This window comes from Schistocerca cancellata, chromosome 5, assembly GCF_023864275.1.
Source record: "Schistocerca cancellata isolate TAMUIC-IGC-003103 chromosome 5, iqSchCanc2.1, whole genome shotgun sequence".
NCBI classification, from domain to species: Eukaryota; Metazoa; Arthropoda; class Insecta; order Orthoptera; family Acrididae; genus Schistocerca; species Schistocerca cancellata.
In genome coordinates, this window is record NC_064630.1 from 580,356,646 (window position 1) to 580,500,824 (window position 144,179).

Sequence of the window (144,179 nt, forward strand, 5' to 3'; positions counted from 1 at the left end):
GGAACATACTCCTTATATAAGTTGAGTTTCCAGCTCCGGAACCAACATTGTGATCCCTGTGTGGTCAGGGAGCTACCACTGTATGGGTACTTGACGACCTCCCATGACAGAATGGCTACTGTGTGGGGTTTTTCACATGCTACCTTACTGGAAAGGAAGGATGCTAAGATGGAAAGGCACAAAGGTGGAAATTGCACCACATTGGGCGACCTTCCCTGCACAATCTGCACTTCTGAAACATTTAGAAAAGTGTTAGCAGGCTGAGCCCAACAATCAGGACCATGTATTTATTAATGAAAAGGTGTAGAGAGCACCGGAAGTGAATTGGAAAACCAGAATCCTAAATCATGTACCAGGTCCAAGTGGGGTCAACTCCAGGAAGACCATCCAATGGAAAGATGGGGAAAAGGGATAGTGGAAGCATAGGCTTGCAGCACAGAAAGGGCAGTAGTGCTGCAAAAGCTGGGCCCTATGGTAGACACACACGTACTGACAGAAGAGCTGTGAGCTCCTTGGGGTAGAGGGGGAGGGGGGCTGGGCTGTATCAGTGCTTGCCATCTTTCCACTTTCTGTCAAGTTATGCCAGTTACAATTACTTTTGAATTAGCCAAACCATCCTCTACTAGTTTCATCTTTGGCTGCCTCCCCAGTTTCTTCTTCCAGTCACCAAAAATAAGCTTAGCTTGAGAACACACTGTGTCCTTATCAGTAGGACAATTTTTCACTCGTACTTGATTATCGCACCCTAATTTTAACATTGTTTCCATCTGAGTAATAATACCATAAATTTACGAATGGTACTTGAATTCAAAGATTGAGCATTTTCACAGCTTTTAGAATTTTTTCATTACATTTTATAACTGTTCTGACTGTTGATTCTGGTTCACAAATTTTAATTTTTGTGTTGAAGTCTTTGTAATATTAAGTTTATATTTCAAAGATAATGATTTTTTCTTGTTTGATGTAAGTGAATCACGTCTGCTTTGTTTGGATGACAATGAGTCTATCAGCCAATAGCGTGGATAAAACGATTCCACATGCAACATGTCTGAACCTGTCGTAAGCCTAACACTATGTGGGTGGAGTGGAGGAGCAGAGGTGCTTGGCATTCAGATAGAATAGATCATATCCCGGCATCTTTATTTTCATGTATCAAATGCCTTATTACACGTTTGTAACAACAAAAATAATCAATTATTGATAATATAATGTAAATGGGTGGATAAAAAATCTATTCAAGGATTTAACTTTAACAAACTTTCAGATCCAGTGGCTCCTTCTTCTGGTCGAAGAGTTGAAGGGGATGGAAGAGGGGTAAAGGAAACGGGGTACTGTTCAGGAAAGTTGCTCAGAATTCCAGGTCAGGGGAGCCTTACCGGACGGGACAAGAAGGAAAGAGTCTTTCCTTCTCATCCTGTCCAGTGAACGGAATTGTGAAAACCAAGGATATGCTGGAGGGAAAGTTCCCACCTATCTACTTCTGGGAGAAATGTAAGTGGAATGGGTATTTAAATTATTGGTGCTGTGGTGGCATTACGTTTGATAACTGGGAAGTCAGGTTTGCTTTTGGTCAGAATTTGGTAGCAGTTAGTAATTGTACCACAGCTAATACATCATGTAATTGCTGTCACATGTGGTTCTACCTCTTAAGGGATTGGAAGTGCCTGAGAGTTGAATGCAGTTAGAGGTCTTGCACATATGTAATCCACAGGGTAAAGACCCATTTGGTGCCACAATGAGAACAGCGTTGGATTGGGATACTGTATAGGTTGTATGGACAACAGTGCACTACTTTAGATATAATGAGGGTAAGCTTATTTTGGGTATGATATACCTCAACTTAAGGGCACAAAGAGACAGCCCTGACAAAAGACGTGGTTAAATTTTTCAAGATCTGGGTTGTAAGTGGTGACTACTCAGTAATTGATGACAGGTTTATTGCTATCATGAGAAGAGACCTTCTGGACTGATTGGCAGATTACTGTCTGCTTATAAGGGACCTGGCAAAGTTATTGGTTTATTTGGATAACATTTGCTTTCCACCACAGGTGTTGTGCCCATAAGTGCCAGATCATTTGACGACGGTCTTTTTAATGTGGAGAGACACTTCTACATTTTAATATAGGGTCTAGAGAGTGATAGCAGCTGTTTCCCACCTGCAGTCGTTTTATCTCTGCTTCAGTTGATGTTACTTCTATGAATATTGATCCAAGATATTTGATTTCTTTCACGTGTTTATACCTGGTGTGGCTCATCATTAAATCTTGAGAGTTTTGGATCTTTTTTCCTATGGTCATATACTCAGTCTTTTCAGAGCTAATTTGTAGACCAATCCTAGCTGCCAATAACTCCAAGGTCTGGATATTTCTTTTCAGATCTATTTGTGTGCATGCAAATATTTTTTTAAATTTGGATAATCAACAGACAGATTTCACAAACTGAGTTATTTGCGGTTCATTTCTCCCCCTCCCCGTTTTAAATCCCCTTCCTGCCCCTCCCCTTTTTAAACCCTCAGCCTCTCATGTCATTTGCGTCAACTTGGTTGAGTGACAATGTGCCCTCAGGTACAGGATGATGTTGAACAAATTACATTAATTTTATAATAAATATAACGAGAGGGGAAGTTACAAGGGACAGAGGTGGAGTGTGTAATGTAATACTATCTGTAACATGTAATAATTTTCTTTATACTTTCTTGAATTGTTTCAAAACAAGCCCAAGTGAATTACTAACTTGTTTCCTTTAAGTTGCATCATTTAAAGGATATTTTTAAGGAATATTTCATTGGTGCTTGGAGAAATGTATACATATTAAAAAGTAAAACACACATTATTAGTGTGGGATGTCAACATTGTGTATTCCAGTTTTTAATAAGAATGAAAAAAAATCAGTTTTTGATATTATAATGTAATTGGATAGATAAAAGATCTCCTCAACAAGTGGTGGCACAAAGACACAAACACAAAAGGTTTTACTTATGGAAGCTTTTGGAGCCAGTGGCCGCTGCTCCCCCTCCTCCTGGCGGAAGGGTTGAAGGGGAAGGAAGATATTGAAGGAAAAGGAACTGGAGAGGTTCATGAAAAGAGGTACAGTTCAGAAAAGTCACATAGTACCTCAGATTAAGGAAGGTCCCCCCCCCCCCACCCCCCCACCCCCCCTGTCCAGTAAGTCCTCTCCTGACCCAGAGTTCTGGGTGACTTTTCCAAACTCTACCTCTTACCTCTTTTCCTTAATCTTTCCAGTTCCTTTCCCTTCACCCTCTTCAACCTTCCTGCTGGAAGAAGGCACCACTGGCTTCAAAAGCTTGCATGTATGTGTTCTCCTGCTGGCACTTTGTGAGTAGATGTTTTATCTATCCAATTATATTATATTGTCAGTTTTCAATAAGATATATAATTACACCTACTTCAGATTATCTTCCCAGTGAAGTTTAAAAGGAAAGTGTTGACAATAACTGAAGATAAAATAAAAATCAAGTATAAAGTTCATAAATTTTTGCCCAAGTTTTTTAGTAGGACATAGCTTCTCAAACTTTTACACTCTTTCCATCCAACTCTACTGTAACATGACTACATTTATGGTTGTGGAAGGTTTTCAGAATCCAGATATTTCAGTCTTTGATAAAAATAAAAAGCTATCTAGCTTCAGGTATTCAGTCTAAAAGGAGCCATAAAACTCAGGAATTTCTGCATATAAAGAACCATTGAAAACTTTTTGCACTACAAAAGTTGTTTACTTATCTTGCTGCACATAATAATGTTCTGATAATTTTAGGATGTCATAAGTACATTGTATGGCACTGTAGAGTTGTTTGTATTCCCAAATCTGATAATTATGCCTGTTCACTGTAAGGGGTATGTAAAATGTAGATCCATCAGCAAACATATCCCTAGTACAAGAGTAACAGTATTTAGATTTGATGCAATATTTCGAACTGGCAAGGCTAGAATTTTACTTTCGAGTTTCAGCTTCTTCTGTTTTCAGGTACGTAGAAAAAAACAATTTTTGAATAGCCACTCCAGGGGCTATTACCAAGATATCTCTGGCCACAATTGCATTTGCTATTTTTTTACTGGCTGCTGCTTACACCAGTCAAAGTGTATTTGAACCCTGTGAAATATTCACACTTTTTCTTCAGTTAATGCTAACTATGTATAAACTGAAAACTGAATTCTAGCAGTAGTCAGTAGGGAAATGAGGTATTCTACGGAAAATCTAAAAAAAAAAATGGCATTTTATTGTAGATATGCTGTATCTGTTGCAGAAATTCATTTTTGTATTATGTAAACAGCAATGGTCCTTAATGTCTTTGTGCAGCAAGCATGCTTATATCAATTTGCAACTGGTAACACACTAGCAATATCAGTGTTAATTCAATTCCCCATTCAACATTAGGGAGAAAAAACAAAGCTATAATATTTGCAATGTCTTGTCTGTATCTGTATGTGTGTGTTCAGATGTGGATTTGAACATTCCTTCTGATTAACGGTTCATTTTCTTAACTACTGTACCACATCACTTGGTCAGAATACATGGAAGAACTAGCTCAGTGAAAAAAAAAAAGCAGGAAATAAGTCAACATAATAATAATAAAACTTTTATTGAAAGCACAGAACATCAAATATCTACCCATTGTTTGATGGAAGATATGCCATTAATAGTACCTGACATTGTAATAACACCAATATTTATTAACACAGAATAACCACAGTATAATATCTTAAATACAAAATGTATACAAGAATTCTTATTAATATACTATGTTTTGGGATTTCTCATTTAAATTTTACACACACATCAAATGGGATGCAAATGTATCTCAACAAATTGAGGTTTATAACAGGAAAATTGTATAAAAAAATCAGTTGTGCAGAGGTGGAATAAAAAATCTCAAATTTATATAAATATCAGACGTGTGTGTGTGTGTGTGTGTGTGTGTGTGTGTGTGTGTGTGTGTGAGAGAGAGAGAGAGAGGGGGGGGGGGGAGGGGGGCAGAGGAACAATAGCCACAGCAAGACACACCTCATTACACTATTACAACCTTGTCTTGAGTTACAAAGTCATGTGTATGGGAAAGAGAAGGAATGGATGCGGAAATAAAATTACATTGAATACTAACTGTATTGGTTCCTGATATTTACATCATAATCTGTCCATCATTTTTAAGGAAGCAGTTAAAATTCCTTAGCAGTTACTCTAAAATGTGTTGGAAACTTCTGTGCTATTCTTTTTGTCATAACCTAAGATTATCAGTGTATATACTTCATAGTCCAAGTTATTACATGTACTTGCTTCTCAGTCTTATTTTACAGAAAAGATGATAAATTTATTTGCTGGACTCTCATTAAGAGCAGTTGTGTAACGAACCGCTCACAAAGTCAAAATATTAAGTATGTACACACATCGTACACCAGTAATTATTGAAGTCGGAGATAAAAAATTATGAAAACCAATGGCACCTTGGTATCCAGAAACAGTGCTATGAAGGCTAATGAAACATGAGAAAGGTTGGGAACCATGTCAAAAGCTTTTGTGGAATGCACATAAAATTATGTAAATTGCATTGAAAGCTGGAAGAGAATAAGCCAGAGGGTGAGATGATATACCGAACTCCCACTGAGTCAAAAGTGTGAAAATAAAAAGATTACATAGCAATATTTAATTTATTGCATTTTAAATTCAGAATGTAAAAAAAAAGTGAAATGGTTATAGTAAATAGACTCCCACTTTATTGTGAAACTGAAAGATTAACTTATGATGTAAGAAAAGTAGTCAACAGTTCTTAAGAATTATGATAGCTGGAAGGGGGAAGGTAACAGTAAAGAAGCAAATACTTAATGTTGAAGTCCAAAACAATCAAATTGTGTGTACTTTTCTGAAGACACACATATTTAATACAATTGGAAAAGGTACAAAAGAGCAGAGAGAAGAGAAGTACCACATCAAATAAAATATAGGGGGTTACGCATAACAACAAAACATAAAATTTACTGTATTTGCAAAATCTATAAAAATGCCTCAGCTATATGGCAAGTAATCTTACTGTAACTTCTTCCACTATTTATAGACTGCAGCATTTGTTAGTTTTTGTTTTATATTAGTGACATTAAGAAATGTTTATATTTTAATAAGAAAGCCTGGGCTGAATGCAAACAATGCCTAGTTAGCGTTGTCACTTGGGCAGTGCTGAAGAATATCGATTTGAAGTCTGAGTATGCAGCAAGAAGTTGTCTTTTCTAATATCACAGTATGTATTAAAGCTTGTTTTGAACTTTAATTTTTGTGAAGATAATTTCATAGTTGGATACTGCTGTTAATTAGGCAGTACTGGCTGATTATTTACAATAACTATGTCCTAGATCTACAAACAAGACTGTGTTAACCTCGGTGATCGCCTGGCTGGTGTAGAATGAAGAGGTGTCATGGCCTTTATAGGAGTTATTGGGTGCCGTCCTGCAGCACTTCCTGAATTCATGTATGGTTTCAGCATTTTACTTGGAGATCGCAACAACAATGAATCTTTGATATGGGGTACTGGTGTCTGATATTTAACTTCAATGTTGTTTCGTCCTGCCACTACATTTGCCACATCCACTCTATTCCGGACTTTTAATGGAGAAGAGACGTCTTTTGATGAGTTGAGGTGTGATTGTTTTCTTAAGATATCTTGACACTTTTGCGAACGGAATTCTGCTATCTTATTTCTAAAAAACTGATCATCTGTGGCTGCAAGGTTTTCCTTTTCACCATTTGCTGGCTTTGAAGGGGTGGTTTTATTAAATCTTGAATGGCTGTGCTGTGATTTAGCAACTTTGCAACTGTGTGACTTTCTCACCAATCTATTTTTGGGTGAATTCACATGACTGCTTAAAATTGCACTTTTTGACAAAGGAGATTTTGACTGCTTATGTCTAGTTTTTCTGGAAGTCTCTTTTGGGCTTTTAGCGTGGCATTTCTTTTTATTTGAAGTGGTTGTACCATGGGTAATGTTTTTAGTAGTTCTGTGAACAGTAATTATCTTAGAGTGCTGCTGACCATTAATCACGTCCCCTCCTTTCAAACAGTTAATCCGTGTTCTGTTACTGATGGGAACTGGAGTGTCCAATACACCAGAAATAGCATCACCAATATAATTGTCAAAAAGTCTCATTCTTTCCAACACCATTCCAGCATTTTCATTTCTTATTCGGGCTACTGATGCCCTACCTGTAACTGGAGCTTCTCCATGAACAGTTGGTGTCTTGGGCACGTGCGTTTCAGCTGAAAACCATTGGTCGCCATTTGAAACAGTAGCAAAATCTTCGCTGCCTTCCAGCATAGGTTGGTGTGTAACAACACAATGGTTTTGTTCTGCAAACTGAGGGGTGCTGGAAACAGTCATCATTCCAACAGATGACTCAATTGACTTTCTTCTCTGTAAGAATAATTGCTGATCAGATAAAACTGGGCTCACAGTGCAAGATAAATTTCCAAACGTATGATTTCCAGCAACACAATTTTTGGAGACAGATGAAGTCACATCTGTATCAATATTAGATTCCCGCCCATGATAAGATGATGATCTACGGCATGGACGTCGTAGACCCGTCAATACTGTATTTGGACGGCCCCGACGCAGTGCAGAGCCATTTGCTGTTGAAACAATAGCATCTGGAGAAGCCCATGAATTTCGCCGTAATTTTTGTGCTTCTATTTCTCTTGAACGCCTACGCAATGAGCCAATCTTACGAGCACTAGGTGATCTGATTGGTCTTGCTCCATCCAAACTTCTTCGTATACGCAGTTCACGGCTCAGTCGTCGAGCAAGTTGATCAGCAGAAACCATATCTTGACCAGGAGTGCCATCAAGACGTGCTTGCTCTTCCAGAGTACGTTCATAAGCAGACTGAACTGACAGTGTACCACACACTTGTTCATCTGAAGATGCATGATTCACATTGCCAAATTCTCTTGTAATTTGATTTTCAATTTCAGAAACTCTGTTCTTAATGGCTTCATATTCACTCTTGGGTATACGGACAAACTCAACAGAATCAGAGGCTGCGTTGTCATAGTCTTCAAGAGCAGCTCTTGATAGTTTACCATCTACAATTGCCTCATTTAAATCACAGTCTGATAGATTTACAATGGCATCTGAGAAAACAAGATCTCCTGAAGAAGTGCTGAGATCTGGCATGTCTGTAGATTCCAAAGGAACAGAAACATCTAGGGAGTCAAGTCGCCTTTTGCGGCGCCAAAGACCTGTGCTCCATCGCCTTTCCAGACTTGCTGTATGCTTTTGCAGCCAACTAGTTTCTTCTCTTACCTGCAACAATAATGGAAACTAGATAACATATATTCTAAAGTTGTGTGCAGTAGTGTATGACATTCTAAACTTCTTTATTAACCTTAGATTCTAGTACAAAAAATAAGATATCTGCACCATACTGTTATTTCGCAGTCAGTCACGAAACAACTTCAAATATCGCTATTAAGAGACAGTATGTTAGCTTTGGAATAAGATACTTTCAGAAAATTAACAACAAACTGTATCTTGATAAATCAATCAATCTAGGTTTTACTTGCCTGGCTGGATAAGGAGTGGGGTTTCTTTCGATTTGTTGATGCCATGCATATCTGATCTGGACATGTTTCATTCCCACTTCTGCTGCAATTAAGATAAATAAATTTCACATCACTGCGTTATAAAAAGTAATGGGAAGATAATTAAGGCTTCTGATGTTACTGAAAAAATTAATTTGTATTAAAACTGTAAATTAATAAGTACAAGCTTAATTATTTAGAAAACATACTCATTTCTTCAGTGTGGAACTGTAACACTGTTACTAGTCATAGTGTTACAGTCATTAAAGGGAAGTAGAAGCAAGCAACTGCTGAAATATTGTTCAAGTGCTGCTCCTGGACACAGTAATGAATATGGTCAGTACATTACAACCTGTATTATCTGATCCTCAATTAAGTGACTCCTCAGATTATTTGTCCATGTGCACAATCATCTGTCTGTGCTCCACACCTTACAGCATGTCATCTTATTTGCTATCACAACAGTCTTCCATCTAAGTCACGATCCTCATGCATGCTCAACTGACAGACAATTGTACTGTCTGAATGTTTGCTTCATTATACTCTAATCTGCTGCTTTATTTGTGCATTTTTTAAAGTTGTTATTATTATATTCTTTTAATTACACATTTGCGGTGTAGTTTTAGAGAGTTCTTGCAGTTGTGATTACGAAATGCAACGGATTCAAAAAAACTAAAATGGGTACAAATCAGAGTAGGAAACATGTTGTGTGCATAATTGAGCAGAAACTAAAGTGTTCTGTAAACGCTTACAGAGGTGAGTCAGTTACTAGCTTATCTTCTGAAATAGATGTCTGAGTGATGCCCATTAATGACTGGAAAAAGAACCGAAAAAATCTTTAAGTTTTTTTGGTAACTATAAGTGGTGAAAATTCTTTAAAAACTAGAAAAGCATTGAAAAAACCAAAATCTGAGCTCCTGGATGACACTGTGTGTACATGATTTCGTCAGAAAAGAGTTGGACTCCTCTTTCAGACGCTATCGTAAAGAAAAATTTATTCAGTTACATCAAAAAGTAGGGGTGGAGGGTGAAGAAGATGGATTCCCAGTAAGTGGAGGTTGTCTTCACTGATGGTAAAATCTTCACAGCATTATGCAAGTTGCTATTTCAGGTGGAAAACTTTCTGTTGATGACAATGATCATGCTGGTAGGGAGTTTGTTGAAAAATAAAAAAAAAATAGTCTAAGAAAATAAATTGGTTGTTGATCAATTATACAACATTAACGAGAACCAAACAATGAAATGTCAAAAAATGCTTGCCTCAAAGAATGAGACATTCACAGACAAGAAACTAGTAGCAAAGGACAGGCTGATCAATTGCATCATGAAGCAATGCCCAAGGTGAAAGAAACCAAGAGCATCCATAAACATTCAAGAGTGCACCCAAATACTTGGAACAACAGCTAACTACTTTAGTTATGGTCATATTGTGGACAAAACACCTTTTACACTTCTGTAAATAGATTTTTATTGTCTAAAATTTTGTTTTACTTTCTCTCAATTAGAAATGTATTTTTTACTCAACTCTGATTTATTACATCATTTTGAACTCTGCAAATGATTTGTTTCGTTCTCCTTTGATTATCCGACCATTCTAGCATTTCAGGCACTGCCTGGTCCCAAAACTGACAGATAATCAAGGTTCTACTGTAGATAGCAAAAAATATAAGCTAGCTGATGAAAGTCTGAAGTCATAAATAATAACAATTTTCCACTTGGGTATTAAACATGAAATATCATATTGCTAGGCTATGTGTACAAATACCAGAACGATAAGCAGTCACCACAGCTAGATTGGTCAATGTTTCAATGGAGATCGCTGTACATTGTACTGGGACTTATGTTTGTTTACCTATATGGGAACATGTTTTATTTTTCTCTGTTTATTTTTATGCATTAATTCGCCTAAGTAGTTTACGGCAAAGATTAAAATGCAGTATGCCCACCGCAATCAAGCCTGTGCAGATAACGAGGAAAAAGCACTAAGAACATTAATTTTCTTGTGTTTGTAAAAACTCTTATGGGATGTTTCATTGATCCTGTAAAGTGTCTTATAGTCCATAATAGAGATAGGATGTGAATTTCTGTTAGTTCACTAACGATGTGAAATTATCAATTATTATAGTAATAAATTAATTCTTAAAGAAATACGCTAATGTCACTTATTAATTCTTTATTTCACCTGATCTATCTATATGTGTCCCCATACCGGTAATACTTCAGAGAAGCAAGAAATTTAAGCAAAGCAAGCTGCACACCATAACATTGTCTTCAAAGAAGAAGATGAGGAAAATAACTTCATGGCTGGAAGAAATATCATCGAATAATCTAACATTACACATTAGAGATTTTTTGTGTTACGAAAAATCATAAGGCTAACTATCTTGAGTGTGCGTACTTGTGCGTAAATTAGCTGAGACACAGGCTTCTGAGCGTGCTTCTTGTGCAGTGCCAACAAATTTCCATCGTATTTATTATTCTTAAAATTAATAATTAACCAATAGAACTGGTGACCTTTCCCTGGATGGTGCCAGATAGATTAAACAGGCGAAATAATTTAATGATATAAAACCTGTTGTGTAACTGTCTATTGTACTAATTGTTTGTTTATTTACTTCGTTTCATGATGGACAAACACCACATGGTATACATAAATGACATACGGTTAACCAGAGGAATTTTACCAAAAACCTGTAAGAAGATTGTCTATAAGATAGGAAAGAACTCCAACTTATTACTCGCATGACTGCATTTGGAAACACATCTATCAAAAGTAGTGTCAGTATCTTACCGCTATCCAGTCATAAATCTGAAGCATTTTTTTTTTTTTTTTTTTAAACAACAGATATTTGGGTTAACATTATTCTGATTTTTTTGGAATTAGATACAAAAATTGTAAATGGCAAAAATAAGCTTCAATTCTGGTGAAGGATAAATCATACAGTGATTGGGAAAATTCTTGCAATCAGTTTTTAGATTAAATTTAAATTTTGCTTCATATTTATAACTTTAAGAAAGACTTGCAAGATGGAACCAGTTAAACATGGTGCTGACTAATGAAAATTGCGTAGACACACACAATGTTGCCACAATGGGTGTGATACAAAAAATGTTGATAATATCAACGGCAGCTGGGAATACTACACAAATTCAATTTATGCTGATGACAATAATGTCTTACCTCATGACACTACCACGCTCATGGTAGAAGAGAGTAATTCCCAAATCTTACCAAGAAGCATTTTCCTGCATGAAGCCAATGAAAAAAGCGTTACTGTGGAATCAGTAAATTTAGTTTCTCAATGTCAAGAGAATTTGTTTCAAATGTGACGGAACAAGACACAGTAGGTACACAAGATGATTATGTGCTATCAATGAATTCAATGCAGGACATGGGTAAAGGCTTTACTGACCCCATGAAGAATTTATTTAATAATTTTCTAAACAACAAACCAACAAAAAATTTCATTATTTTAAAAATAACCTATCACAGATATTCGATCATTTAAATCAAAATCTACACACTGACTTTTCTAATGGTTTAACATGCAAACTTGCTGATATGGGGAAGAAATTGAAGGTGTAATTATTCACTGATTTGTCTCAGGAGATAAACAGCCTAGATCAAAAATGTCATTTATAGAGGAGGCACAGCTGCAAGAGGCTCAGTCAGAAGCTTCAGAAATTTATAAACTATGACAGGTCCTGTTAATGGGTTTCAATCTTTATGTAAAGATTTAACGGAAGAAGTAGAGGAGCTGTCAGTAAAATTGAATAATTTAGATTTAGGCACTAAGTTCATAAAGAAAGCACAAGGAAAAATCATAAAGGAGGTATAGACTTTAAACGACAGAGCCAAAGCGGGAATGTTAGATAAGGGTACAACCCTCGCACAGAAGGTCGTACAAGAGCTTAAGACCTATGTTGAGGCAATTTAAGAGGTACTAAAGGAAAGAGAAAATGATCTGATTGCTAGAATTGATCTGGGCTTAAACGCAGCAGAAGAGAAGTTGCAGGGCAGTCTAATGTTGTGGGTGTCACTAGAGAGACGCCAATAGCAAGCAATCGGGAAGGAAAGGTAGTGGTAATACTTATCAACCATTTGCGATAGGCTCTTCAGATGGAGAAGACAGGAATTATGAAATGCAACAGGCACTGCTAACATCAATACCAGTTGTGCAAACATGTCCAGAGTGTAATCATGTACATCCAAACAATGCTGTGGCAGCAACAGACAATACTGCATGCTTGCTTCCTTTATTAATGGACGTTGGTCTGCTCCATCACAGGCAATTCCCAGTTTTTTCATCTGAGAGTAAGAAAATGAACCTCATAGTGTTTATCAGAACTTTTCACAATGTGTTACCCTGCAATTGGGCAGAAGCTCAGAAGATCCGATTCATTTGAGGGTACACACAGGGCAATGTTTTTATTGTGGGCAACAGATATGGCTGAGGAACCTATGAGCAACTTGAATGGACTGACTTTAACAAATATTGGTCCACAGCAGTCTGAGAGAGGCTATGTCAAGCGATTTTCAACCCATGACCATTCAGTAGTAAACATGGGGGACTGAGGAAGTATTTCGAAAAATACTTAAACAAATCCAGTTATTGGACATATTGAAAATACTGAGAAGCAACGTGCCCACCCGTATTAGGAAAAAACTGACCACATACCTGAAAATGATAGAGTATTTCTTATCTAAAATCGACTTGGTTGACCTAATATATGAAGAGGGTCCGTCACAAGCACAGAATATTAATACACAGTCCGTGTCTCCACGAAATAGTCAACTGCAGAATGTCAATGGTGGCAATAACCAACATGGTTGGCACCCATATTCCCCATGCAACAACAATAATAAAAGAAATAATTATGATGGGGGAAGCCAAAAGTACAAACAAGTTTACAGAGGAATTGCAATAGACCAGCTTATATCAAACAGAAGAGCTGTGGCCAAATAGTTCACAAAGCACCTCCCACAGGTGACAATAACCAATACAGTAATTTGCAGGAACCGAATGCAAATAGACCATCCGGCAGACCTCCACCTGGCAGTTACATTCAACGTAATAACAATTATATATGGTGGGGGTCAAAGAATTTAATTCCAGGGCAATAAAGAACACGAACTGGGGAGGTCAAACCCACAACAAGCAGGTACTTAAAGTTACAATGAAGAAGCTAACCCTCCGACCAAACAGGAAAACTAATAGGTCACAATAAGCAGACCTATAAAAGGGGTGGGGGCATGAAATTTGTTCCAAACTACTTTCTCAGATATGAACAAGGGTTAGATATGAAAGAAGAACTGTATTGCAGGGTGTATACGTGGACAAGGAAAAAAATTCCCGGATTTCCCGGTTAAAAACACACTTTCTCCCGGGTGAAAATACACTTTTTCCGTGTTAAGTGACAGGATACTTTTCCTCGGAATTGTAAAACTTATCAATTTATCGAGATTGCAATGTGCTTTTGTAAGCCAGTCGTAGCTTACGTCACATGATCTCGCCATCCGATAGCATCATCACTGTTAAGTAGCGCGTACACACAAATAGGAAAAGTTAATGGTGTAAATTAATATACATAGTGTTGCTACAAGAAAAGAAAAGCTTTCACATACAATATTGGTATCAGGCGATTAATAAGCTGCAAGACAAGCTAAACTTTCACGTATAACGTTTATCATCTTTGCGTGTGTTACACTTTAAGGTACATCATCACACAAATGTGCCAGTAAAATTTTTAATAACGACATAAATGTCTGATCTTCTGGGCTTGAAATTATTCTAAATGGTCAACCTCAAAGACTTGATTTTTAAATGAGAGTCAAACTATCTGCGATTAAAGAAATTCATCGCACATGATTCATCTTGGGTAAAAGGAAATTTACTTTGAAAGTAACGCTTTTCAATCAATCATTTGCAATATTTTCCCGTGACCTGTTAGCAAGAGGTTAGTTTCAGCAGTTGCCAGAGAGTGCCAGATAACAGGTGTGTCAGCGCTTGACCAGCTACGATGACGCAAGAAGCCCGTATGTTCGTACGTGTAAAACATTAAAAGATCTTACGTTATGTCATAAAAGAAACAAGACATTAGAGCATCGGAATTTCGTGAAGCATAATAACATGCATAATTCCGTTTAAAGTGCACATTCGTATGTCCAGATTGGGTTGTAAATTTTCTTGGAGTACCAGTATTGTATTATTTCATTTTTGGTTCTTTATTATGGCATAATGCCATACTTGCAAGAAGACGAAAACATGCTGGTTTGAAATGCAGAGAACAGTTGAAACTAGCCAATAGTGTGGAAATAAACATTTTGTTACAAATAAATTGACTGCCTCAGCGGAAAAGATTAATAAAAACCACATTTCTTTAGAAAACTGACAAAAATAACTTCATTGTTCTGCAAGGTGATTAATGCTTGACTGAAATTGCCACCTGGGGCAGGTACCCCGGTTCGCTCCCAGCGAATATGGCAGCTTGTGCACGACAATAAAATTTTTCCGAGTAGCATCTTGCTACTGCTTATACAGCTAACAGCCACACTTTTGTAGCCAGAAGTGGGAGAAGGTACTACACATACGCAACTCAACTGCGCATGCTCATGGGCCCGCACGCAACTGCTCACACGAATCCAATGTAAACAGTTGTGACGTTACGCTCACCGGAGGCAATTTGTTGTTATGAAGCATTGCATAGCATTCCTAAAGCCTTTGACATGTTTTGCTGCTGGCAGATGCTTGTGTGAGCACTGTGTTTTGTTGTTGAACATGACGCATTTCATTCGCAACTTAAGTTTTATTTTAGTTTTTTCCTCTCGTTCATGTTTTATTGCTGCAGTAATATTCTGCAGTAGTGGGATACAGTAATATTCTTTGTTTGAATATTATTTCTTACCAGTCAAAATAACAAAAATTTAACTGAAATGTAAAACAAAAAAATCACGGAATTCTAAAAAATTCCCAGGTTTTTCCCGATTTTCTCCCGAATGAAAAAATTCCCAGGTGTTTCCCGGATCTCCCGGTTGTCCCGGGTCGTATACTCCCTGGTATCGGGAAGATGTAACAATTTAGACAAGGCTAATGAGGAGTCACTAATGCCCAGATATGTGATTTAGACGTACCTCTGGTACTTAATATGGGTTCACTGACAAATGTAATAACATAAGGTTCATTTAACGAGCTGCAAATTCTGGTTCAGAATTGTCATATTCTGACCGCAGTTGGGAGCAAGTCAAAAGGAGTTCAACATCCGGGGTTAATATCCATTACCATCAGCAATTTTTTTTTTCTGGTAGTGGAAAAACTTTTAGTAAACTGTCTTACTGGAAGGATACCTTCAGATAATACAAAGTACAGATTGACATATGGCAAGAAAAACGTTTCTGCACCACCAACAAACAGACGTCATCAGTAAACTTAATTAAAACCAACACAACAGAGAATACACTCAAAGCGAGTACTGTTAGAGTAGAATTCTCATATCCAAACGTACTGATTCTTGATAAACAAGGAGCTGTCTGAAGAAAACTTGACCCCAGAGTCTGTCCAAACCAAGGTAAGTGAATCTGCTTTTTTGTCATATGATCAGAAGGAGGAGTTACAAGGAGTAATACTTTGGTATGCATTTGTATTTAGGAGGTGCAAGAGGTAATAAAGGGTTACGTGTATAAAATGGACGTTTACCCACACAAAACATTCTGCTTTTCTGCATATCCAATTCCATGGGCAAAAGGAGAAGCTGTGAGGGAAAAAATTGAAAGAATGATAAATTAGGAGGCCATACAACCCTCCTATTCCCCAGTTGTAGCTCTATTTTAGCTATCGCCAAGCCCGATGGTAGCATGAGGCTTCTGTTTGATGCCCAAAAGTATAAACAAAATCATTGTACCTGTCAGGACATGCCTTGACAACGCTAAACAGTTACTGAAGTTTCACAATGTTAAACACCTTACTATAATCAATTTAAAACTGTCATATTGGCAAATAGCATTTCATGAAGGGTCTTTGTAAGTGGGGGTAGGAGCTGTGAATTCTGCGTTTTGCCGTCTGGCTTGAACGTGAGAGCGGGTGCAGTCACCACAACTACATCAGTTAACGTTTCAACAGAGATCAGTGTAGATACTGCTATAATCTCCTGACAACAGTCCTCCAATATATGTGGCTTACGTCAATAGAATATATTTCACAGTTCTCCACAACTAAAAGTCCACGGGGGTATGTCTGGATATGGTTGGAGGGCAGGAGGGGAGGGGGTTACTCAATGCACACTCTTTGTCCATTCCAGTGCCCCTGCATCCTGGAAAACTCGTGCAACCACATGGTAGTGTTGTGGCACCCCGTCCTGTTGGTAGATGACATCATCAGCTCCATCAAATGCATGTATACTTCGTAAAATTAACTCGTGTAACATTTCCAGGTACACTTCTCTACAGACAGTATCAAAAAGAAAGGGTCCTAAGGCCCTAGACGGTGTTCAGAACCCTACATGAACCTCTGGTAAACTGATTATCTTATCCATGCGAACAAGTGATTTTTCAGAGCCCAGTAAATGCAGTTTTGCTGATTCAGTGTTCTATTAGTTTTAAATTGGCCCTCATTAGACCACACCAACTATTCATCTCCAGTCAACATTTGCTAATATTTAAAAATGAATATGAACGGTCACAACCGCAATAAACTTTCTCTCTTTATAAGTTTATTGCGGTTGTGACTATTCATATTCACTTTTAACTAATAAATACACTGCTGTGCTCCAGAGAAAGATGTTCTCAAAAATTATATGCTGATATTATTTGCAAAATTTTATTCGATAATCAGCATCATCACTTAATTGCATGCAGTAATTGTGGGATGTAAACTTTTGACTTAACAACTTTTAGAATTCATCATACACTTATTGTGTTAATCATCACCTCACATGCACAAGCATAACAGACTTCTGTGGAGAAGCATCAAACTTGTCAGACACGAGAGTCAATGAAGGAGAACTTTTCGCTGTACCACGGTCTTCCAAAACTTTTTGTGAATATCACAAATCATTCCATGCATCTCAAACATATCAGGAATGAGTTTAATTGTTAGACAGGTTGGGACTTTTGTTTCAAACTCCTACTACCAGTGACACTAAACATCAACAGCATTATCAAATTTGATAAACCACTTCAAAATGCATTTTCACTGCTTGAATGTCAACTGTGATTCAGCCATTTTGTTTTTTCACCAACATGATACCTGTTGAGTGAGAGGCCATACTACAACATAATTTGAATTTAAATTTCTTGTCAATATCAATATCCAGATACAGTGTGACAGTGGATGTATAGATATTTGACAGACTCTGTATATAAATGAATTAGCAGACAATACTAAATAGTAACTTTATATTTCTTTGCATATGATACAGTTATCTATAATGAAGAACTATGTGAAAAATGGTGCACAAGTATCTACTCAGATCTAGATAAGATTCCAAACAGTGCAAACATTGATAACTTGCTTTAAATGTAGACACACACAACACAGTGCATTTCAAAAAATGGAGGAAAGTAGTATCTAATGACTACAAAATGAATGAGTTTCAACTGGAACCAACCAATTCATAGAAATAATGGAGTAACAATTTGAGGGGATATGAAATGGAATGACCACATAGGCTAAACTGAAGGTAAAACAGGCGGTAGATTTCAGTTCATTGGTATGATACTGGGAAAATGCTGTCAGTCAAAGGAGATTGCTTACAAAACACTTATGAATCTCATCTTAGAAATTTTCTCACGTGTGTGAAACCTGTACCAAATGTGATGGACAGGAGATATTGGATGTATACAAAGAAGGGCAGCATGAATGGTCACTGGCTTGTTTAGCTCAAGAAAATGCTGAAAAATCTTAAGCAGCAGCTACATGAAGATAGGCACCAATTTTCACATGAAAGCCTACCTACAAAGTGAAGAAAATTTTATATTAATTACAGGCCGCACAGAGCATTAAAGCAGTCATTCTTCCATGCTGCATATGTGATTGTAACATATGGTACAATGCTAAGTACCTTCTGCCATGCAATTCACAGTAGTTTGCCGAGTATGTAGGCATATGTAGAATTATATTTGCATATGAATATAATAGAGGGAAACATTCCACGTGGGAAAAATATATTTAAAAAGAAAGATGATGAGACTTACCCAACAAAAGCGCTGGCAGGTCGATAGACACACAAATAAACACAAACATACACACAAAACTCTAGCTTTCGCAACCAACGGTTGCCTCATCAGGAAAGAGGGAAGGAGAAGGAAAGACCAAAGGATATGGGTTTTAAGGGAGAGGGTAAGGAGTCATTCCAATCCCGGGAGCGGAAAGACTTACCTTAAGGGGAAAAAAGGACAGGTATACACTCGCACACACACACATATCCATCCATACATACAAGACACAAGCAGACATTTGTAAAGGCAAAGAGTTTGAGCAGAGATGCTCAAACTCTTTGCCTTTACAAATGTCTGCTTGTGTCTTGTATGTATGGATGGATACGTGTGTGTGTGTGCGAGTGTATACCTGTCCTTTTTTCCCCTTAAGGTAAGTCTTTCCGCTCCCGGGATTGGAATGACTCCTTACCCTCTCCCTTAAAACCCATATCCTTTTGTCTTTCCTTCTCCTTCCCTCTTTCCTGACGAGGCAACCGTTGGTTGCGAAAGCTAGAGTTTTGTGTGTATGTTTGTATTTATTTGTGTGTCTATCGACCTGCCAGCGCTTTTGTTGGGTAAGTCTCATCATATTATATTTGCATATAATTACAGACATGAGAAAATAAATGTAAACCTTTATTCTTACTTTTAGGTATTGAAAGTTTTAAGAATATGCACAGAAAATGGAAACCAAAAGGAGAAAACTTCAAAAGAAGAAAAGATAGATTTGCAAGTAGAAATATTTAAACAGTTTAAAAAGTATACATCCAACACAAAAATAAACATACTTATCTTGAATCTTCTGTGGAAATAATTTTCGGTTTCTTGGCTTATTTACTGGGCTTCTTGACTTTGTAGTTGGACTATAACAAAAATATTTCTTAAATAACAATATTTAAACAATCCATGCATGGAGTACAGAAACACACAACAGAAAACAGCATTCAGGCTAACTTTCGAGCATTAGCTTCTACTTCTTTTTTTGTTATAAAAAAAAAAAGGGGGGGGGGGGGGGGGGGGGGCAACAGTACACACACGTTCTGTAAAAATCTATGAAGTTTTTGACACACAACAGTGTACAAATAAGATGTGTTGTTACACTGTCAGTACCTTTTCCTTTCATGGGAAATTAAATTTTTACCTGTACAATTACATGGTTGTTTCATTGTTCTATAGCTATCTTAAAGTTGGATTCTTTATACCATTTGGTCCCCACAGCCTTTCTTGTTCACAGTTTACATTTTGTTAATAAACTGCAATAGAATCAAGAGAAGTCTGAATTTTAAGAATCTGTGTCACCTTCAAATTTTGATTTTATCATCTTAGCATGTTTTAACTCTAAACAGTGTGTTTCTAAGAATTTAAGTAAAGTTTTGTGTTCATTAAAGATAAGCAGCACTGACACTGCCAAGGAATGGTTAACTAAGATTGGCATCCAAGGAAAGACATTTCATCCACAAATGTTTCCCTGAGTACATACTATTATTATAAATGTGGAAGTAACTGTCTGGTATGTTTTCACAACCAAACTGCTGAACCAATTTCAATGAAATTTGGTATGGAGGTAGCTTGAGCCCTGTGAAGGAACATAGGCTACTTTAAAAAGTAAAAAACAATGGCCCTAAGAGGGTGAAGCCGGGGATCTACCATCTTTACTTCAGTAAACATAAACCACATCAATTATTAAATTGGTTGCATAGTGTATAGTTACTTCAATGGCAAGCTGCAAAGATGTACACCCCTGTCCAAGCCCCTCTGCATGCACTGCTTGGCAGTAATGCTGCCTGTACGCCAAATTGTGCGTTGGGGCAGGGCACACATCACAAGCTATGCTACCCCAAACAGACACACACATGTGGGCAGCTCAGGTTATTGCATTTACTCATCCTCACTCATCATAACAAAACTATTGATACGCGAGCACAGCCAGTACTCGATATTTTAATCTGCTGGGAGGGGCAACATAATTCCTTTAAGCACTCATTTTTTTTTGATAAATAAATTTTTAGCTTGGTCTTAAGAAGTTTAATGTTGTTAGTATTGCAGATAAGTTCAATCACATATCATAGAAAAATGTATACAAAATTTTCTGGTAAATAAATACATACACAATGAAAATTCACCTAAGAGGGAAAGTATGGGTTTTATGAGCAGTTGTGACCTCATACAATATCTAAGGGAAATTCTGATCATAAAGTTTTTTGACTAACGAGAAAAGGTCAGCATGCCTTTTGGGTATTGTAACACACTTAAATAACATGAAAGTTAAGCAAAAGCGTAATCTTTTGCGGCTTTTATCATGCAGTGGTACAGACTGAAGAAGTGAATCTTTGAATCTGTACTGTTGCAACTCAAATGCTGTCTTCAGTATGTAGATGGTGCTTTCATTATGTGGCCAAACAGTAAAGAGGAACTGTATAATTTTCACTATTTTTTAACCAATAGCATGCAAACACAGTTTATGATGGGGACAGGAAAGCAAGGTTTGCTACCCTTCCTTGAAGTGACAGAATCTGGACCAATACACATTAGCCAAGAAGTATACCAGATCAGTGATGCACGTCAAAAAGTGAAGACTGCAGAAATTATTTCTAGTAGCAAAGGGTACAACAATCAGTTGCAAATGATGTTTATTGCATATATATATTTCCGTCACTGTGTGGTCATATTCAGTGCTAAAAAAATGTAAAGAACCAGTTACGATAAAGTAACATGCATGCCTTATTGAATGTATTGTTGCATAAGCTTTAAATGTAAGTGAGTCATAAAACAAATACCAGTAAATGTGAAATAAAACATGAAAACCATTTGTAAATGCACGTAGTCCCAACTGGACTATTCGTGTCACAGGTTGAGTTAACACTGAGGCCACTGTTTACAATTACACCACAGCTGGCTTCAGTGTATGTCATACCAATCTACAGTGTCCTCCTTACATGTATGATGCATTGAAAATATGTATTAAATTTAATTTACAATACGTATGTTTTATCATTTTATTTTATATATTTTTTAAAAATATGTACATAAAACAAATAGGGCAGTTGTAACTAAAACCAGTGATTAATGTTTTACAGTTATACATGGTGATAATTGGCAAATACCTAAGCTAATAATTTTTTTGATTAAAACCTTGCTATATACTAAGTACAGCTAAAAGAATTGGAACAGGTGGGAGTGGTACTATAAGCTGTTGTACCATCATTAGTATGATGAAGGGCCAGGGATCTTTCTGCTTTAAAATGTTCTCTGTTATGAGTTTAGTATACAGAGCCATTAAAATTTACACAGTTCAGTGTTAAAATCAATTAACTATCATCTACATCATGTAATATCATGGGAAATAGAATGGTTCAAATTGCTCTGAGCACTATGGGACTTAAAATCTTAGGTCATCAGTCCCCTAGAACTTAGAACTACTTAAACCTAACTAACCTAAGGACATCACACACATCCATGACCAAGGCACGATTCGAACCTGCGACCGTAGCAGTCCCGCAGTTCCGGACTGCAGCGCCTAGAACCGCACGGCCACCGCGGCCGGCTCATGGGAAATACAATTACATTTTTCTCCAGAAACTTCGTACTCATATGCTTCCTAGCAGGAGTGTAACCATTATTGTCAGATCAGCGTGTGTGTATTGGGACCGGTGCATAATAGCTGAATCCCAATGGTTTTTAAATAGTTCCCAAAACCGAGCTGAAGATAGTTATATAACTAAGGTCAATAATTACATGCATAATTATGTCAATGGCATGGGTAACAACATGGTGAACAAAAGGCAGAAAGAAAATAGTTTGAATATAGGTGACGATATCAGTGATAAGAACATTTGTTTAACATACTATGGTAAAATTAGTGACAGAGTGGCCTTCCATTTTTAGAAAACAAAGTAAATGTGGCATTTTCTATTACGGGTAATTTGGGTAGAATTTTAAAAAATAGTATTAAAAAAATCTTTTCCATAAGTCACGTGACTATAGAATTGAATGTCTTGACTGTAATGCTTGCTATGTGGGACAAATTGGTAGATGGCTGGAAGCCAGGTTCAGTGAACATGTCACATTAGATTGTCAAAATGCAACAGAAAAATTAACTTCACTGTGCACCTCCTTGAAAGTGGGCACATTGTACCAGTTTTGTCCTCACACACGAGGATGCTCCATCCATGTGAGAAGGGAAGATGCATGGCCTGCTGGAGGAGTTTGGAATCGTCTGCCGTCATTCTTCATCTCATGTGGCATTGTTTAATGACAAAACACACATAATAACAAAAAACACCCAGTTTTGGGAACTGTTTAGAAACCATTGGGATCCGGCTACTATGCACTGATCCAAACAGGCACACTGATCTGACAATAATGACTTAGCTATGATTACACTACTCTTAGAATGCATATACGGGTAAGTACAAAGTTTCTGGAGATAAAGGCAATTTATTTTTCACTTTATTATATGGCGTACTGGATAGTTTATTAGTATTAATACCAAATTGTGTAAATTATAATTGATTCATATATGAAACTCTATGGCAACTTATAACAACATTCCTGTTGGCTCAAATTCTACTTAATAATAATAATAATAATAATAATAATAATAATAATAATAATAATATAATAATAACCCCCGTGGAGGCCCGGGAAAAGAATAGGCCTCCGGTATGTTCTGCCAGTCGTAAAAGGCGACGAAAAGAACAAACCACTAATAGGGCTAACCCCCCTTTTAGTGTGATTACTTGGTTCAGGACAGAACTAAAGAAGCCTCGGACAAGCGCCGTCATGGTCAGGGACGACGCTTGAACTCTATGCCCGCCCACAATGGTAACGACACTGCTAGCCAACTGGAAAATGATTTAAATCCAAATAGAGGTGTTTTGCAGGATATGCTTCCTGCAGCCACCCTAGAAGGAAAACAAAGACAGAGGATGAGATGGTCAGATGAAGTTAATCGACACCTCATGTTCTGTTATTACCAAACAACAAACCTAGGAACCAACACAACTGGATACAGATCACAAGTATACACAACATTTATTACCAGATACCCGGAATTAAAATTTTTAACAGAACAACGACTAGCTGATCAGATCCGTGTAATAATAAAAAATATCAGGATACCCCAGTCAGAATTAGAAAACATCAAACAACAAGTACAACAAATACTGGAACAAAATAATGTGCAATCAGAAGAAGAAGAAAATACAGTAATGGACTCAAACATCCCAGAGCAAACAAACAATGACCAACACGCATCAATTAAACAATCAGAGGAAAACGAAATCTTAAGACAGCCACCAGAACAAGCACAAATAGAACACGAAGAGACACACGTGTTAGATATAGAAGAGAAATTTCAGCTGACATATATAGAATACAAAGACACAAATACAGACATTAGACCATTCTTGCATAGACCGCCAAATAACCCACAAGTCGAAACAACAATAAAAACTATCAACACAATCATACACAACAAAATAAATGAAAACACAACTATGGAAGAGTTACAACTACTGGTTTATATAGGAGCACTCACTACACTAAATATACACACTAGGCAGAGATCAGAACAAACCAACACACAGAAGAAACCCACAAAACCAGCATGGCAACACAGGCTACAGATCAGAATAGAAAAACTGAGAAAAGACATCGGACAGCTAACACAATTTATAAGAACTGAAATATCAGACAAAAAACGAAAAAGGTTAGGTAAAATCTCACAACAAGAAGCAATAGAGCAATTAGATGAAAAAAAAGCAGAAATTACAAGCATTGGCCAAACGACTTAGAAGATACAAAAAAAGTGAAAATAGAAGGAAACAAAACCAAACATTCAACACAAACCAAAAGAGATTTTACCAAACAATGGATAACACACACATCAAAATAGACAATCCACCAAACATAACAGACATGGAACACTTCTGGAGCAACATATGGTCAAACCCGGTACAACATAACAGGCATGCACGGTGGATACAAGCAGAAACAGACACATACAAGATGATACCACAAATGCCTGAAGTGATAATTTTGCAACATGAAGTCACCCGAGCAATTAATTCTACACACAATTGGAAAGCCCCTGGAAATGATAAAATAGCAAATTACTGGCTAAAGAAGTTCACCTCAACACATTCACATCCAACTAAATTATTTAACAGTTACATTGCAGACCCATACACATTCCCTGATACACTTGCACATGGAATAACCTATCTGAAACCTAAAGATCAAGCAGACACAGCAAACCCAGCTAAATATCGCCCCATAACATGCCTACCAACAATATACAAAATATTAACTTCAGTCATCACACAGAAATTAATGACACATACAACACAGAACAAAATTATAAATGAAGAACAAAAAGGCTGCTGCAAAGGAGCACGAGGATGTAAAGAGCAACTGATAATAGATACAGAGGTGACATATCAAGCTAAAACTAAACAAAGGTCCCTACACTATGCATACATTGATTACCAAAAAGCCTTTGATAGTGTACCCCACTCATGGTTACTACAGATATTGGAAATATACAAAGTAGATCCTAAATTGGTACAGTTTTTAACATAGTAATGAAAAACTGGAAAACCACACTTAATATCCAAACAAATTCAGATAACATCACATCACAGCCAATACAGATTAAGCGTGGAATATACCAAGGAGACTCATTAAGTCCTTTCTGGTTCTGTCTTGCTCTGAACCCACTATCCAACATGCTAAATAATACAAATTATGGATACAATATTACTGGAACATACCCACACAAAATCACACATTTGCTATACATGGATGATCTAAAACTACTGGCAGCAACAAATCAACAACTCAACCAATTACTAAATATAACAGAAGTATTCAGCAATGATATAAATATGGCTTTTGGAACAGACAAATGTAAGAAAAATAGCATAGTCAAGGGAAAACACACTAAACAAGAAGATTACATATTGGATAACCACAGCGACTGCATAGAAGCGATGGAAAAAACAGATGCCTATAAATATCTAGGATACAGGCAAAAAATAGGAATAGATAATACAAATATTAAAGAAGAACTAAAAGAAAAATATAGACAAAGACTAACAAAAATACTGAAAACAGAATTGACAGCAAGAAACAAGACAAAAGCTATAAATACTTACGCTATACCAGTATTGACCTACTCATTTGGAGTAGTGAAATGGAGTGACACAGACCTAGAAGCACTCAATACACTTACACGATCACAATGCCACAAATATAGAATACATCACATACATTCAGCAACAGAAAGATTCACATTAAGCAGAAAGGAAGGTGGAAGGGGATTTATAGATATAAAAAACCTACATTATGGACAGATAGACAATTTAAGAAAATTCTTTCTAGAACGAGCAGAAACTAGCAAAATACACAAAGCAATCACTCATATAAATACATCAGCTACACCATTGCAATTTCATAACCACTTCTACAACCCTTTAGATCACATAACATCAACAGATACAAAGAAAGTAAATTGTAAAAAGAAAACACTACATGGCAAGCACCCGTATCATCTAACACAGCCACACATAGATCAAGACGCATCCAACACATGGCTCAGAAAAGGCAATATATACAGTGAGACGGAAGGATTCATGATTGCAATACAGGATCAAACAATAAACACTAGATATTACAGCAAGCATATTATTAAAGATCCCAATACCACAACAGATAAATGCAGACTTTGCAAACAACAAATAGAAACAGTAGATCACATCACAAGCAGATGTACAATACTAGCAAATACAGAATACCCCAGAAGACATGACAATGTAGCAAAAATAATACATCAACAACTTGCCATAAAACATAAACTAATAAAACAACACATTCCCAAATACAAGTACACACCACAAAATGTACGGGAGAATGATGAATACAAATTATACTGGAACAGAACGATTATAACAGATAAAACAACACCACATAACAAACCTGACATCATACTCACCAATAAAAAGAAGAAATTAACACAACTAATTGAAATATCCATACCCAACACAACAAATATACAGAAGAAAACAGGAGAAAAAATTGAAAAATACATCCAACTGGCTGAGGAAGTCAAGGACATGTGGCATCAGGATAAAGTCAACATTATACCAATTATACTATCAACTACAGGAGTCATACCTCACAATATCCACCAGTACATCAATGCAATACAGCTACATCCAAACATATATATACAACAACAAAAATCTGTAATTATTGATACATGTTCAATGACCCGAAAGTTCCTAAATGCAATATAACATATACCGTACAGTTAAAAGGAAGTCACGCTTGATCAAGGTCCGCTTCACTGTCCATTTTTGACCAGACATAACGTCTGAGAATAGAAAGAAATAATAATAATAATAATAATAATAATAATAATAATGGTTTTAATAAAAAATATTAATATGTACTTGAACAATATGTATTGTATTTTTTAAACTATGTTCAACTGTAAAATGATCAGCAGTAACTGATGCCACCAGTTCACACAGTTACTACCATGTACAGCTGTAAAACATTATTCACTGATTTATTTGTTTTATGTGCATAAGTTTTTACAGAGTATAAAAAATAAATAAAATGATGATATTCAATCAGAGCTGCCGGGGATAACGGTCAAAGGCTTTGGGTGAAACCTTTCCATTGTGCCTGTCTGCAACTTAGCAGATCATCTGTGATACTGCAAAATATATTCATTTCCATCCGCATTTACATTTTCTTGGATGCAATATGGGGACCACAATCTAACCACAAAGAACACCCCCACACCATAACACCACCTCCCCTGTACTTTGCTTTTGGCACTAGGCATGATGGCAAGCAATGTTCTCCAGGCATTCACCAAAGTCAAATCCTTCAATCAGATTGCCACCAGGTATAGCATGTTTCAAATCACTATTTCCAGTCATCCTTTGTCCAGAGGTGATGCTCATTACATCACCTCAAATGTTCCTTAGTACTGACTACAGAAATGAGGAGCTGCTTGACCATTATTCCTGCTCCCTTTGCACAGTCACTGAACTAACTGAACTGCTGCTAGAAACTTGGAAATCAAAGGTGATTGCTTCCACAGGTTTCATGTGATCTTTTAATACCAACCTGTGCAAAGCTAAACATGAGTGCATGAGATGTGCCTAGTCTTGGTTTACCTGTGGTCATTCCTTTCCACTTCACCATCACATTAACAATTGACTTGGGCACCTATCGAAGGGTTGAAATGTCCCTGATGGATTTAGTACTCAGGTGACATCCAATGACAAGTCCACATTCAAAGTCACTGAGCTCCCCTGGGTGACTATTTCTACTGTTACTGCTTCTTTGCCACCAACACGATACTCCCTGCCCCTTTTATACTTGCAGGTTCACCTCTTCTGACATCTAGCAGTCAGTTACACATTACATGGAGCTGTGTGCATACTTCTGATCAGATAGGGAATGCGACTATCCTGGCAGTAAGTACCCCACATTAGTCTTCGCAACAACATGATGAAGTCAGATACTCAGGAAAGTTTTATTGAAAAAAAAAAAAAAAGAATTCTCTAGAACACTGAGCCTCTTCCCCATTTTGGTTTTTATTTGTCCCCATTTCTTCCACTTACTTGTATGCTTCATTCGTTGTTTGTTTGCTCTCACAGATCTAGACACTGCTGAATATTTCTCTGAATCACTCACAATGCCTTTTAAAAACCTGCTCATATAGTATTACGGTTAGGAACAAAGCTTGGGAGTAGGAATTGCACCAGACACAGATTAAGTCCTTGAGTTGGATTAATAATTATTGGTCTGGTACATTAGTTAACCAGAATGTGAATTTTAGTTTGTTCCTCCTTCATATTAAGGTGATGTTAAGAATTGATTCCTGTCTCAGAAAGAGATGCCAGACCCATGGCTAGCGGGACCCTGCAATGAAAGTGAACATGTCTTGTAGGTGGATAAATCTGCTCCTCCCTCAGAGAGGAGAGGGTTATTGCTTGGGGGAGGTTAAAAAGGAAGAGAAAGTCACATAGGCCCCAGGATGAGACTATCCATCTGTAGTTAGGGCTGATGTGGACAAAGATCACTACTATAGTCCTCACTACAGGTGTGTCCCTCTCAATCTGGGGTCTGAGTGACCTGCCCTTCTATTTTAACCTCTCCCAAGCAATCTCCCCCCACCACCAAACTTCTCCAAGGAAGCAACTAATGGTTCCAAAAGCTAGGATAGTGTCATGTACCTTTACTTTTCTTATTTTATTTTGGCATCTGAGCAGGATCATTATCACACATACCATGTTTTAATATACCATCATAAACATCAAAGTACAGTAGAATCAAGTTAGAAGTTCACATGCTCTTCCAATAAAGACGCATATCAATGGTGATAGATTCTCAATCATTTGAGCTGAGCAGTACAGGGATATGTCAGAAACAGCAACCGGTGTTGTACTAACATTGTAGGTGGTGACTTGTAACATTGTATCTGTTTTTGCAACCAAAAAAGGGTATGACTGACAATTTGCTTCTGCATCCTTCTAAGTGTCCTAACCCAAGCCAAACCATACCATGCCCTCTCATAAGGGTCAGACATCTACGAGTCTGTGGTTTGCTAACAAAGTGTGCCCAAACTGAACGTTATGTAGCCTCTTCAGTTTTTGAAGTCATACTAGAGACCATACTGACCGACAACTACTTTCATTATATTATCTATTTGGACAGCTAATTTGTACCTGCATGCCACAGCAGTGTTTTACTCTCTTTTGTTATCTGAGGTGTTTCAGTGGTTTCTCCTACATAAAGTAGCAAGGAGTTTTTCAAGTATAGTTTTTGCATGCCTAATTCCTGATATAAGCCATCACTCTGGTGCATTAAGGAGTCCTGTTTACTTTAAGATTCCTAATCCTTTTAACTTCTGGGAAAATTCTCACATAGTTTTCAAGATTAAGTTATTAGTTATTCAGGCAGTTTAATTTCATCAAATGATTAGTTTGCTATCAGTTAAAGTACACAGTAAGCATACACTTGTTGTTTCTTTACTTTTTTCTGTATTTATTTCATTTGTTTTAAATATTTGGATCACACTGACAATCTTCATGATGTTTCCACTATGCGTGTTATCTGAGAAATAGATACCCTGCACAAAAGCTGAACAACATTCACACTGTGATTCTTGCATAAGTTGTCCAAACCAAAAGACTGTCTCAAAGCTAACATCTTAGAAATAGTTCCCAATTACAAAACTAGATAATGAACTACTTCATTTTAATCCAGTCCCTCACACCTCAGCTATCAACAAATTTGAGATTTATAAAGTGGTATTACATCTGGACTTAACAAGGTTAAACCAAGTACATCATCTTCTGTGGGCAATCCCAATGTAAATTGTTCTTAACATTATCTCACCCAGCCTGGCAGACCATAATAATTTCACAGAGTAATAAAAAAGGCAGTGAAGAGAGATATTCACACCACCTTGGGCATCATGAAATGCTGTGGCTATGGCTTCAAAAGGAATGTGTTGCTGTATTTATAAACAAAACTGAAGTGACACACACACACACACACACACACACACACACACACACACACACACACACAGAGAGAGAGAGAGAGAGAGAGAGCTTCACCAGCATCTCAGTTTCTAAAAAAAATTATTTAATTACCTATCCATGAGTCCAAATGGAGTAAATGTTCAATCCTATATGCCAAGAAATTAAATACGAGGGCCGTTTTTTCTTCAACCTCCAATCGCTTAGTACAGAAGCTACGCAAGTGGCAGAAAGTCGACACGCATCCGCCATTGTCGACATCAAGGCACCAGTCTGCATTGCACTACAGCCACGTAAACATGGCTGCTGTCATTGTTGCACCCGCCAAGTGTGTGAATAACAAAGTGTAATTCTGTTTCTGCAAGCAGAAGGGAACAGTACAGCAGAAATTCATCGGAGAATGAGCCGGGTGTATGGTGATAACTTCACGACTGATGGTGTTTTGTGTGAATGGTGCTGAAAATTTGAAGATGGCTGAAGTGACACGCATGATGAAGGGGGCCAAGGATATAAATTTGTCGTTACAGCCGACCTTGTTGAATGAGTTAACAGAATGATTAGAGAAAATCGTAGGTTCACCGTAACTCCTTTGTCTATGGAAAATTGAGAAGTTTCAAGATCTGTTGTACACTTTGTCATTACTGAATATTCAGGCTACAAAAAACTTTGTGCTCGTTGGGTTCCAAAAAATGTTGAAAGACACCCACAAAAGTCACCAAATGGCGTCGTCAGCTTTCCCTTTCCTTGACCATTATCATGATGAAGAAGAGAACTTTTTGAAATCAACTGTTACTGGAGATGAAACTTGGATACAATGTGACACACCAGAAACAAAACAACAATCACAACAATGGATGCATCCAAATTCACTAAACAAACCCAAAAAAATTCAATCATTCAACAACAGAATACTTATGGCTGCCATGTTGTGAGGCCATAAAGGTGTGTTGCTTGTAGAGTTTATGCAGCCCGGAACCACTATCAATGCTGCTGTTTATTGTGAAACTTTACGACGTTTGGGAGAGCCATTCAAAACAAATTAAGAGGAATGCTAACTTCAGGAATTGTGTTGATCCATGACAATGCTTGTCCACACACCGCTGGCACAACCCAATGGCTCCTTGAACAATTTCAATGGGACATTTTTGATCATCCACCATACAGTCCTGACATGGCACCTAGCAACTTCCACCTTTTCCCTGAACTGAAGACGTGGCTAGGAGGGCAGCAGTTTCAAACCAACAAAGATCTTCAAAACAACATCAATGCTCATTTGAAATCATTGGCAGTAACATTTATTGAAGAGGGGTATTGCAAAGCTTGTCCACAGGTACGATAATGTCTCAATCTTTTCGGTGATTACATTGAAAAGTAACCACTAGTGTAAAAAAACTTTTTGTAATAAAATAATTGTTTTCTATGAACTTGTGTTATTTATAGCCTATCGGAGGTTTTTAAAAAGAGGCCCTCATATCTAACTCTGTTTTTATTAAGTAATCTTAAGACGTAAGTTACATGTGATACATGAAAAAATACAGCTACTAAGGAAAAGGAACCAGGTCCAGAAGAAAGTATTTAAAACTACAAAGCAAACAAAGAGAGGAACAGTCTAAAAACCACTTACTTGGGATGCACACAAACTTGTGGTGTAAGGTACAATTCACGACTGACGCAATGTGCAGATGTAGGTGTAGGTGTAGGTGTGAACTGAACAGAAGACAGAGGGACTCCTTGCGGCAAAGATCTCAACACTTCTTGCCTGAAAACCAACATGCACACATGCATACTACAGGAACATGCACCCATAAAAAAGTGTACAATAACCTACTGAAGACAACAAGCATTTGCATTTACAAATAATATCTCTCTCTCTCTCTCTCTCTCTCTCTCTCTCTCTCTCTCTATCTATGGATAGTGGGATGCAACTTTAATTCTCTTAACTCTTATATCAACTAAGATAAGAAGCAAGTATATTTTTTAATGAAATAATATGCATTTTAACAGCATTTGAAAGCTCTTGAAAAGACAAGCTGTATAACTCTTGCTAATGTTAGTGCTGAACCTTCTTGGAAAAATATCTGAGAACTATACTAAAACGGAAATGCCAGGTGGCCGGAATTGGCTATTGATGTGTTAACATCACTAAGCAAAGCCCCATCATTGTACAAATAATTCTGATGGTATACTAGTTTCAACAGAAGCTGTTCACTTAAACCAGGGGATATCCACACATTTGAAACAGCCTTCCTAAGCCAATTCTGGTATATATAAATTAGCATATAACTTCATTTACAAAAATCAATAATTGACTCTGTATACAATTCATATCAACTCGAGCCAAGAAGGAATTCATTTAATTTTAGGAGACTCAGTCTTTCTTATTGTTGCATATAATGATGGAGCCTGATTTGAGAGGGGGAGTGGGATGGGACACTAAGGGTGAGTGGGCAAGGGCGAGGTGGAGGTGGAGGGGCAGTGGGCGAGGTGGAGGTGGAGGGGCAGTGGGCGAGGTGGAGGTGGAGGTGGAGGGGCAGTGGGCGAGGTGGAGGTGGAGGTGGAGGGGCAGTGGGCGAGGTGGAGGTGGAGGGGCAGTGGGCGAGGTGGAGGTGGAGGTGGAGGGGCAGTGGGCGAGGTGGAGGTGGAGGGGCAGTGGGCGAGGTGGAGGTGGAGGTGGAGGTGGATGTGGAGGGGCAGTGGGCGAGGTGGAGGTGGAGGTGGAAGTGGAGTGGCAGTGGGCGAGGTGGAGGTGGAGGTGGAAGTGGAGGGGCAGTGGGTGAGGTGGAGGTGGAAGTGGAGGGGCAGTGGGCGAGGGGGAGTGGGAGGCGGGGGAGGAGTGGGGAGAGAGGGAGGTGGATAGGACACCATGATGTAGTGGGGTAGGAGACACCGAGCGGTAGTAAGGGGGAGGGGACTCCGAGGGGGAATAGGGGGGAGGGGACTGTGGGGGAGTGGGGGAAAGGCAGGGGAATGGGACACAGAGGGGGAGGGAAGACCGAGGGGCCGAGGGGAGGGAAGACCGAGGGGCCGAGGGGAGGGAAGACCGAGGGGCCGAGGGGAGGGAAGACCGAGGGGCCGAGTGGAGGGAAGACCGAGGGACCGAGGGGAGGGAAGACCGAGGGACCGAGGGGAGGGAAGACCGAGGGACCGAGGGGAGGGAAGACCGAGGGACCGAGGGGAGGGAAGACCGAGGGACCGAGGGGAGGGAAGACCGAGGGACCGAGGGGAGGGAAGACCGAGGGACCGAGGGGAGGGAAGACCGAGGGACCGAGGGGAGGGAAGACCGAGGGACCGAGGGGAGGGAAGACCGAGGGGCCGAGGGGAGGGAAGACCGAGGGACCGAGGGGAGGGAAGACCGAGGGACCGAGGGGAGGGAAGACCGAGGGACCGAGGGGAGGGAAGACCGAGGGACCGAGGGGAGGGAAGACCGAGGGACCGAGGGGAGGGAAGACCGAGGGGCCGAGGGGAGGGAAGACCGAGGGGCCGAGTGGAGGGAAGACCGAGGGGGAGTGGGCGAGAGGCAGGGGGAGGGAAGAGTGAGACGAGGGGGAGGTGAAGACCGAGGGGAGGGGGAGAGGTGTGGGTGGTGTTGCTGTGGAGGGAAGCGCGAGACAAGGGAGAAGGGAGGGAAGACCAAGGAGGAGGGGGAGAGAAGATGTAAAGACAAGGAATAAATTTAGATGTGTCCTTTCCAAAGCAAACATTCTGGAATGCAGGTTAATTTAGGGACACCCACAATAGGTAAAATCCCACGTGGAGTTACTGGTCTCCCATTGGGCATCTCTCCAGATGGCAGATAGGGGAATGATCATCAGATATGAGGGGTATCAAAGAAATAAAATACTCAAGGTGGACCAGACCCAGAACAGTTACCTTGTTTTGTGTAGAGTAATCTACAAAGGCTAAAGTAGGAAGGGAATTAGTGAAGTTCGGTGGCAGGAGGAACAAGACTTTTGGTCAGGTGGATACAAGGTTATAAATACAAAATCATACAGGGGTAATGCAGGAGTAGGTTTAATAATGAATAGGAAAATAGGAATGCGGGTAAGCTACTATGAACAGCGTAGTGAATGCATTATTGTAACCAAGATAGACATGAAGCCCACGCCTAACACAGTAGTTCAAGTTTATATACCTACGAGCTCCACAGACAAAGTGACTGAAGAAATGCATGAGGAGATAAAATAAATTATTCAGATAGCAAAGGGAGGCGAAAATTTAATAGTCATGGGGGACTGGAATTCGATAGTAGGAAAAGGAAGAGAAGGAAAAGTTGTAGGTGAATATGGAATGGGGGTAAGGAATGAAACAGGAAGCTGCCTGGTAGAATTTTGCAGAGTGTAACTTAATCATGGCTAACACTTGGTTTAAAAATCATAAAAGAAGGTTGTATATGTGGGACAGGCCTGGAGACACTGGATTTAGGAACCAGGTTTTAAGTTTTAAGACATTTCCAGAGGTTGTTAAGTTTCAGACAGAGCATCAGGGAACAACTGACAAGAACAGGGGGAAACAAATACAGTAGAAGAAAAATGGGTAGCTTTGAGAGATGAAATAGTAAAGGCAGCAGGCGATCAAGTAGGTAAAAGGACGAGGGCTAGTACAAATCCTTGGGTAACAGAAGAGATATTGAACTTAATTGATGAAAGGAGAAAATGTAAAAATGCAGTAAATGAAGCAGGCAAAAAGGTATACAAACGTCTCAAAATGAGATTGACAGGAAGTGCACAATGGCTAAGCAGGGATGGCTAGAGGACAAATGTAAGGATGTAGAGGCTTATCTCACTAGGGGTAAGATAGATACAGCCTACAGAAAAATTAAAGAGACCTTTGGAGAAAAGAGAGCCACTTGTATGAATATCAAGAGCTCAGACAAAGAAGGGAAAGCAGAAAGGTGGAAGGAGTATATAGAGGGTCTATACAGGGGTGATGTTCTTGAGGACAATATTATGGAAATGGAAGAGGAGGTAGATGAAGATGAAACGGGAGATATGATACTGCGTGAAGAGTTTGACAGAGCACTGAAAGACCTAAGTCGAAACAAGGCCCCGGGAGTAGACAACGTTCCATTAGAACTACTGACAGCCTTGGGAGAGCCAGTCCTGACAAAACTCTACCATCTGGTGAGCAAGATGTACGAGACAGGCAAAATTCCCTCAGACTTCAAGAAGAATACAATAATTTCAATCCCAAAGAAAGCAGGTGTTGACAGGTGTGAAAATTAGCAAACTATTAGTTTAGTACGTCAAGGCTGCAAATTACTAACACGAATTCTTTACATAAGAATGGAGAAACTGGTAGAAGCCGACCTCGGGGAAGATCAGTTTGGATTCTATAAGAATGTTGGAACACGTGAGGCAATGCTGACGCTACAAATTATCTTGTTGTTGTTGTTGTTGTTGTTGTTGTTGTTGTGGTCTTCAGTCCTGAGACAGGTTTGATGCAGCTCTCCATGCTACTCTATCCTGTGCAAGCTTGTTCATCTCCCAGTACCTACCGCAACCTACATCCTTCTGAACCTGCTTAGTGTATTCATCTCTTGATCTCCCTCTACGATTTCTACCCTCCAATAGTAAACTGGTGATCCCTTGATGCCTCAGAACATGTCCTACCAACTGATCCCTTCTTCTAGTCAAGTTGTGCCACAAACTTCTCTTCTCCCCAATCCTATTCAATACTTCCTCATTAGTTATGTGATCTACCCATCTAATCTTCAGCATTCTTCTGTAGCACCACATTTCGAAAGCTTCTATTCTCTTCTTGTCCAAACTATTTATCGTCCATGTTTCACTTCCATACATGGCTACACTCCACATAAATACTTTGAGAAACGACTTCCTGACACTTAAACCTATACTCGATGTTAACAAATTTCTCTTCTTCAGAAATGCTTGCCATTGCCAGTCTACATTTTATATCCTCTCTACTTCGACCATCATCAGTTATTTTGCTCCCCAACTAGCAAAACTCCTTTACTACTTTAAGTGTCTCATTTCCTAATCTAATTCCTTCAGCATCACCCGACTTAATTCGACTACATTCCATTGTCCTTGTTTTGCTTTTGTTGATGTTCATCTTATATCCTCCTTTCAAGACACTATCCATTCCGTTCAACTGCTCTTCCAAGTCCTTTGCTGTCTCTGACAGAATTACAATGTCATCTGCAAAGTTTTTATTTCTTCTCCATGGATTTTAATACCTACTCCGCATTTTTCTTTTGTTTGCTTCACTCCTTGCTCAATATAAAGATTGAACAACATCGGGGAGAGGCTACAACCCTGTCTCACTCCCTTCCCAACCACTGCTTCCCTTTCATGCCCCTCGACTCTTATAACTGCCATCTGGTTTCTGTACAAACTGTAAATAGCCTTTCGCTCCCTGTATTTTACCCCTGCCACTTTCAGAATTTGAAAGAGAATATTCCAGTCAACATTGTAAAAATCTTTCTACAAATGCTAGGAAAGTAGGTTTGCCTTTCCTTAATCTGGCTTCTAAGATAAGTCATAGGGTCAGTATTGCCTCACGTGCTCCGATACTTCTACAGAATCCAAACTGATCTTCCCCGAGGTCGGCTTCTACCAGTTTTTCCATTCGCCTGTACAGAATGCGTGTTAGTATTTTGCAGCCATGACTTATTAAACTGATAGTTCGGTAATTTTCACATCTGTCAACACCTGCTTTCTTTGGGATTGGAAATATTATATTCTTCTTGAAGTCTGAGGGTATTTCGCCTGTCTCATACATCTTGCCCGGCAGATGGTAGAGTTTTGTCAGGACTGGCTCTCCCAAGGCCGTCAGTAGTTCTAATGGAATGTTGTCTACTCCCGGGGCCTTGTTTAGACTTAGGTCTTTCAGTGCTCTGTCAAACTCTCCACGCAGTATATCTCCCATTTCATCTTCATCTACATCCTCTTCCATTTCCATAATATTGCCCTCAAGTACATCGCCCTTGTATAGACCCTCTATATACTCCTTCCACCTTTCTGCTTTCCCTTCTTTGCTTAGAACTGAGTTTCCATCTGAGCTCTTGATATTCATACGAGTGGCTCTCTTTTCTCCAAAGGTCTCTTTAATTTTCCTGTGGGCAGTATCGATCTTACCCCTAGTGAGATAAGCCTCTACATCCTTACATTTATTCTCTAGCCATCCCTGCTTAGTCATTTTCCACTTCCTGTCGATCTCATTTTTGAGACGTTTGTATACCTTTTTGCCTGCTTCATTTACTGCATTTTTATATTTTCTCCTTTCATCAATTAAATTCAATATTTCTTCTGTCACCCAAGGATTTCTACTAGCCCTCGTCTTTTTACCTACTTGATCCTCTGCTGCCTTCACCACTTCATCCCTCAAAGCTACCCATTCTTCTTCTACTGTATTTCTTTCCCCCATTCTTGCCAATTGGTCCCTTATACTCTCCCTGAAACACTGTACAACCTCTGGTTTAGTCAGTTTATCCAGATATATATTGAGGTGTATATTGAGCAAGCAATAAACGAAAGAAAATGAAAATTTGGATTACGAATTAAAATCCATGAAGAAGAAATAAAAACTCCGAGGTTTAATGATGACATTGTAATTCTGCCAGAGACAGCAAAGGACCTGGAAGAGCAGTTGAACGGAATGGACAGTCTTGAAAGGAAGATATGAGATGAATATCAACAAAAGCAAAACGTAGTTGAATTAAATCAGGTGACTGAATTAGTTTCGAAAGTGAGACACTTAAAGTAGTAGATGGGTTTCGCTACTTGGGGAGCAAAATAACTAATGATAGTCAAAGTTCAGAGGATATAAAATATAGACTGGCAATGGCAAGGAAAGCGTTTCTGAAGAAGAGAAATTTGTTAACATCGAGTATAGATTTAAGTGTCAGGAAGTCTTTTCTGAAAGTATTTGTATGGAGCGCAGCCATGTAGGGAGGTGAAACATGGCCGATAACGAGTTTAGACAAGAAAAGAATAGAAGCTTTTGAAATGTGGTGCTACAGAAGAATGCTGAAGATTAGATAGGTATATCATGTAACTAATGAGGAGGTACTGAATATAATTGGGGAGAAGATTGAGTTTGATAGAAGAAGCAATTGGTCGGTATACATGTTCCGAGGCATCAAGGGATCACCAATTTAGTATTGGAGGGCAGTGTGGAGAGTAAATACCATACAGGGAGACCAAGAGATGAATACACTAAGCAGATTCAGAAGGATGTAGGTTGCAGTAGTTACTTGGAGAGGAAGAAGCTTGCGCAGGATAGAGTAGCATGGAGGGCTGCATCAAACCAGTCTCTGGACTGAAGACAACGACGGCAGAGTACGATTCACACGATTCAGCTTGTCATTAATAAACTGTCATGCACCAACTAATGACAAAGATGGTGCAGTGAAGTATAGCTTCTACAAAAACCTATCAGGCTTATGAAACAAAATACCCTAACACATAGTCAAGGTAATAATAGTGGATTTTAAGGCGAAAGTAGGAAAAGAGGATGTTTTCAAATCTATTATTGGAAATGAAAGTTTATTGAGAAAAGTAATGATAATGGCATTTGGCTGATAAATTTTGCTACATCAACAGACATGATTATTAGCAGTGTTACCTCCCCACATAAAGAAGCATGGAATTCAAGTGAAAGGTTAAAAGTAAATCAAACTAACAAAACCCTCATAGATAACAGACAGAGAAAGGCAATTAGAGATGTACTATCTTTCCTAGAAAAGGAAATGGAGTCATACCTCAATCTAGTAATAAGTAGAATAGAATGAGGTTGAAGGCAACACATACAACGAAAATTAAGACCTGGATACACAATCAAATGTGATCTGTAATATGTAAGGGGAATAGCAGAAATATTTAAATACAAAGTTGAAATTTCAAACCAATTTGAGGTTCTACACAGCATGGCCTAAAATCCTGACATGGCCAGTAATTAGTGCCGGAATAGAATAAAAGAAATCATCCTCTGGGCTGCTAGTAATAACCTACAGAGATTTAAAAAAGGCAGAAAGAAATGGTCTGATGAAGAATGGTGGGAAGCTGAAGACAAGATTATAAAATTATGCAGTAAATGGCTGCAAGCAAATAAGAATCCTGAAACAGAAGTTACTTGTTGACAGCCACAAAAGCAAGTTAATAAAATAAACCTCAAGAAAAAGGAACAACAGGTAAAGCAACGGACTGAATCTAATCACAAATATCATCAAAATAACATTCTTAAAATGTATGGCACAGTCAACAAAATTAAAAAGGGTTTTAATTTGAAATCTAAGGTGATGAAGGATAAGGAAGGTGATATGATCACTGAATGAAATAAAATATTTTGACTGTCCACTGAACTGTTATGATCCAGAATCACCAATTACAAAGTCCAGCAGCAGTCCTCATAATGACCAATTTCCAGAACTATCATATGAAGAGGTGATGGGAAGTATCAAACACCTAAAAAATGGCAAGGGAACTGGAAGTGACAGAATTCTAGCTGAGATAGTAAGATATGGAGGAAAAGCACAGCACCCATGTTTGTTCCACTTGATAGAGGTAATGCGGACAACTGAGACTGAACCAATACACTGGAAATAACCATCAATATTCCCAATGCATAACAAAGGAGGCAGGGAAGACTTGAGAAACTATAGGGGAATATCATATGTTAACACAGCCATCAAGATTTGTTCCTGTTTATTGCTAAACCGCTTGAAACATAATCTGAAAACATCAAATTGGCTTTCTCAGAAATAGATCCACTGCTGACTATGCATTTGTAATCAAAGCAATAAATAAGGAAGTATGGGAATGTAAAAAAAAAAATTACATTACTTGTTCATCTAATTTATAAAAGCTTGTGGCTCCATTCACTGGCAAAGCCAGTGTAATGTGATAACGGACTTCTGATTTACAATTAAACTTTTAAATCTTTGCAAAATGTGCATGGATAATAATCAGGGTGTCTACATGGACAAGGAAAAATAATTCTTGGATTTCCCAGTTGAAAATACACTTTCTCCCGGATGAAAAAACACTTTTTCCGTGTTAAGTGAAAGTATACTTTTTCTCGGCACTTATCCATCCTTTTACGGTTTATGGTTTTATACACCGGCGTAGAATTTCCCGGCACTTTAGAAAATGAAACTCAGGGGCAAAAACACATTTTGGAAAGATCTTTGATGTGCAGCAACATACACACTGCATATTTCCGTGTTACGAAGGCATAAATTCGAATTCCACCAAACACCACATGTTACTTTCCGAAGCATTAAAATCGAGATTGCGACGCGCATTTGTAAGCCAGTCACAGCTCATGTCACCTGATCTCGCCAGCTGATGACAGCATTTGACACGTGATGTAGTCAGCCAATAGCAAGATCTCTCTTAAGTAGCGCGAACACACAAATAACAAAAATTAATGGCTTAAATTAATGTACAATTGTTGCTACAAGAAAAGCAAAGCTATCACATATAATATTGGTCTCTAAGATTAATAAGCTGCAAGAGAAGCTAAGCTTCCACATATATTGTTGATCTTTTTTGCGCGTCATGCATCACATAAATGTGTCAGTAAAATTTTTTAATAATGACGTAAATGTCTGATCTTCTGGGCTCGAAATTCTTCATATGGTCGACCCCCAAAGAGTTGATTTTCAAATGAGAGTCAAACGCTGTGTGATTTAAGAAATTCGTCGTACACTCTCTCACATAGTTTATCTTACATAAAAGGAAATTTACTTTGAAAGTAACGCTTTTCAAAGCAATACTCGCAATATTTTTCCGTGACCTATTAGAAAGGTACGTTTCAGGAGTTGCCAGAGAGCGCCAGATAACAGGCATCACTGCACTTGCGCAGCTACGATGACGCAGGAAGCCCGCATGTTTGTACGTGTGAAACATTAAAAGATCTTGCATTAAAACGAATCTAATGTAAAAAACTGTCACGTCACGCTCATTGGAGGTAATTTGTTGTTAAGAAGCACTGCACAGTCTTCCTAAAGCCTTTGACACACTTTGCTGTTGGCAGACGCTTGTATGAGCACTGTGTTTTGTTGTATATGGTGCATTTTCTTTGCGACTTAAGTTTTATTTTCGTTTTTTTCTCTCGCTCATATTTTGTTGCTGCACTATTATTCTGCAGAGGCGGGATACAGTAATTTTTTTTGTTAGAGTATTGGTTCTTACCAGTCAAAATCACAAAAATTTAAATGAAAACTGAAACAATGAAAAATTCCTGGAAGTCAAAAAGATTCCCGGGTTTTTCCCAGTTTTCTCCCGAATGAAAAAATTCCCGGGTTTTTCCTGGATCTCCTGGTTGTCCCGGGACGTAGACACCCTGATAATATACGCAGGGTTTTGCTAAATGGGACAAAATCTGGTCACTTTAAAAATAAGACTGGTCTAAGAAAGGGAAATGCTGTGTCCCCTCTCGGCTTTAATATTTTTGAAACTGACCACTTAGACGAATATCGGGCCTACAAACTGGCCATTTATGCCATTATTTAACATGCTACTGGCACATATGCAATTGTTGTATCTCAAGATTAATTCATACTAAAAGAATGGAACAAGGTTCAAGATTTATTTTTCATATTTACTGTAGTTCTCAAAGAGCCTACAAATTTCAAAACAATGACAGGCGGTATAATTATTCTGCCAAGAAAAAAGTGCGAGGTGAGTTATTAAGCAATTTCTTCCCCTTGAGTTTCCAAAATTTCTTGCTCTCTTAACACATGATACATTTGTAGCAGAATTACAGCAAACTGCAAAACCTAATGAGTACACTCATATTGGGTAAGCCATTTGGAACAGCAGCTGTTATGTTCATTAATGTTTCTTTCAAAGCAATTGTAGAAATTGACAACAGAAGGCAGCATCAGTCAAGGGACACTTAATGAAACATTTGTACATTGTTCTCATATGAAATGAGTCCAGTTTGAGAGTGATAGGTGGCTTGTGTGTTGAGAAAATTGCTGATTAAGCATGCCAAGCCTTTTTCTTCATAGGTAAGGACAACTGTATGATACCTATTAGGCAATATGTGGTTCTGCACTGATTTGAGAAAAAAGACCAAGATTGAACATATGATACAGAAGCACTCAGCCAGTTGTCATTATATAAAAGCTTCGAAGATTACTTTTGCCTTATATCCTAAATGCAGCATTTTCTACTGGAATCATTGCGAAGTTCCCCGGGTCTCAACTGGTGCAACATAGAACTAGCACATTGAGAAAGTAGTTCTACTCTCCACTGCTATTGGAATACAAGTCTTAACCACCTTACCCTTTAATTTGAGTGGCGCCTCATGAACAGGTCTGGGTGATTATAACAGGCATTATTTTAAGATATACACATTAACACAGCAGTTAATTGCAATTTGCCTTGTCTACCAGCAATCTGTCTACTGGCTTCCAGTGTCATAAAACTGATAGAACAATTTATACGGCTCACAAACATTTGCTATAGCTTCCTCCTGTTCTTTTGAATTGTACTTCATGTCAGTGACCTTGGGGCCCAAAAAATTTTAGTTTCCCTGCAAATGTGAACCATCCTGAAGCTATGCATCTGCTGTAATTGCAGAGTGATGGCTCATTACAACTTGAAACAAACATCTTTGAAGGCGACCATGGGACTTCAGGACAAATGCATCAACTAACAACATTATCCAATCTGTCTTAGATGCTGTCACAGTGTTAAAAAAAAAAACACACATTTGACTGTATAGTGCCCGTTCACTCAAAAAGTAAAACATCTAGGTGGATGCTCTGCTGAGTCTACTCTTTTGAAAAGTGTATTCAAATAATGTAGTGCAGATACAGCCAACAACTCTGCTCACATGCAGTGCTCATGCATGTGTGCGAGTCCAATTGCACACTAACCCCCTCCCCCCTCCATGACACACTGCCTGAACAGGAAGAGGAGCGGGGGAGGCAAACTGCGAAAGCACCACACGTGGTTTGTGCAACTTTGCTTCATATTTACAATGTATTCAGGTTGTTACTTTGCTACTTACCGCAAAGTAGGCACATAAAGTTGCAGACATGCACACTTAGAAAACACTTACATAAAGCTTTTGATCACAGCCTTCATCAGCAAAAGAGAAACATACACCATTTGTACACACAAGCAAGCACACATGACCGCCAATGCCAGCAGCTGTGATGCTGAACATTCCGCCTCACACTGCCAGAGTTGGTGATCGTGTGTACATGTGTTTGGTTGCTTGTGATTATGAATAGTGTGCGTTTCTCTTTCGCTGATGAAGGCTGTGGCTGGAAGCTTTATGTAAGTGTCTTAATCATGCCTGTCTACAACTAAACGTTTCTTCTTATGGTAAGTAAGAATCTATTTTTTTTCTACAGTGTTGATTTCCTACCTGGAGTTTCCACTGCTTGATTTTGAAAATATTTCATATTTCTGATCAACATAGATCACAAATAAATCAAATTTTTAGTATTACTTCTGAAGTGCTGTAGAAAATAAAATTTTATTTGGCAGAAACTGTTGGCATGTGGACAGATGCAGGTAGTTTTGCAGATTTTCATCACTGAGGTTGCCACATAATCCTGACTCATATAGTTTTATGATTGAAAACATATGTTAATCAAAATACTGATATAATGTTTCCAACCTCATTATAGAGATGTGGAAACTCTTCACAAGGGAAAACAACATAAGACTCTTTGAAAATTTAAATGTAATAGAATTTGCCCTTTAAACAAGAATTACATTGCAGATCTACCAGTTCTATCTGCAAAAGCACAGGGGCACTTTCAACTGAAACAGTAAGTGGTCCTGAAATCAGCTCAAAAACAGATTAAAGACTGGCAGTGTCCTCAAATATTTGGAAAGTTATTCCCATAAGTCTTTCAATGTCACAATAGGTTGTTCAGAATTAGCACCTTTTTTAATGCCAATGACCTTACGGAAGCAGACCATTTTCCTTGTCAGAAGCTGCCCCTTCCATAATGTGATTTTCTTTTTTAAATGCATCCACTTTCCACATTAAATGAGAAATGGTACTACTAACCTTACAATACCTTACTGTGGGCAGCCTGCAGTTAACTATTTAAAATGCAAGGTCTGCAATTCATTCTGGATCCTCCAATTTTTGTTCTCCTTTTCTATTTTCCTTCAGAAATTTTACCACAGCAAGTCTTAAATCAAAAACTCTTTCCAGGCATGTCCTACGAGTTAACCAACAAACTTTTCAGTAATATAACCTCTTCAAAATCTTAGTTCAATTCCATCAAAAACTCTTGCAACTAGTGATTTTATAATATGTGCAACTTCAGAAAACTTACTATTTGCATCACCTATACCACCATATGTTCTATGCATGGATATTTAACAGAAAATGCTTCTTGATATACAGAACAATGAAAGCCACACAAATTATCTATCAATTGTTATAATTTTTAACTCTTTCATCATCAATTAATCTTTAAATTATTTCTGCATGCTGTTGTAATGCATTTTCATAGCATCGATTACGCAATCACATAATAGATAGTGAATGTTCTCTTCCTCCTCCTCCTCTGTGATTCCCATTCATTGTTAAAGGACTGTGATGATAAATCACTAGACTACCAGTTTTCGCTCACAGCCACCGGACCAGTGAACTTTGTTTATACCGTGAACTTAATAGTGAAGGATACACAGCACTTAGATCACAATTCTGCTGAACTGTAGAAAGTCATGCAGCCCAAAATAGCCACACCAAATGCTGTTGCACTATATCATGGAGGACAGAGCAATGCAGAGATGTACTGAGTAGTGCCAAGTCAGCCTGAGCCTCGTTCTGCACATTGCACCGTTAACTCGGATTTTACCACCCACCACTGGAAGACATAGGTCTTCTAGCCTTACGATGCTCTGGATAACTCAATCCTTGGGGCAGATGAATGTAGAGTCCCATAATGCATCAAAATATCCTTAAGTACGATGGTTGGGAGAGTTGATAAATAAGATCTGAGAGAGACCCTAGACACAGAGCTTTGTGGGTTGGTAAACAGATTCCACAGTATCACCAAAGAGGAGATACACACTTTTAAGCAACTGTTTGAAATTCTGTTGAAATAGGGCTAACAGTGGAGTGGATTGTGTGTGTCACTGGAATATCCACATTTCCCCCAATTCCCTCAGAGATCATACTTTCCACAGACAGTACACTCTTATCACAGGGGTCTACCCTGTACTAAAAGTTACAGCTCCTCTAGAAGTATACTGAAACTATTCAGTTTCCACTGTAGCATCAGAGCCCTTCCCATTTAATTTCTTTAAAATTCAGTCTCAACTAAAAGCAGGAGAACAAATGAACTTGCTGAATCACTCAAGTAGACCATGATCTATCATACTTTATCTGTGTTACTGTTGTCTTGTCATCCTGAAATGGCAACAACTATTCTGACTGTGATATATCGATTTTTATTCTCTCTTTTACCGATATGTTAAGTATCTAATCATCTAATGTAGATGAGTTTCAGCCGATTTTGAGTTGGCTGCAAACTCATACCCAGGTACATTTCTTCTATGAATTAATGTTTATTGTTCAACTTGAGCTTGTGTTTAAGTGCTAGTGTTCTGTGTGATTTCTCTGAGAAGCTGAAAATGAATGAGGCTGAAGAGGCTTATACACCTTTTCAGATTCAACTTACAAGTGCTTTGTCAATGTCAGTTCTTGTAGTCAGTGGAGGTCATTCTAAATACCAAGCAATTCCCACTATGTAAAGCACTATTCAACTTCATACCAATAAGACTCCATTGAAGTATACCACTGTTGAGCAACATACTCTGCCATTAAGTTGGTGTACTAGCCTTGTTCATACAGCTGTTTGGTGGTCAGGCTTGCATAGACAGCTAATCATTGATTGTAGCAAAGCTGAGGAATTACAACTCTACTGCAGGAGACATTCCTTCTGATGGTATAGAATAACCTAAAGATTAGGCTTGAGTAGAATGCATTGGGTGGATGTGTAGATAAGTTTTGCAAATGTGTCTTACACCTGCGGATTACCATTATGGAAAGGGTTGAGAGCAGAAGTAGGAAAATGGGGAAAAAAAAGGACCAAGATATTTTATAGATCGGGAGGAGGGGTGAAGTAGAATGCCATTTGTATATGGTAGGGTAGAGCATATTTTATGCAAATCATACCTCATTTCAAGGGAAATGTGAATCAGTGGAACATAAATAAAGGCACAGTCATCACAGTGTATTAATGTCCGAGCATGAAGCTAAATGTTAAATCAGTGGAAAAACGCTACAATTGGAGCACAAAAAATGTGAATATGTTTCTGTTTGTTTAAAATAGAAAACTGACTGAAAACTGCAAGTACTGGCTGCTTCATTCTATCTTTCTCAGCACCTTTAAAAATTTTTCCAATGGTTTTGGCATGCAAACATATTCGCTCTTTTTTTAACAGGCAACTCACCATCTCTACCTCATACAAAATCCCCTAACCATATCTTACTCCTCCTTGGTGTTGTGATTAGAAATTCGCATTTGCTTCAGTACTACAACACAATCTGTCCATATGATAACAGTATGTATGCAGCATCTTTCTCAGTGCTGCATCAATTTATAATCTATGTTTTTACCTCACACCAGATGTTATGATGTATTTTACGCGAACAAGTATGGTAATGAGCCTCTATATCTCTGAAATGGAAGATATGAAGAAAATTTTCAAGGCTGTTCGAGATCAAGATCTTAGGAATACATCGTAAAAATTACAGCCATTTGCTGTGTGTAGCCATCTCAAAATCTGTACCCAAAAAACAAGTTTTTGGAGTGTTTCTCAGTAATGGATGGGGAGATGGCTCTTCTAGATAAATGTCTAGAGAATATACAGTTAAAATTTGAGCAATTTGCTGTGGTTATTTATTATTAAGATTTCTCCTCATATCATATTGTACATGTAGACATAAGGTAACTGAACCACTATATCTTGAAAATGGATACAGATGTCAAGAAAATTTTCAAAGATTATTTGAGATCAGGATCTTAGGAACATATAATAAAAATTTCAGAAATTTGCTGGCATAGCTGTCTTGGAATCCTTGTCTAAGTTTTGATCCACTGGTGATTGTGAAAATATAGTAAAAAACACTTTTTGTGGTTTTCTGAGGAACCACCCATGCTTCCTTTCATCATCCTTGTCACTGTGTAGGGTGATAATATCACTTAACCAGTGATAAGTGAGAAATGAGGCCAAGTCTTTCTAAACACGAGAAGTAATGAAATTTACAATCTTGGTTTTCAGAAATATTTGGCCATTTCATCCGAATATGTTGTGATTTCAGGTATTGTTGTTATGGTGGTATCTGAGAGCACAGCCATTGTTTTTAAATACATATTAGATTTCACATATATACTAACTTGAGAACACACTACGTTTACATGTGACCCAACTTACAGAAGATTAAATCCGAATTTCAGAAACCAATTTTCACTATTGTGTTTGCATGCTAGATTGGTCAAATATGGCACCTGAAATCAGCTGCTCCGATTTCTGATTTAGTCAGTGAAATGCATGTATATCATCAGTTTAATATTACAGGTATATAACTGAATTTCTGTTTAACATTTCTATTTCTCCTTCTGTGCACAGAAAATCACTCAATCCAAATTGGCTGAAAATTTTTTAAAGATATGTTATAACCTGACAACCAAAGCATATCTCAAAAAGAGTTGGTTGTTAATACAGAAGGAAAAAATCGATTCTGGAAGTGGAAATTGGACACCAAGAGCTGTATTTACAGAATTGATATTGGGGTGCTGAGATGACCAACCAGAAGCAGTATTGGAAAACTGGTTCATGAAATCCAATTCTGGCAGCATTCTGTAAACATAGTGAATATTCCTCCTCCTCTTGCTTCCAAACATGCTGACTGCCAGTTGCTCTCTTATTGGCTTCAGTGAACCAACAGCCTTTCGTTCTCATCATACCTCACAAAGAATGTTGAAAACACTGCTCTACTAAATATGAAAGTATGACACTGGCCCCTGTCTAGCCTTATCACATCCTGCAGAAATGTATAATATTGAGTATTTGTCCAATTTTAAAGTCAGTTCAATCCCACCTACAAAGGAACTCATACAAAATGCAGTTTAAACATGGTACATGTTCATAAAAAGCCAAGGTATGCAATACACATTCACACAGTTGGCAGTACCACAAAATTTAATGTCCACTAACCATTCCCCTTCCTACATTCATCGTAGTTCTCAGCCAAACTGGTGGTACTGTTCTGCTCTAACCCTTCCAAATTCTTCACAATAAATCTGGATGTGAACTCACTTGCCATAGCGTCACGTGTAAATGTAAGATGATCCACCTCTTAGTCTATTACATAATGTAAAAATATATCTAAAAACAAAGATGATGTAACTTAGCAAACGAAAGCGTTGGTATGTTGATAGACACACTAACAAACACAAACACACACACAAATTTCAAGCTTTCACAACCCACGGTTGCTTCAGCAGGAAAGAGGGAAGGAGAGAGAGGGAAAGACGAAAGGACGTGGGTTTTAAGGGAGAGGGTAAGGAGTCATTCCAATCCCGGGAGCGGAAAGAGTTACCTAAGGGGGAAAAAGTACAGAGGCCTCTGTACTTCCACCTCGACTGACATCTCTGCCCAAACTCTTTGCCTTTACGTGTGTGTGTGTGTGTGTGTGTGTGTGTGTGTGTGTGTGTGTGTGTGGGTGGGTGGGTGTGGGTGGGTGTGTGTGGGTGGGTGTGTGTGGGGCACACGCGCGCGCGTTTATACCTGTCCCTTTTTCTCCCTAAGGTAAGACTTTCCGCTCCCGGGATTGGAATGACTCCTTACCCTCTCCCTTAAAACCCACATCCTTTCGTCTTTCCCTCTCCTTTCCTCTTTCCTGATGAAGCAACCGTGGGTTGCCAAAGCTTGAAATTTGTGTGTGTGTGTGTGTGTGTGTGTGTGTGTGTGTGTGTTTGTTAGTGTCTCTATCAACATACCAATGCTTTCGTTTGGTAAGTTACATCATCTTTGTTTTTAGATATATTTTTCCCACATGGAATGTTTCCCTCTATCATATACATAATGTAAAAATATATTTAAAAAGAAAGATGATGAGACTTACCAAACAAAAGCGCTGGCAGGTCGATAGACACACAAACAAACACAAACATACACACAAAATTCTAGCTTTCGCAACCAATGGTTGCCTCGTCAGGAAAGAGGGAAGGAGAAGGAAAGACAAAAGGATATGGGTTTTACGGGAGAGGGTAAGGAGTCATTCCAATCCCGGGAGCGGAAAGACTTACCTTAGGGGGAAAAAAGGACAGGTATACACTCGCACACACACACATATCCATCCGCATATACACAGATACAAGCAGACATTTGTAAAGGCAAAGAGTTTGGGCAGAGATGTCAGTCGGGACGGAAGTACAGAGGCAAAGATGATGTTGAAAGACAGGTGAGGTATGAGCGGCGGCAGATTGAAATTAGAAATTAGTGGAGATTGAGGCCTGGCGGAAAGCGAGAAGAGAGGATATGCTGAAGGGCAAGTTCCCATCTCCGGAGTTCTGACAGGTTGGTGTTAGTGGGAAGTATCCAGATAACCCGGACGGTGTAACACTGTGCCAAGATGTGCTGGCCGTGCACCAAGGCATGTTTAGCCACAGGGTGATCCTCATTACCAACAAACACTGTCTGCCTGTGTCCATTCATGCGAATGGACAGTTTGTTGCTGGTCATTCCCACATAGAACGCTTCACAGTGTAGGCAGGTCAGTTGGTAAATCACGTGGGTGCTTTCACACATGGCTCTGCCTTTGATCGTGTACACCTTCCGGGTTACAGGACTGGAGTAGGTGGTGGTGGGAGGGTGCATGGGACAGGTTTTACACCGGGGGCGGTTACAGGGGTAGGAGCCAGAGGGTAGGGAAGGTGGTTTGGGGATTTCATAGGGATGAACTAAGAGGTTACGAAGGTTAGGTGGACGACGGAAATACACTCTTGGTGGAGTGGGGAGGATTTCATTAAGGATGGATCTCATTTCAGGGCAGGATTTGAGGAAGTCGTATCCCTGCTGGAGAGCCACATTCAGAATCTGATCCAGTCCCGGAAAGTATCCTGTCACAAGTAGGGCACTTTGGGGTTCTTCTGTGGAAGGTTCCGGGTTTGAGGAGATGAGGAAGTGGCTCTGGTTATTTGCTTCTGTACCAGGTCGGGAGGGTAGTTACGGGATGCAAAAGCTGTTTTCAGGTTGTTGGTGTAATGGTTCAAGGATTCCGGACTGGAGCAGATTCGTTTGCCACGAAGACCTAGGCTGTAGGGAAGGGACCATTTGATGTGGAATGGGTGGCAGCTGTCATAATGGAGGTACTGTTGCTTGTTGGTGGGTTTGATGTGGACGGACGTGTGAAGCTGGCCATTGGACAGGTGGAGGTCAACGTCAAGGAAAGTGGCATGGGATTTGGAGTAGGACCAGGTGAATCTGATGGAACCAAAGGAGTTGAGGTTGGAGAGGAAATTCTGGAGTTCTTCCTCACTGTGAGTCCAGATCATGAAAGTGTCATCAATAAATCTGTACCACGAATGTGGTACTTGATCGTCGGGAGTATGTGGCTGAGGGACTGCGTCAGCTTTCAGACAACACTACTTACAAAGTTTGCCATGGTAATCCCATTCCTGATGTCCAGGCGGAGCTTCAAGGAATCCTCAGAACCTTAGGCCCCCTACAAAACCTTTCACCTGACTCCATCAACCTCCTGACCCCACCAACACCCCGCACCCCTACCTTCTACCTTCTTCCCAAAATTCACAAACCCAATCATCCCGGCCGTCCCATTGTAGCTGGTTACCAAGCCCCCACAGAACGCATCTCTGCCTACGTAGATCAACACCTTCAACCCATTACATGCAGTCTCCCATCCTTCATCAAAGACACCAACCACTTTCTCGAACGCCTGGAATCCCTACCCAGTCTGTTACCCCCGGAAACCATCCTTGTAACCACTGATGCCACTTCCTTATACACAAATATTCCGCATGTCCAGGGCCTCGCTGCGATGGAGCACTTCCTTTCACGCCGATCACCTGCCGCCCTACCTAAAACCTCTTTCCTCATTACCTTAGCCAGCTTCATCCTGACCCACAACTTCTTCACTTTTGAAGGCCAGACATACCAACAATTAAAGGGAACAGCCATGGGTACCAGGATGGCCCCCTCGTACGCCAACCTATTCATGGGTCGCTTAGAGGAAGCCTTCTTGGTTACCCAGGCCTGCCAACCCAAAGTTTGGTACAGATTTATTGATGACATTTTCATGATCTGGACTCACAGTGAGGAAGAACTCCAGAATTTCCTCTCCAACCTCAACTCCTTTGGTTCCATCAGATTCACCTGGTCCTACTCTAAATCCCATGCCACTTTCCTTGACGTTGACCTCCAGCTGTGCAATGGCCAGCTTCACACGTCCGTCCACATCAAACCCACCAACAAGCAACAGTACCTCCATTATGACAGCTGCCACCCATTCCACATCAAACGGTCCCTTCCCTACAGCCTAGGTCTTCGTGGCAAACGAATCTGCTCCAGTCCGGAATCCTTGAACCATTACACCAACAACCTGAAAACAGCTTTTGCATCCCGTAACTACCCTCCCGACCTGGTACAGAAGCAAATAACCAGAGCCACTTCCTCATCTCCTCAAACCCGGAACCTTCCACAGAAGAACCCCAAAAGTGCCCCACTTGTGACAGGATACTTTCCGGGACTGGATCAGATTCTGAATGTGGCTTTCCAGCAGGGATACGACTTCCTCAAATCCTGCCCTGAAATGAGATCCATCCTTAATGAAATCCTCCCCACTCCACCAAGAGTGTATTTCCGTCGTCCACCTAACCTTCGTAACCTCTTAGTTCATCCCTATGAAATCCCCAAACCACCTTCCCTACCCTCTGGCTCCTACCCCTGTAACCGCCCCCGGTGTAAAACCTGTCCCATGCACCCTCCCACCACCACCTACTCCAGTCCTGTAACCCGGAAGGTGTACACGATCAAAGGCAGAGCCACGTGTGAAAGCACCCACGTGATTTACCAACTGACCTGCCTACACTGTGAAGCGTTCTATGTGGGAATGACCAGCAACAAACTGTCCATTCGCATGAATGGACACAGGCAGACAGTGTTTGTTGGTAATGAGGATCACCCTGTGGCTAAACATGCCTTGGTGCACGGCCAGCACATCTTGGCACAGTGTTACACCGTCCGGGTTATCTGGATACTTCCCACTAACACCAACCTGTCAGAACTCCGGAGATGGGAACTTGCCCTTCAGCATATCCTCTCTTCTCGCTATCCGCCAGGCCTCAATCTCCACTAATTTCTAATTTCAATCTGCCGCCGCTCATACCTCACCTGTCTTTCAACATCATCTTTGCCTCTGTACTTCCGTCCCGACTGACATCTCTGCCCAAACTCTTTGCCTTTACAAATGTCTGCTTGTATCTGTGTATATGCGGATGGATATGTGTGTGTGTGCGAGTGTATACCTGTCCTTTTTTCCCCCTAAGGTAAGTCTTTCCGCTCCCGGGATTGGAATGACTCCTTACCCTCTCCCTTAAAACCCATATCCTTTTGTCTTTCCTTCTCCTTCCCTCTTTCCTGACGAGGCAACCATTGGTTGCGAAAGCTAGAATTTTGTGTGTATGTTTGTGTTTGTTTGTGTGTCTATCGACCTGCCAGCGCTTTTGTTTGGTAAGTCTCATCATCTTTCTTTTTAAATATATTTTTCCCACGTGGAATGTTTCCCTCTATTATATTCATAACATAATGTAAAAACATTGACAACACCAACAATAGTTTAATCCAGAAAATTTAAGACAACTCCTTATTTTTTTAATGGCAAATTTGGGAAAAACTTTCATCTTATTATCGAATAAATATGGTAACACATAAAATTATTCTTTATCATTTCCTTCCCCTACAATTGCAGTAAGGCAGACATTTAGTAAACTTTGTACAACTGGTGTCAATATTTCACACTTTACATAACTTGCCTGTACAGCATGCGAAACTGAATTAATGTGCTTTGTACAGTAAGAACCCTTTATACAGGCCATTTTCTTCTGGACTGTCATCACAGCCTTGACAAATTTGAGAAAAAGACATCATTTCATCAGGCTGTATTCTAAACTTGCACTTGATTCAGAACATATCACCCTCGTCTCATAATACAGAAAATGCACATCATGTGTAATTTATGAATGATGGGCTCCATGTGGTTCCCAAGTCATGCAGTGACCGTAAACCATAAAGTTACCAAATATGCAGCAACCAGTCGCAGTCATGTTTTATTTATTTACTTTTGCAAATCAATTTCAACTGATTAACAGCCATCATCGGTGCTTTCAACTAATATGTGCTCTAAGTAGCAATACTGTTTAAAGCAGAGGTGAAACAAAAGTCATATGTTTGACCTCTGCTTAAGACAGTATTACTACTTAGGGCACATATCGGTTGAAAGCACCGATGATAGCTGTTAATCAGTTGAAATCGTTTTGCAAAAGTGAATAAATAAAACATGATTTTGCGACTCGTTGCTGCATATTTGGTAATTTCATGTGTAACTGTGTGCAACATGGACATCAAAGTCCATGATCTCGCGACGCACAGCTATGAAACAGATCTACGCACAGCTGTTCAGGGTATTGTCTAAACTTACACAGATTGTGAAATAAATGTTTCACACATGACTTCTACCCACCTCAGTACAAGTAAAATAATGGTGACTAAAAGTACAGTACTGTCATATCAGCAACCCCTCAAGTACAAAGACACACAGCAATGCTAGAATGTAGGAAGATTAGTACACATACATGTTGCAGGTGACAAAAGAACACACTACTTTCTTTCTAGAGGACCTACATCACAGCATAGTGAAGAAGAAAATTTAAGAAGTAGCAAAGAGACAGTGCAGAAAAAGTTCCCTTTCATGCTTCTCTACACAACTGAAGTTCAGTGGAGTGCAGTTCCATCAATCTGCCAGTCTCTAATATGAAGGACATTCAGTAACTGAAGAGACAAATTCATGTAGAATTTACCTTATCCTCCTTGCAATCCAGATTTGGCTCGCTCTAATTTTAATTTTTTTACTCTACTCAAGAAGACATTATGTGGAAATAAAGTTCCACAACAACGAGTTGGTCAAAGAATTTATGGATAAGTAGCTCAAACAACAAGACAAAGACTTCTTTGCATCATGTATAAAAAAAAAGCTAGTACATCATTGGGACAATTGTGTTAATGGCAGGGGTTAAGTTAAAAAGTAGTAAATATCTCATTTTGTAAAAATAAGCAGTCTTTTCTTCATATTGCATCAATGACAGCAAAATTACACACAAAATTTGGCACATATTACGCCAATGTGGAATTGTCACTAAATCCAAATATATTTCTCTTTTCTTGTGAGGCAAGATATTCAAAGGAATTTCTATTTTTTTTTTGCATAATGTTCCAATGAGTGTACGTTTACAATCTGTGGCAAGTTTTCTAGCAAGAATGTAGCCTGCTAACCAATTGTCAAGGGTAATACTCCTAGTTCCCTTTACTGGTTCAGACATTGGCAGCTATGTTACTTACTTTGAAGAAACCTCCACATTGTTGCCCCACACATACTTCCAAATTATGTATATAGTATGTTTCTGCATCTGCAATGGTTTTTTTTTTTTTTTTGTTTGTTTTGTTTTAGGGCGCAAAAAATAGCTGGGGTGTCATACGCACCCCAGTCAAAACCACAGAACACAAACACAGAGAGGAGAAAAATGACTATACATCAGTCCCAATGGACAAAATAGGAGACAGCTAAAAACAGGCAGGTGGGAAAAAAGGCTAAAAAAACACCATTCAAAAATGGAGGTCCAAAACTAAAAATTAAATGGCCTTTGCCATATTGCTTCAGCAAATAAAAAGTACAATGCGGTAGACAGCCCGCGCATCATTCGCTAAAACAACTGATAAATTAGACAGCAAACCCAAGGTGGAACGTAAATTAAAAAAAAAAAAAAGGGGGGGGGGCATTCCAGCAGGAAGCGGGGAACAGATAAAATGTGGGTGCAATGCATTCAAAGTGGCGGGCTAGCACCACTGAGCAAATGACTATGGCTAAAAAGGCAGTGCCCAATACATTGCCGAGTTAAAATAATCTCCTCCCAGCAGGAGGGCCCAGAGGAGGTCAGTGCCAGGAGAGGCTTAATAAGCCGAAGCTTATTCCCTTGAAGGGAGGACCATTGGCTCTGCCAAAGGGACACCACCTCCTGACAGACGGTAATGCAGAGATCATCGGAGGGAGTATAAGTACTCGTGGGCTGAGGTACGAGGACTGCAGCCTTGGCAGTAGCATCAGCAGCCTTGTTTCCTGGCAGACTGACATGACCAGGGACACACAGAAACTCAGCAATGGCTACACAAAGAGTGAGCAAGTGACAGTTTTCCTGGACCCACTGCACTAAGGGATGAGCAGTGTACAGCGCCTTTGGAGGGTGCTGAGTGAGTCCGAGCAGAGGACACAATTGGGAAGGCTGTGTCACCTGATGTACTAAGTGGCCCGATACAAGGCGAAAAGCTCAGCTGTAAAGACTGAGAATGTGCCAGAAGCTTATATATAAAGATATGGGTGTCAATGACGAAGGCACACCTGACCCCAAGGTCAGTCCGAGAGCCATCACTTTATACAAAGGTATTATCGCAAAGTTCCATGCAAAGGTCATTAAAACTGAAGGCGGTAGACCGAGGCTGGAGTAGTGTCCTTAGGAAGTGAATGAAGGCCAAGGTTAACATGGGCCACTTCACGAAGCCAAGGTGGTGAAGAGTTCACACCCACTGGGAAGGTTGCAAGTAGTGTCAATTTAAGCCGCAGTAGCAAGTGGCGATGATCAAAGGAATCATCAAACAAGGAGGCATAGGAAGGGTGGCCACACATGGCTGACAAATGGCATGCATACCTGCTGAGGAGAAAGTCACAGCAGTAGGGCAATGGTAGTTCAGCAGCTTCAGCATACAGACTCAACCGGGCTGGTGTAAAAGGCACCCATTGCCAAATGGATGCAATGATGATGGATAGCGTTGAGATGGCATAAAAAGGATGGGTGTGCAGATCCATAAACAAAGCACCCGTAGTCGTTTCACGGACAAGGGACCAGTACAAACGGAGGAGGGTGGTTTGATCGGCACCCTGGGAAGTACCATTGATGAGACATGGGACACTGAGGGACAGCAAACAGCAGGCTGCCAGGTAAGATACGTGGAACGACCAAGAGCGTTTCCTATCGACCACGAGCCCCAGGAATTTCGTAGTGTCAATGAACAGAAGGGTAACAGACCAAAGATGAAGAAATGGTGGGAGAAACCATCTGCGTCGCCATAAATTCATACAGACGGTTTTGTCAGGGGAAAAGCGAAATCCACTGTCAATGTTCCAGGAGTGAAGACTATCAAGACTGCTGAAGACGACACTCAGTGAGACAGGTTCGCGGAGAACTGCAATAGATGGCAAAATCATCGAGAAAAAGGGAGCTGGAGATGCCCGGTGGGAGACAGGCCACTATAGGGTTAGTGGCGGTAGTAAACAGGACGACGCTAAGGACAGAACCATGAGCACACCATTTTCCTAGATAAAGGTGGCCGACGAGGCAGAACCCACACACACCTTGAAAACTCTGTCTTGTAAAAATGGCTGAAGAAAACAGGGCAAGCACCCATGGAAGCCCCACGTGTAAAGAGCACGGATGATACCAGTTCTCCAGCAGGTGTCGTAGGCCTCCTCCAAATCTAAAAACAAGGCCACAGTCTGGGATTTTCGCAGAAAACCATTCATGACATGGGTTGACAAAGTAACGAGTTGGTCAACTGCATAACGCTGCGCTCGAAATCTACACTGTGCATTTGTTAGTAAATGGCGAGACTCGAGCTACCACACCAGCCAGGCATGAATCACATGTTCAGTCACCTTGCAAACACAGCTGGTAAGAGAGATGGGGTGGTAGCTAGAAGGAAGGTTTTTGTCCCTACCGGGCTTAGGTATAGATAAGATGGTGGCTCCATGCCAGCATCCAGGAAATGTGCCCAAAGCCCAGAAGCAGTTGTACATGTTAAGCAGAAAGTGCTTGCTCGCAAGAGAGAGGTGCTGCAACATCTGAATATGGATGGCATCTGGCCCTGGGGCGGAGGATTGGGATGAAGTGAGAGCACGATCTAGGTCCCTCATAATAAAGGCAGCATTGTACCACTCCACTCGTTTCCAATGGATGAAGGCAGGGTGATAGTGGGAAGAGCTCGAAACTTCCGCAAAATGGCGGCCCAAGGTGTTGGAGGTAGCAATAGGGTCCTAGATGACATTGTCAGCTACTGTCAGGCCAGAAATTGGGGAATGGATCTTGGTTCCAGAGAGCCATTGGAGGTTGGCCCACATGACAGAGGAAGGTGTGGAACTGTTAAAAGAACTAGTGAATGAAATCCAGCTAGCTCTTTTGCTATCCTGTAGAACTCGACGATACTTTGCATGCATCTGTTTATAATGAATGCAGTTTTCCAGCGTATAGTGGCAGTTAAAAATGCGGAGAGCACGTCTCCATGTACGAATTGCATCGTGACATGCCTCAATCAACCAAGGGGCTGGGACAGGATGTGGTAAAGAGGAAGTGCAAGGAATGGAACGTTCTTCAGCAGTAAGGATAACATTGATGAGATAGTCCACCTGGTCATCACAACTGGGATAGGAGTCAGCAGACAGAGAGCACACTGGAAATGGTCGCTCAAGTAGGAATCAGAAAGAACAGACCACTCAAGACGATGGTCAAGCTAGGCAGTGCAAAAGGATAGGTCCAAATGGGAATAGGTGTGTGAGGAGTCGGAAAGGAAAGTGGGTGCTCCAGTGTTAAGGCAGAAGAGGTTCAGTTCGTTAAGAAGGTCAGCCAAGAGGGCACCTCTCTGACAGGTCCTAGGAGAACCACATCTACATCTACATTTATACTCCACAAGTCACCCAATGGTGTGTGGAGGAGGGCACCTTACATGCCACTGTCATTACCACCATTTCCTGTTCCAGTTGCATATGGTTCGCGGGAAGAACGACTGCCGGAAAGCCTCCGTGCGCGCTTGAATCTCTCTAATTTTAGATTCGTCATCTCCTCGGGCGGTATAAGTAGGGGGAAGCAATATATTCAACACCTCATCTAGAAATGCACCCTCTTGAAACCTGGACAGCAAGCTACACCGCGATGCAGAGCATCTCTCTTGCAGAGTCTGCCACTTAATTTTGCTAAACATCTCCGTAACGCTATCACGCTTACCAAATAACCCTGTGACAAAACTTGCCGCCCTTCTTTGGATCTTCTCTATCTCCTTTGTCAACCTGACCTGGTACGGATCCCATACTGATGAGCAATACTCAAGTATAGGTCGACGAGTGTTTTGTAAGCCACCTACTTTGTTGATGGACTACATTTTCTAAGGACTCTCCCAATAAATCTCAACCTAGCACCTGCCTTACCAACAATTAATTTTATATGATCATTCCATTTCAAATCGTTCCCTACGCATACCCCAAGATATTTTACCGAAGTAACTGCTACCAGTGTTTGTTCTGCTATCATATAATCATACAATAAAGGACCCTCCTTTCTATGTATTCGCAATACATTACATTTGTCTATGTTAAGGGTCAGTTGCCACTCCCTGCACCAAGTGCCTATCCGCTGCAGATCTTCCTGCATTTTGCTGCAGTTTTCTAATGCTGCAACTTCTCTGTATACTACAGCATCATCCGTGAAAAGCTGCATGGAACTTCCGACACTATCTACTAGGTCATTTATATATATTGTGAAAATATAACACTCCCCTGTGGCACGTCAGAGGTTACTTTAACATCTTTAGACGTCTCTCCATTGATAACAACATGCTGTGTTCTGTTTGCTAAAAACTCTTCAATCCAGCCACACAGCTGGTCTGACACTCTGTAGGCTCTCACTTTGTTCATCAGGCGACAGTGCGGAACTGTATCGAACGCCTTCTGGAAGTCAAGGAAATGGCATCTACCTGGGAGCCTGTATCTAACCACAAAGGGGATGATGAGCATTAAAGTCACCATGTAGCAAAAACAGAGGGGTGTGGGGGGTAGTTTTCCTTTAAGCTGAAAGAAGTCTGCCCTGGTGAAAATGAATGATGGAGGGACATAAATGGTACAGAGGGGAAAAGTCAGGCATGGAAGGAAAAGACGAACAATGGGTTGACTATGAAGACCATCCCGTATGAGCAGCATGACGCCCCCATGAGATGGTGGAATACTGACCTTGTGGGGGTGGGGTGGGGGGTTGTCAAAACAAATCGGTAAGTAATGTGAAAGCTCAAAGTAGCCGTGAGGGCACAATTTCGTTTCCTTAAGGCAGAGTACAAGGGGATGCTGCGATGCTAAAAGCAGCCATAAATCCTCTTTGTGGGACCGAAGGTCGTGAACATTCCATTGGAGGACAGTCATGAGGGGAAGAGATGTATGGGTGTCAACACGGCGGCCGCTGAGTGACAATCGGTGTAGAGTCACTACTACAAGGCACCGAAGCAGGAGGATCCTGTTCCATGGGGTTCACAGAAGCATCGGCGTGCTTGTGCGGCCGATCTGCAGAGTCCAATGCTGAAAAACGGTTGGTGATGTGCATCGGCAAGACAAAGGCCAGCCAGGCTAAGCAACCACATGGACACCATCAAGCAGGATCTTTGAGTTGGTGAAGGAGATGACCGTTCGTCTTTAGTGGACTTCTTCGAGCCGTTCTGGTTAGACGAAAATTTGGGTGTTGTTTGGCTGGAGGGACAGGAGAAGTCTTCACGGGAGTACTCCTTCTGTCCTTTCCTGCCTGTGTAGTGGGTGGTTTCGCCCCTTGAGGTGAGAGTTTGACGGTTTCTTGCACAGTGGGAATGGGGGCGGCGATGCTACCTTGACACTGGGCGATCTCACCTCAGGGCCGAATTAGAGGTCGCATGTCTGTGTGGCCATGTCCTTCATGGAGCTAGGGGTAACAAGAACAGAACTATAGGTGCCAGATGGGAGAACACAGGGTTTGCGACTAGCCAGTATCTTGTGAGCTACTGGGTAAGGCACTTTTTCCTTTACCCAAATCTCTTGAACGGCCCGCTCATCTAGATACATGGGACAATCCCAGGAGGAGGCTGCATGGCCACCATTGCATTTGATACAACGGGAGAAGGAGGTGGACATTCGCCCTCGTGTGCATCCCTGCCACAGGTTACGCATTTGGCTGGGTATCGACAAGAAGTTCAAGTGTGGTTGAAATGATGATACTGGCAGCAGTGCATCGGATTCGGAATGTACGGCCGGACTGTGATAATTTCAGAGCCTGCTTTGATCTTGGACGGCAGCACCACCTTATAAAAGTGAGGAAAAGAGCGCGGGTGGGCACCAAGGAGGAATAGACCTTTTTCATTACACAATAGACGGCAATGACAAGATTGTATTTCAGTGTCAGTTAGACCATCAAGCAGCTTGGTGTAAATTACACCATGAGAAGAATTTGAAGTTCTATGTGCCTTGACACGAACAGGGTAGCTGTGGAGAAGCGAGGCAGCAAGCAGTTGATGTGTTTGACAATCAGAAGCCGTCTGCTAAAGCAAAGTGCCATTCCGTAAACGAGAGCAGGATTTCACAGGGCCAGCAATTGCATCAACACCTTTCTGGGTAATAAACGGATTGACCGTGGGCGAAGAACTGACTGTCTTCAGTATGTGAGACCACAAGGAACCGCGGTGCAGCGGGAAAGGTCTTCGAATCAGTAGCCCCATTACGTTTACGCTTCGTAGAAGTCAATGGGGAGGATGATTGACTCATGGTGAGGAAATCCCTCGTGACTGCCAGCGTCTCCAATGGCGCACTCCTTCCAACTGGGGGTCTCCTTCACAAGGGGGTGCATCCGCCTTAGGTGATTGTTCACACTTGAGGTCACACCTCCCAAACACCTGACGCAGGGACCAATCGGCAATTTGGGAAGGTTACCACTCAGGCAATCACTCCTCCCTGGGCCTGGCCTGTACCAGGGGGTACATGCGAATCCTACCTGTCAACCCAGGGCTGCGAATTACGTGTTACCCAGTCACCAGTTATGTGTCAGACGCATGGGCCGCCCTTCAGGAGTGCACAGGGAGGAAGAAGAAAAAAAGACGATCCTCAAATGCCAAAGCGGAGGAATGAGAGGAGGAGGGAAACAGAGAAAGGAAAATGGAACCAAAATCAAAGTTGAGACTGTTCACACATCAGCGACAGAATGCAGGACATTCCCAATAATACCCCAGACATTTTCCCCATGGGAGGGGAAAAAATAGCAAGAGGATAGACAGGCAGCATGGAAGGGAAAAAGTGCAGCAAAGGCTGGGGCCCCGTGGTAGCCAAGCACGAACCCGCCAAAGAGTGGCGAGCCCCCTGGGGGCTTCATCTGCAATGATAAATATTTTGATTTCATACTTTCCAGGTTTTGAAGAAATGAATGTTATGAAAGCACAAACTCCTCAGAAAGATAGTAACATTTCATCCACTGTTAGGTGTTCGCATGTTGTGTAATATCTCATACAATTTTTAGAGAATCCCTCCATAACATCATGTACAGGGGCCAACTTATAACTCTTTATGTTCCTATCTTGAGTGAATACAGTTTTATGTAATCAAATCCATCTGAAATGAAAATAAAATCTTTGCAGTGACATGCCAGGCAGGAAGATTTCTGTCCCGATGCCACAAGAGTCCCAACATTCTTCCATATTTATTTGCCTCCATGAAGAACGTCAGAAATGTAAAAGAGACCCAAAAATTCCTTGAACTCTTTTTTTTTCCAAGTGTCTTGCAGTATTTAGGTCACTTTTATAAGAGGTTTTACTTTATCTATCTACGTATTTGTGCTCTCTATAATCAAATTGAGCAAATCATCATCAGCGAACAGTTTCCAGGTGTGTTTGCATTTCTGGCTTCCCCACTGACATCAGGCAAATGCGAAATTATATTGTGAGATCTGGTATGGACATTTTGATTGGGGACATTTTTCAGCTGGTTAGTTTGTCCAAGTCTCAACAAATAGCAAGATGATGATTCACTGCAGGAGGGACTAGAACCAACCGCATTAGTTGACAGAGAATCTCAATTAGTATTAGTGCCGGCACTTATGTTTCTGATGGGAATAACTAAGATATGTCTTCACTGTCCAGCTGTTTGTTGCTCATTTCACTTCCTCTCTCGTGACCACTTTCAGGAACAAAATCAGGATCTACATCCAAATCTTCATTAACACTTTCTAATAACTATTTTTCAATTTCTTCCTCAATTAGTGAACACTGCCAATCAACAATCAACTGGTGAATAAAGAGGAATGATGAAGCAAGTAGAGGCATTTAGAAACCTTAACTGGATGCTACAATGAATGGCTTACTCCAAGTAGTGTACTCTTCTGGATATTTAAAAAAAATCTCGCCTGGGACTGAGAGACACAACCCATCAGTACTAGAGTTAATTATTGAATGTCCCTTGTATTTTCCAAGAAGATACGTAGCACCTAGCATTATCATTGCTGGCCCCCGCTCTCTCCCCTTCTGATAATGTTTCTCCAATCTCCCTCTACTTTTGAGTTCTGACAAAGTCCTGTCATAAATAACAAGCATCAATACATAATGTTTACTATATAAATGTCTATTGAACTCAACTGATCATATCTCTAATTACTTACCTTTTCTTGTTTGAGAATGCACTCGTTGGTACATCTAATAATTTCCGTTTCTTAGTAGATTTCATTACTGGTGTGGAAAAATCTGGTGTTGAACTAATAAGATCATTCTCATCAACATCTGGCGAAATTCGTCCAACCATTTTCTTGAAACCATTTATCACCCCTGTTGACACATATATATTATAACTAGTATATTAGCCATGAACTACCAACTTTATTTCAACACAAGATCAGTCCAATATAAATTGACACAGTGTACAATTTCTTCTTACTTGTAAATGAATTACTTCGACGTTTTTTCTTTTTCTTTGTTTTAGGACCTTCTTCCCCATTCATCCCCAACATTTCTATACCATCATGGGACACAGAAGTCAGCTGGCAGTAAATGTGATCTGGCAATAAACCAATTTCAGAAGCATTCTCAAGCAGGGTCTGGAAGTATACAGTAGGCACACTGAAAAATAGTTCTCTTAAACATCATGTCAAAAGCAGAGATTGGTTATAAGAATAGAAAGAAAATACTTTATCCACGAGAAACTGATAGTAGAGATGAGGTAGAGGAGAAGGGAGCAGGAGTGCAGTGGAAGGAGAGAACAAGACTGCCATGGCAGTGACAACGGAACGAGAAAGAGGAGCAGCAATATCAATATTTTCTCCATTGAATGAAATGTGTAGGGGTCTGTAAGTCATCCCCACTCATCCTTTTCCTGTTCACTGTCAAATTTATAACAAAAGAAAAAAGAACAGTAATAGTAATAGGAAAGAAAGAGAATAGAGTGCAAGATTTATTTCAGCAGGTAACATTAAAAATATTGTGTGGAAAATGAAGCACCAACTGACTGAATTCAAACTGACCTCAACAATACTGACGTGGTACCCCAACCTTGTTCCTGTATTGGTAATCATCTTTTCATCCACTGGCATAATAGAAGGTGTCAAAATAATAGCCAGATTTCTTGTATCCATTTTGTTCAGTTCGGACTGTGATGCAACTCTCTGAAAGAACTAAAAATTCAAAGCAGTCAGCAGAAATCTGACTTCTGTCCACCTGTGACAGAGAGCCTAGAGCAGTTTGTAGAAATCACTGTATAGTATTTAACTTACCTGCATTATGTATTCTAGTGAAGCGAGATGTACTGCTGGTAGAAGCAAGCATGTTAGAAGAACTGCCTCTACTTTCATTTCTTTTAACAGCAAGCAACTGAAAGTTTTTAAAACATGCATACATCTTATAAAAAGACACAAGTATCAGAAAATAAATAACCTAAACATCTTCAAGTTACAAACACCTTTTTGAAAAGCTAAGCACTCTCAGTCAAGCGAGAACAAAGTACTTTGATTCAAACAGTATCTCATTTGAGACGAAAAACCAATTAGTATCAAAAAATTACAACTGATGAAAAATACAAGAACTAGTTTGACGGGGACATGGAGACTGGGCAAGATATATGGTGGAGGATGGGGGGGGGGAGACCGGGTGAGACAGACAGAAGAAGGGGGGGGGGGGGGAGACCGGGTGGGACAGACAGAAAGAGGGGGGGGGAGACCGGGTGGGACAGACAGAAAGAGGGGGGGGGAGACCGGGTGGGACGGAGGGGGGGGTAAGGGCACCGGGCAGGACGGAGGGGGGGGAGGGCACCGGGCGGGACGGAGGGGGGGAGGGCACCGGGCGGGACGGAGGGGGGGAGGACACCGGGTGGGACGGAGGGGAGGAGGGCACCGGGTGGGACGGAAGGGGGGGAGGGCACCGGGTGGGACGGAAGGGGGGGGAGGGCAACGGGCGGGACGGAGGGGGAGGGGAGGGCAACGGGCGGGACGGAGGGGGAGGGGAGGGCAACGGGCGGGACGGAGGGGGAGGGGAGGGCAACGGGCGGGACGGAGGGGGAGGGGAGGGCAACGGGCGGGACGGATGGGGAGGGGAGGGCAATGGGCGGGATGGAGGGGGAGGGGGGACACCAGGCGGGACGGAGGGGGGGGGGAAGGCATGGAACATTCAATAATGCTGTTTACACTTCTGGGTCTGGGTCATCTGCTGCCACCGACATACTGCCTGAGCAGTTTATATCCATTGTGTCCGAGGGTCCAGCGAGATCTAGGTCCTCAGCGGACGCCAGAATCTCCACCTCATCCCCAGGCGCAGAACTTGCAAGTAGCAGTGGTGTGGGAGCCACTGCAATTTCCTTGGTCTTGGGGGTCTTCTTTTTGGACTTTTCTCACTGCTTCTTGGGTTTATCTGACTGGGAGGGCTTCACTGATTCAGTCTCCGGGACTGAGGAGGATCGTGAAGTCCTACGACCAGCTGCTTTTGGGCACTTCAGCCACTAGCGGATGTCATCTTTCCCACTAGCAGAAACCTGAGAAGGGAGTGAACCAAGGGATCCCTTCCTGGAGAGAGGAGCCGAAGAAGACTTCAGCTTCTCCAGCTGGTATGTGGGGTCTGGTGTCTCCGATGGTTGGGGGGCAGTGCTCCCGAGGTAGGCAGTGTGGGAGCAACAGGGAGGTATGTGCCCCCCACCATCAAGGGGCCAGGTGTAGTCTTCTGGCTCTGAGAGCCGAATGAAACTCGCACAACTGATGGGGCTACGACTGTTGCCGTAGCAGCAGTGTATAAGGTGGTCATAGCCATAGGATGTAGGTGCTCATATTTTCTCTTCGCCTCAGTATATGTCAGTCGGTCCAGGGTCTTGTATTCCATGATTTTCCTCTCTTTCTGTAAAATCCTGCAGTCTGTCAAGCAAGGTGAATGATGCTCACTGCAGTATATCCACAATCTCGACATGTGACGCTGGAAGCGCAGCGGGAAGACATATGGCTGAACTTCCAGCACTTAAAGCACCGCATCAGGGGAGGGATATAAGGGTTGACATCACAGCTGTGGACCACAATCTTGACCTTCGTGTGTAAGGTGTCACCCTCGAAGGCCAAGACAAGGGCACCAGTGGCAACTTGATTATCCCTCTGACCCTGATGGACGCGCCACACGAATAAACACCTCGCCGCTCTAAATTGGCACGCAGCTCATCGTCAGACTGCAAAAGAAGGTCCCTGTGGAATATACAGGGTGTATATGTGGACAAGGAAAAAAATCCCGGATTTTTCCCAGATTTCCCAGTAAAAATACTTTCTCCCAGACGAAAATACAATTTTTCCGTGCTAAATGACAAGATACTTTCCCTCGTAGCAGTAAAACTTATCAATCCTCTGAAGGGTTCAGGTTTCATGCAGCAGCTTGAGATTCCTGGCACATTAGTAAACGACTGCGAGCGGGGAAGAAAAAAATTATAGGCAGCCACAAGTACGCTGCATATTTTCATATTACAGAAGTATAAAAATGAATTCCACCAAATTCGGCAAGTTACTTTCCGAAGCATTGAAATCGAGTTTGCGATGCGCTTTTGTAAGTCAATCATAATGCCACGTGATCTCGCCAGCTAATGAAAGCAGGTATTCAGAGCATAGAACATGTGATGTAGACAGTCAACAGCAAAGTTACTGTTAAATAGCGCGAACACACGAGTAGGAAAAGTTAATGGTTTAAATTAATATACAAGTGTGGCTGCAAGGGAAAACAGCGCGAACACACAAGCAGGAAAAGTTAATGGTTTAAATTAATATGCAAGTGTGGCTGCAAGGGAAGCTACGATTTCGCATATAATACTGGTCTCGAAGATCAATTAGCCACCAGAAAAGCTAAAGTTTCACTTATAAATTGGTCTTTTTCTACGAGTGTCCAAGAGCATCGGAATTTCGTAAACCATACTAAAATACCAAATTCTGCTTAAAGTGTAGATTTGTATGTCCAGATTCACAATGAAGTAGGTCCCAACCTGAAATTAAGTTTTTCAGTGCGGTTTTCGGGATGTAAATTTTCAATACTGCATATCTCGTGTTTGGTTTCATATTATCGTGGCATTGAATGAAATAAAGACTTGCACCTGGAGGCCAAACTTCCCCGAATAGGGGCCTCCCGGCCAACAATGCCATACACTCATTTCATTTTATCGATAGTGCCATACGTGACAAAAGAAGAAAATGTGCACTTGTAATCCGGCAAACAGTTGAAACTAGTCAATAGTATGGAACAAAACATGTTGTTTCAAATAAATGGACTGCCTCAGAGGTAAAGATTAACAACAACTCAATTTCTTTAGCAAACTGACGAAAATAACTTCACCGTTCTGCAAGGCGATTAATGCTTGACAGTTAAAAACCTGGAATTAAAATAAAACCAAAAAACTGAAACCAATAATGTATTTTAGCCTTCCATAATTATGTGATTTATTTTATCTATGAATCTACAAAATCTATGAATTGATGGCTTCTGGCCACAGAAATCAGTTTTGTTTTCATTTGATGTGAGATTTGTAATCGAAGAGGAAACAGCAAAATAATTAAATGTAAACACTGCATTCCAGAAAAATTTTCTGGGTAGCATCGGGCTGCTTGCTACAACCACACTTTCAAGTAGCCAGAAGTGGGAGAATGTACCTGTTCATACATGACTGGCATCTTCTCTAATGAAGCTAATGTAAACAATTGGGACATCACGCTCATCGCAAGCAGTTTGCTGTTATGAAGTATTGCATAGTCTTTCATCCTAATGCATTTAACACGTTTTGTTGTTGGCAGACGTTTGTGGGTGCAGTTTGTTTTCTTGTAAATAGTGCATTTCCTTTGCAACTTGAGTTTTACTTAATTTTTTCTTCCGTCCATGTTTTATTCCTGCGATAGAATTCTGCAGTAGCAAGGTAGAGTAATATTCTTTGTTAGACTATCAGTTGCTAGCAATCAAAATTACAAAAATTTAATTGAAAACTAAAATTCTGAAAAATTCCCAGAGTTCTAAAAAATTCCCGGATCTCCCAGGGCGTATACACCCTGAATATAATACCCTGACCATATTTAAGCTCTTATGTGGCATGATGGTAACAGAAACATCCCCCAACTTGTTACAATTGAGTAAAGCCTGTTACTGGGCAGAGGATGCTGTTTTTCTCAAGACTGTCCCAGAGCACATTTTGGACAAGCCCTCCACCTCCCCAAACTTGTCCTCTAAATGCTCTACAGGGGCTTCATTGAAACAAAGGAGTCCCCATTAGTTCTTGTACATACGATGTACCACGGTGCATAAGATTCGCTGCCATCCTTAGCATGCGTTCCTCCCATGGTGTGGCCAGGGAGGGGAAAGATTTAGGGTTGTACTTTCTTGCATTGTACTGAGACTTGGGACACTTACAGACTGCTGGTGTCTAATAACCAGCAAGTGATGACATGGTATGCTTCATCAAGTGTCATCTGCCCTGATCCCATCCACTCTGACCAGGGGCCCTTCCCATTGGGGCCACCCAGCCACAGCAAAAGCCACCTGGCAGGACAGCCTTTGCACAGTGTCCTGATGCCCCAGGGTGACGGGCATTTACTCCTTGGCATACGTGGGCAGTTAACGGCGCAGGCATCAGCAGAGCAATCCCTGTGTTGTCAAGGGGCTACAACCAACAGGGTACATGGCAGCCCCACCACAACGGACTGGCTACCATGCTGGATATGAGGTGCAAAGAAGTCCATGGTTGTCATCTGTGCAGAAAGCAACACTGCAAAGTGCATGGTGGATGACGCACCCAGGAAGGTGTCCTCGGAAAAGGAGATAAAAGGAGATGGAGAATGAGCTGGACTGCAATGTGACTACAAGAAAGTGGGCTAAAGATCTCAATGCACGATGGACACAATGCACAATGTAAGGCGCTCTTCCCAAATTGGCTCGCTCTTCGGGAAAATTTTGAAAAAATGGGAGTCAAACCATACAGGGGACCATCACATAAAGGCCGAAACTTTTAGTTGCTTCTTATGACAGGCAGGAATACCTCGGGTCTATTTTAATCCCTGGACCTGGGAGGAGACCGAGCGAGATATACAGGGCGAGGAGACCGGGTGAGATATACCAGGCGAGATATACAGGAGGAGGAGATAGTTTCATCTGTCAATGATACCCTCGGCCTTCTGCTGAGATGAGATTCCATCTATGCAAGAGGTATGTCAGTAATATCATAGCATCTTAGTTCCGCATCTACGCTGATGGCACAAAAAATTTACCGCCTCAATTTCCTGAAGAAAATGAATTTCAATTTTTCCATCTTCAATTGCAACCACTTATATGAAACTGATCTACTAATTTATGAAAAAAATTTTTGATAGAGGCCCAATTAGGTGTCTGACAATGAAAAAAATGACATTTATATAAAATTAAGCCCAAGAGGTGGAAATAACATGAATGGATTGACACTTCAAGCAAAGTTTGAGGAATCTCAGAAGGGGAAATGCACCTCTGTTTTGGTTTTCTACACTACACAGACCTCTCTGCATTTTCAAAGGCATCTGTTACCTCCTGCACCAATCAAAACCTCCAACCTTCCAGGCATGCTCCTGATTAATACTGCAGTGTATTCTTGAGGAATCATCTCCCATTCTTTCAGGAGGGTCTCTGAATAATGCTCACTGACCCCTCTTTCCCCAGGTGGTTCTGTACAAGCTGAACAGGATTCAAATCAGGGGTTTGAGCAGTTGAGGCATAGCATGAATCTCTGCTTCATCCAAGAACTCTTGCACAATTCATGCAACATGTGGGCGTGCACTGTCAAGAATCACCAACAGATGGAGCAAAGGGTCCAATAAGCTCCAGAAGGATTACCACCACATACCAATATGATCTAAGACCAGTAGCTCTACAAAGACCAAATTTGTTCTTGCAGTCATACTGATTTCTTGCCACCCCAACAGAGAACTACCCTGTAAAGGCATCCTGGATGAGAACACGCAAGATCAATGAATGACTCTTGCTCTCTCAGTTATTCTCTCCAGCCATGATACTATATGCAAAACAGATGAAGTTGTGCGATGCTCTCTAGTGAGTTCTGGGCATGTGGTGGGTCTTCAGAATTGAAGATTGACTTCTTCCAGTCTTCTTCAGATGGTTCTCTCAGTAACATTGGTGGAGTTAATTTCGTGCTTCAGCAGTAGCACGATGACAGTTGTGGAAAACCTGATATTGTAAGAAGTGGTAATACTGTGCCTATGTTGTTGCTCTCACACCTGATCCTGATTTCCTTGCATAGTCTCCAACTTCCCTGTACCTTCTTACGGTTCTGGAAGTAGTGGAAGCTGCAGTTCTGAACACTTCCACAGCGTAATGCTTGCTGCAACCATTCTCCACCAAAGCAACAGCTTATGCAGCTCTTCAAAGCGTAAGGGCATGTTTACTCCAGAAAGCTGATCACAATGACAGAAAATTCCTAAAAATACCCAGATTAAAAGGGGAACAATACAAGGTACAATAATAAGTGCAATAAGAGCACGAAAGCATTACTGCCTCACATCCAATGTTCTGTTTTTCAGGTTGCGTGAGAAACAACAATTAATTCTAGTGGAATATGCAAGCGATGCACCACTGTTTCCTCACAAAACAATGCCTGTAACATATTCCATCTAAAAGAGTAGGATAATGTGCTTCACTTTTATTAAGCAAATATTTAAATATTAGTACAATATTACAAAAATGACAGATTGCTACTCACCATATAGTGGAGATGTTGAGTCGCAGACAGGTACAGCAAAAAGACTGCTGGACAAATAAGCTTTCGGCCAGGGGAGGCCTCCTTCCAAAGTAGACAACCCCCCCCCCCCCCCCCCCACACACACACACACAAAAAACCACTGTCATTGTCACTGGCTGCCGAGGCCGGACTGTGAGCAACTGTGCATGATGGGAGAAGCGTTCCAGGTGGTGGCGTTAAGGGAGAAGGCTGGGTTGGCTAGGGGAAGGGATAGCAAGGTAGCAGTGGGGGACAGTAAAGTGCTACTTGTGAGAGGCATACAGCGACATGGTTGTGACAGATTGGAACAGCTAGTGCATTCAGAAGGTTTGGGGTGGGAAGAGGGAAAGGGGGGGGGGGGGGGGGTCGGAAAGGGAGAAGTGAAAGGATTGTGGTTTTTTTTTTTTGTGGTTTTAGGGCGCACAACTTCAATGGTCATTAGCGCCCTGACTACTCTAAAAATGCACCGCGAGCCACAAGTTGACAACAACAACTAAAAGGAAAAACACAATAAAAGACAGACTGACAGGCATAGGATTAAAAAACTTCATCAAATGTCCTTAGCGAGGTGTGTCAAATTGATAAAACAAAGAACACGACCAGCTGCTCGTGGGTCATCCGCTAAAATGTCATCGAAAGTATTAGGCAGGTTAAGATCGAGGCGCAGTTGGTTAAGATCGGGACAGGACATTAAAATGTGTCTAACCGTCAGCAAGTGCCCACATGGGCAGAACGGCGCCGGCGCAGCCGTCAGCAGATGGCGATGGCTGAACCGGCAGTGTCCAATCCTTAACCTTGCTAAAACGACCTCCTCCCGCCGAGAAGGGCGTGAGGAGGACGTCCAAGCCACGGGAAGAGGTTTTAAGGCCCGAAGCTTGTTGTCGGTAAGTGCAGCCCAATCGGCATGCCACAGCGACACAACGCGCCGACAAATGACCCTGCTAAAATCGGACGAAGGGACACAACAAGAAGCTGTCCGAGGCTGGAGGACCGCAGCCTTGGCCGCGGCATCTGCAGCTTCGTTCCCAGGGATACCGACATGGCCAGGAACCCACATAAAGCTAACCGGCGGACCGACGTCCACCAGCCGCTGAAGAGAGCTTTGGATCCGGTGTACGAAAGGGTGAACCGGGTACGGATCACTGAGGCTCTGGAAGGCGCTCAGGGAATCTGAGCAGATGACATAAGCAGAATGTCGGTGGCGGCAGATGTAAAGAACAGCCTGGTAGAGGGCAAAGAGCTCAGCTGTGAAGACCGAACAATGGTCATGGAGCCGGTATTGGAAACTTTGTGCCCCGACTATAAAGGAACACCCGACCCCGTCATTGGTCTTAGAGCCATCTGTATAAATGAAAGTCATGGTGATGAACTTCGAACGAAGTTCCAAAAAACGGGAGTGGTAGACCGAACTGGGGGTGACCTCTTTTGGGAGCGAGCTGAGGTCAAGGTGAACGCGGACCTGAGCCTGGAGCCAAGGTGGCGTGTGGCTCTCGCCCACTCGAAAGGTTGCAGGGAGTGAAAAATTAAGGTGTTGAAGGAGGCGACGAAAGCGAACTCCAGGGGGTAGCAGGGCAGAGACATACAACCTATATTGACGGTCAAGAGAGTCGTCAAAAAAGGAACGATAAGACGGATGGTCGGGCATTGACAGTAGCCGACAGGCATACCGACAAAGCAGTATATCGCGCCGGTAAGTGAGTGGCAATTCGCCAGCGTCAGCATGAAGACTCTCTACGGGACTGGTATAAAATGCTCCGATCGCAAGTCGTAAACCCCGATGTTGTATGGAGTTGAGGCGGCGTAAGATGGATGGCCGTGCAGAGGAGTATACGAAGCTCCCATAATCCAGCTTGGAGCGGACGATCGACCGATATAGACGAAGTAGGACGGTTCGATCCGCTCCCCACGACATACCACTGAGAACACGGAGGACATTTAAAGAACGGGTACAACGGGCGGCCAAATATGACACATGTGGAGACCAGCTAAGTTTCCTGTCAAAGGTAAGGCCTAAAAATTTGGTTGTCTCCACGATTGGGAGAGCAACGGGACCAAGTCGTAAGGACGGTGGGAGAAACTCTTTGTAGCGCCAGAAGTTAATACAGACCGTCTTCTCGGCAGAAAAACGGAAGCCATTGGCGACACTCCAGGAGTAAAGACGGTCAAGAGAACGCTGAAGACAGCGCTCCAGGACACGTGTACGCTGCGCGCTGCAATAGATGGTAAAATCGTCCACAAAAAGAGAGCTTGATACATCAGCTGGGAGGCAATCCATTATTGGATTGATCGCGATGGCGAACAGAGCGACGCTCAAAACTGAGCCCTGTGGCACCCCATTCTCCTGGCGAAAGGTGTCGGACAGGACAGAACCCACACGTACCCTGAACTGTCGATCCATTAAAAAGGAACGAATAAAAAGAGGGAGGCGACCGCGAAGGCCCCATGTATGCATGGTGCGGAGAATGCCCGCCCTCCAACAGGTGTCGTAAGCCTTCTCTAAATCAAAGAACACAGCCGCGGTCGGGCGTTTCCGCAAGAAGTTATTCATAATGAAGGTCGACAAGGTAACCAGATGGTCAACAGCAGAGCGGCACCTACGAAATCCACATTGGACATTGGTAAGTAGGCGTCGAGACTCAAGCAGCCAAACCAATTGAGAGTTAACCATTCGCTCCATCACTTTACAGACACAGCTGGTAAGTGAGATAGGTCGATAACTGGAAGGCAAGTGCTTGTCCTTCCCCGGCTTAGGAATCGGGACAACAATAGACTCGCGCCAGCATGCGGGAACATGTCCCTCAATCCAGATGCGATTGTATGTACGAAGAAGAAAACCTTTACCCGCAGGAGAAAGGTTCTTCAGCATCTGAATATGAATAGAATCAGGCCCTGGAGCGGAGGACCGTGATCGGCCAAGTGCGGTTTCGAGTTCCCGCATGGTGAATGGGGCATTATAACTTTCACAATTCGAGTAGCAAAAGTCAGGTGGCCTAGCCTCCTCTGCCTGTTTGCGGGGGAGGAAGGCAGGGTGGTAATGAGCGGAGCTCGAAACCTCGGCGAAAAAGCGGCCGAAGGCATTGGAGACAGCCTCAGGGGCCACAAGGACTTCATTCGCGACCTTCAAGCCAGAAACTGGGGAGTGGACCTTAGTGCCAGATAGCCGGCGCAGGCTACCCCAGACAACAGAAGAAGGAGTAAAACTGTTGAAGGTGCTTGTGAAAGCAGCCCAGCTGGCTTTCTTGCTTTCGTTAATAATACGACGACACTGAGCACGTAATCGTTTATAATTAATACAATTCGCCACTGTAGGGTGGCGTTTAAAGGTGCGTAAAGCACGTCGACGAGCACGTAAAGCGTCTCTACATGCTGCGGTCCACCAGGGGACCGGTACGCGACGTGGAGAAGAAGTAGGGTGAGGGATGGAATATTCAGCAGCAGCGAGAATGACTTCCGTGAGGTGTGCGACCTGACGATCGCAGCTTGTGAAGGTTTGATCCTGAAAGGTCGCCCTGGAAGAAAAGAGCCCCCAGTCTGCCTTGGAGATGGTCCAACTAGAGGAGCACGGAGAGGGAGTATGCTGCAGGAGATGGATAACACACGGGAAGTGGTCGCTCGAATAAGTATCAGCAAGTGCATACCACTCAAACCGGCGTGCAAGTTGGGGAGTACATATAGAGAGGTCTAAATGGGAATAGGTATGAGATGTGTCCGAAAGAAAAGTAGGGGCGCCAGTATTAAGGCAGACAAGATTGAGCTGGTTGAAAAGGTCTGCTAACAAGGAGCCCCTCGGGCAGGAGGCTGGAGAACCCCAAAGGGGATGGTGGGCATTGAAGTCTCCAGTTAACAAAAACGGTGCAGGTAGCTGAGCAATAAGTTGCATCATGTCTGCCCTGGTAACGGCAGATGACGAGGGAGTGTAAACGGTACAAAAGGAAAACGTAAAAGTGGGGAGAGTAATGCGGATGGCGACTGCCTGCAGGCCGGTGTGCAACGTGATGGGATCGTAGTAAATATCATCCCGGACCAGCAACATAACCCCTCCATGAGCTGGGATTCCTACCATAGGGGGTAGGTCAAAACGCACAGAGGTGTAGTGTGCCAAGGCAATGTGATCGCATGGGCGTAGCTTCGTTTCCTGGAGGGCTACGACGAGCGGACGATGCAAGCGGAGCAGCAACTTCAAGTCCTCTCGGTTGGAGCGAATGCTGCGAATATTCCAGTGAATAAGTGCCATCGTAAGAAAAGGAAGATGAGAGAAGGGGTCACCTCGAAGGCCGCTTAGGGCCTGGCTTCGAGCGAGCACTGCCGCCGCTATCAGTAGGCGGACAGTCATCGTCCATTGGGTCTATAGGGTCATCGGCCATCTCGGGAGGATGGCCGGGAGGGGGAGCTTCCTCCGCCGGTGAACGGCCAGATGTACGGCTACCGGCGATGCGGCCAGGCGAAACGGATGACGGCCTGGGGCGGCAACCGCTGGGTGGCGCAGGAGAAGAGATGCGCCGTGGCGGAGAAGGAGAACTGTGCTTCCTATGCGCCTTTTTGGAAGGACATTTGGTGGAAGTACCGGTCGAAGGCTGGGAGGTCGAGGGACGGAGGAAGTCTGCACGGGATGGTTCCTTCTTGAAGGACCGTGCATCTGACTTCGGGGTCTTCGACTTAGCAGAAGCTGAGGAAGTGGCTGGTGTCTGTGGTGTGATGGGAGGAAGAGGAGACGTCGACCGCGCGATCTTAGCACTGGCCGAACGGACGACCGTGGTGCTGAAGGTCAGATCGCATGTCTGGGTTGCGACCTCCCGGGTAGTCCGAGGAGAGGCGAGGACAGTACTATATTTCCCCGCTGGGAGCAGCGTGGGCTTCCTACTAGCCAATAGCTTGCGAGCAGCCGAGGTGGACACTTTCTCTTTGACACGAATTTCTTGGATGCAACGTTCGTCCTTATAGACAGGACAGTCGCGGGAGGATGCGGCATGGTCACCCTGACAGTTCACACAATGAGGAGACGGAGGTGGACAGTCACCCTCATGGGCATCCCTGCCACAAGTGACACATTTAGCCGCATTGGAACAAGACTGTCGAGTGTGATTGAAACGCTGACACTGGTAGCAGCGCGTAGGTGTCGGGACATAGGGGCGAACAGAAATAACCTCGTAGCCCGCCTTGATGCGCGATGGCAGCTTAACACTATCGAAGGTCAAGAAGAGTGTCCGGGTCGGTACAAGGTCGTTGTTGACCTTTTTCATGACCCGATGGACAGCCGTCACGCCCTGCTCAGCGAGGAAAGATTGAAGCTCCTCGTCAGTCAATCCGTCGAGGGAGCTAGTATACACTACACCACGAGACGAATTCAAAGTTCGGTGGGCCTCCACCCGGACAGGGAACGTGTACAGGAGGGTGGCCCGAAGCAGTTTTTGTGCCTGAAAGGCACTCTCAGTTTCGAGTAATAAGGTGCCGTTACGCAACCTGGTACAAGATTTGACAGATCCGGCTATGGCATCAACGCCCTTCTGAATAACAAAAGGGTTGACAGAGGAAAAATCCTTTCCGTCCTCAGTGCGAGAAACTACGAGGAACTGTGGGGCAGGCGGTAGTACTTTTGTCACTGTTGGCTGGTCACGTTTCCGTTTTTGGGTCGAAGTCGAAAGCGATGGAGTAGAATCCATTGCGGAGGAATCCCCCATGATTGCCAGCGTCTCCGATGGCGCGCTCCTTCCTTGTGGGGACCCTCTCAGAGGGCACTCCCGCCTTAGGTGAATGTTTACACCTCAGGTCACACCTCCCGAGAAACAGACGGAGGGACCAATCGGCATGGTCAGAAGGTATCAGCTCAGGCAATCACCCCTCCCCGGGCCTGGCCTTTACCAGGGGGTACGCGCGTGCCTTACATGTCTACCCAGGGCGGGGACTTACGCGTTACCCCGTCACCGGCTACGCGTGCGAACGCGTGGGTCGGCCTTCAGACACGCACAGGGAGGAAGGAAGAAGAGGAAAAAGAAGAGAGAGAGGGAGAAAGAGGACAGACTGTCTCAAACGCCGAGGCGGAGACCAGAGAAGGCAAGGAGAAGAAGGCAATGAGAAGGCAAGGAGAAAAAGGCAATGAGAAGGCAAGGAGAAAACTGCAATGAGAAGGCAAGGAGAGAAAGGCAATGAGAAGGCAAGGAGAGAAAGGCAATGAGAAGGCAAGGAGAGAAAGGCAATGAGAAGGCAAGGAGAGAAAGGCAATGAGAAGGCAAGGAGAAGTCAAGGGAAAGAGTAAGGAAGACAGTGAGGTGGAGAATAGCAAAGAAAGGAACCAACAAAAGGAAGGAAGAAACGAGAAGTGAAAAACCAAAAAGACCACGATTATAGGTCGTGGAACCGTCCGTCTCCGGACGCAGGCGCTAACTACCCCCGTGAGGGGGATGGACTCCTTTTAGTCGCCTCTTACGACAGGCAGGAATACCTCGGGCCTATTCTAATCCCCGGACCCGCAGGGGGGGGATTGTGGGTGCATTGGTGTGGGAGCAGGGAAGGGAATAGGTGGGTGGAGGACAGTCAACCCCTGGCCAAACTCCAATAATCAGTGTCCTTCAGCCACCTGTTCACTTCCTTGCTGCCACTCCAGCAAAACAGAGCCTTCTGTTCCACCAATGCACCACAGTCTTTTTAGTCCTCTGCTTTTTAACTCCCTCCACCCACCCCCAGCCCTCCTCACGACAGCACCCAGCTGCCCTCTCCCAATTCCCACCACATCCCTGAATTCTCACTACCCCGCTCTCCCTCCCCCTCCCTGCCTCAGCCTCCTACTTGCCCCACCATCCAGACTGCATCTCCCATCATGCACAGTGTGTGTGTGTGTGTGTGTGTGTGTGTGTGTGTGTGTGTGTGTGTACTCTAGAAGGCCTTTTAGCCAAAGCTTACTTGCTCAGCAATTTTTTTTGTTGTGCCTGTTTGTGACTCAACATCTCCACTATGTGGTGAGTAGCAATCTATCCTTTTCATAACAGTCATTATTCCGTCCTGGATTTTTCATTGCTTGATTAAACATTATTACGTGTTGTGTATAATTTTACGGTCCCCACAAACAAAGGCACAGATAGCACCAATAGAATAGCTTTGTTGTTTAGCTCTTTCAGGAAGACTTTTGTTAGATAACATATGGCTCTCTAGAGAATCAAATCACGAAAGCCAAACTGAGAAGTACTTAAACTGTGCTGTGAAAATCTGGCATTATTCTAGTGCTGAGAGGAGCAGTGGAGTAATCATACCTGTGTAAGAGTTACTACATGTTTGCAAGTGACCAAATTAGTGGAAGATGAAAGATGCACGAAGTTGACACCTATGACACTAAACATGCTACAGCAATAGAAAATGGATGCATAGTGTAATACAGTGTTTGTGATGCCAAGTTTAAATGACAGCGGGGGTGAACAAGAAATACAATATTGTTATTTGGAAAAGAAATCTATGTGGTAGCAGAGAACTTCTCAAACACAAGAGTAAAACTATCAAAGGTACATCATCTGTTTGCATGTATTACAAGAAAATAATCATGCCCTGAAAAACATATGGAAGAACAAGCAGGACTCACTTTAATTTTTTGATTATGTACTACACTAAAGTTTGCATCTGTAAATATTATTCATCAGTGTATGAACATACCGCATAAAAAGATCATGGTAAATGTATGGCAGGAGTGGTTCTGGAAGCTCTCTGAAGAAATGCTTCAGAACATTTGCAACGTCTATCACATGATGCTGTCTACCAAGTTTTCCACCACTGTCAAGATGCGTCTGCAAAAATTCAATATGCTAATCAAATTTAAAAAATAAAAATAATAAAATAAACAAATTAAGGCAAAGGAAATCTATTCTGGTTGCAAATCCTCACTTTCTAGTCAACTGATGAAATAACAACTTCAATTCTGGCATATTGTTGGGTCAGAATGGAAAGATGAGTCATCCAAAAATAAATTTCCCCTTAGCATTTTTTCAACCCCCACAAGTATTGGGTTATGGCACAGATTCTTTTTCTGCACACAAATTATATGCCACCATTTTAACAATGCTATAATTAAGTGAAATTACTTGATTAGTTACATACACACCTTTATCTGCCTTTGTCGGGCATTTGAACCTGCTTTGCGAAAGAGCCCTTCTGTACCACAGTTCTCTTCAATACATTTACAAGCTTCGATAATGAAAGTAGGGACTTCAGCCTCACATCCAGACTCCAAAGTTATTTTCTGACACTGCAGCTGATGTAAAGGCTTTTTGAAAAGTCTTCCATCATTACCTGTTGCTCGTAACTGCAACAAAAATGTTTCAATGCATTAGCTGTTTCTCGACCAAGGCATAATGTTTTAAAACTAATTTAAGTAGTATTCCCAGACCATCTTTAAAAAAATGTATTTTGCTTGCTTCACTAGTATGAACTACATTTACGTTTCCTAAACCAGTGTGAATGAAAACGGAACTGTCCTAACTCCAAAACAATCCTGTAAAAACACAGGGAAAAGCTTTTGTTTGTCATGAGGAAGTGAACAAAGACAGACATGAAAGCTGATGTTGTTGTTGTTGTTGTTGACATGAAAGCTGATAGGCTCACTAATATTTAGAAACTAGAGGGTGCAGGAATATTCCAGGTTTATACTCAAAGGTAGTTAAAATAGCAAGTAGGAAAGTTCTATTCTGGTCTTGGCATTCTTTATGTACATATCGAGTGGCATCTCAGGCCTTGCTGAGAAGATATTTAGAGTTATGATTGACGAGATATTATGCAATTTTAATTTTAAGATTGAATTCCAGAAATGAGAGATCTCTGTCAGCACCTTCATTTAGTTGTGATTCATGAAGTGTACTGTGATACTGCTATTCTCTGAAACTACTTACTGTTTGAAATGTGTGCCCACAGTTCAGTGCAGTTCTGACCCTGTGTCTAAAGTATCACAGATGACAAGAGAGCTGTCGAGAGCACTGTGTGATGCCTCCAAAGACTACCAAAGCAGCATATTGTCAAATGATCTATCACAAAGACCCAAAGTCATTCTGGTTGTATGTAAAGACTGTTAGGGGCACCAAAGTTAGTGTCCAGTCCCTAGCGAATGAGACAGGAACTGAAATTGAGAGTAGCAAAGCAAAGGCTGAAATGTTTAACTCTGTTTTCAAATGTTCCTTTACAACAAAAAACTCAGGATAACTGCCCAATTTAATCCTCATACCACTGAAAAGATGAGTGAAATAAGAATTAGTGTCAGTGGTGTTGAGAAACAGCTGAAATCATTAAAATTGAACAAAGCTCCAGGGCCCCATGGAATACCTGTCAGATTCTATATGAATTTGCAGCTAAGTTAGCCCGTCTTCTTTATAATCTATTGTAGATCCCTCAAACATAAAACAATGCACAATTCTTTGAAAAATGCACAGGTCACACCCGTCTGCAGGAAGGGTAGTAGAAGTGATCCACAAAACTGCCATCTAATATCTTTGACATCAATTTGTTGTAGAATATTAGAACGTTATTTTGAGCTCAAATGTAATGAGGTACCTTTAACAGAATAACCTCATCAATGCCAATCAGCATGGATTCTTAAAAAATCCATCACATGAAACCCAACTCTCACTTTTCTTACCTGACGTACTGAAAGCTTTGGATCAAGGCAACCATGCATATGCATTATTTCTTGATTTCCAAAAAGCATTTTACTCTGTACCATACCTATGTTTATTGTCCAAAGTATGACCATATGGGGCATCGAGCAAAACTTGACTGGATTGAGGACTTTTCTGTAGGGAGGACACAGCATGTCATCTTGCATGGAGAGTCATCAGATGTAGAAGTAACTTCAGGTGTGTCCCAGAGAAATGTGTTGAGATGCTTGCTTTTCGCATTCTATATTAATGACATTGCAGACAATGTTAATAGAATTTTAACCTCAGGCTTTTTGCAAGTGATGCAGTTATGTATAATGAAGTACTATCTGAAAGAAGCTGCATAAATATTCAGTCCGGTCTTCAAAGTGGTGCAAAGATTGGCAACTTGCTTTAAATGTTCAGAAATGTAAAATTGTGCACTTCACAAAACAAAAAACATTGTATCCTACGACTGTTGGAATCGGCCGACTCATGCAAGTACCTGGATGTAACACACTGTAGGGATACGACATGAAATGAGCACACAGGCTCTGCTGTGGGTAAAGCAGGTGGCAGACATCGGTTTATTGGTGGAATACTGGGGAAATGCAGTCAGACTACAAAGTAGATTGCTTACAAATCACTCCTGTGACCTATCCTAGAATGTTATTGAAGTGTGCAGGACCTGTATGAAGGTGATATGAACATACAGAGAAGGGCAGTATGAATGGTCACGGGTTTATTAAATCTGTGGAAGAGTGTCACAGATACTGAAGGAACTGAACTGGATTACTCTTGAAGATAGACGTAAACGATCCTGAGGAAGTCTATCAACAAAGTTTCAAGAAGCATCTTTAAATGATGACTCTAGGAATTAGTACAATCTCCAATGCATTGCTCACATTTAGCATTCTCCTGCACTGGTATATTCCTAGAGCCACAATTTAAAGTCGGTTCTTGAAACTTCGTTAATAGACTTTCTCGGGATAGTTCACGTCTATCTTCAAGTCATACAATTCAGTTCCTTCTGTATCTGTGGCTCTCCCATGGATTAAACAAACCGGTGACCACTCATACTGCCTCCTCCCCCCCCCCCCACCTCCCCCCATTACTCCTATTTCATACAGGTCCCACACAGTTCAACAATATTCTAGGATGGGTTACAGGAGTGATTTGTGAGCAATCTCCTTTGTAGACATGATTGCACTTCCCCAGTATTCTACCTATAAACTGGAGTATACCATCTGCTTTACCCACAACAACTTATACGCTCATTCCATTTCATATCCCTATAGTGTGTCACATTCAGGTACTTTTACGAGTTGGCCACTTCCAACTGTGACTCATTGATATTATAGTCATAGGATACTATGTTTTTGTAAAGTGCACGATTTTACATTTCTGAACATTTAAAGCAAGTTGCCAATCTTTGCACCACTTTGAAGATCGGACTGAATATTTATGCAGCTTCTTTCAGATAGTACTTCATTATAGCCTTAGCTTACTATTAATATTGTCTTCAAGGTCATTAATATATAACACGAACAGCAATCCTCCCAATACACACCTGGGACACCTGAAGTTACTTCTACATCTGCATATACTTGTTGCCTTGACGCAAAGATTTCAGTATGTCATGTCAGAAAAGTGAGAGTTGGGTTTCACATGATCAATTTTTTCGAAATCCATGCTGGTTGGCATTGACATGGTCATTCTGTTCAAGATACCTCATTACGTTTGTGCTCAGATTTTCTACGATTCTACAACAAATCAATGTCAAGGATATTAGATGGTAGATTTGTGAATCACTTCTACTACCCTTCTTATAGATGGGTGTGACCTGTGCATTTTTCGAGGAAGTGGGCATGGTTTTTTGTTCAAGGGATATACAATAGATTATAGTTGGAAGAGGGTCTAACTGAGCTGCAAATTTGTATAAAATCTGACAGGAGTTCTATCAGACCCTGCAGATTTGATTATTTTTAATGATTTCAGCTGCTTCTCAATACTTACTTCATTCATCTTCTCAGTGGTATGAGGATTACATTGGGGCTGTTCTCCTGGATTTTTCATTGTAAAGGAACATTTGAAAACGGAGTTAAGCTTTTCAGCTTTCGCTTTGCTACCCTCCATTTCATTAGTCGCTAGGGACTGGACACTAACATTGGTGCCACTGACAGTCTTTACATACAACAGAATTTCTTTGGGTTTTGTGAAATATCATTTGACAATATTCTGTTATGGTAGCCATTGAAGGCATCATGCATTGCTCTCTTGACAGCCAAACATGTTTCATTCAGCATTTCTTTATCTGTAGCCTTTTGCTTTATTTTACACCTATAATGCAATAACTTCGGTTTCTTTAGAACTTTCTTTACAGTGACTGTATACCACGGTGGTTCCCTCCCAGTATGGACTGTTCTTCTGGGTACATATCTATCCTGTGAGAGGTCAACTGTTCTTTTAAACTTGAGCTGTAGTTTGTCTACAAGCTCCTGCCATTTGCTGAAAGTTTCAAGTTCCTCATTGATATATCACTCAACTTTTTCTGCCAGTCACTGGAATGACCCAAGTATGACCTCGAAGCCCAGACAACAGGCAGCATTTGTTCCAATGTGTGCCACAATCTGCAGTTGGTTGCACCCTGTTCTCTAATGGCTGCTGGAATATCCTCTTGAACATGTTGAATGAGGCCCGCAGGCATACACACTGAATGCACCTGGTGTCCTTTCCTGTCCCTTGATGCCATTTCTCTCCCATTCACCGTATGTTTGAACTGATGATGATGTATATGTAAATGTTAAAGATAATTGGGCAAGACACCCTTATTGAACCACGTGTCATAAACCAGACAGACAAATACGAGATAAATTTATTAAAATTCAAGCAGCCATGTTGTGCCTGCCACCCATAAGTAAGGGCTGAGGCATTTCAGGTGTTTAAAATGCTGCTGCTCCTTTCCCTCAATTTACCACTGAAGTAGTAGTTTTTTAGGGCACAAAAACAACTGAGGTCATAAGTGCCCATGTCATAACCTTAGAACTTCAAGAAGTAAAAGAAGTTAAAAGCAACTATACATTAAGCCCAACTGACAAAAGGAAAGAGAACTAAAAACAAGGACTTCCTCTCGGAGAAAGGTCCACAAAATGTGCCATACAGACAGAGAAGTTTCCAAGCCAAAGATTAAATGTCTTTTACCCTATTGCTATGATGGATAAAAAGTACACTACTGACCATTAAAATTGCTACACCAACAAGAAATGCAGATGATAAACAGGTATTCATTGGACAAATATATTATACTAGAACTGACACGTGATTACATTTTCACGCAATTTGGGTGCATAGATCCTGAGAAATCAGTACCCAGAACAACCACCTCTGGCCGTAATAACGGCCCTGATATGCCTGGGCATTGAGTCAAACAGAGCTTGGATGGCGTGTACAGGTACAGCTACCCAATGGTTCAATTGGCCACTGGAGAATGTGCTGGCCAGGGCAGCAGTCGAACATTTTCTGTATCCAGAAAGGCCCGTACAGGACCTGCAAAATGCGGCCGTGCATTACCCTGCTGAAATGATTTCGCAGGGATCGAATGAAGGGTAGAGCCATGGGCCATAACACATCTGAAATGTAACGTCCACTGTTCAAAGTGCTGTCAATGCGAACAAGAGGTGACCAAGACGTGTAACCAATGGCACCCCACACCATCACACCGGGTGATACGCCAGTATGGCGATGACGAATACATGCTTCCAATGTGCATTCACCGCAATGTCGCTAAACACGGATGGGACCATCATGATGCTGTAAACAGAACCTGGATTCATCCGAAAAAATGACGTTTTGCCATTTGTGCACCCAGGTTCGTCGTTGAGTACACCATCGCAGGCTCTCCTGTCTGTGATGCAGCATCAAGGGTAACCCCAGCCATGGTCTCCGAGCCGATAGTCCATGCTGCTGCAAACGTCGTCGTTCCGTATTACCCTCCTGAACCCACCGATTCCATATTCTGCTAACAGCCATTGGACCTCTACCAATGCGAGCAGCAATGTCGCGATACGATAAACCACGATCACGATAGGCTACAATTCGACCTTTTTCAAAGTCAGAAATGTGATGGTATGCATTTCTCCTCCTTACACAAGGCATCACAACAACGCTTCACCCGGCAACGGCGGTCAACTGCTGTTTGTGTATGAGAAATTGCTTGGAAACTTTCCTCATGTCAGCACGTTGTAGGTGTCGCCACCGGCGCCAACCTTGTGTGAAAGCTCTGAAAAGCTTATCATTTGCATGTCACAGCATCTTCTTCCTGTTGGTTAAATTTCGCATCTGTAGCACGTCATCTTTGTGGTGTAGCAATTTTAATGGCCAGTAGTGTAAACAGTCTTTGACAGCCCACATGTCGTTCACTAAAACTGCTGGCAAACATATTGTGGAATATAACCGGTTAAAAGAAGGCCATTGGGTATGGAAATGGTGAACTGTCAGAAAGGCTGATGACAATGGGCACGAAGTGATGAGGGATCACCACTTAAGAGATGGAGCAGAAAGTGGTACGTTTGTTGGTGTACTCGACAAGTTTTTTGCTTTATTTCATACTGAATAGACATTCAATAATATTAAAACATTCTTTATTTAATGTTTGTGTTGCTTCTTACAATATTATACATGGAGAATAAGGTTGTGAATTTGGATAGCGCATTTGGCCAATGTCCCAAAAATGGGACGGTCTGTAGTTTTTATTCTAATAAACTGAAAATTTTCAAAACAACTTTTTATTCAATTAATCACTCAGTGCAACATATTTATGTATAAAAGTTTGCTAAAAATGATCCGATAGAGTTTTAGCCAGTAATGGGTTAACCCATTACTGGCCATTGTCCCTTTTTTGAGACGCGTATATTTTACTTATTTGTACGTAAGCAATGGAGCTTTTAGATTTTATTGTTGCCCCAATAGGGAGAACGGATGAGCACAGATATACAACTAGATCCAGGAAATCATTTCATTGTGCCAAGTAAAACACAGAAGAGATGTGCTTACTGCAAGAAAAAACAACAAAAATTTGTGATAGGTTTGCAATGTTGGTGTACACGACAAGTCTTTTGCTTCATTTCACACTGAATAGACATTCAATAATATTAAAACATTCTTTATTTATTGTTTGTGTTGTTTCTTATAATATTATGCATGGAGAATAAGGTTGTGAATTTGGATAGCGCATTTGGCCAATGTCTCAAAAATGGGACGGTCTGTAGTTTTTGTTCTAATAAACTGAAAATTTTCAAAACAACTTTTTATTCAATTAATCACTCAATGTGACGTATTTATGTATAAAAGTTTGCAAAAAATGATCCAATACAGTTTTGGCCAGTAATGGGTTAAGTGGCAATGACTAAAAAGACAGTGCCCAATATACAACCTTGCTAAATTGATCTCCTCGTGATGAGAAGTCAAAGATGGTCAGCCAAACCATGGGGAAAGGTTTAATTCCATGAGGCTTGTTCTCGTGAAGAGAAAACCACTGGTGATGCTAAAGTGACATCATATGCCGACAGACAGTAACACGGAGATCATTCAAAGCAATGGAAGAGCTAGCAGACCAAGGCAGGATAACTGCACCTATGGCAGCAGTGTCAGCAGCTTCTTTTAACCTCAGACCGACATGACCAGGAATCCTAATACTGCAGTGACACCCTCAACAGCAAGCAAGTGGGAGCTTTCTTGGACCTGTCGCACTGAGGGATGGATTGTGCACAGCACACACAAGCTCTGAATGGCACTGAAAGAACTGGAGCATATGACAATTTAAAAGCACGTGTCGCCAGATGTACTGGGTGGCCTGATAGAGGATGAAGAGCTCTGCTGTAAAAAATCAGCAATTTTCTGGAGGCCAGCACTGAAAAGGGTCGGTGCCAATGACAAAGGCACACCTGACACCATGGTTGGTTACGGAGCACTCACAGTGTACATGAAAGTACCATTGCTAAGTTGTGTGCAAGATCGAGAAACTTGCAGCACTAGATCACATCCAGAATAGTGTTCTTGGGAAGCAAATGAAGTCCAAGATGAAAACGGGCCATGCACAAAGCCAAGGCAGTAAAGGGTTCATACCCATCTGGAACGTGGCGAGTAGTGTGAAGTTAATCTGCTGGAGCAGTAGTTGGGAGGTAACAAGACAAAAAGAGCACACCCCATACTGGTGGCCATGGAAGTCATCAAAAAAAAAAGAGGGCCTAGGATGGGTGGTTGGGCATGGCAGACAAATGGCATGGGTATTCACTGTAGAGGACATCATGCCAGTATAACAATGGTAGTTCTGCAACTTCTGCATAGATACTCTCAATCGATTTAGTGTGAAAGACACCAGTGGCCACATCTATTCCACGGTGGTGGATTGTGTTAAGACAGTGTAACATGGACGGACATGCAGAGGAATACACAAAACACCCATAATATAGTTTCAACTGGGCAAGGGATTGATACAAAAAGGGAAAGGTGGTCCGATCCACTCCTAGGAAGTACCACTTAGGACATGTAGGAAATTGAGGAACCAGGCACAGCATGCGTCCACGTAAGACACATGGGAGGACCAAGAAAGTTTCCCATCAAGCATGAGCCCCAGGAATTTCATAGTTTCAGCAAACAGAAGATCAACAGGCCCAAGATGTAAAGACGGTGGAAGAAACCCTCTGAGCCGCCAGAAATTCATACAAATGGTTTAGTGGGTGGAAGAGAAAGTCATGTTGATGCTCCACAAGTAAAGACAATCAAGTCAACATTGGAGGTGCCGCTCAAGGAGACAAGTCCATGGCAAGCAGTAAGAGATCGCAAAGTCATTGATGAAAAGGAAGCTGGAGATTCCTGGTGGGAGACAGCCCATAACAGGGTTAATGGCTATAGTAAAGAGGACGATTCTCAGGATGGAGGCTTGAGGCCACTTGTTCTCCTGGATAAAGGTATCTGACAAGGTTGAACCAACATGTACTTTGAAAACTCAATCTTTTAAAAATTTCTGAAGGAAACTGGGCAGGCAGCCTCGGAAGCCCCACATGTATAGAGTATGGACGATACCAGTCCTCCAACATGTGTCTTAGCAATCCCCCAAATCAAAAAACATGGCCACAGTCTGTTATTTCTGCAGAAAACTGTTCACAACATGATTTGACAAAGTGACGAGAGGTCACCTGAAGAACAGTGCACATGAAATCAATATTGTGCAATGGTCAGTAGATTGTGAGACTACAGTCACTATACCAGACGGCAAGAATCATACGTTCCACCACCTTGCAAATACAGCTGGGGGGATAAATGGGGCGGCAGCTAGAAGGAAGCTGTTTGTCCTTGCCGGGCTTAGGTGTGGGTACAACAGTGGCTTTAGGCGAGCATGTGGGAAATGTACCATCTGCCCAAACATGATTGTATGTACGAAAGAGAAAAGTGCTGCCACATCTGAATGTAAACACCGTCCGGTCCTCGGGCAGAAGTTCGGGATGAGCATGGTCAATCTCCCTTATAGCAAAGCCAGCATTGTAGCATTAATAATTCTGAGAGGAGTAGGATGTCACCTGAGCCGCCTTCACTCATTTCAGTGGGAGAAAGGCTGGGTGATAATGGGTGAAGCTTCAAATCTCTGCAAAATAAGGGCCCAGAGTATTGGAGGTAGCAATAGAGTCCACAATGACATCATCATGCTGGAAATCAGGGAATGGACCTCAGTCCCAGAAGAGGGAGTGAAACTTAAAAGAACTATTTTTAAAAATCCAGCTAGCTTTTTTGCTACCCCAAAGAATGTGATGACACTGCACACACAACAGTTTATAACAAATACAGTTTGCCATTGTAGGACGACAGTTAAAAGCATGGACACCACATCTCTGCATGCGAATCACACTACGGCATGCCTCAGTCCATCAGGCAAAGGAACATGGCGCGGTAAAGAATTGCAAGGTATGGAACTTTCTGTGGCAGTAAGGATAACATTCATAAGGTCATCACAACTGAGGAAATATTGTTTGTCGAATGCCCCCAATTGGGCTTAGGAAGCTGCCAATTTGGTTTACATGCAGGTGGGGTAGGTGTCAGCAAACAGACAGCACACAGGAAATGGTCGCTCTAGTACATGTCAAAGACAATGGACCACACGAGATGACGGACAAGCTGGGCAATGCAGAACGAAAGGTCCAAATGGTAATAGGTGTGTGTAGTCTGAAAGGAACTTGAGTGCTCCAGTGCTAAGACAGGTGTGGTTGAGGTGGTCAGCCAAGAGGGATCATCATAGATAGGTTCTTGAAGAGCCCCATTGGACATTAAAGTTGCCAAGTAGCAAGAAGGAGTGAGGGAGCTGACCAATAAGATGGAGTACGTCTGCCCTGGTGCCAGCAAGTGATGGATGGATGTAGACAACACAAAGGGAAAAAGTAAAACTAGGAAGGAAAAATGCAGACTGCAACAGCTTGCAGCCGGTGCTCAATGAGTAGTCTGGCTATGGACATCATCCCGGATGAGCAGCATGACTCCACAATGAGATGGAATGCTGTCCACAGTGGGCGGGGAGGATGGTGGTTGCTTTGTTTAAAAGAGGGGGGAAGGGAGCAAACACCTAGTTCATTGGCCCCTTGTTCCAAATAAAACAATGCCACAAGGGCGAGAATAAAACAAAGAAGACTGACAACACAAAATGGAAAGAAAAGAAAAACCACAAGAACAATGGAAAGGCAACAAACACTTAAGCGGAAAAAAGGGGACAAGTAAACCACAGAAACTCAAGAAATGAGCAGAAGAGATTAAATTGACAAAACAGATTACCATGACTGGCTGACTATGAGAATAAAAAGGAGAAGCCAGCCACTGTGCAACACATTAAACCCTCCACTCTAAAAGCACTAGGGTGGAGAACACAGAGGGACAAAGGACAAGCGCAAAAATTTAGATTAAATGTTAAAACCCACCCTCACAAATAACAGGTGAAACTAAATCAGCTGATGGGGCGTTGTCAGATAAAATTAGTGGCAACGAGTCAGGTAACCGAAGATTTCATCACAGGGCATTCGAAGTGGGACAGTGCACCAGAATATGGGCCACTATCAACCGGGTGCCGCATCGACATTGAGGTGGGTCTTCATGGTGCAGGAGGTAGCCGTGGGTCGCCCAAGCGTTGCCAATGTGGAGCTGGCAGAGAACCACAGAGCCCTGTGAGAGGCTCGCATGGAGGACTGCCACACATTCATAGTCTCCTTAATGGCACGCAGTTTGTTGTGCGTACTGCTATTCAGACTCCCAAAGCCGAAAATCCTAGCGACATGAAAACGAACACAGGTCAGTTATTGGAATGCTGATATCCATAAGCAGTTTCTGTGCAGCCTGTTTGGCCAGCTAGTCAGCAAGTTTGTTGCCTGAGATTCCGACATGTCCTGGGGTCCACACAAAACCACTGAATGACAGGACCATTCCAGGGCGGAGATGGACTCCTGGATGGTCACTACCAAAGGATGACGAGGGTAGCACTGGTTGATAGCTTGTAAGCTGCTCAAAGAGTCAGTACACAGTAGAAATGACTCCCCAGGACATGAACGGATGTGCTCAACAGCATGAGATATAGCCATCAGCTCAGCAGTGAAAACACTGCAGCCATCGGGCAAGGAAGGTTGTTCAATGTGTCCTCCATGGACATATGCGAAGCTGACGTGACCATCAGCCATCGAGCAGTTGATGTAAATCACTTCATGGCCTTGGTACATGTCAAAAATTGCGATGAAGTGACAGAGGAGGGCTGCGGGGTGAACTGAGTCCTTCAGGCCATGTGAAAGGTCCAGGCGAAGCCACGGCCTAGGTCACACCACGGAGGTGTGAGCAAATGGACCTCAGGTATAGGTGGTAAAGCCAAGGACTCCAGTTCAGATAGAAGGGATTGGACGCGAACTGCAATTGCAAGCCCTGACCTGGGCAGCCGATGCGGGAGGAACCGACTTGGGCGGGAAAAGAAGATGGTAATTCGGATGCGCAGGAGAATGAACATGTGCAATGTAACTGGCGAGCAGTTGTTCACGCCTGACCTGCAATGGAGGAACTCCAGCCTCTGCACAGACGCTGGTTACCGGACTTGTCCTGAAAGCTCCCATCGCTAGTCGAATGCCACAGTGCTGCACTGGGTCAAGTAAATGCAACACTGAGGGCGCCGCTGAACCATAAATCAGACTTCCATAGTCAAGGCAGGATTGAACAAGGGCTCTGTATAGCTGCAACAGCTTACAGCAATCTGCACCCCAGTTGGTGTTGCTCAGGCAGTGAAGGGCATTGAGGTGCTGCCAGCACTTCTGCTTAAGGTGACTAAGGTGAGGAAGCCAAGTCAATGAGGAGTTGAAAACCAGTCCTAAAAATCGATGTCTCAACTACAGTGAGGGGATTGTCAGAAAGGTAAAGTTCTAATTCTGGATGAATGGTACAATGCCAATAGAAGTGCATAACACACGACTTTGCGGCCAAAAACTGAAAGCCGTGGGCTAGAGCCCATGACTGTGCCTTGTGGATGGCTACCTGTAGGCACCGCTCAGCAACACCAATACTGGTGGAGTAGTACAAAACGCAGAAATCATCTGCATACTGAGAGGGTGAGACGGACGGCCCTACAGCTGTTGCTAGACCATTAATGGCCACTAAAAATAGAGATACACTCAATACAGAGCCCTGTGAGACCCCATTCTTCTGGATATGGAGGGAACTATGGGAGACACCAACTTGGACATGGAAAATACACAGCGACAGGAAATTCTGGATAAAAATCGGGAGCGAGCCTCGGATACCCCACTCATATATTGTGCCAAGGATATGATGTTGCCAGGTGGTGTCATACACTTTTCGTAAATCAAAAAAGATGGCAACAAGGTGTTGGCATCTGGAAAAGGCTGTTCGGATGGCAGACTTGAGGGACACAAGATTATCAGTGGTAGAGCGACCCAGGTGGAAGCCGCCCTGGCACGGAGCCAGTAGGCCACGTGACTCCAGGACCCAACCCAACTGCCAACACACCATACGTTCCAGCAGCTTACAAAAAATGTTGGTGAAGCTGATGGGCCGACAGCTATTCACATAAAGTGAGTTTTTCAAGGTTTGTCGGGGGAATGTGCAAGGGCACTGAGGAGCTCCAACTCTGTAAAGGGGGGTGTTATACGGTTCACTGTGGCATGTAGTGAATAAGAGGACTTTCTCTTCCAGCTGCTGTTTGAGAGTGCGAAAGGCTAGCAAGCATAGTGCTCAGCAAAGTGCTCGGCAATTGCGTTTGCGTCGGTACATAAAACGCCATTTATGTTAACACCAGGAACACCTGTTGGTGTCCGGTACCCAAAAATTGTTTCATCTTTGCCCAGACTTGGGATGGTGACATGGCACCCAATGGTCGACACTACCTCTTCCCAACACTTCTGTCCTGAGTTTTGGTAAGATAGAGAACGTGGGCACGGAGCTTTTTAAAGGGTATGAGGTGCTGCAGGGAAGGGTGATGCTTATGCCACTGTAGCGCTCGCAGACACTCCTTGATTGACTCAGTGACCGGCAACCACCAAGGGACTGTCTTTCACTGGGGGCACCCTGAAGAACAAGGGATCACGTTTTCTGCTGCAGAAATGATCGTTGTAGTTACCTGCTCAACCATCAAATAAATCTTACCATGTGGGGGAGATTCAACTGTGACAGCAGAGGTGAAAGTTTCCCAGGCCACCTTGCTTAAAGCCCATCTGGGCAGGCGTCCATGGGCCTGACACCAGGGCACTGACAGGAAGATGGGGAAGTGGTCACTACCACGCAGGTCGTCATGTGCTATCCGGTGGATAGATGGGAGAAGGCCTGGAATGCAAACCGAGAAATCAATGGCCGAATATGTGCTATGTGCCACACTGAAATGTGTAATGGCCCAGTATTTACGAGGCAAAGGTCGAGTAGTGACACTAAATTTTCGACATCTCTGCCTCAGTCAGTAAGAACTGTGCCACCCCACAAAGGGTTATGAGCGTCAAAATCTCCCAAAAGTAGGAAAGGTTTAGGGAGCTGATCAATTAGTGCAGCCAATGCATTCAGGGGTACTGCACCATCTGGAGGAAGATATACATTGTAGACTGTTATGTCCCGTGTTGCCCTTATCCTGACAGCCACAGCTTCAAGAGGGGGTTTGAAGGGGCATAGGTTCACTGCATACTGAGTTCAGGACACAAACTGCAACTGACACTCTATTATAGTTTCTACAGTTCCTGTAACATTCTTATCGCCACAGAAGGCAGGGGTCTGCATAGCCGGGAACCAGGTTTTCCGGAGGGTAATGCAGAAAGCAGGTGTAAAGCTTAACAGTTGCCGTAGCTCAGACAGGTGGTGGAAGAAACCGCCACAATTCCACTGGAGGATGACGTTATCGTGAGGCTGGGAAGGCATGAAGTGCACAAGGAGGCAGGTTATGCCTCAGGGTCACCTGCTGTCTCTGACTGAGTATTTGTAGCCATTTCTATGGTGGATGAGGCATCAGTGAGATCCAGATCCGCAGGGGATGCTAAGATCTCCACTGCATCCTCAGATGCAAAATTGATATGGAGTGGTGGTGTTTGGGCCACCAGAGGGTCCTGTTTCTTAGCAGACTCCTCCTTAGTTTGCTTGCTCTCTCTCTCCTCTTTAGGGGCTTGCTGGGAAGATTTATCCGAAGTAGCTTCAGGCATGGAGAAAGACCATGAAGCTCTTCATCCAGCAGCTTTTGGCTCCTTGAGCCACTGGCGAGTGTCCGCCGTGGCATTAGTGGAGACCTTGGATGAGAGGGCCCCAAGGGACTCCTTCCACACGAGAGAAGCTGGAGGAGGCTGTTGCTTCTCCGGTAGGGGGGAGGGGACTAATGTCCCTTGCATTTGGGGGGTGGGGCCTTGCGCCTGAAGTAGATGCTTTGGGAGCAACAGAGGAAGATTTGCCTCCTACCACCAAGGAGGCGGATGTATTCTGGTAGACCGGAGGACCCACTGTTAATGGCAAAGAGTGAGGAACCAATGGCACTTGGGACAGCAATGCTGATTATCGACGTCAAGCAAATGGGGTGTAATCTTTCGAATTTACATTTAGCCTCTGTGCAAGTCAACCGGTCCAGGGTCTTGCACTCCACAATTTTCCACTCCTTTTGGAGTACTGAGCAGTTTGGCGAGCAGGGGCAGTGGTGCCCTCCACAGTTGATGCAAGTGGGATGTAGCGCACATGGAGTATCTGTGTGCAGTGGACATGCACAGTCTCGACATGTGGTGTTGGAAGTGCAGCGGGAAGACATGTGCCCGACCTTCCAGCACTTAAAGCATGGCATAGGGGGAGGGACGTATGGTTTAATGTCACAGCGGTAAACTATCAACTTGACCTTTTCAGGCAATGAATCACCCGCAAAGGCCAATATGAAGGCACCGGTAGCAACCCTGTTGTCTTTGGGTCCCCAGGATAAGCGCCCGATGAAATAAACACCCTGCTATTCTAAATTGGTGCGGAGCTCGTCGTCAGGCTGCAAGAGGAGGTCACAATGGAAAATAATCCTCTGGACCCTGTTGAGGCTTTTACAGGAAATGACGGAAACAGGAATATCACTCAGCTTGTCACAGGCGAGTAACACTTGGAATTAGGCTGGGGATGCTGTCTGAATCAAGACTGCACCGTTTCGCATCTTTGACAGCACTGTCACTTCTCCAAACTTATCCTGAAGGTGTTCAATGAAAAACTGAGGCTTCATCAGTAGAAAAGAGTCTCCATCGGTTCTGCTACAGACTAAAAACCGAGGCGAATATGGCTCTCTCTGTTCTGCAGCTCTACATTTCTCCCATGGTGTAATGGGGGAGGGTAACTATTTAGGGTCATACCTGTCGGCATTGTATTCTATCTTGCCCTTCTTAGAGATGGCTGGTGCTGTACGGTTCACCAGCAAGAGATGATTTAGTCCACTTCATTGCGGGTCAGCCGCCCTGATGCCACCCGCTCCGATCAAGGTACCTGCAGACAAAGGCTCCACCACTACTGTTTTGAACTGCACGGATTACCCAGCAGAAGGACTCCACCGGTTGTCAGATACTTCAATTTACAAACCTTGCCACAGTGACCCCATTCCAGAAATCCAGTAGGATCTCCAGCCACTCATCAAATCTGTAGGCTCATCCCAGAACCTGTCCCTGGAGTCCATCACTCTGCTCACCCCTACCACTCCCTGCATTCTTACCATCTACATGCTTCCTAAAGTCCATAAATCCAATTACGTGGGACACCCCATTGTGTCCAGTTACTGTGCCCCCACTGAGAGAATCTCTGCTCTCATAGACCAACACCTTCAACCTATTACCCGGAACCTACCATCCTATATAAAAGATACCAACCATTTTCTCCACTGACTCTCCACAGTTCCCATTCTTTCCACATGGTGCCCTGCACGTCACTATTGATGCCACCTCCCTTTACACTAACATCCCTAATGCCCATGGCCTTTCCGCTATTTAACACTACCTTTCCCAACACCCAACAAATTCCAGACCAACAACTTCCTTCCTAGTTGCCATGACCAACTATATCCTCACCCATAATTACTTCTCCTTTGGAGGCATTACCTACAAACAAATCCAGGGTACAGATACGGGCACCCACATGGCACCATCCTCTGCCAACATATTCATGGGCCATCTAGAGGAATCCTTCATAAACACCCAGAATCCTAAACCCCTCACCTGGTTCAGATTCACTGATGACATCTTTGCTATCTTGATCAAAGGTGAGGACACCCAATCCACATTCCTCCAGAACATCAACAACTTCTCCCTCATTTGCTTTACCTGGTCCTACTCAATCTAACAAGCCGCCTCCTTAGATGTTGACCTCCACCTCAAAGATGGCTACATCAGTACCTTTGTCCGTATCAAACATACTAACCACCAGCAATATCTCCACTTTGACAGCTGCCACCCATTCCATACCAAGAAGTCCCTTCTGAACACCCTAGCCACCATGTCGTCGCATCTGCAGTGACGAGCAGTTCCTCTCAAAATATACCGAGAGTCGCGCTGAAGCCTTCACTGACCGTAATTATCCTTCCATCCTTTAACAAAAACAAATCTCCCGTGCCTTATCTTTCCAGTCTCCAACCACCTCCCAAAGTCCCGCAGACCGGCCACAGAGGAGTATTCCCCTCGTAATTCAGTACCATCCGGGACTGGAGCAACTGAATTACATTCTCCACCAGGGATTCAATTACCTCTCATCGTGCCCTGAAATGAGAAATGTCCTGCCCACTATCCTTCCCACCCTTCTGCCGACCACCAAACCTACACAATATACTTGTCCATCCTTACACACCCCCTGCTCCCAATCCCTTACCTGATGGTTCGTACCCCTATAATAGACCTAGATGCAAGACCTGTCCCACTCATCCTCCTACCACCAACTACTCCAGTCCGGTCACTAACATCACCTATCCCATCAAAGGTAGGGCTACCTGTGAAACCAGTCATGTGATTTACAAGCTAAGCTGCAACCTCTGTGCTGCATTCTATGTAGGCATGACAACCAACAAGCTGTCTGTCCGCATGAACAGCCACCGACAAACTGCGGCCAACCAAGTGGACCACCCTGTTGCTGAGCAAACTGTCAAACATGACATCTTTCATTTCAATGACTGCTTCACAGCCTGTGACAGATGAATCCTTCACACCTACACCAGCTTTTCTGAACTGCGCAGGTTGGAAATTTCCCTGCAATACATCCTACATGGCCCATAACCCTCCTGACCTCAAACTTTATTAGTCACTGTCCTCACCCATCCAGCCTGTTCACATTCCAGCACTACACAGCTGTCATTCCACCATCATATTCAGTCTTTTTACTTCTCTCCTTTTCTGCAACCCCCCCCCCCCCCCCTCCCCATCTCTCCCCTGGCCTCCATCTAACCTGCAGTACTTCACTGTCCACCAACCCTACCCTAGCATCCCTCCCCCTCTCCACATCACACCCTCCTGCCTAAACCCACCCAACTGCCACTCCCATCATGCAATGGGGATGCTGCTCGCAGTGTGGTTTCAGCTGCCTGAGGCTGCAGTTGTGTGTGTGTGTGTGTGTGTGTGTGTGTGTGTGTGTGTGTTTGATGAAGGCCTTACTGATCGAAAACTTTATTTGTGACAATCTTTTCATTGTGCCTATTTGCGATTCAGTATCTCCACTATATGGTGAATGAACGGGTACTTTAGAAACAAGATGCAAAAGGAACACACATGCAGTTGTATAACTACAGATATGAGTCGTGGATCACTTACAGACGACAAGAAAGTAAGAGCCATGCAGTTGCAAAGAAATGTCTTACACCTTTGAAAGGCCATATCAGTGTAGACAGGTTAAAAAACAGTGACAGTAAGAAAGAATCAAACACATTCAACGTAAATTATTATTAGGATGATATTCATTATTATTACTATTATTATTGAAGATAACAGATAAAAATGGAGTGAATATCTGGACAATATGAACAGAGGCAGATTAATTACAAAGTCAGAAATTATAATCTGGTAGGCTAAAGAAGTCTGGAAAGTCCAAGGGAGCAAACACCTGACATCTGATATGCAGAAGAAGAAGAAGACGAAGAAGAAGAAGGAGGGGAATGGCCACTACGGAGCATCAATGATCTGTTGTAACCTCCAAATAGTATGCATCCAGGTGGCAGACAAGATCTCTTTACAAGTACAGCTGCTATTCAGTCATCTCTTGCAGGGCCGGCTTACCAAACTCGGGACTGATATTTCTTGAACCTACACTAAACGTGTGGAAGTAATTAGCAGAAATCGATCACACTAAAGGTACCAGTTGACCATGAACACTTGCAGTTCCGATTATGATATTGGTTTCACGGTGCTCAATGGTATGGTTATCAGCACCCCTGTAGAATACAGACTAAGTCCTTAGTGAGAATAAATTCTTTCCTTAGGACAATGGCACATGGAAATGTGCTGGACACTTTAAAACCTGTCTGGCAATGACAACACAGTGATTTCTTGTCAGTATACTAAGACTGATGATAAAAGTTACACTATGTGATCGAAAGTATCCAGACATCTGGCTGAAAGTGAATTACAAGTTCATGGTACCCTCCATCAGTAATGCTGGAATTCAATATACGGTTTTTGTTTTTGGTTTTAGGGCGCAAAACTTCTATGGTCATTAGCGCCCAGCCCGTGACTTAAGACAGTAAAAAACCGAAATTGAAAACCAGCAGCAATGGGAACAAAGTCATAAAATTGGAGAAACTAAAAGCAGAAGGAAGGCTTAAAAATCCACTACAGAAAGGGGTTGGTTGTCCCCAAAAAAAGCTTCAAATGACTGACGTCATTTCACTGTCATTAATAAACTGGAGAACGCGGTCGGCTGAGCGTGTGTCATCTGCTAAAATCGACGATAGATCAGGCGATAGCTGTAGACGGGAGCGTAATGGATTAAAATAGGGGCATTCAATTAAAAGGTGTCTTACCGTCCACAGCTGAAAGCAGTGGGGACAGAGTGGGGGAGGATCGCCGCTTAAAAGATGTCGATGGCTAAAAAGACAGTGCCCTATCCGGGGTCTAACTAAAATTACCTCCTCCCGACGACGCGTTCGGGAGGAAGAGGTCCAAGCGCAAGGAAGGGCTTTCACTTCCCGCAATTTATTACGGGAAAGTGTTGACCAATGCGCATGCCATAATTGAGCAACTTTGCGACATAAACCGCTCCGTAGATCGGTGAAGGGAAGCGACTGAATAGCTGGCCGAGGAAGAGAGACTGCAGCCTTGGCCGCTATATCAGCCGCCTCATTCCCACAGATACCAGCGTGTCCCGGGAGCCAGAGGAACGCCACCGAGACGCCCCCCAGGTGGAGCAAGCGCAGACAGTCCTGAATCCAGTGGACCAGAGGGTGCACAGGGTAAAGAGCTTGGAGACTGAGGAGAGAGCTGAGAGAATCTGAGCAGATAACGTACTGTATCCGCTGATGGCGGCGGATGTAGTGGACAGCCTGGAGAACAGCGTAAAGCTCCGCAGTATAAACCGAACACTGGTCGGGAAGCCGAAAGCGATTTGGGGTGTCGCCAACAATATAGGCACTCCCTACACCTAACGATGTTTTCGAGCCGTCGGTGTAAATAAATGTGGCGTCCGTCATTTGTGCACATAGAGCAGCAAATGCCCGACGATAAACAAGTGTAGGGGTACCATCCTTGGGAAATTGACAAAGGTCACGGAGCAGGTAGATCCGGGGACGGAGCCAAGGCGGTGCTGTACCCCAAGTTGTCAAGAAGGTTTTAGGAAAGCGGAAGGAAAGAGAATGGAGCAGTTGACGGAAGCGGACTCCCGGGGTAGTAGGGAGGAGGAGCGGCCTGCATACCCTACATCAAAGGAGGCGTCGAAAAAAAGGTCATGGGCTGGATTAGCAGGCATGGAAGGCAGATGGCTAGCATAACGACTCAGGAGGACTGCTCGCCGATTGGACAGCGGAGGTTCAGCAGTCTCAGAATAAAGGCTTTCCACAGGGCTAGTGTAAAAAGCTCCAGACACTAAAAGTAATCCACGGTGGTGGATAGAGTCGAGACGCCGAAGAATAGACGGCCGAGCAGAGGAGTAGACTATGCTTCCATAATCCAATTTCGAGCGCACTAAGGCGCGATAGAGGTGGAGAAGGACCACTCGGTCCGCTCCCCAGGAGGTACCATTCAGGACACGGAGGGTGTTAAGCGATCGCAGACAGCGAGCCGAAAGATAGAAAACGTGGGAGGACCAGCACAGTTTTCTGTCAAACATAAGACCCAAGAATTTAGCGACGTCTGAAAACGGAAGGTTGACAGGACCTAGATGTAAGGAGGGCGGAAGAAACTCCTTACGTCGCCAAAAATTGACACAAACGGTCTTACTGGGTGAGAAACGGAAGCCGGTTTCGATGCTCCATGAGTGGAGGCGATTGAGACATCCTTGAAGACATCGTTCAAGAAGGCTGGTCCGTTGAGAGCTGTAGTAGATCGCAAAATCGTCCACAAAGAGGGAGCCAGAGACATCAGGAAGGAGACAATCCATAATTGGATTTATGGCGATGGCAAATAGTACAACACTAAGCACGGATCCCTGGGGTACCCCGTTTTCTTGGGAGAAAGTACGGGAGAGAGTAGTGTTCACCCGCACCCTAAAAGTGCGCTCTGCCATAAATTCGCGAAGAAAAAGGGGCAGCCGGCCTCGAAAGCCCCAAGAGAACAGTGTGCGGAGGATGCCTGTCCTCCAACAGGTATCGTATGCTCTCTCCAGATCGAAAAATATTGCTACCGTTTGGCGTTTCCGGAGAAAATTGTTCATGATATAAGTGGAGAGAGCAACAAGATGGTCAACTGCAGAACGATGCCTCCGAAATCCGCATTGGGCTGGTGTTAAAAGTCTGCGGGATTCCAGCCACCAAGCTAAACGGTAATTCACCATACGCTCCAAAACCTTACAGACACTACTCGTGAGAGAAATGGGGCGATAGCTAGAAGGGAGATGTTTGTCCTTTCCAGGTTTCGGAACGGGAACGACAACAGCTTCCCGCCACCGTCTGGGAAAGGTACTGTCGGTCCAAATTCGATTATAAAGGCGAAGGAGGTAACGCAGACTATGGGTTGATAAATGCAGCAACATTTGGACATGGATACCATCCGGTCCTGGGGCGGAGGAGCAAGAAGAAGAGAGGGCATGTTGGAGTTCCCGCATGGAGAAAACAGTATTGTAGCTTTCGTGATTTTGAGAGGAGAAAGCAAGATGTCGCACTTCCGCTGCACGTTTCTTCGGGAGAAACGCTGGCGGGTAATTGGAAGAGCTCGAAATCTCAGCAAAGTGCTGACCCAACGAGTTAGAAATTGCGACGGGGTCCACTATGGTATCATGCGCGACAGTGAGCCCAGAGACCGGGGAGAAACTAGGCGCGCCTGAGAACCGTTGAAGCCGACTCCAAACTTCCGAGGAGGGAGTGAAGGTGTTAAATGAGCTAATAAAGAATTTCCAGCTTGCCTTCTTGCTATCGCGGATGACGTGACGGCATCACGCACAGAGCTGCTTATAGCGGATACAGTTGGCCAAAGTAGGATGGTGACGGAAAATGCGAAGAGCACGTCGCCGCTCACGTATTGCGTCACGGCATCCCTCGTTCCACCAAGGAACTGGGGGGCGCCGGGGCAATTCGGAGGTGCGTGGTATTGAACGTTCCGCAGCTGTAAGAATAACGTCGGTAATATGTGTGACCTCATCGTCGACGCTGGGAAAGCGACGGTCATCGAATGTCGCTAGAGACGGAAAAAGTGTCCAATCGGCTTGGGCAAATTTTCAGTGTCGCGAGCGCATATATGGCAGTGGAGGCTACAGTCTAAGGACACATGGAAAGTGGTCACTCGAGTGTGTATCATCAAGGGCGAACCATTCGAAGCGCCGAGCTAGCGGAACAGTACCGACCGCAAGATCCAAATGAGATAAATTTGTCGTGGAGGCAGACAAAAATGTGGGGACCCCAGTGTTGAGGCAAACTAGATCCGCTTGGTGGAAGACGTCTAGCAATAGAGAGCCATGTGGACAAGGATGTGGAGATCCCCGAAGCGGGTGGTGGGCATTGAAGTCCCCAACCAGCAAATAGGGGGGTGGAAGCTGACCAAGAAGATGAAGGAGATCAGCTCGTGCCATTGGTGTGGATGATGGAATGTATACAGTACAAAGAGAGAACGTGTATCCAGAAAGGGAAAGACGGATGGTGACAGCTTGGAAGGAACTGTTTAAGGGGAGTGGGTGATAATGGAGAGTATCATGGAGAAGAATCATGAGTCCTCCATGGGCTGGAGTGCCTTCAACAGAGGGGAGGTCATATCGGACGGACTGAAAATGAGGGAGAACAAAGCGGTCATGGGGACGCGGCTTTGTTTCCTGAAGACAGAAGATGACCAGCGAGTAGGATCGTAAGAGGACCGACAATTCATCCCGATTGGCTCGAATGCCGCGGATATTCCATTGGATAATGGACATAGGGTGAACAGAAAATGGAGGAATGTGACCAAGGGTGCTGTCAACTCAACGACTGCTCAGAGCTTGCGACTGACAGCATGGAATGGCATTCAGCCGAAGGCAGAAGATCCTGATCCATAGGTTGGTCAGGAGCAGCCCCTGCCACCAGCGATCGGCCGGTTGACCGGCCACCAGCAGTGTGCCTCGGCAACACAGAAGACGGCCGAGGGCGATTTCCGCCAGGTGGTGCTGTAGATGGGACACGCCTTGGCGGAGAAGGAGAGGAACTGGGTTTCTTTGTAGCCTTCTTGGAAGTATGATGTTTAGATGAAGGAGGAACCGATGGTTGTGAAGTTGCGGTACCTAAAAACTCTTCACGAGTATGCTCTTTTTTCGAAGACTTGGCATCTGACTTTTGGGCTCGAGATTTAGCAGAACCCGACGAAGGGTGAGCCATAGAGTGGGCAGGCGAAAGTGGTGAGGTTGAACGGGCGATCTTAGCGCTGGCCGATCTGACGACCGTGGTACTAAAGGTGAGGTAGCAAGTCTGCGTGGCCGCCTCCTTTGTTGGCCGAGGAGAAGCAAGGACAGTGCTGTATTTTCCTGTCTGGGGCACGGTGGGCTGTCGACTGGCGAATAATTTTCGAGCAGCAAACGTCGACACCTTTTCCTTCACTCTTATTTCCTGGATGAGCTTTTCGTCCTTAAAAACGGGGCAATCTCGAGAGGAAGCAGGGTGGTCACCCATACAGTTGATGCAGCGAGGGGATGGAGGTGGACAAGCACCCTCATGGGCATCCTTGCCACACGTAACACATTTGGCCGGATTGGAACAGGACTGGCTGGTGTGATTGGACCGCTGACATCGATAGCAACGCGTAGGGTTTGGGACGTAAGGGCGAACGGAAATTATCTCATAGCCTGCTTTGATTTTCGATGGGAGTTGAACTTTGTCAAATGTCAAGAAGACAGTGTGGGTTGGAATGATGTTCGTGTCAACCCGTTTCATAACTCTATGAACTGCCGTTACGCCCTGGTCAGACAGATAGTGCTGAATTTCTTCGTCAGACAATCCATCGAGGGAGCGTGTATAAACGACTCCACGCGAGGAATTTAAGGTACGGTGCGGTTCCACCCGGACAGGGAAGGTGTGGAGCAGAGAAGTACGCAGCAATTTTTGTGCCTGGAAGGCACTGTGTGTTTCTAACAACAGGGTGCCATTCCATAATCTGGAACAAGACTTTACAGGACCTGCAATTGCGTCGACACCTTTCTGAATAATGAAAGGGTTGACCGTGGAGAAGTCGTGACCTTCATCAGACCGAGAAACAACAAGGAACTGTGGCAACGATGGAAGAATCGTCTGTGGCTGAGACTCAGTATACTTACGTTTGTGAGCAGACATAGTGGAAGGTGAGGAAACCATTGCGGAAGAATCCCCCATGATTACCGGCGTCTCCGATGGCGCGCTCCTCCCTTGTGGGGGCCCTCTCTGAGGGCACTCCCGCCTTAGGTGATTGTTCACACCTCACGTCACACCTCCCGACAAACGGACGGAGGGACCAATCGGCACTTTCGGAAGGTATCAGCACGGGTAATCACCCCTCCCTGGGCCTGGCCGTTACCAGGGGGTATGTACGTGTCCTACCTGTCTACCCGGGGCGGGGAATTACGCGTTACCCCGTCACCGGCTACGCACAAAAGGCGTGGGTCGGCCTTCAGACACGCACAGGGAGGAAGAAAGAGAAAGGGAAAGGAAAGAAGAGAGGTCTCAAACGCCGCAGCGGAGAAAAGGGAAAGAGAAGGGGTAAGGAAAAGAGAAGGGCAAAGGAAGGAAGAAGACATAAAAGCAAGGAAGGCGAAGAATGCAGTATATTTACGAGCGTCCGTCTCCGGACGTAAGCACAAACCATACTCCCAGATGGGGAGAAAGGGAAGGAAAGAGCCAGAGGTGAGGGGAGGAGGGGCGGAAAGGGAAGGTATGCAGCCCGGAAAGCAAGGAAGGCCACATTAGCTCGGGGTCCCGTGCTCGCTACGCACGTATCCACAAAAGAGTTGTGGACCCCCTGGGAGGACCAATCAATATATGGTGTTGGCCCACCCTTACCCTCAATGACAGCTTCCACTCTCGCAGGCATACGTTCAGTCAGGTGCTGGAAGGTTTCTTGGGGAATGACATCCCATTCTTCGAGTGCTGCGCTGAGGAAAGGTATCGATGTCTGTCGGTGAGGCCTGGCACGAAGTCGGCATTGCGGTATTCTAGAGGATTCAGATCAGGACTCTGTCCAGGACAGTCCAATATAGGGATGTTATTGTCATGTAACAACCCCGTCACAGGCCGTGCATTATGAACAGGTGTTCGACTTTGTTGAAAGATGCAATCGCCATTCCCAAATTGCTCTTAAACAGTAGGAAGCAAGCAGGCGATTGAAACAAAACATCAGTGTAGGCCTGTGCTATCATAGTGCCACACAAAACAACAAGGGGCGCAAGCCCCCTCCCTGAATAACGCCACCACCTCTGAATTTTACTGTTGGCACTAAACACGCTGGCAGATGACATTCACCGGGCATTCGCAAAACCCACACCCTGCCATCAGATCACCACATTGTGTAGTGTGATTCGTCCCTCCACACAACGTTTTTCCACTGTTCAATCATCCAATGGTTATGCTCCTTACACCAAGCGAGACATCGTTTGGCATTTACTAGCATGATGTGTGGCTTATGAGCAGCCGCTCGACCATGAAATCCAAGTTTTCTCACCTCCCGCCTAACTGTCATAATACTTGCAGTGGAGCCTGATGCAGTTTGGAATTCCTGTGTGATGGTCTGGATAGACGTCCGCCTACTACACATTACGACCCTCTTCAACTGTCGGCAGTATCTTTCAGTCAACAGACAAGGTCAGCCTGTACGCTTTTGTGCAGTCCATGTCCCTTCATGTTTCCAATTCACTGTCACATCAGAAACAGTGGACCTAGTGATGTTTAGGAGTGTGGAAATCTCATGTACAGACGTATGACACAAGTGACATCCAATCACCTCACCACGTTCGAAGACTATGAGTTTCGCGGAGTGCTCCATTCTGCTCCCTCACAATGCCTAATGACTACTGAGGTCGTTGATATGGAGTACCTGGCTGTAGATGGTAGCACAATGCATCTAATATGAAAGGCATATATTTTTGGGGGTGCTCGGATACTTTTGATCACATAGTGTATGCATGCGACTATTCATGTATGCATTCACATTCATCCCCTTTCCAAGTGCTTAAATAAAACTTTAATATAGCCATGACATAAAACATTAAATGAGACAGGAATTAGCTGAAAAATGTGCTAAGAGTTATTCTCTGGTACATGTGATTGGCCGAATGTTAATAAAAACAGCAGCAGCCAACGCATGGGCAATAATTCCCTAGTCTGGCTGCTGCAAGTCTCCTGCCAATGTTATGGGTTGACACAGAATGATGCAGGACACCTTTTACTCATTTTCAGATGGCAGGTGGGTGGTAACGATGTGCTTGGTGCACAATATAGCAGTCCTCCCTTTTGGTGGTCAGATGGTGTAAACTGGAACCTTGAAAATGAGTATGCCTGCCCTCATGTTCCCATGCAGTTCAACATCACGCCACTGTCACATCTGAATGCCCCACAAGTTGGGATATTGCACAATTCAACCAGTTGGCCATATGGAGACCCACTAATAGACCCCTTTCAAACTATGTCAGGTGTTGACAATGCTATTGCACATAAGTATTCAGCATCTTTGTGTCTTTCACAGTGATCCCCCAACTTCTGAAGCTATCTGTGGACCATATATAACCTTCCCTTTCAAGCCCAGTAAGAACATTAATGTAATCTGGTGGCTGTTCTACCTGTCACAGATAACAAACTGTGTATGAAGTTACACTGACAACTCTCCAGAATAACGATGTGAAAGTACTCATCAGGGAGCATGGGGTAATACATTACTTTTATTGCATTTTTCAGTTGCAGTAGTTCTCCTATGCCATAGGTTAATTTAACAATTGTGTGGCCATTGGGGCATACAGTTCTGTCCTCATTTTAAAATCTGGATTAAATTTGCCTCTTTCTGTAACTCAGGAATGTGTACTGTCAGTCAAGTCATATTAAACATGCAAAAAAAAAAAATTTTTAAGAATTTACAATATGATATCATAACCCATGTGCACCGTATATCATGCCTCAGATAATTCTAATTCCATATCACAGAACACAACAAGTAGGAAATTCAAGTGTAAACAAGAAACTAATTTTTGTTGCATGTACAGTAGGAATGTCAGACAGAATAGAAAGATATATTTTAAACATAAGTAAAGGATATTTAATGGAAATAATTCAAGGCTTTTGACATGTGCATTAACATTGTTATATATAATATATAATTTTTTGGGGTGGCCGTGAATGACAGACCATCCAATCAATTTACCATGCACATTACAATCTAGCTGGCTGGCATATGAAATGTGGCACTTTCATACAAGAACAATTCTAATTCTTAATGTACTTTACTCACACATGTACAGCAAAGAAAATCCTGTCAACACAGACTACAACTTTGAGAAGTTTTACTTTACCGTACAATTATCCCTACAAAGAAATGACACAATTATCCTGTAACTAAGGACTATTAGTAAGTAAGAAAAAGGTTAAGCATGATGTTGTCACAGAATGCAATGCCTCTGGCAGCTGGCGCAAAAATGTTTTGACAGCACAATGTAAATAAGCACTCGTAGCCTCACACAACGCTGCACTGCATCAAAGAGCAGTGATCTTTGTCGCAGGGCAAGAGGACCATTGTCCAAGAAGCACGCCGGAAAGTGGAGATGTCAATCTGATCTTTCTGTACATCCTGGAGGCCTGTCTGTGCTAGGTGGTGAAGTTGCCAGTGCTGCAGTAGGTCAGCATTGTAGTACATCAGTAGGTAGCTCTTCCTCAAAAACATATGCAGGCTTCACCCGATCATGAGAGATGGTAGAGGACTTGTTAAAAAGTATGTTGATAGTGCGAACTACCCATCGTATGACCTTGTGTATGCCCATGTTTTGGTGATTGTAGTGCAGCTGGCAAAGGTCACAGAGAAGGCGGGTCTGGGGGCGAAGCCAACGTGGCACCATACCCCCATTTGTCAAGAAAGTTTTAGGAAATTGGAAGGAAAGGGATTGTAGCAGTTGATTGAAGCAAACTCCTGGTGGTAGAAGAGAGGAAGGGTGGCCTGCATACCATAAATCCAAGGAGGCGTCGAAAAAATGGACATGGGTCAGATGAGCATGAATGGAAGACATGACTAGCGTAACGAATCAGAAGGACAGCTCACCAATTGGACAGCGGAGGTTCAGCTGTCTCAGTGTAAAGGCTGTCCATGGAGCTGGAGTAAAAAGCTCCAGATGCTAAACACAAGCCACGGTGGTGGACAAAGTCTAGACGCCGAAGAATAGACGACTGTGTAGAGAAGTAAACTACGCTTCCATAGTCCAATTTTGAGCGCACTAAGGTGCGATATACGTGGAGGAGGACCACTCTGTCCACTCCCCAGGAGGTACCACTCATAACACGAAGGGTGTTGAGGAATAGCAGACAGCGAGCCGAAGGATATGAAAAGTGGGAAGACCAGCATAATTTTCTGTCAAACGTAAGTCCCAAGAATTTGGTGACATCTGTGAACGGAAGGCCGACAGGGCCTAGATGTAGGGAAGGCAGATAAAACTCCATACAACGAATATGGTTCTAATGGGAGAAAATTAGAAGCCAGTTTCGATGCTCCGTGAGTGGAGGCAATCGCAACATCCTTGAAGACATCATTCAAGAAGGCTGGTCCGTTGAGTGCTGTAGTAGGTTGTAAAATCGTCGACAAAGAGGGAGCCGAGACATTGGGAAGGAAATCATCCTTAATTGGATTTATGGTGATGGCAAACAGTACAACACTTAGCACAGAGACCTGGGGCACCCCGTTTTCTTGGAAGAAAGTAGGGGGAGATGGTAGTGTTCACCTGCACTTTAAATGTGCGCTTTGTCATAAATTCATGGATGAAAAGGGGTATCTGAGCATGAAAGCTAAAGAGAACAGTGTGCGTAGGATGCCTGATCTCCAACAGGTATCATATGCCCTCTCCAGATAAAACAAATATATCTACCCTTTGGTGTTTCCTGAGAAAAATGTTCACGGTATAAGTGGAGAGAGAAACAAGGTCAACTGCGGAACGATACTTTCAGAAACCATACTGGGCAGGTGTTAAAAGGTTTCGGGACTCAGCCACCAGCATAAACGTCAGTTTACCATACACTCCAAAACCTTACATATACTACTCGTGAGAGAGATGGAGCAACAGCTAGAGGGGAGATGTGTGTCTTTTCCAGGTTTTGGAACAGAAATGACAATAGCTTCCCAACATTTTCTCGGAAAGGTACTGTCTATACAAACTCAATTATAAAGGCGAAGGAGGTAATGCAGACTATGGTATGATAAATGCAGCAACATTTGGACGTGGAAAGGGGGGCGGGGGAGGCTCGAGGACAGGGAGGGATGTGGAAAGGGATAGTATGAATCCCAGAAAGGAAAGAGAGCTGCACTAGCTCAGGGTCCTGTGCTAACCACGCACATATCCACAAAAGAGTTGTGGACCCCCTGGGGGGGGGGGGGGGGGGGATAGGCCAGTTCTCTGTTGGATTTCACTTTGTTTTGTTTTAGGATGCAAAAACAACTAGGATCATACGCGCCCATGTCAAAACTGGTAAACACAAAGACAAACAGAGGAGCTAAAAACAACTATACATCAACACTAATCGACAGAAAATAAGACAGCAAAAAACGGGGATGTGGAGAAAGATGTATAAAATACACCACAGAGAAATAGAGGTCCAGAACTAAAAATCAAATGGCCTTCACCATGTTGCTACGACAAATAGAAAGTGAAACGTGGTCAACAGCGCAAACGTCGTTCGTTAAAACGGCTGATACCCCAGATGGCAGAGCTCCTCTCAGATAGTACTTCACTACATAACTGCACCATCTGCGAAAAGCCTGATTTACTATTAATATTGTCTGCAAGGTCATTAATACACACTTCCTTCCCTATCCTGACCTAATCCTACCCTACTTTTTATATGCACATATTATTTCTGCAAGTTGTCTGAAATATTGAATAGCACTGCCCTGAATAGTATAATGACAGATAAATAAATGCATAACATTTATTTTTCAGAGAGTTAATAACAATGAAAACTTCTTTTGGAGATGATGTATGAAGTTAAATATAATCAAACTTGTTTTTGGCAGATTTTCTTACGAACTGTAGGCTATCAGGTATGGAAGTGTTCAAACCAGATATATCTGCTACTGACAGAAAAAGTTATTAAAAATTTCTGCAATTTTTGTGCTACCTTTCATCAGATCATTACCCATCTTCAGTAAAATTTCTTGTGTTTTCTTGATTCATTTTTGCTGTCTCATTTTCCTACCACTACAGTTGCACTGCACCCAAAACCTACCTTTCTCAATGCATCTCAAACACTTCAAACCATGTAAAAAAAAAAAAAAAAAAAATTACGGAAACCTGTGGCAATTCTTATACTAAACCACAGCACTGGAGTCACGTATGGTTCATGTAGAGTATCAAGCTCTAGGAAAAATTATGTTCTATCTTTGAAATGACAATAGACTACTTTTGTTTGAAATAGTGAATAATGCAGCTTTGTAAACATAGTAAAATAACCCCTATCATACTTCATGCTCTTGTTTCTACTGTTTCAATTCAAAATATTTTGCACTGTTTAACTGCAGTCACTGAAGATAAGCACACCTGTTAACAGCACATGCGCAAGTCGCCCTCCCCCCAACACACACACACATTTACATCACGTCCTCTATGAGCCTAAAAAAAGCTGTTGGAATCAATAAACTCTTACAAACAGCTGAGTGAAACATGTTGTAGGGCCATGAAATGAAACTATCACATACGATCAATTGGGGGCAAAGCAGATAGTCTTCTGTTTAGGCCTACTAGCAGAATACTAGGGAAATGCAATCATTCTACAAAGTACAACGCTTACAAATCACTCATGCAACCTATCCTAGAATAATGCTGAAGTTTGTGGGACCTGCACCACATAAGGCTGAAGTGGGATATTTAACACATACAGAGAAGGCCACCACAAATGCTCACAAGTTTGTTTGAGCTGTGGCAGAGTATCTCAGATGCTGAAAGAATTAAACTGGCACACTTGTAGGCAGAGATAAGCTACACAGAAAAAGATAGCTCACAAAATTTCAGGAACTGGCTTTGAATGCCGATTAGGAATATACTACAGCCTCCTACGTACACTCTCACAGGGAATGTGAAGACAAGTTTAGATTAATTTCAGCACACAGAGAGGCATCTGAAAAATCATTCTTCGCACACTCCATACATGAATGGAATGGGAGAAAGCCAAGATAAATGGTACAATGTGACAAACCCTCCACCATGTTCTTAACAATTTGCAGAGTATGGATGTGGGCCTAGGTTTAGAACTGAGCATGCTACTGGAACTTCTCTTCTATTATCCGAATAATTTAATTCAACTCACATGGCTTAGTAATGCAGCACTCTAATGACAAAACACACAAGTTAACTCTTACAAAGCCTATAAACACTGGTCTTTGATTAAAATATGACTGCAAAATTCGTCCATTTGGGGAGCAACTGAGTCAGGAATAAGAGTATAGGCCTATAACAAACTTCCCATGAGTATAAAAAAAAATTAATATCATGCATGTATTCAAAAGGAAACTAAAAACATTCCTCACAGAGCAAACTTATTATAAAATGAAAGAATTCCTACACTAGTAAGGCATCCTTTTGAGTAAAGTAAGAAGAAATACGATCTTTATGTCATGAAGACATAATTGTGTACTAACATAAATTATAGTGACAAAATGTAAATTTATTTATACCATGGTTTGAAATTATTACTACCACTTATTGTATACTATCAAGTATTCACTTGAACCTATCTATGTAATGAAGACAAAAATTTTGTATTTTAATTTAAATCATAGTGACAAAATGTTAAGTTTTATTATTTGTGGCACAGGGATAAAAATGTATACTTCCATTCATTCTGTTATTTTAAGTATTCAATTTAACTGATACCAGTAAAGTGCAGGTTCTAATATTGTCCTCAATTAATCGTTCACAGAAAATAGGTATTTGTATGATATATAAAATGCTCACATTTTTTTTTAATATTTCACTTGACTTGTCCTATAGTACTAGCACACACTTTGTACAGTATGTAAACAGGACCAAATAAAAAATCTAATCAAATCGTAGAACAGCGATTTTACAGCAACGAAAAGGGGGCTGGACGTTGCCATCGCTCACTGGAAATGAATACGGGCAGGTATAGGTCTAATTAGGTTAAAAAATTACTACCAACCTGAGAGTACTTGTTGACATTGAGTTTCTTAAGTCTGTGCTTCACGCCCATGTCCTTCAGTGTTCGCAAAATTGTATGCTGCAGCTCCTCCGTGCATTCCAGTGCAGAAATATGCATGATGAACACAGTCAAATTCCATACCATAAAGGAGGGAAGGTGAAAACTAATACTACTCAGTAAGGTGTATATTAAAGGCGCATGGCTGTATTATTTTTTAAACATTGCCGGGTGTAACACCGTGCTAACAAACACTGTAACACAATTCACACTAAGACCATTAGTAAACTACAACACACATCAGAACCGCGGTCTATTGCAACTAACAAAAACTTTAGTTTTTCTATCTTTGGCCTTACTGACACATCTTTCCGTTACACTTTTCAAATCGACCACGCTAAAGATTCTAGTCTTTCCGAAATGTCATAACAGAATAGCCAACATATGTACAACAGATTTTGAAACGTTTGATCAGCCATGCAAAACCAGAGACGATTTAAGTATATCAACATTAATGTTATTATTACAGTACACTGCTATCAGGTTTAGTTTGTTAATTTGTTTCAAGCCGACATTTCCGCTTAGTGGCTAGTAGATTTCTGAGGGAATTACATTGCAAAAGACCCCAATTGAAAATAATCAACAGACATATCAGCCGTAGCGAACTATTGTTCTCCCAGTATTCCACGGCGTCTTCCTACGCTTAATTTTTTGGCATATTTTCGATGTTCTCACTCTACAATCTTGATCTGCAGCACGAATTCCCGCACTTTCCCATGCAATACATTTCCATCCAAAAGAATGTACTATTCGACAGAACACGATTGTTATTTGTGATGTTGGGCACCCATAATTTTAAACTCCTAGTCATTAAAAATATAAAAATACAATTTTGCGTCTTCTTTGTGCCGTCACTGATAAAGACTTCTGAACCTGAACACTGAAATAGAAGTTCTTTTGTGTTAAAACGAAAAATATTCATGTCCTCATCCTTCTACAGTAAAATATCCAAATATAAATGTTTTATTCCACCGTTGAGCATATTTACATGCAACGGTGGAATAAAACATTAGTATTTGGTTATTTTATTGTAGAAGGATGGGGATAGAACGCACTAAATAAGGACATGAATATTTTTCATTTTAATACAAAATAACTTCTATTTCAGTGTTCTGAACGAATACTACAGGAGTTCGAAGACTGGAGCTAAACTTCTAATAGTTGTATTTTATTTTTTATTGATTGCATGTTTTGATGGGGGATTGTTAAGTCTGTGAAATGCCCCATGTTACTCTTTCCAATGGTTTGTTTTTCATTGAGACATCTGGTATATGTGGTATTTGAGGTGTTAAAATCTGTCTTGTGAGTGATTATTTCAGTATTTTTGAAGTGCTGGAGATACTATTTAGGCAGGGGAACCTGTTGTCTGGATTTATCCTAAAAGAGACCTACTTTTCCTACCTATGACAACAGGTATTTGACCATGTGTAGCCCGAGATCCACTCCCTATAAATTCACGAATCAGCTGTACCAATCTTTCCTTACCAGTCCTCTTTAGGGGTAGGACATGCCTAGTGAAACCCCATCTGTTGATAGACCCAACGGGCACCAGAGAAACATGAGCAAAGTTGGCTGTCCTCAGAGCCATCCCTAACCCCACTTTGATTCGCCTCACAGCTCCATCAAGGTGTGGTCGATCATGACACCAGAACAACTCAACAAAGTGTACGTTGGTGCCATGAGTCAGGGAAGCTATCTTGCCCAGGTCACAACCTATGTCATATGCCTCATCCCTGTCCAAACAGTTTCCCACCCCACTCACATGGTCCTCTTTTGTAAAGTCCTTACATAAAGACCCTAGGTCCTCTATAGATGACTTAGCCCTGCATTTGGCTTGAAGATACTGGTGGCCAGGTACGCTGCTCCTAAACTTTCCTGTAACTGAGAGCCTACACCTCGTCCATGGCTACTACCTAGCAGCAGCACTTTCTTCTTCCTAACACTTTGTACATTCCTAGGCTTCTTGGCCTCGGTTGAAGTGTGCTGCACATTTCCTGCTCCTCGTTCTACCTGAGGCTCTTTTCCACTTACCTCTGGCAGTGGTAGATACCTGTTTTCGGTGTTGATGATAAAACTGTAGGATCGCGTTCTCTTTCTTCCTATCCTCCTACCATCTGCCAGTTCCCAACAACCCTCCTTCCTCCTATCTCCTTTGGTCCTTGCTTCCTCCAACTGTGCCAGAAAGGAAGATTTTCCTTTCTTGTTCCCCAATCAAAAAGTTCCTACTGCATACTATGCAGTTCCAGGGGAGAGCGTCTTCTGTTCTCCCAACATTCTTCCCACTGCATCCCCCCCAACCCAGTGAAAGTATTTCCTACAAGATTGTCAACAGATCCCTCTACTCACTACCCTATAACTGCTCCCACGGCGTAGTGTGACCTAGTTCGTTACCTGAAGAAATTTCATTCAGTTGCACTGTGTGTGTACTTCGCCAATTAGTGTCGGTAGCTGCTGTGCAGTTATTTTGCTGCTCAAAGATCGGCTACGGTACAGCATAAGGCATGGCAGTGTCGTCGCGCGTTGACCACTGCTGCGGCTGACGGTTTCTATTCATATTCGGCATAGGGCCTTGTGATGGTGAATTGTAATTCGCTTGTGCATTGAAATTGCCCCTGTTGTTTTGGAAATTTCTTTCAGATCGTTTGTTTTCTCCATACCCGTTGCTGTACTCATTACCTCTGGGTATGTAACTTAGCTGTTGTGTGTACCAACCTTGCTGTGTGCTTAAATCACGTTTTACTGACTGATTTACATAATTATGTTGTTGTTGTGCCTGATTTTCTGTTGCTCAATGGGGTACCGGTCTTTCTTCATAGATTAAGTCGATAGAATCGAGAATTGACAGAAAATATACAGTGTTGTGTTCGGGCATTGTGACTAATTTTTCTTTAACGTGCGAGGTTAAACGACTTTTCAAAATTTTTAACACATCTGCCTGATATTGGGTTCGTCCAGTAGCGTGTCTTGTCAGATATATTTCAAAGAATCCACGTAGACTACCATATTTGCCACTGAATGGCGCAGGCTTGTAAGCCTCGCGTCTGAGTCTTTCTTGCACGGCCTCAGACCAGCATTTGTCGAGGAAAGCTCGTTCAAATGCTGCAACGTTCGGCCACTTCAGCTTCCCGTAACAGCCCATCGCCTTGCGTATATCCGACGACAAATCTGATTTTCAGTGCTTCCGTCCAGTTGCGTGGAAATACATGACGAAAAGCATTAATAAATACTAGGGGATTCATTATTTTACCTTCGGTAGTAAATCTAGGACATTGTCGATGTCTCAGCAAACCTTCGTCTGCAAAAATAGTCGATAGACTCGTGGCATTTTCAATCGTATTTATTTTGTTATTGTAGTTACCTGTAATTCCGGCTGTTAATTGTTCAGGTATTGGAGTTGTGGGTATGTTTACATTTTGCAATCTACAACTGTCACTGGTACCTGCTGTGGGACTCGTGACACTTTGTGAATAGATACCAACAGGTTGTGGTTTGTTCACTGTAACCTGTGTATTATTTACATGCATATTTCGAGATCCAGTAATATTTTCTTCTAAAACATTGTGGATCCTATTTTCCGAAGCTTGTAGGTTAATGTTTACATTGTCCACGATTTCAATTTCTTTTTTCTGGACGGACTTTTCTACTATATCTGTGTATAACTTACAATCTTTACTAACTTCTCTGCAATGGTATTCCTGTTGTCAAGATTCATGTTTAGATCGCTCCCCGTGGTTTGTTCACTGTAACCAGTATATTATATACATGCATATTTCGAGATCCGGTAATATTTTCCGCGGCTTGTAGGTTAATGTTTACATTGTTCACGATTTCATTTTCTTTTTTCTGAATGGGCTTTTCTACTATATCTGTGTATAACTTACAATCTTTACTATCTTCTCTGCAATGATATTCCTGTTGTCAAGATTCATATTTAGATCGCTCCCCGACGTTTCTTTCATGAGGGGTATGTCGCTCTGCGATATACATGACATTGTCTCGTCAGTTGTAAACATTGTGTCGTCAAGGTTATTCTGTTCTGGAGCGAGGCTATCATTTATCACTCATGCGACACTTATCTCTGATCTACTCAAACCCTCGGCAGTAAGGCTGCTGTACACGGGGCCAGTAGTGGCGTCCACTATAACTGACCATTACTGGCCGCCACCAATTATGGTGCTACTGGCCTTGTGTATAGGGGAACTGGCGCCTTCCACGGTCATTAGCGAGTGGCGGTCAGTAAAGTCAAACATGTTTGATTTTAGTGGCCAATGAGGCGGCCAGTAGCAGGTCACGTGATCTACCGGCGGGCATTATTGGACGGTTCTTAAGTGTAGAGTCCGCCAGTAGAGCTGATTCAGCTGTTGTGTGAGGAGCTGTGCCGCTGTTTTTGAGCCTAGATCAAGCAGTTGTGCCGTGCTCTCGTGTAGTGATTTGATATGTCTTGTTCAAAAGCAAACAAAGATACCGGTACAAACCCATCAGCCTTACCTCGGTCTTCAGCAAAGTCCTGGAATCTATCCTCACCCGACGCATCCACCAGCATCACCGCCAGCACCGCCTCCTTACCATTACCCAGTGTGGCTTTCGGCCGTCCTTCTCTTCCGACGACCTTCTCCTTCACCTCACTCATCTCCTTTCCAACCAGCTTAATTCCCGTCGCTCCACAATCTTCCTCTCCCTGGACCTCGAACGAGCTTATGACCACGTATGGCATTCTGGTCTCCTCTTCAAGCTCCAAACCTTCGCCCTTCCCATTAACTACGTCCGTCTGATCGGCTCCTTTCTCTCCTGCTGTCCTTCCTATGTCACCATCCATAACACTGATTCCTACACCTTTTTCCCCTCCGCCGGTGTGCCCCAAGGCTCCGTCCTCTCCCCCCTTCTGTACCTTTTGTACATGGCGGACATGCCGCCGCCTTCACCCCTCCGTCCACCTTCTCCAGTTTGCCGATGACACCGCCTTCCTTGCCCTTGCCCCCACCCTGCAGCGCTCCCAACACCTTCTCCAATCACATCTTGACCGGTTCACCGCTTGGTGCAACCAGTGGTTGCTCAAGGTCAATCCCTCCAAAACCCAGGCGACCATTGTAGGCAAAACCACCCCTTCCTTCCGCCCCCTTGATTTCTATCTCACCATCTATGGCCGTCCTATCACCCTCACTCCCACCCTTAAGTACCTTGGCGTCACCCTCGACCATTGCTTCTCCTGGACTCCCCATCTCCGGACAATCCAAGCCAAGGCACACTCCCGACTCCGTCTCCTCAAGCTCCTTTCCGGCCGTACGTGGGGTCTGGACCCCTCAACCATCCTCCACACCTATAAATCCCTCATCCGCCCTATCCTTTGTTACACCCATCCGGCCTGGATCTCCGCCCCCCCCCCCCCCTACCTTTTATAAATCCCTCCAAATCCTTGAACGCCATGCTCTCCGCCTCGCCTATCGCATCTGTCTCCCCTCCCCCACGCGGATCCTGTATGATCTCATCCCCTTCCCCCACCTCCTCCTTTTCCTTGAAAGGATACGGATCCTGTACACCTCCCGCAAACTCGATCCTCCTCATCCGCTTATCTCACCCATCCTCTCCCACCCCCGCCTGCTGCCGCGCCTGTATTCCCACGTCCCACCCGGTCTCCATCTCTCCACCCTCCTTACCCTCTCGCAAGGTGGCTTCCGCCAGCTCCCCCTCCCTGATGATGTCCTCCTCCCCTCCATCTACCCCTCCTACCACCTTTGATCCTCCCTCCCTCTTCCTGTGTCTGTTCCTTGGGGCACCCTTCCTCCCTCCTCCCTTTCTCCCCACTCCTCCCCCGGGCCTCCCCTCACCTGTCCCTCTACTCCTCCTCCCATCTCATCAGCCATTGGCATCTTTGTTCTCCCCTCTCCACCCCCCCTCACCCTTCTTCCCCGCTTGGCAGGTCCCCGGACTCGCACACGATACGTGGACTTTCGTGCTTCGGAGATCATCGCCATCAGTGTCTCGTGTGTGTGACGTCGTTTTGTGTTTTTAGTGTCCGCCGTAACGCTTCTACGTTAACTTGTGCCGTCGGATTCATCAGTGTTATGTGCGCCATGTCAGCGTGTTTTCAGTGTCGTTATCATTGAGTGTGAATGGCTCCATGTTTTTTGTGTATCTGTGACCACTATTTTTTGCCCGCCACTATGTTCATTCTAATTCTCCATTCTTGTACTGTTATTGTCAACACTATGGCTGAAGAGCGGCGTAGCATGCCGCTGACAGCCTACCTGATTGTTCAGGTCTTAAAATAACAATAAAGGGAAAAAAAAACGGTACTAAGAAGAACGTGACTTGGGGGGCCTGATAATATTGAAACAATTTTAGAAACATTCCAAAGCTATGAACTACTGTGGAATATATGCCACGAAGATTACTTCATCAAAACAAAAAGGGAAAGTAATATTTTGAAACTGAGAGAAGACCTTGAAAGTCATGATGTAGTTGTTCCCGAAGTTGCGTTTTTGAGAGGTAGAATAAAGACTATCAAGACAACATACAGAAGTGAGTTATAAAAGTTATCTCGTCAAAAAGAAGCGGAGCTGGGGCTGATGATGTTTATATGCCGAAGCTACCTTGGTTCAAAACGGCTGACTCGTTTCTAAACAGCGTCGCTGTAACTTGAGACTCTCAGTCAAATTTGGTAAGTTAACGTATTCTATTCTAAGTACATGGCTTGAAAATTACTAAATATAAAAATAGCTAAAAATTGGGTTTTTATAATTTTAGAATTGTTAATACATGGAAATGTTTAATTGTATTTTCCAATGTAAGCAAAAACTTTCAATGGTAAAATGAAACAATTTTTTTAATAATTTGATAACTAATTTTTTATTGATTCTTTACTAAAAAGTATTCACAAGTTTCTATATCTCAAGATTGAACTGTTTATAAGAAATAATTAAAATTCTAATTTTTAAGAGTAAAAGAGCTAAGTCGTCGTACAAAAGTAGGTAAAATCAGAAGTTTTAATTACTAAACATCTTCCACCATATTTACATTCCGATGGCCTTCATTTGCCAAGGAACTTGTCCTTTTTTGTTGAAGTAAGCAGTCATTTTATTCCTCTTTTCTGATGCCTGCTTTGAGTAGGCATTTGCTGTACGAACACTACTTATGTATGGTAGCTCCGTTCAAGGTGTGGGCCATAGTCTTGGATGCAGCACTCCTGTTTCTGTGTCTTCATAATCAGCCCATCCCCTTTCAAAGTACGAACCTGCCGATACTGTACGTAACCAGCTGTGAATCGTACATGCAGCTTGCACAATTACATCAGCTGTGGATAAATTAACTTCAATGTCTTTACGAAATATTCTAAATCTCGCTGCTAATATGCCGAAAGCGTTCTCAACAACTCTTCGTGATCTTGATAACTGGTAGTTGAATATGCGCTCTTTTAAGAACAAGTTTCTTCTTGAGAATGGTTTCATCAAATTTGTATACAGGGGAAATGCATCATCTGCTACAATAATGTATTCCTGAGGCAAATTCAGGCTGTTTTTGTCAATGGCTGTTTTCAAAGTAGACAGCCTAAACACACTTCCATCAATAGCCCTTCCATTTGTTCCCACATCTACATAAATGAATTTACAATTGGCGTCTACCAAAGCCAACAGTATTATGCTGTAACCCCCTTTGTAGTTGTAAAATTCTGCACAACTTCCAGGTGGACGTTTGAGGCTATGTGTTTACCATCCAATGCACCACAACAGGATGGAAAATTCCATTTGATCTCAAAACTATTTTGTATGTGTCTCCACTCTTCCATAGTTTGAGGTACCTTCAACACAATAAATAAATAAACATTAAAATATAATTTAATGGTTTGTTAGTCTATGTCAAAACCAAACAATATACTATTTAAATCTGCAAATCATTGCAAAATTTCTGTAATGTCGCATTTGTATTTTTCAGTAAAGTCCCACTGAAGAATGTGATGATGGACAACAGGAACTCATTAGTGTCCTTACTGAGCCTCAAGAAAATGAAGAAGAAAATACTGAAGACATGGATGATGATAGCATTGCAAAGAGCACAGTAAAAGTAACTGGAACGTCGGCGGAAGAGAACCAATTTGCGAAGCTAGGTGCAAAGAAAAGACGCATTTCAAAACTTTCCAAAGTTGAAAGTGCAATTAACAAATTACAAAAAATTGCAATGGATAGACCATCATCTTCAAAAAAGGTTGTGGACGAGTACGAACTGTTTGGCCAACATATTGCTGGCCAATTGAGAACACTTCCTGCCAGAAGCTCTGTAATCTTGCAAGAAAAGTTCCAGAGCCTTATCACCAATGAGAAGCTAAAATACTTGCCGCCAGATTCACTAGTTATTTCTGCATCACCATATGGAAGTACTTCTTCTCATGTGTCAGATGAAGAGGAAGACCTTTTCAGTTTGGACTCAGACCTATTCACAGTTGATGATATGCTATACAGAAAACTTCAGTAACTTCTCCAGAAATAAAACCTGAGTTAATGCTTATATAAAGTAATGTTTCATTTGTAAAAAGTTTAGGGTCAATTATAATAGCTTAGGAAAAACGGATGAACTTTTTATTTGCCTTGACAAAGTATCATAATAGTAGATTATGGATAAAAAAATTTTTGTTTCTAAATAATACTGATAAAATAATCAGTTAAAATAATTACGTAATTAATAGAAGGTATGCCTAGAAGACTTTCTAAAATTCTACTTTTATCAAATTATACAATAATCAACCAGTAAAACTCACATTTAAGTAGTGTTGTAATCCACTTATGATTGACTGGATAACTTCTGGAATGAATCTTGAAATTGTGGTGGCCGGTATGCGAAATAATAATGCTAGAGACTGAAAGCTATCGCCAGTTGCTAAATACTGCAGCGTAACCTCTAGTTTCTGTTTGGGAGTTATTGCATTTCTCATAATAGTATCTCTCTTGGCTGCCTGTGGTTCAATTATGCTCAAAAGCTCATTAAATTTTTCAACAGTCATTCTTAATTGTCTCTTGTATTCTAAAGGATCTTCCACTGACAGTTCACGAAAGAAAGTGGATGATGCTCCAAGGGTTTCTCTTCGACCTACCCAGTCTTTTACCCACACTCTATGTTGATTTAAAATGGTTCTCACCTCCTCACTTAAAGTTACAACAATTTCACCCACCACTTCGTTAAAAGCCTCCTCAAACTCACATCACTGTCACATTCCATATTTTTCACCAAGAAACACTTAACACTGTTTACTCTACCATCTGTGACGACACACTGGCGGCCACATATGAGAAAATATTGGAAGCCATTATTGGCTTCGTGTATAAGCTTACTGGCTGGTAAAACTGGTGGCGTCCACATCTGATCGCCAGAACTGGCTACCACTTCTGGCCCCGTGTACAGCAGCCTGTAGGCATGCATGGCGCAGGGACTTCAATTGTTCGATCTCGCAATGCTGCGCCATCTTGGCTGATTGCGTTTTCGTTATCGCTATCAACAGTGGGCATATATTTTTCGGTCATGTTACATGAATTTGCAAAAAATGGAAATTTCACAAAACGTTAAAAATTTCATAAACTATTTATTACACTTGATAAATGTGAATAACCTAATGCCAAAGCCTGTTTTACGTACATTACGATTCTCAAACAAGTCCACTAAAGAGACGGCTTACACTACACTCGTTCATCCTCTGTTAGAATATTGCTGCGCGGTGTGGGATCCTTACCAGGTGGGATTGACGGAGGACATCGAAAGGGTGCAAAAAAGAGCAGCTCGTTTTGTATTATCACGTAATAGGGGAGAGAGTGTGGCAGATATGATACGCGAGTTGGGATGGAAGTCATTAAAGCAATGACGTTTTTCGTCACGGCGAGATCTATTTACGAAATTTCAGTCACCAACTTTCTCTTCCGAATGCAAAAATATTTTGTTGAGCCCAACCTACATAGGTAGGAATGATCATCAAAATAAAATAACAGAAATCAGAGCTCGAACAGAAAGGTTTAGGTGTTCGTTTTTCCCGCGTGCTGTTCATGAGTGGAATGGTTGGGAGATAGTATGATTGTGGTTCGATGAACCCTCTGCCAAGCACTTAAATGTGAATTGCAGAGTAATCATATAAATGTAGATGTAGACAAATCTTTGTTTTACTGACATTGTGTAACGCACTGAAAAATTTCTGTAAATTTTTCGACAGTAAAATCCAAGGAAGGAAATAATGATGCATCACAACACAACAGCATGATGCGGAGAATGGAGGTGCTTGCCACACGAAAACATAAGTAAAAACGAATATAGGCGCAAAAACATCACAACATACTAAATTACATTCTAGAAGATAGGTTAACTCCCAGCAAAAAAGTTTCTCACCAACATCATTTGCAGATGACAAGCTACCTGTAGTAATTAACACACAAGCGATCCAGAAAATTCATGCACATCAAATGTAAAGGTATTTACAAAAAGAAACAATATGTTGTTTGAACTAAAAATGCACATAATTTTATAATCATTTAACATAAATGTTCACATTGCAGAATAAATAAAAACGAAAACCCACTGATAATGGCACAGTGGTGCCGAAACATGTTTCGGTACTGAGAAAAAAATGGTGTTTTGCATAACTGTCGGACCTTGCATCCAACAATAGTTAACTAACATTACTCACGACCGGTGCCCAGAAGTCCTGGCACAGAGCTCGACAGTTGTAATATATATAAAAAAAGAGATTTTCGAATACATTATAATTGTATATGTTTGTATTATTAAAATGTTTTGTGCTTATTGGTATTCTTTTGGGCATCGGACTTCCTTACATTTCTGTTGAAGCGGCAGGGGGCGGAGGACTCCGGGGACACCGGCGCTCGTCGTAATCACGAAAATCCTCTTCCTGTAATTTTCCTCTTCACTTACTTCAATAAATAAAATGTTTGATATGGTTCTTTAACATTATATTACTCACTCATACATATAATACACATATAATACTTCCTCTCTAAAATCGCACATCCTCATCGTCCTTCTACATTCGAGAGAGACAGACTGTTTCTATCTAAAAACAAAAAAACTGTACAACCAGTTGAATGAGAAAATGTTTTCGTTTGTCTGCACCTTACCGCGCATTCATAACTAACGGCTTTGCCAACCCCCTGGTTACTAGGTGTTTCAGTTTTTTTATATATAATTCTTAATTTTACGGCATCCTGGGGACCTTTCAGCATGTAGTTATACAAGCTCGACCAGATCTTAGTGATTTTAACCATTGTGACATGGTCAAGAACAATTTTTTGTTTAATTTCTTTATCACACTTTCCTGTGTCATTGATCAGAGATTCTAGATATACACCATCATTCACTGCCTCCAGATCCTTTAAGCATTGAATTTGCTCTAAACTTTTGTGATTAATAACCAGTAGTTTGATTTTTTTATGTTTATCTCTGGACCAAAACTTAAACTAATAGTTTCCACTCTGTAGTCTAAAACCCTAAGTACCTCCTCACTTTCTGCAACGATGGTAGGATCATCTGCAAGGCATAGGTTGTTGATTTTCTTGTTGCCAATTGAAATTCGACCTCTCAGCCATCCAGTACTCCCCTGATGACATACTCTGCTTAGGTGTTACAGAGCTGTCATTACACTATGCAACTTGACTGACTTCATTTGTCACATCAAAAAACTCTTGAGAATTCACCATACATTTACCATAAGTTTTTAATGTACTCTTATATTTATTTAATCATACTGTATGTCCTGAGTATAGTTGCTTGCTGAGAAATTTTACGCTTAAGTTCTTATAGTTCTTATAGATTATAGCTTATCTTGAGGACAGCAAATCCAACAAGTGGCTGTTTCTAGAATGCAGATCATATCTCATGTTGAATCTCTCCAGATTTTGTCTAGCACGTATTAAATAGTTATGTATGTACAAGCTAGGCAGTGTCATTACGCCAAGGCATTTAAAAAAGTTTCCACAGAAATAACTGTGTGCTGATTCTAATATACATCATATTGCTTCCTTTTGCGGTCTGAAAATACATTTAGCTCCTGGTGAATTACCTCAAAGCCATATTCCATAATGCAGCTGGAAATGGCAGGAAGCAATGAATGAGAGAAGTAACATCAGTTTGCTCACACTGCTTCTTAATTTATACAATAAAACAACACGTGAGCTAGTTCGCTGCACAGATTATTAGTGTGTCCTTCCCAAGAAGGTATTTGGTCCATTATCAATCCAAGTACTTTAACTGTTTTGTTCTCATTTTGAGAATAAAAATTATTTCTTCTATTTTTGTCTGCTTTGTGCACAATTGATTGGCCAGACACTAGAGGTTAGTCATTAGTACTGTTTCATTGTTGTTATTTAGCACATTTTGTATATCATTTTCTGTAATTATTAGTGTCGTTTCATTAAGGGTTAGTATATTCACACATGGCACATGATCTGAAAAGTCATTAACATAGACAATGAACAGGGAAGATTCCTTCTACCCGGGGATTCCAAAATACATGGTAGGAATAATGAGATGTACTGGGTGATCAAAAAGTAAGTATAAATTTGAAAACTTAATAAACCACGGAATAATGTAGATAGAGAGGTAAAATTGACGCACATGCTTGGAATGACATGGGGTTTTATTAGAACAAAAAAAAAAGTTCACAAAATGTCCAATAGATGGCGCTGGACAGCAAAACGTCAGTGACTGCGCATGACAATCATGTATAAAAGGAGCTGTAATAAGAGAATCAGATGCGCCAGCAGTTGCAGCATGTTGACGTTACCTGAAAAGGCGCTTCTAGTGAAGCTGTATTATCAGAAAGGGGAATGTGCTAGTTCACCATTACAATCCTATCGCCATAGGAAGGGGATTGGAATGGGTAAAGGTCCGTTAACAAATGCAGTTGTGGCGAGAATGATTTCGAAGATTGGAGCCACAGGTTGTTTAGACGATAGACACTGTAGTGGCCGACCGAGCACAAGGCGTAATGCAGCTGAGACAATTCAGGAAGAAATGGATAGTGTAGTGGGTTTGTCTATGCATGGGGAAGTCAGTGCTCGTGTAGTCGCACGTTGCCTGGCATTCCATACACTACTGTTTGGTTGGCACTGAGGCATACCCTCTGATGCTATCCGTACAAAATCCATCAGCATCATGAACTGTTACCTGGTGATTTAGTGAAACAGAGGGCATTTGTGGTGTGGGCGTTTCAAAAGATGGCGGAAGATGATGATTGGTTGAGTAACGTGTTGTGGACCGACGAAGCTCATTTCACACACCGAGGGTCTGTCAACACCCACAACTGCAGAATTTGGGCTACCGAAACTCCTAGGACTGTCGTGGAAACTCCATTGCACGATGAGAAAGTCACAATACGTGTTGGATTTACCACATCTACCATTATTGGGCTTTTTTTCTTCGAAGAAAGGCGTGATTCTTGTTTTGTAACCGCTACTGTGACGAGTAAGAGGTACGCCGATATGTTACAGATTCATATCAAGCCCAGCCTGGCTGATAAACACCTGCTGGAACGTACGATGTTTATGCAGGATGGCGCTCCCACCTATATTGCTAGACGTGTGAAAGATCTCTTGCATGCGTTGTTTGGTGATGATCGTGCGCTCAGCCGCCACTTTCGTCATGCTCGGCCTCCCAGGTCCCCAGACCTCAGTCCATGCGATTATTGGCTTTGGGGTTACCTGAAGTCAAAAGTGTATTGTGATCGACCGACATCTCTAGGGATGCTGAAACATCTGACGCCAATGCCTCACCATAATTCCGGACGTGCTTTACAGTCCTATTCACAACATTATTCCTCGACTAGAGCTATTGTTGAGGAATGATGGTGGACATATTGAGTATTTCCTGTAAAGAACATCATCTTTGCTTTGTCTTACTTTGTTATGCTAATTATTGCTATTCTGATTAGATGAAGCGCCATCTGTCGGACATTTTTTGAACTTTTGTATTTTTTTGGTTCTAATAAAACCCCATGTCATTCCAAGCATGTGTGTCAATTTGTACCTGCTTATCTACATTATTTCGTGATTTATTCAGTTTTCAAATTTATACTGACTTTTTAATCACCCGGTATATGCAATAGCAAGCCGAGCTGCTGACATCAGAGTGAACCAACCAGCAGTCAGTAGCATGCAATTACCATAACATATTGTATTGTAGTTGCATTTAAGAATGAAAACGATGTTGTTTATGGCAGTGCGAATTTTTATTAGTGACTGGCGATTGAGTACAGAGTTATGCCATAATTATCAGTGTAATCATCAATTTTTTAAAATAAGTTTTTAAGTGAAAAAGCTGGCTTGTTGTGCGATCAGCAATTGTACTGGCCACTGCAGAAAAGTACATCATGACTTCAAGATGCATCCAAGATATTCTTGAGAGCTACTTTTCTAAAGTAAGAGGACCGAGGAGATTCTGTGACCATCCTCTATGACCACCCTTTGCCTACCCCCGTCTCCCAAAGAATTAAGTGTTTGATTTTAAGCCATACAGGGAGCGAAATCCTATTTGGTAGTATGTGCAAAAAAAGAGAGAGAGAGAGAGAGAGAGAGAGAGAGAGAGAGAGAGAGAGAGAGAGTGAGTGAGAGAGAGAGTTTGTTACTTTACAAGTTGTTTTGTTCCATTGTCTTGTGGTCACAGTGATACACAAAACACTCATCCACGGTGATGAGGTGGCTGAACAAGTCATCTGAATTGATCTGACATGCCTGCAACATTTCTGTTGCTGTCTTGCTCCAGCAAGCGTTTTGAATCAGTGAGTGCTGTCGTGCAATCCAATGAGTGACGACCAATGTGTTGCTCAGAATGTTATGCTAGATGTTGATACACTGGTCTTTGAGCACCAGGGCCTCCACTTCTCTTGTAATTCTTGGTTCTTCACAGAGAGAAGGTCTGCCACTTCATTCTTCGTCATCCATCTAGTTCTGTAGAGCAAAATTGAAGAACAAATGTCCATGATCATGGGATGTGTCAATAGAAGAAATTGCAACAGAAAAGTAATGATAGATAAAATAAAATCCTAAAAGATGATAAGCTGTAAGTTTATATAAATGCAGTCATCAATATAACACAGGAATCAGAATAATTTTTCAAGGAACTTCTCAACAGAACAGAAGGAGTGACCCAAGAAGAAAATTTCAAGTTTGGATTTGAAAGTGTGTGGATTACTGCAAAGATTTTTGAATTCTTGTGCTAGGTTATTGAAAATGGATGCAGCAGAATAGTGCACGCCTTTCTGCACAAGTGTCTATGAGGTGTGATACAAATGCAGATTGGATTTCTGGACTCGCATTCGGGAGGACGACGGTTCAATCCCATCTCCGGCCATCCTGATTTAGGTTTTCCGTGATTTCCCTAAATCGCTTCAGGCAAATGCCGGGATGGTTCCTTTGAAAGGGCATGGCTGTTTTCCTTCCCCATCCTTCCCTCACCCGAGCTTGCGCTCCGTCTCTAATGACCTCGTTGTCGACGGGACATTAAACACTAATATCCTCCTCCTCCTCCTTGGATTTCTGTCTGGTATTAATTGAGTGAAAGCTGCTATTCTTGGGAATAAGCAGATATTGTTAACAGGAAATGACATTAAACATTAAATTGAGAGACAGATGTCACAATACCCAGATTTATGAACAGGGATCGACGAGTTGTTCATGAACTTATGCTCCCTATTGCCCAAACTGCCCATTTCTGAGTCAAAAATACCCTTTGACAATGTGAACAATTACTCCAAAATATAATACCATACTACTGTTCTGTTGAACTATCACTTATTTCAGATAATGTTCCAGTAGGAAAAATGGCAGCATTAAGTCTTTTAACATGATCCCGAACATGAACTTTCCATGAACACCTAGAAATTTGAACACTTCAGTCTCACTAATCATATGCTTTGTTTGTGTAGGCCTAATGAAAACATCAGGTGTTGTTCAATTGTGTAGTAGAAACTGTTAAAACTGAGTTTTACTGTGATATAGTGTTCAGATGTGTTTGACTGCACTGGAAACATCAGCAAAAAAATGGCTCTGAGCACTATGGGACTGAACATCTATGGTCATCAGTCCCCTAGAACTTAGAACTAATTAAACCTAACTAACCTAAGGACATCACACACATCCATGCCCGAGGCAGGATTCGAACCTGCGACCGTAGCGGTCGCGCGGCTCCGGACTGAGCGCCTAGAAGAAACATCAGCACAACCTAACCACTGTGTCTTATGATTGACGATACACTTCCGTGAACTCAGCTTGGACTGTTTCAAAAAATTACAAAGTGATTAGTGGCATGAAGTTTATGATGTGCCTAGTGCCAACTCCAAATTTGGTAGAATTCTTAAAAAGTTTGTAATCGTCTTTGGAAGTAGTTTTCCTTCCAAAAATAATTAAATTCTGTAATCTTGGACATAACTGGTATCAGAGGGGAAAAAAGGAAAGGATATCTACTAACTAGCAAGCATAAATAAGAATCTCTAAATATTTTCATGTTATAAGCAATGCAGTAATATTTCAAGAATAGTTGTAAAAAAACAACAGGGTAGGGACATCTTGTCAGAAACTGACTGATCAGACAAAAAATCAAAAGGGTATGGAATATTGTTAAAAGAGACACATGGAAAAAAAGTCACAGAAGATGGCACAATGTCTGTTAAAGAGAATGAGAGGACTGTAAGAGACAGTTCATGTGTAGCAGATAATTTTAATGATCTTTTTTTAAACAGGTGAAAATAATTATTAAAGAAGTTTAGAAGAGAAAGAAAAATGGTATATTGAAGAAGCGATACAAGAGAAATTCAGTGAAATGAACATTTCTCGCACATTCCAACCAAAGATAAGGAAAATCACGTGGTCCTCAAAAGTAAAATTTGTATAGTTTATTTCTTTGTTCTTTATTCTTCTGTAGACAATCTCTCTTGTATGGATATTCTCAAAACAAATTCATATATCATTTACATTATATCTGTACATATAACATTCCATAAACATATTCTAATCCAGCTAAAAAATAACAAAATTACACTTGGATATTGACAAATTCAATACAAGTTTTACAGATACATCCTAACCCAGGCAAAATAGCATATGTAAATCACCCACTGATTTTTATATCAGTTCATGCACTTCTCTGTTTGCAGAAGTTCTTCTCTAAAGTATAGTATCTTGATATTCCTTCAGGCTATGTGGACAAGATATAATCTCTTAATTTACACTATGGAAAAAAATCACAACAAAAAAAGTTAAGTAATAGAGAGTAGTGAAATTTTGGTAGTGCATTTATTTGTCTGTGTAACATATTTAAGTGACAAACATTGGATCACAGGTTTATGTAAGTGTGAAATAAGCCATTGCAAATGTGAAATGCTGCTAATTAATAAGCAAACATGCATGCATTGAGTCATATAGGTACCAGATGACAGTTTGTGGAATGGAGTTCCATTCCTGTTGTGCTTGGTTGGTCAATACAGGGATGGTTAATGTTGTTTGTGGATGACAGCTGGAGTTGTTGTCCGGTGATGTCCCATATGTACTCGATTGGAGACGAATGTGGTGATCGAGCAGGCCAAGGCGACAAGTTGACACATTGTAGAGCATGTTGAGTTATGACAGCAGTATGTGGGCCAGTGTTATCCTGTTGGAAAATGTTCCTTGGAAAGCTGTTCATGGATGGCAGTACAACAGGTCAAATCTCCAGACTGACGTATGATTTTGAACTCAGGGTGCATGAGATAATCAAAGAGTGCTCCTGCTGTCACCCAAAATCACACCAGACCATAACTCACTGTGTAGGACCAGTGTGTCTAATATGTAGACAAGTTGGGTGGAGTTCCTCATCTGGCCTCCTCCTAAACAACACACAGGCATCGCTGGCACTGAGGCAGAACTAGCTTTCATCAGAAAACACAACAGACCTCCCCACCCCCACCCCTTCAATGAGCTCTCACTTGACATCATGCAAGTCGCAAGTGGTGGTGGTTTGGGGTCAAAGGAATGCTCAGTACAGGGTGTCTGGGTTAGAGCTGTCCTTGAACTAACCAATTTGAAACAGTTCATTGTGTCACCGTGGTGCCAACTGCTGCTCAGATTGCTGCTTCAGATGCAGTATGATGTGACAGAGCCTTACACCAAACACGATGGCCTTCCCTCTTGTCATGCGTCTGTCTGGAGCCCGGTCTTCTTGTGACTATTCATTCTCATGACCACCACTGCCAGCAGTAATGTACAGTGGCAACATTCCTGCCAAGTCTTTCTGCAGTATTGCAGAAGAAACATCCAGTTCCTCGTAGCCCTATTACACGATATTGTTCAAACTCAGTGAGTTGTTGATAATGGCGTCTTTGTCGTCTTAAAGGCATTCTTGACTAACATCAACTCACTGCATCCATTCTCAAAGGTAACTAATGCTCATGACTGTTACAGTGCATATTTAAAGCAAACCTGATTTGCATCCTCATGGTGGCACCACTAGTGATGCTCTTATGTGGCTGGTGCAAAATGTGAATAGTCATCATCTTTCAGATGTAGAAATATGCCTACCAACTTTTGTTTGTGTTGCACAACTCATTCTTGGTGTTATGATTTTTTTCTGTCAATGTATTTCAAAATACACATATCTTTTCTATGCATTATGCTCTGTATGTTAGTTTAATACGTAAAGTGCACTCATCTGATATGGGATTCTTTTTGGTTACTTTCTCACATCTCTTGCACTCCCTTAAGGACAAAGATATGAAATGAATGTATGCTTCAGAATCCCATCACTAGTTAATCTTTCACTCAAGATTAGTGTTGAGATGGACAAAGGCATCTACCAAAGATTCAATGACACAAAAGAATTACATTGTTCCTTTTTCTTATCATTGTCTAGAAATTGTATAAAATTCAACTTAATAATGTTCATAAGGCACAAGAATCGTCTGGGTAAGAATACTCTAGCAACTGACATCAACAGAGCTATTGAGGAAACAAAAAGTAATAATTCAAATCTGCTAAATTGTACCTCAGATGTCATACACACGAAAGACGGAAAGGATAATTATATATGCCTGCAGAGCAAGCAAACAGAAATAATTCCTCACTGCAATGTCAAGACTGTTGATTTTTTAGAACGAAGTCCCTCAGTTTTCCTAATTTAGAAACTTTCAATTTGTGTGATAATATTAACCTAGACAAGAATATATCCTCTCATGACTGTACTAATGTATCATTTTTACATTATAATGTTGAGGGCTTGGGTAACAAAATCGATGTATTTGAGGCCTTAGTTACAGATCTAGCTCCACATGTAATTGTGGTTACAGAGCATCAAAAAACCAACCATAATATTCAATATTATAAGTTATAGGAGTATAATCTTACATTGTTTTTCTGTAGAACAGAACATAAAGGAGGGGGAGTTGCTACTTATGTGAGGAAATGTAACCTAATAAATTCTGTAGAAAAGTATCATGGGTTAATGATTATTGTATTGAGAATGATTGTGAAGTGGTGATAATTACGTTAATGATTGTATCCATCCCACTTATTGTGGTCGGTATATATCGAGCCCCTTCTGGTAATCTTGAGGTTTTCCTGGAAGCAATGGATAGTGTATTGGGGAAGCTAAGCAAGGGTGGCAATACAGTAAATATTATAATGTTAGGAGACTTTAATACACTCCTGGAAATGGAAAAAAGAACACATTGACACCGGTGTGTCAGACCCACCATACTTGCTCCGGACACTGCGAGAGGGCTGTACAAGCAATGATCACACGCACGGCACAGCGGACACGCCAGGAACCGCGGTGTTGGCTGTCGAATGGCGCTAGCTGCGCAGCATTTGTGCACCGCCGCCGTCAGTGTCAGCCAGTTTGCCGTGGCATACGGAGCTCCATCGCAGTCTTTAACACTGGTAGCATGCCGCGACAGCGTGGACGTGAACCGTATGTGCAGTTGACGGACTTTGAGCGAGGGTGTATAGTGGGCATGCGGGAGGCCGGGTGGACGTACCGCCGAATTGCTCAACACGTGGGGCGTGAGGTCTCCACAGTACATCGATGTCGCCAGTGGTCGGCGGAAGGTGCACGTGCCCGTCGACCTGGGACCGAACCGCAGCGACGCACGGATGCATGCCAAGACCGTAGGATCCTACGCAGTGCCGTAGGGGACCGCACCGCCACTTCCCAGCAAATTAGGGACACTGTTGCCCCTGGGGTATCGGCGAGGACCATTCGCAACCGTCTCCATGAAGCTGGGCTACGGTCCCGCACACCGTTAGGCCGTCTTCCGCTCACGCCCCAACATCGTGCAGCCCGCCTCCAGTGGGGTCGCGACAGGCGTGAATGGAGGGACGAATGGAGACGTGTCGTCTTCAGCGATGAGAGTCGCTTCTGCCTTGGTGCCAATGATGGTCGTATGCGTGTTTGGCGCCGTGCAGGTGAGCGCCACAATCAGGACTGCATACGACCGAGGCACACAGGGCTAACACCCGGCATCATGGTGTGGGGAGCGATCTCCTACACTGGCTGTACACCACTGGTGATCGTCGAGGGGACACTGAATAGTGCACGGTACATCCAAACCGTCATTGAACCCATCGTTCTACCATTCCTAGACCGGCAAGGGAACTTGCTGTTCCAACAGGACAATGCACGTCCGCATGTATCCCGTGCCACCCAACGTGCTCTAGAAGGTGTAAGTCAACTACCCTGGCCAGCAAGATCTCCGGATCTGTCCCCCATTGAGCATGTTTGGGACTGGATGAAGCGTCGTCTCACGCGGTCTGCACGTCCAGCACGAACGCTGGTCCAACTGAGGCGCCAGGTGGAAATGGCATGGCAAGCCGTTCCACAGGACTACATCCAGCATCTCTACGATCGTCTCCATGGGAGAATAGCAGCCTGCATTGCTGCGAAAGGTGGATATACACTGTACTAGTGCCGACATTGTGCATGCTCTGTTGCCTGTGTCTATGTGCCTGTGGTTCTGTCAGTGTGATCATGTGATGTATCTGACCCCAGGAATGTGTCAATAAAGTTTCCCCTTCCTGGGACAATGAATTCACGGTGTTCTTATTTCAATTTCCAGGAGTGTATAAACACACTAAGCGACAGGCAAGAATGCAAAGGTTTACAAGACTGCATACTATCCTATGATATTAAAGATCTACTTGGTCATGTGTCCACTAGAATAACTGAGTCAAGCAGCAGTTCCATGGATCATGTAATGACCAATTATGAAAATGTTGTGTCGGCACAGACTGTAAACGGGCACATATCTGATCATCTAGGAAAATTATTAGTGATTGGTTGTCTTAATAAACTTAAACAAAACAAAAAATATGTGAACAAAAGATTATTTTCTGAATACAACACCACCTTGCTAAAGAAAACTTTGGGTCAAGAATCTTGGGAATCAGTTTATAGAGAAAGGGGAGTTGACAGCAAATGGGAAGTATTTATAAAAATTTTAACCAGACATATAGATATTACTATCCTGGCAAAGAAGAATGTAAATAAAAATAAACCTCCAGTAGTCAAACGTGTAAAACTGGATGAAAAAACGAAAAGACTCAAGGAAGGAATGGAGTATGTGTATAAGCTACACAGAGAAACCAGTCTTGATTTATATAAAGAGGATTATAAAAGATATAAATATGAGTATTGCAAGGAAGTAAGGAGAAGGAAAGTAGAACATATTAGCAAACAGATCAGAAATTCTGATTGTGTCTCAAAGTCATGCTGGGCAGTAGTTAATGATGTGAGGAACACTGATTCAAAAACTAAAATTAATACTATAGAGTTAAGTATACATAATGATATTTTTTCTGATCCTTATATAGTAGCAATATATTTAATGATTACTTTATAGATGCTATTGAAAATGATACTTGCATGAAACAGGAGAGGTAGTTTAAATATGATATGGAAAAGGAACGGGACTCTTGTAAGCTACCTACAGTAACCATCAAGGATGTAACACAGCTAATTGACAGCCTAAAAAATAAAAGATCAGCTGGATGGGATGAATTTTCTCCTTTTTACTGAAAAAAATGCAAGGGTGAGTTAGCCAGACCATTAGTCCATCTAATAAATTGTGTACTTGAAGAAGGTGTGTTTCCAAAGAAAATGAAACTTGCTATAGTTAAACCTTTATATAAAAAAGTGGAAAGAAAGAAACCACAGAACTACAGACCAGTTGCCTTAACCTCAGTGTGTGGTAAATTAATTGAAAAAATAATGCTAGAAATCTTAATCGAGCACTATAATACGAATAACTCAATAGGAGATTTCCAACATGGCTTTAGAAGTGGTCGGAGCACCATATCTGCAGCAATACAGTTTGTTCACTGTCTGATGGAGAAAATAAATGAGGGTTACAAAATGGCAGGAGTGTTTTTAGATCTTTCCAAAGTGTTTGACAGAGTACATCAGGGCGCTCTTTTTAGTAAACTTGCTTGTAATGGTGTCAGTGTGAAACTGTTGCTTTTAATAGAATCTTACTTTAAAGATAGACAACAATGCACAGAAGTTGTGTATGATAATGGAGAAGTAATCGAAAAAAGAAGATCCAAGATAAGAAATATACATTTTGGTGTGCCACAAGGCTCTATCTTGGGCCCCTTCTTGTTTATTTGCTATGTGAATGACTTCCCAAAAGTATTAGACACCAATCATCGTATTACTATGTATGCTGACGACACCTCTGGGGTTTGCTGGGCACATTTTTTGTTGAAAAAGCCCAAACACATTTTGAAAAAGAAAACCTGAGGGTCAATATTAACAAAACTAATTTAATTTATTTTAAGACAAGTGGCTCAAATAAAAATACTGTTGTAAATGAGGACATTCAGGGAAAATACCCGTTCAGAATTAAATTTCTGGGGATATATATAGATGACAGACTTTTGTGGAAGCAGCAAATATATCATGTCCGTGGTAAAATAACATTTAGTTTGTATTTACTAAGGAGATTAGTTCAATATCTAGATATTGAAGCAATAAAAATAGCGTATTTTGGGTTGATGTATCCCCATCCATCTTATGGAATTGTATTGTGGGGTGGGTGTAGCCAATACAATATAAGAAGGGTATTTGTACTGCAGAAAAGAGTAATAAGAACTATGGCAAAAGTAAGACCCAGAACTTCATGTAAAAACCTGTTTATTAATTTTAATATTATGAATATCTATGCAGTATATATGTTTCAATCAATATTATTAGTGAAAAAAGACAAAAAAGTGACAAACAGGAATATGGAAATCCATGATTACGATACAAGAAACAAATCAGACTTTCATATGGTGAGCAGATGATTGAATCTAACAACAAATACCCCATTCATTAAGGGAGCAATATTTTATAATTCTCTGCCAAACAACCTGAAACAGCTTTGTGGTAGATTTTTTAAAAATGAGTTAAAAAATGGCTTATATTGTAGTGCCCATACAGTATGGTGCTGACATGATTTGACCTCATGAATGCTATGTTAAATATACTTAAATGATCTTTTACTTAATAGCATGTAATCTATATATATTGTGTATCAATAATCTAATTGTAATTATTATAACATTGCCCATGCATGTTAAATACATGTTTCAAGCTGCAAGATAAATAAATTAAATAAAATGGAGAGAGGCTTACATGTGTCAGTGATACAAATAGCCATACTGTAGGCGAAACCACATTGGATGGGTGTTTGTGGAAAGGCTAGACTAAAATATGGTTATTTAAAGATGGACAGCTGTCTTTTCCAATAGTTACAAGGGTGACAGTCTTCATAATTGATTGATCTACACTTGTAACATAAACCAACAAGGCCTTTCTATGCTGAGACTGTAAATGACTGAAAGCAAGGATAAACTTCAGCTATTATTTTTTCTTAGAACACCCAGCTCTGCTGTATGCTTTCATATCAATGCTTTACATTTCAGTAAAATATTCTGGAGCAACATAGTCCCCCTTTCTAATCTTCTGCTGAGGATGACACGGAAGGACTCTGTCTTCAGAGTAAACAAGTCCAGTATTCTACAGATTGGAATGTGAAATATTAAGATTTACTAATTCGGTAGGGAGGTTAGGGAATCTGAAATGAGAAATGTATAGCTTAAAATTAGGTATAGTGGGAATTAGTATACTGCAATGGCAAGAAGACCATGATTTCTGGTTAGATGAATACAGGGATACCAACACAAATCAAGCAGGAGGGATGCAGGGTGGATTTAATAAACATGAAAATTTGAATGTAAATAAATTACTATGGACACAACAGTGAACAGATCACTATAGCCAAGATGGACACAAAGCCATAGCTCATCACAGTACAATAAAGATATTTGCTTACTACCTCTTCAGGCGATAAAGAGGATTGAAATAATGTGAAATGAGAGAAATTATTGAATTCATAAGAAGAATTTTTTTATTTTGTTGATAGGTCATGGAATCTTATAATGATGAAAAATGAAAAGAAGGAAAAATTCTATGAGAAAATGCATGAAGGAAAGGTATAAAAGAGGAGGCCCCTTGTACAATTTTATATAAAATACAGTTTAATAATTCACAACACTTGGTTTAAGAATCACAAAATAAGGTTGTAAATGCAAAACAGGCCTAGAAAAACAGAAAAGTTCCACAAAGATTATATAATAGTAAGAGAGAGACTTCAAAACCAGATTTGAAACTGCTGCAAAATATTGCCAGGAGCATATGCGAACTCTGACTGTAACTTATTAGTTATAAAGTGCAGATTAAAGTTGAAGAAATTTATGTGATGGGAATTGAATGAGTTGAAATTGTCGAGACATTCAAAGGGAGCAATATGCAACAACTGACTAAATTAGGAGAAAGAAATACGATAAAGGGAATGGGTAGCTTTAAGAGATTGAACATTGAAGACAGCAGAGGAACAACTAGGTGAAAATAAAAAGCCTATTAAGGATACTTTGATTTTAAGTTAATATGTTAAATTTAATTGATGAAAGAAGAAAACATAAAAATGCAGCAAGCAAACAGGAATACAGGTGTCTAAAAATGCAACTGAAAGGAAGTGCAGAACTACAAAGCAAGAATGGCTAGAGGGGAAATGCAGAACTGTAAAAGGATGCCAGACTTTAGAAAATTTATATTCTACCTGTAAGAAAATTAAACAAACCTTTGATCATAAGAGAGCAGATGTATGAAAATCAAGAACTAGGATGGAAAGCCAGTGTTAAGCAAAGAATGTGGGACTAAAAGGTGAAATTCATACACAGAATGGCAATATAAATGAAAAAAATCTTGAAGTTTTAATTTTTTCTCACTAAACTTGAATTCCTTCTCCAAATTTGTCCTTATTTTCCTTCACAGCTAATCTACAATTACTATAAATCTAAGTTTGGCTTTTTTCATTGTTGTTGTTGTTGATGTTGCCGTCTTCAGTCCAGAGACTGGGTTGATTCAGCTCTCCATGCTTTTCAATGCATCTTCTGAAATAAGTCATATGGTAAGTATTGTTTTGTGTGTTCCTGCAGTTCTCCAGAATCGAAATTGATCACCCCTGAGATTGGCTTCTACCAGTTTTCACAGCCTTCTGTAAATAATTCAAACTGATGGTTCAATAATGTTCACACTAGCGTGCATGCCTTCTTTGGAACTGGAATTATTACATTCTTCATGAAGTCTGAGGGTACTTCATCTTCATGGTAGATCTTGGATCACAGATGGAATAGTGTTTTCATCGCTGATCATCCCAAGGATATCAATGACTATGAGAGAATGTTGTCTATTCCAAGTGCAATGTTTTTGTTAAAGTTTTATTTAATAACTTGAACTGCATTTAAATATCACTGTCTTACCACACATAGATTGTTTTATGCTCTTTACTGCAATGGAAGTGTTTATTATCATTGTTAAGCACTGGTGTGTGGACTTTTAGTGAACCAATGTTTTTGAATGAAGAAAAACGTGTGTTATTCCTAAATAATGAAAAGTTTTGACTTTGGTCTTTCAGTGCTCTGTCAAATTCTTACTCACTGTATCACATGTCCCAACTCATTTTCATTTACTTCCTCTTCCCTTTCTTTAATATTTTCTTCAAGTTCATTTCCTTTGTGTAACCCCACATTTAAATACTTGCTGTTTCTATGAAAGTGTGAAACAGTGTTAATGTAAGAATGTAAATAATCTTTGATGTGAGAATCACTAACTTTTTTTTTTGTATGTTGTTATCCTACTTGTATATTTTTATGTTAATGTTCTTATAGTTCTATTAAAATTGTAATGTCTAAGTGACAAGTAAATTCAATTATAAATTTTCATGTACATGTATTTTAAATTGTAATGTTTATTGACTAGTCCTATGTCATTTTGATGATGTACTACAAGGACGCTAATAAATTGAATTGAATTGAATATTCATCCCACCTTTTGGGATTCCCTACTTTGCTTAATATTGGCTTACCACCTGAGCTTTTAATATCCATACAAATTAGTTTCATGTTCCATGTATCATTTGCATGACAAATCATAATGATGTGGAATGAGTCATGTTGCAAATTATTTTGTAAATATGGCTACATGCTGAAAACATATAAGTTTTTTGTTTCTTCTTTTTTACTTTATTACTACTACTATTATTATTATTATTAAATGTGAGTTAGTAATACTTACTCACCATCTTTTAAACATTACAATGACAGAAATTCTTCAGCAGAAGAGATGGAGTTGTCAAGGAGTAACTTTTTGGTCAGACATTTTATGTCACTGAGTACGGTGTCAAAAATTTTAGTTGGAGCATTGTGCATCCCTTTTTGTGCTAAAGAAGCCTTAATGTGGATTAATGAATGCTGTTTTTCCTTATGGTATTGTAATTATGTTCATCATTGTTCCTTCAGAATTGCAATGAGTTACTCAACAAACTTTATGAGGGAATAAATTACTGTGAAGCAGTAGTCAGAATGCCCAACTTCTTCAACAGACAACTACCGGATGATTGTGGGTAAGCACCACATGTTATTCTGACAGCTTCTTTGAGAAAAAAGACTTTCTTTCTTAAATATGAGTTTCCTCATAACATAAAAGCACATGAAATTATTGAATGGAAATATGAAAAAAAAGGTCAACTTAATGACTCCTCTCTCCCCAAAATTTGCAATGTTTTTAAGAGCTCCAAGGAGTGGTTCTTCCAATTTAAATTCTCATCAGTATGGACACTTAAGAATTTTTGCTTAGACTGATTACAGTTGTAGTGTCATGTGCAGAAAGAACTAATTCTTGTATATTAGATGTAAGATTTTTTGCATATATGAGGAACAAGTTATTGTGGTCTTCAGTCCAGAGACTGGTTTGATGCAGCCCCCCATGCTACTCTGTCCTGCGCAAGCTTCTTCATCACCAAGTAACTACTGCAGCCTACATCCTTCTGAATCTGCTTAGTGTGTTAATCTCTTGGTCTCCCTTTATGATTTTTACCGTCCACGCCGCCCTTCAATACTAAATTGGTGATCCCTTGATGCTTCAGAACATATCCTACCAACCAATCCCTTCTTCTAGTCAAGTTGTGCCACAAATTCCTCTTCTCCCTAACTCTATTCAGTAGTTCTTCATTAGTTACATGATCTACCCATCTAATCTTCAGCATTCTTCTGTAGCACCACATTTTGAACACTTCTATTCTCTTCTTATCTAAACTAGTTATTGTCTGTGTTTCACTTCCATACATGGCTACACTCCATACAAATACTATCAGAAAAGACTTTCTGACACTTAAATCTATACTCGATGTTAACAAATTTCTCTTCTTCAGAAACGCTTTCCTAGTCGTTGCCAGTCTACATTTTATATCCTCTCTACTTCAACCATCATTAGTTATTTTGCTCCCCAACTAACAAAAGTCATCTACTACTTTAAGTGTCTCATTTCCTAATCTAATTCCCTCAGCATTACCTGATTTAATACGACTCCATTCCATTATCCTTGTTTTGCCTCTGTTGATGTTCATCTTATATACTCCTTTCAAGACACTGTCTATTCCGTTCAACTGCTCTTCCAAGTCCTTTGCTGTCTCTGACAGAATTACAATGTCATCGGCAAACCTCAATGTTTTTATTTCTTCTCCATGCATTTTAATTCCTACTCCAAATTTTTCTTTTGTTTCCTTTATTCCTTGCTCAATGTACAGATTGAATAACATCGGGCATAGGCTGCAATCCTATCTCACTCCCTTCCCAACTACTGCTTCTGTTTCATGCCCCATGATTCTTATAACTGCCATCTGGTTTCCATACAAATTGTAAATAGCCTTTCACTCCCTGTATTTGACCCCTGCCACGTTCAGAATTTGAAAGAGAGTATTCCAGTCAACATTGTCAAAAGCCTTTTTTGAGTCTACATATGCTAGAAACATAGGCTTGTCTTTCCTTAATCTATCATCTAAGAGAAGTCGTATGGTCAGTATCGCCTCAGGGGTTCCAACATGTCTACAGAATCCAAACTGATCCTCCCCGAGATCAGCTTCTGCCAGTTTTTCCATTCGTCTGTAAAGAATTTGTCTTAGTATTTTGCAGCCTTGACTTATTAAACTGATAGTTTGGTAATTTTCACACCTATCAACACCTGCTTTCTTTGGGATTGGAATTATTAATTTAGTCTTGAAGACTGATGGTGTTTTGCCTGTCTCATACATCTTGCTCATGAGATGGTAGAGTTTTGTCAGGGCTGGCTCTGCCAAGGCTATCAGTAGTTCTAGTTAAATGTTGTCTGTTCCTGGGGCCTTGTTTCAACTTAGGTCTTTCAGTGCTCTGTCAAATTCTTCATGTAGTATCATATCTCCCATTTCATCTTCATCTACATCCTCTTCCATTTCCATAGTATCACCCTTGTACAGACCCTCTACATATTCTTTCCACCTTTCTGCTTTCCCTCCTTTGCTTAAAACTGGTTTTCCATCTGAGCTCTTGATATACATACAAGTGGTTCTATTTTCTCCAAAGGTTTCTTTAATTTTCCTGTAGGCAGTATTTATCTTACCCCTAGTGATACATGCCTCTACATCCTTACATTTGTCCCCTAGCCATCGTTGCTTAGCTATTTTGCACTTCCTGTCAATCTCATTTTTGAGATGTTTGTATTCCTTTTTGCCTACTTCATATACTGCATTTTTATATTTTCTCCTTTCATCATTTAAGTGCAATATCTCTTCTGTTACCCAAGGATTTCTACTAGCCCTCGTCTTTTTACCTACTTGATCCTCTGCTGCCTTTACTATTTCATCTCTCTAAGCTACTCATTTTTCTTCTACTGTATTTGTTTCCCTTTTTCTTGTCAATTGTCCCCTAATTGCTCTCTCTGAAACTCTCTACAGCCTTTGGTTCTTTCAGTTTATCCAGATCCTTAAATTCCCACCTTTTTGCAGTTTCTTCAGTTTTAATCTACAGTTCATAACAAATAGATTGTGGTCAGAGTCCACATCTGTCTATTTATTTATTTATTTACTTAACATCCTTGTATCTCATCATTATGAAAATGATATAGGATTTGTCATACATTGCCTTACATAGAAAATAGGACATGAAAAGATTTACAATTATATGTCCATAAATAAAATATTATTACATATAACATGAAACCATAGGCATAACAACATTCATAATATGCTAAATTAGAATAATAGATGAATACAATTTAGTTTTCAGTGAGCATTTTTGGTCATTATGATGAAGGAAATAAGCTACTGTATATTGAATGCTGGCGATTTAAGTATTCCTTGCACTATAAAAACTCTTGCTAATTAACATTTTTTAAGTTCTTTTTTGAATATGTGGAATTTTGGTATACTTTTAATTTCCTTTGGTAGTGCACTAAATAAGTATTTTGGCTGATAAAGAACACTTTTTTGATACATAGCTTTTGTGTGACTTTCTCTATGAAAGTCGTCTCTATGTCTTGTTTTGTAGTTATGAACTTGACTGTTTAACAAAGAATGTTCCTGGTGTGCCTTCATGAAACATATACTTTCATAAATATAAATACATGGTAGAGTCGTGATTTGTAGTTCCTTGAAAACTTTTTTACATGATTCTCTGTGTGTCATACCTCTGATTATCCTTATTGCCCTCTTTTGAAGCACAAACGAGTGTTTGGCCAAACTGGTATTCCCCCAAAATATGATACCATATATTAGTGTGCTATGTATGAGTGCAAAGTATGAATATAACACTGCATTAACACTACAGGAATTTTTTAATATTCTAATTATACTGTATAACAATACTGACTTAATTTTTTTGTTTAACATTTCTGTGTGTTTCTCCCACATTAAATATTCATCTATCCATAATCCTAAAAATTTAGTATGGGGGGTTTTCTCTATCTTAAACTGCCCAAATTTTACCATTAGATCAGATTTTACTTTGTTTGTTACATGTCTGAAATTCATCCAAACTGTTTTTTTTTTTTGTCATTAACAATTAATGTCTTACAATTTAAAACCTGGTTCCTAAATATCTGTCTTGCTATTATATAATCTATCTGAAACCCTCCAGTGTCTCCCATGCCTCTCCCAAGTATAAAACCTTGTTTCAAGATTTTTAAACCAAGAGTTAGCTATAATTAAGTTATGTTCTGTGCAAAATTCTACAAGGCAGCTTCCTCTTTCATTCCTTACCCCCATTCCACATTCACCAACAACTTTGCCTTCTCTTCCTTTTCCTACTGTTGAATTCCAGTCCCCCCGTGGCTATTAAATTTTTGTCTCCCTTTACTATCCAAATAATTTCTTTTATCTCATCACACATTTCGTCAATCTCTTCATCATTTGCGGAGCTATTTGGCATATAAACTTGTACTACTGTGGTAGGCGTGGGTTTCATATCTATCTTGGCACAATAATGCGTTCACTATGCTGTTTGTAGTAGCTTACCTGCATTCCTATTTTCCTATTCATTATTAAACCTACTCATGCTTTAGCCCTATTTGATATGAGACATATGAGACAGGTCTTGCATCTAGTTCTATTACAGGAATATGAGCCATGAGGCAAGGGGGTGGGTGCAGGGTAGTTACCCTCCCAACCTTGTACAAAACTAGGTCATCTGTGCCTTACCTACCCAGTCACCCACCACTTCCCAAAGTCCCATGGTCTGGCCACACAGGACCATTCCTCGGCAACAGAGGAACATTCCCCATGTGAATCAATACCACCCTGGGCTGGAGCAACTGAATCACATTCTCCGCCAGGATTTCAACCACCTCTTATTGTGCCCTGAATTGAGAAATGTCCTACCCACTATCCTTCCCGCGCCTCCCACAGTAGCATTCTGCTGCCCACCTGAGCTATCCTTGTTCATCCTTACACAACCCAGTCCATACATTCTCCCACCACCAACAGCTCCAGACCAGCCACAAGCATCACCTATTCAGTCAAAGGCAGAGCTACCTGTGAAGACAGTTATGTGATCTACAAGCTAAGCTGCAACCACCATGCTACATTCTACGTGGGCATGACAACCAAGAAGCTGTCTGTCTACTTGAATGGCCATCAAAAAAATGTGGCCAGGAAACAGCTGGGCCATCCATTCGCTGAGCACCCTGTCCAACATGGCATTCTCCATTTCAGTAACTGCTTCACAACCTGTGCTATCTGTACCCTTCCCACAAGCACCAGCTTTTCTGAATTGCACAGGTGGAAACTCACCCTACAATATATTCTACATTCCCGTAACCCTCCTGGCCTCAACCTTTGTTAGTCATTGTCCTTTACCCACCTATCTCCTTCCCTGTTCTGATTCCAGGACCACTCAGCCCTCTGTTCCATCAACACACCCACAGTCTTTTTACTTCTCTCTTTTTCCATGCCCCCTCCTCCCCCCACCCCTCACACCCCCTCCCCCATCTAACCTCCTGGCTGCACCTAGCTGCCCTACCCTCTCCCCTTCTTGTCCCTGTATGCTCCCATAAGCAGCACTTTACCATCCCCCATCCCTACATAGCTATCCCTCCCCCTCCCTGCCCTAGCCTCTTCCTTATCCCCACCACCCAGTTCACTTCTACAATCATGTGCTACTTCTCACAGTCTGGCACTGTAGTTGTGTGTGTGTGTGTACTGCTGACAAAGGCCTTAATAGCCAAAAGCTTTAATTGTGTGAATCTTTTTATTGTGCCTAAAACGACTCAGCATCTCCGCCATATGGTGAGTAGCAACTTTCCTTCTCTAGTATTGAATAGCATCTATCCTTTCCATAATATTGTCATTATCCCATGCTGTATATTCCAATGTTTGAAACTGAGGTTTGCTGTGGAAATTATCATTTATTAGGTGAGATACTATTCTATGATACATGTCTTTCCAAAAATTTGGGAAAATGGTGTTAGTAGTGAAACGGGCAAGTAATTATTGACATCTCACCTATCACTTTTCGTAACTAGGGATATTTCAGTGTCTGTGGAAAAATACCTTGAGTTAGTGAAGTGACAGGGCTTATTGTATGGGAACAAATCTTTTGTAGTCTGTTGGAAATGCTGTCAAAGCCAGGTGAGCTTTTATTTTTGAGAGAATATGTAATTATCTTAGTTTCAGAAAGAGAAGCTGGTGGTACATTTATATGATTGAATTTCACTGGAGTTGCTTTTTCAACATACTTCTGTGACTTTTCTCTTGAACTATTTGTCCTTATACTTTCTATTATATTTAAGAAATGACTATTAAATATATTTACTACCTATTTACTACCTGTGACTCGCCATTCATAACAGCCCTTCCAGTCAGCTATCATATTCTGTAGCTGGTTATCCTGTCTCTTATTTCACTAAATCCCCTATAGCCTCAAATCTGTTACTGGAATTATTGATTTCTTACAAAATGTGCAAGTTCCTTGACTTTTCAATAACTTTCTTAAGTGATCTTTGAGTAGCTTTTGTAGTGTGCAACCACTGCAGGATCTGTACTTGTTCTTGCTAACAGATACATTTCCCTTTTCCTTTCACAAGATAGTTAAATCCCTCAAGTGATCCATGATTTTTACATGGCTTTTTAATGTTTTTTATGATTAGTTTATGTGGAAAGCTATTTTCAAGTAATGATATGAATTTATTATGGAATAGATTAAATTTTATGTTTGCCTCTGGTTGATTATATATTTCATCCCAGGGTCATCTCTTTAAACAGTTCTCAAAAACATGTGTCCTGGAGTGATTAATTATTCTGATTTCCACTGAGAAGTATCAAAGCTGTAAGATATTATCTTATTTATCATAACAGACTTTGCATCATGATCAGAGAGTATTTGTTACTGGATAGACAGTTGTTTTCTTGCTTCAACCACTGCCAAAGAAAACGTTATCAGTTAGGAACCTATTGTCTATATCTACATCTATACTCTGCAGACCATTATGAGATGCATGGCAGAGGGTATGTCCCATTGTGCCAGTTATTAGGATTCCTTCCTATTCCATTCACA

General features: G+C 41.8%; 1 protein-coding gene across 4 annotated transcripts; it reads right to left on the reverse strand.

Annotated features, from left to right (window-relative positions):
* Positions 1-4,613: 4,613 nt before the first annotated feature.
* Positions 4,614-111,091, reverse strand: LOC126187764 (uncharacterized). 4 transcript variants are annotated; one of them, XM_049929027.1, is made up of 11 exons: positions 110,713-111,091; positions 78,734-78,934; positions 78,289-78,419; positions 64,169-64,265; positions 63,920-64,069; positions 63,337-63,496; positions 63,065-63,227; positions 31,967-32,101; positions 19,564-19,638; positions 8,566-8,644; positions 4,614-8,305 (listed from the first exon to the last, which is right to left on the reverse strand). In XM_049929027.1, the coding sequence occupies exons 1-11, from the start codon at positions 110,854-110,856 to the stop codon at positions 6,362-6,364; spliced, it is 3,279 nt and encodes a 1,092-aa protein (XP_049784984.1). In that variant the 5' UTR covers positions 110,857-111,091; the 3' UTR covers positions 4,614-6,361. The 4 variants fall into 4 exon arrangements, with proteins under 4 accessions (XP_049784984.1, XP_049784983.1, XP_049784986.1 ...); XM_049929026.1 differs by having other exon boundaries at positions 8,566-8,647; XM_049929029.1 differs by lacking the exon at positions 31,967-32,101.
* Between the last annotated feature and the right edge of the window lie 33,088 nt (positions 111,092-144,179).

Excerpts from the sequence above, each read along its gene's own strand:
- LOC126187764 (XM_049929026.1), bottom strand. The coding sequence starts at position 110,856 with ATGGTATGGAATTTGACTGTGTTCATCATGCATATTTCTGCACTGGAA. Across the intron at positions 64,266-78,288 it reads TACCATGATCTTTTTATGCG|TTGCTTGCTGTTAAAAGAAA; the intron begins GTATGTTCATAC and ends AAAAACTTTCAG. Across the intron at positions 32,102-63,064 it reads GCATTCTCAAACAAGAAAAG|GCAAGAAGTGTTGAGATCTT; the intron begins GTAAGTAATTAG and ends GTTGGTTTTCAG.